This window comes from Ascaphus truei, chromosome 17 (genome assembly GCF_040206685.1).
Source record: "Ascaphus truei isolate aAscTru1 chromosome 17, aAscTru1.hap1, whole genome shotgun sequence".
NCBI classification, from domain to species: Eukaryota; Metazoa; Chordata; class Amphibia; order Anura; family Ascaphidae; genus Ascaphus; species Ascaphus truei.
Window position 1 is genome coordinate 9,722,479 of NC_134499.1, and position 144,179 is coordinate 9,866,657.

A 144,179-nucleotide genomic window follows, 5' to 3' on the forward strand; every position below is an offset into this window, starting at 1 on the left:
TCTCTGCCTTTCTAGCTTTTATTTCACTATTATTGCTTCTCTCTCTCTCATCCCTTCCCTCCTTTAATTCTGTCTCGCTCGCGCTCCCCCCCTCTCTCTTTCCCTCGCTCTCACACACTGCTATCAGTCAGTTTAACCTCCTGCATGTGTCTGTCATTTCTGTGTGTCTGGCTGTCTGCCCAATGCTTTTGTAGCTCTTCCAATGAGGAAGACGCTCTGTGGGAGGGGATTCCTGCAGGGATAAGGCTGAACATTGGCTAATACTGGGGGCAGACTATGAGAATTGACAAGTGCCTTAGGAAATATAGAGAGACAGAAGCCAGACTGCACAAACATGTCCATTTTAACCCCTTTCATACTCTGCCTTTGGGTTTGGGTGTGTGTGTAGCTTCCTAAAAAGGTGCAGTTCCCCCAAACAGGACCTGTTTTGAAAGTCATCTCTGTGCGAAACCCTTTAAATCCGATCCCCAACCTTATTTTTATGTATTTTATTCGCTGTTTTTGATTTGTATTGAAAAAGGCCGAAAGCCTGCAGTAGAGTATTCACATGGCAACTCCTGCTGTTCTCCCTTCTTCCTGCACTCCAATACAAGGGGGGCCAACTCAGGTCCCCAAGGGCCATCATCAGGGCAGGTTTTAAGGATATCCGTGCTTCAGCACAGGTGGCTCAGTCATTATGAGAAAAAGGGAACAGTGCGCAACTAAAACTGAGTCCCACGTGAAAAGGAGGCACTAGTTTTATCTCTAAATGCCCCATATAAGTGCAGGTGAATATATGTGCAAATATATAATAAATATGACCTTAAATGAAGGTGCACTAGAAAGTGTCTGCAGCCGTCATAGGGGGTGGCTCAGCACCCCTAGAACTAAGAAAATGAAACAAAAACACAGCGCACAACGCTAATAGTGAAGTATGAAAAGTAAAATACTGTTTATATTAAAAAGTAAAGGTTCTGCGTACATCAATTATGAATAAAACAGGCAATCAATGAGGCATAGTAGGGTTACCGCACGCTGGAACTGAGGACCGTAGATCGGAGTCTCAGCAGAACGCTTGTTACACATCAGCAGCAGAAACGTCCAGTAGAGCAGCATCCCCAGACCTCCGTGTGATCTAGCATAGGTCAGGACTATTCTCCATACAGCAGCATGGGTAAGAACCGATCATAAGCTCCCACTGTTGAGTCCAGGACACTCATCGTACTCCTCGCTTCGCACACCGCTACCATTACTTTCGGTCGCGTGACTCAGGCGCACCGGACACTCACTGATGACGTGACTCCCACAAAACCTTCTCCTCAGAGGCTGGGTATTAGTCCAATTGAGCGCAGTGTGACGGGAACGGAACGGTAAGCTCACAAGGGGAGAAGCACAGATATAGCAGATATACAGCTATTTGGCATTAATCCGTGGATGTAGTGTAGTTGTTCCATACCACAATCATCCCGACATGCGACAGCTGGTTCTGCCTGAAGTATGCAGTACCACGTCCTAAGATCCCTGCACAATGACCATGGACACCTGGGGGTAGATAAAACTTTCGGCCTAATCCGAGACCGATTCTTCTGGCCCACGATGCGGGAGTCCGCAGAACGGCATTGCAGGAAATGCACCATCCAAAGAAAAACACTGCCTACTCGTGCAGCCCCAATGGGCCATCTCAAAAGCTCTGGCCCGATGGACTTAGTCTGCATGGACTTCTTGTGTATAGAACCAAACTCAAGAGGCATCGGCAACGTGCTGGTAGTGACAGATCACTACACCCGCTACTCCCAAGCGTTCCCGACGAAAGACCAGAAAGCTATCACAGTTGCCAAAGTACTGTGGGGAAAGTATTTTGTGCACTATGGTCTGCCGAACCGGATGCATCCGACCAGGGAAGGGACTTCGAGAGCAAGCTTATCAAAGAGCAGCTCAAGCTGTTAAACATCCAGAAGTCTAGGACTACTCCCTATCACCCTGAGGGAGACGCTCTCCCCGAAAGATTCAATCGAACATTGTTAGATATGTTAGGCACCTTAAAAGGCTTTCAAAAGGGAGAATGGAGCAAACACGTTGAAGCAATGGACAGCCTGCACCGCACATATCAGCTAGCGGAAAGGGCCACAGCCCAATTAAACGCCAATAACAAGCGGCGATATGACCACAAGGTCTGCTATCGGGAGCTTCGGCCCGGAGACGCCGTTCTCCTACGCAACTTAGGGAACCCCGGCAAACACAAGCTGGCTGATCGATGTCGAGAAGGACCCTTTGAAGTAGAGTCCCAGATGCCGGGCCTCCCTGTGTACCGCATACGTGACTCGGACGGCAGGGTAAAGGTCTGGCACAGAAAACACTTGTTACCCATACCACAAGTGGGAGAGAATGACTCAGAGCCAGAGACTGTTGTAATCAATAATGGACCCGAAGAGTCTGCAGAGACTCCCGCTTCCACAACTGAGACTACGCAAGATACTTTGGAGGGAACCTCCACCGATTTCTCCGGAGACTGGTGGGCACCTCCCGAAGGAGCACCGAGTAATGGGCCCGAGCCTCAAGTACTCTCACCAGCGGCTTCAACAAGTTTTCCTCGCAATCTCAGCAGTCCCAGTTTTGTGCCCAATAGAGACTTTGTTTAGGCCAGCAGAGACTTTGTTCAGCCAAATTCACCCCTTATGAGAGAGACGGGACCCCAAGTCCCAGATCGCCTCTCCTATGACGAAGCTACAGAGACTGAGACTCGCAGGAGTCAAAGAGTGAGGTGCCCTCCCACGATCAGTTAGGGGCACCACACTATGAGTCTCAGCAACCAGCTAAAGCTATGCTGGCCTCGGTTATCAACATGTTTACTGAACTGCATAACATTGTGTAAAGTTATGCATGATGGTTACGTTGTGTTATATGCTATATTTTTATTATATAACATCTGTACTGATGGGTATATTATGTTGTGTTACGCTGTTCAAGAGCGGGGCCGTTGGTATTTTTCACCAGGGGGAAGATGTAGCCGGGGTCCCCCTCTGGGCTTTCCCCTGCCCCTCTCTACCTTTCGATCGGCGTGGGAGGGGTGCGGCTGTGTCTGGCGGGTGCCGGTGAAGTGGAGGGTGCGATCGCGTCGCCGCGGCTCCCTTTGCAGGGTGCAGCCATTTTGTACCGAGTTGCGCATGCGCAGTCCGGCGGCAGCCATTTCCGTTCGCGCATGCGCAAGAGAAGGTTGTGAGTGTGGTGGCCATCTTGCTTCACCATTGCACATGCGCAGAAGGTTCCTTGCGCTGGCCATTACACCCACGTGGGAACTACAGCTCCCAGCATCCTCAGGGGCTGTTCATCACATGGCACAAAACAGCCAATAGGGCTGCAGGGATCTCCTGCTCATGAGGTGATACATTTGGCGCACTTAGAAGCACGCCAGTCGGAGCTGCGACACAGAGAGGGGAAGGTGTATGGGTGCAGGAGTCTGTGACCCCTGTACTAGGCCAGAGTACCCCCAATAGGCCCCAGCTAGGCCCCGACTCCCTTGGGTAGCTTGTGGTTGCTGCAGGGACAGGCCCATAGATAGAAACACTGTGCTGTAGAACCAGGTGGAGGGACACAGACAAGCCAAAGCTGTATCCTGATTACAGGTGGTCTGGGACTAGACACCTGCATCTAAGAGACTATCTTTGTGTGGGACACTCCAGCTGGATACCACCCCACGCAGAGGCGGACTCATTGAGGAGGCGGACTCATCGTGGAGGCGGACTCCATCGCTGGATCAGTGGATCCTTTCTGGTTCAGTCGGCGTGCCTGGGTGCTGGAGCACCCGGCAGGTACCTTGATTACACCACGTGCACCAACTGTACCATTATCCTAAGAGGGGCAGCGCTGTCACACACATGGGGATGGGTGCGGGACTCTAAGGACACGGTGTTGGGTACACGGTGGTGGGTTACGGCCGTGCGAGGCTTGGCGGGTAGCTGTATCTTATTAGCAATTAGTAAAGCCGTTAAGATATACATGTGGTACAGTACAAGTTATCATTATAATCTGTGTGTTGTTATTATTGGTTCCTGCGAGGGGCTCCTCCCACTACGCTGGGATCCCTGTCAGGTAGAGGCGCTGCACTGAGACTGTTATTATATCACCCCGGGCTCCAAGTGGCGGAGGCTTAGTTCCTCTGTGAGCCAACAGGTAGCAGCAGCACCGGTAGACTTCTTGTTTAGGGGGAAACAGACAGATATCTTACAGTGTAGTATTGCGAAGAAATGTAAAAAAACATTAACATGGAGGGTGGTTAACAGCCCCTTTAAGAGCCTAAAGAGCGTTTAAAATGTATAGGCCTGAAACTGTGTCAAGAGAAAACGCGCATCAACATTCGGTTCGCGGTTTCTTTTTTCATTTTTGAAGGAGAAAAAAAAATGATAATTTACGAATGGGTCATGTAAAATAAAATAGAAAGCAACAAAGTGAGCAGCGTGGAACGCAGCGTGGAACGCAGCGTGGAACGCAGCAACGTATCCGTGGGATACAATATGGCCGCTGCAGTCAGCCTCACTCAGCCATACACATTGTATTGTATTGTATGTCTTTATTTATATAGCGCCATTAATGTACATAGCGCTTCACAGTAGTAATACACGTGGTAATCAAATAAATAACAGATAATATAAATAACAGATCATGGGAATAAGTGCTTCAGACATAAAAGTAACATTAAGGAAGAGGAGTCCCTGCTCCGAGGAGCTTACAGTCTAATTGGTAGGTAGGGAGAACGTACAGAGACAGTAGGAGGGAGTTCTGGTAAGTGCGTCTGCAGGGGGACAAGCTTTATGTATCATGTGTTCAGAATATCCACAGTGCTATTCATATGCTTCTTTAAGCAAGTGTGTCTTAAGGTGGGTCTTAAAGGTGGATAGAGAGGGTGCTAGTCGGGTACTGAGGGGAAGGGCATTCACATACACATACTGTAAAATGCCAGAAACACACAGATGCAGAATTGTATTCCTATTTACTCCCAAAAAATGTCAAATGTGTCTTTAATGCTTAGCCCAGAATATCTGTTGGGTGTAAAAGTTGGTTCAAACATAGAGAGCTAAAGGGACAGTCCCTCCAAAGACCAAAGTGCATGAGTGACAGTGATGTTTAACTGGTGACAGCTGGGTGATTGATGCCTTTCACCTAAATCTGACACCTAGAAGTATTTTTTTAATCATTATTTAAAGGTGTTATGTAAAAACAAGCGTTGAGACTTGGGAGGGGTTTGATGTCCTCCGGCTGCTCCCTTCGTTCTGACGTCACCAGGGACGCCGACTGCTTTCCCGGGGCCAAGGACGAGAATCTGCACCCGGGCCCTCTCAGTCAGCGGCTCTGCGAGTCCCCATCACTTTCTCTCACACTCCCACCTCTCTCTGTCTCTCCCTTTGCCCTCTCCATCTCACTCCCCCCTCCGACTCTCACCCCCTTCCCTTGACCCGTGTACCCTTGCCCATTCTGTGCTCTCTTGACCCTTGACACCTCAACTCTTGCCCCTTCCATCTAATAACCCAAATGAGTACACATGGCCACAGCCTTTTATTAAATATAATCATCATTTCTTGGCCCTCGTCAGCAAGTAAAGTAGCCTCAACAAGTGAACCCACTTATGCTCACCGCTGCTACATGACCCAGTGCGCAATCATTACTCATACCACCTGGGGTGGCTCTTAGGAGTACACCTTTAGGACCATCACACGTGGTCCTGACTAAAGAGTGCATCCTGTTGGACCCCTCACATTCCTCCAAATTAACCACCCGGGCAAAACTGGTCAGTCATCCCACGCTGAGGCCCTTTGACCCCTAAAATTTGCCTCGTCGACACCAACAGAAGCGCCACCTACCTCAACATTCTACAAACCCATGTAATCTAAACCAAACCATTCCAAACCGGAGAACGCCCTTCTCCAGATAAAGACCAGCAACACCAAACCAACCGATGTCCAACTTGGACCATACCCACACCACCACTGAGAAACTTACCATCAACCGTACCACATCCCAACAGGTCACGCTCCTTTCTTCACCTATTACATAGTTACATAGTAGATGAGGTTGAATAAAGACATACGTCCATCAAGTTCAGCCTATGCTAAATTTAGATGACAGATACGTTATCCTATATCCGTACTTACAGTATATTGATCCAGAGGAAAGCGAACAAAAAACCCCAGTGACAGATCATCCAATGATCTCTCATAAGGGGAAACATTAATTCCTTCTTGACTCCAAATATTGGCAATCAGATTTCTCCCTGGATCAACATCCTTCCCATGTTTACTTATTAGGTATATCCCTGTACACCTTTCCTTTCTAAAAAGATGTCCAACCTTTGTTTTGAAGATAGTTATTGTATCCGCCATCACAATCTCCATGGGTAATGAATTCAACATTGTAACTGCCCTTACTGTACAGAACCCTTTCCTTTGTTGCTGGTGAAATCTCCTTTCCTCCAACCTTAAGGGATGGCCCCCAAGTGCTTTGTACTGCCCTTGGGATGAATAGTTCTTTTGATAGCTCCTTGTATTGTCCCCGAATATATTTGTATATAGTTATCATATCCCCTCTTAGACGCCTCTTTTCTAATGTAAACCAATCTAATTTAGCTAACCTCTCCTCATAATTCAGATCATCCATCCCCTTTATTAATTTGGTGGCTCTTCTCAGCACTCTCCCTAGTTCAATAAAGTCTTTTCTATGGAGTGGTGCCCAAAATTGTACTCCATAGTCAAAGTGCATAATTATGTTTACTTCCCTTTCATCCATTGCCCTTTTAATGCAATATAAGATCTTGTTTGCCTTTGCAGCTACTGCATGACTTTGGGCACTATTGCTAAGCCTGCTGTCTACAAGCACTCCTAAATCCTTCTCATTCAGCAATTCTCCTACTTTATCCCCATTAAATGTAAAAGTTGCCTGTTTATTCTTGTTTCCCAAATGCATAACCTTGCATTTATCTGAATTAAACCTCATCTGCCATTTACCTGCCCACGTTTCCAGTCTCTCCAAGTCCTTCTGAAGAGAAATTACATCCTGCTCTGATTCTACTACCTCACACAATTTAGTATCATCAGCAAAGATGGAGACTTTGTTCTCTATGCCAACCTCAAGGTCATTAATAAACAAGTTAAAAAGCAGGGGTCCCAGTACCGATATCTGAGGTACTCCACTCACGACCTTAGCCCAACCTGAAAAAGTGCCATTTATTACAAACCTCTGTTTGTCTATCCTTCAACCAGTTTTCAATCCAGGTGCAAATATTTTTACCCAGACCAATTTGCTTTATTTTGTACACTAACCTCTTGTGAGGAACTGAATCAAAAGACTTTGCAAAATCTAAGTAGACCAAATCAACTGCATTACCCTGGTCTAAATTCCTCCTTACCTCCTCAAAGAAACAAATAAGGTTAGTTTGGCAAGATCTATCCTTCATAAATCCATGCTGACTATTACTAATAATTTTCTTTTCCATTTGGTATTCCTGAATATTATGCTGTATTAAACCTTCAAGTAGTTTCCCTACTATTGAAGTCAGGCTTACAGGTCTGTAATTTCCCGGTTGTGATCTAGCTCCCTTTTTAAATATAGGCACCACATCTGCTTTACGCCAATCTTGTGGTACTGAGCCTGTGGAAATTGAGTCCTTGAATATTAAATATAATGGTTTTGCTATTACTAAGCTTAACTCCTTGAGAACTCTTGGATGTATGCCATCGGGGCCAGGTGCCTTATTTACTTTAATTTTTTCAAGTCGCTTATGAACTTCTTCCTCAGTAAACCAATTGGTCATTAATATGGAGGTTGTGGCTTCCTCCTGCGGCACTACTATTGAACTTGATTCTTCCCTGGTAAACATAGATGCAAAGAATTTGTTTTATACCTCAGCTTTTTCCTTATCTCCAATTATTTGCATTACCATCTCACACTGAAAGGGTCCTATATTTTCTTTTCTAATTTTTTTTGTTATTAGGGTACTTAAATAACTTTTTAGAGTTTATCTTACTTTCTATTGCAATCCTTTTTTCATTTTCAATTTTTGCTCATTTGATTACTTATAATTATGATATGATGCCTCAGTCCCTTCTGACTTCAAGAATCTAAACTTGTAGCATTTTTTTAAATAAATCAGAAAAGATGAAGGGAAACACAAAATGGATGTGCCCCCTAAAAGAATTCACTTAAATGCACACCATAACAGTGTAAAAATTAACTTTTAATAAATTTACTTAAAACATATATTACCAAAGTAATGTGTAATGTGAATTAAAAATATATTAAATCAACGCTATCAGGCAACCTTGTCGTCAGTTATAAGTTCATACTATCCCAGTTAACCACTTAATAATGGTGGGATATGGAGGACACAGGTTGCTAGGAGTCAGGGTATTAACCCCTCTGGAGCAACGGTGAGACCCAATAATGGAAGTGTATAGATGTACACAAGTGAGTGGCCAATGGGTTAATTATCCAGCTACCTTGCTAGATCAGCCAGCACTGCGCACTATAATGGAGACTTTAGTGTGTTAAAATAAGAGTGCTAGAGTGATAAAGCTGGCAAATGCAGTGATAATGGTAGTACATACACTGCAGCATAGACCTGCCAGACACAGCAGTACTGAGGTGAGTTCACAGTAATAAGCTGTATGGTTCTGTGATCACTCCCTATCCCTTTGTTATTTTTTTAAATAACTCTGAATTACATTCTTAATATATTATAATGTACAACAACTGGGGAGAAAAGGATGATGAGATGAGAGCACTCAGCGGCTGGTGATACTGGTAACTAATGAGCCTGATAGAGACAATCGTAACATGTAATGATGGATAACTTAAAAACAATTTTAATTGGAGAAATCCTCAAATAAAATAAAGTTATATGGATAACCCTCTATGCAATTATAATGTATAATTAAAACCAGAGACAGAACATGAAACACAGACAGAGCTCAGTGCACATCCCGTGAAACTTAAATGGTTAAAAGCTCACTCCATTGCATCTCAGACTCTCAGGGGAACTTGCTTGCTTGCAGTTTGATTGTGACAAATCTAATAACGAGTGCTTTTCCTGGTAATGTACAGGTTAATAAGAGCTTCAATCAGACTTAGAACTATGCAACCAATTTTGACAGATTTATTATAAATCATTCTTCCTGGTAATGCACAGGTTATTAAGAATTTATATTAGTGTTAGGTACCCTGGAGATGTGGTCTGCCGTGTAGTGGCTCAGGGGCTTACAACACTTTGGCCAAAATGTTAAACTAAAAGACCATTTTATTTAATAGATATTTATACATATATATTTAGACACTGTACCGTGTATAAGTTTCACTGGATGTGCACTGAGCTCTGTCTGTGTTTCATGTTCTGTCTCTGGTTTTAAATATATATTGCCATGCTCAGTAGCACTCCTCTGTGACACTTATATGCTTATATATATGTTGTGGTTATTTTGGGGGTTCAATATGAGCTTGTAGATGTCCTGTATGTTTTATATTATAATGTAACAAGCATTTTTTTGTTTATATGGCAACAATTTTCAAAGTCACATCCCCTTCCTCTTCTGAAACAGGCTCTGGCACACCCCTTTTTGAGCCCTGCCCTCTCTCTAGCAGTGTACCAATTGTATCTAGTGACTGCCTGGTCACATGATCTTCCCCACAGAACTTTGCATCTTTGGTCCTCTTTTGCTGCACTGACAGCCATTTAGTGAACCCCCGAGCTGAATCTTCGCCAATCGATCACAGGAGAACAGATCGATCAGCAACTTAGCTAATTACTTATCATTGTGTGGATTGTATTGCTGCACATATTAAAGTGGGGGGAATCAAATAATTAAAATAAAATAAAACGTCAGCTTGGACAGCTGTTTAAGAATCTAAATCCTGTTTATTTAGCCACATTGGATTTTACTTATTTCTTTTATACTTATTACCCAAGGGTATACACTGATAAGTGTGCTTTTCTAACAATGTTGTAAAGACTGCCCATTTATCTTCTACATTTTTTCCTGCAAAAACATCATCCCATTGTATTACTTGTAGAATAGACCTCAGTTTATTAAAATGAATTTATTTCAAATGAGTCCATGCTATGATCACTGTTACCCAAATGTTCCCGGACTTGAATATTTGTAATTACTTCTACATTGTTTGATATGACCAAATCCAGTATTGCCCCTCTCCTGGTTGGTTCCTCAATAATTTGGGTCATATAATTGTCTTTAAGCACCCCCAAAAACCTGTGTCCTTTAGTTGTAATGCTAATCTCATTGCCCCCGTCTGTCTGGATAATTACAATCCCCCATTATGCAAACATGACCCAGTTTTGATGCCTTCTCCATTTGCAAAAGTATTTTAGCTTCCTCAATCTCACAGATATTTGGTGGTTTATAGCATATCCCTACAAACATTTTCTTTATACTTTTACCTCCACTGCTAATTTCTATCCACAAGGTGTGACGGGGAGGAAGGGGTTAATACCTGATTTGCTATGCATTACTGTGGTTGCCCTGTCCCAAACGTTTTTGTTCCCCATTTACAAGCCATTCCCTGGCTGCCATGTTAAAAGACAAAATGGATTGCTCGCCATACCCTCTAACCGACACATGATGGCAGTATAGAAACCGGCATTTCAATAAGCTGTAGGTATTTTTATGACGGAGCTTCAAAGGGGTCTCAATGAGCTGTAGGTATTTTTATGACGGAGCCTCAAAAGGGGTCTCACAGATTTAGAGTCTCCCTGTTTAAAAGGGTGTCAGTTATGAAAAGACCCAGATACCCATAAGTTATACACGGCCGGCATTCTGAGGTATCACAGATGCCAGTCTATTGACATTTATTGGTCAAAAATCAGACGGAGCGGCACCAAGTTATGGGTGTAGCCCAGGTATGCTAAGTGGCATGGGCGTCAACCTGACCCATGCGCCCTGCCCACCGGACAGCCCTTTTGACCGGTCTTATGAACTGTGGGTAACTTGGCTATTCGTGGTTTTTTTTGTTCCCACGAGGGGATTGGATCCACATGTTACTGTTAAAGATAGCTTTGGGCAGTCTATAACTGTGGCTCCCCAGGTATCCCCAGTGTGATTCCTGAATTTTGATCCATGATGTAAAGATGCAAGACTTTGTTCCAGCACAGCAGCAACCAGTCCAGGAGTGAAGGGGTTAACAACAACATAACCACAGGACTTTTAAACCAAGGTTGCATTTCTTGCACTGGCAAGCAAAGGACAATATATTTCGTTCCAAGGACAATTTATTTCATTCCCTTATACCAGTGAGTGTTGTTTTAATTGTATTCTGCAGATGTTGTGTGTTTGTCTATTAAGGAAATAAATCACAATTTATTTTGCAACTTATTCTGTTCAATCAAGTACCCAGAAATATAAATGTGTTGATAAAAGTTGGTGACATCGTCACACAAGGTCTCTACATTTTCATCATTCCCTTCATAAACATCATCCCTTATAATAGGTTTTAGATCCGGTTTAACATATAAACATACTCCACCTCCCCTTCTATTTCCTCGATCCTTCCAAAAAAGGTAATAACCCTCTAAATTAACTGTCCAGTCATGAGTTCCATCCCACCATGTTTCAGTAATGCCTATGATATAATACTGCTGCCTTGCAGCTATTAATTCAAGCTCCCCCATTTTATCTGTCAGGCTTCTTGCATTAGCAAGCATGCATTTAAGTTTTCTTCCAGCCTGTACCGTTAAATTATCTGCTCCTTCCTTTCTACTCCAATTGAGTTTTGTCATTGGAAGTTTTCTAGTATCTGTTTTTAATATGGGTGTCTCCCTGCTTGCCAAACTTCTACTTGGCCACTTACCTCTGGTCCAGATCAATTACCCCCAGCTAAAGGACCCAAAACTCAGGGCCTCCCTCCGTCTACACTCCGGCTCAACTCCTTGTCCGGCTAACTGTCAATGCCACAAAATATCACTCCCACCCTTCCCAGAGTCGTCGCCCTTAAGAGCAGACTCATTCCCTGCACTGATCCGCTTAGTATTCTTCCCTTTCTTAAAGCAATGAAAGGCATTGTGACCTTCACCTCTGCAGGACAAACCCTTCGAGGCCCCTGCTGACCATCATGCTCACCTGCACTGGTGGTCAGCCCTGGAATGGGGGGATGTCCCTCAAGTCCCACACTAAACCCCCGTCTTACACCATCCAGCTTTCTTCCAGGCTGGACACATACGGTAGACCTCTCTCATGGGGGCTTTTTGCGGCCTCACGTCTCCCTATGCCTGCTGAGGCCCTGGTTCTTCCGGGGCCTGTTGGTGCCTCCCCCTGCTCAGGGCATGCAGGCACCTCCATATCCCTGGGTTACTGGGGTCTCTATTCCCTAGGGGCATGCTTAGGTCCCTTCATCTTTGGGCCTGCTTTATCTCCCTGACTCCTTGGCCCCCAGGTTTCCACCTCCCAGGGGGCTACAAGACCTCTATTTCCTTGGGGTTTCCTGGGGGCTTTAGGCCCCTGAAGCTTACTGGGGCCTCCCCAGCACATTGTGACTCCACCCCTCTTACTTTTCATGCAGGCTTCTTCCCTTTGGGCTGTGGCAGGCCCTCCTTAGGGCCTGTAGGGATCTCTCTCCCTTCTGGGATTATTGGGGCCTTGCTCCTCTTGCTCTGACTCCCCTCCCCCTCCATCACTGGCCTTTTCCCCTCACCCTCCAGGAGCACCCACCACCTCCGGGCGAAGCTGGATCAGGGGGCGGGACATCCGATGGACCCAACGCTCCTCCTCCTCCACCTCCTGGGCTCTCTTATCTGGAAGGGCTCCACGGCGCAGGGGGGCCCCGAGGCCGGATGCGGAAATTGGGTCCGACTACCGGATGGGTCGAACTTACGGCATTGGCCAACCAGGTTTGTAAGAGAAGGCAACGCAGCTCAGGAGAGCTGGGTCCCACAGCCGGACATAGAGCCCAGGACACTTGTCTCTTCCCCCCCCCCTTCCTCGTCAGCAGCCCTGAGTGTCACTGTGTGTTCTACAAGAGTTTTCACAGGCAGAGCCCCCTCTCCCCCCATCCCCTTATCTTTATTGCCTCTCTGATAAGGAAAGGGGGGGATAAGGGGAAAAAAACCACTTGAGTGACAAGGCGCGCTCCCCACTCACCGCGTGTGACTGCAGGATCCTCCGCGCCGCCCGCTCCCGTCGCCAGCGCCGTCAGACAGCCACGCCACCTCGAGCATGCGCGCACTCCCGCGCCTCCCTTTACAGTCTTCTCCCCCACCATGCCCAGGCACGCACGCGCGCGCGCGCCCAATAGTTCAGACAGCCTCTCTGCTATCAGAGACCTTTCTTGCACCTGCACTTCATCCTATCATTGCTCCCACCCGGTACACACCTCCACGCTGCAGCGTACCCATTGATTGCTCTCACCTACATATGCTCAGCGGTGCCACTAGCACTTTGGCTGAGCACAGAACCAGTCACGTTAAGGAGAAGAACAGCCTCTAGGGAGGAAAGTGGAGCACTGCACAGGGCAAAAGTACAGGAACCAGCACACCATAGGTTAAAAACTACTTTATTAAGCAACTAGGGGAGACACCAACAGTGGAGCAACCACCCACTCTGACGCGTTTCGGGCTAGGCCCTTTGTCACCTGTTGGTGTCTCTCCTAGTTGCTTAATAAAGTAGTTTTTAACCATTGGTGTGCTGGTTCCTGTACTTTATCCCTGCGCAGTGCTCCACTTTCCTCCCCAGAGGCTGTTCTTCTCCTGATCTTCTATCAAGTTGGATGCACGCTTGCACGGATCGCTTTCACTTCATACAAACAGTGAGTGTACTGGGTCACTGCCTGGCTGGTTACTGACTGTGTTACCTATATGTTCTGTGGCTCTATCTGAGTGTGGTTGGTTAAAAGGGGACACTCTACCTTCGGTATTTGTGTCTCCCTAGTACCCTATAAATCCCACTCTGTGATTTAAGCCTGTTAGATTTGGCGGTCACATGTTTATGAACTATAAGTTATGATGACACTTCAAGTCAGTACTCCTATTCAATATATTGGAGCAGCTTTAGAAGGACTTATACATCCAGGATCAAGATTGCTATTATCCGTTATATAAGGGATTTATTGGATGTTATTTGTCATAAGCCTGTGATTCGTTTCTGCTGCACCGTGGATGGACTCTATGTCCTTTTTTTTCGAATCAGTTGCGTTGTTCTTACCTCTCTCTGCCTCCACAGTCTTGCCTTGTCCTGTTGCTCTTCATTCTGTGTACCGGCCCGGCTTTCCACGATGATGCGCTCCTCTCCAAACCTGACCTCGGCAACCGGACAACGACAACCCTACTCTCTCCAATCCCGGACTCGGCTAATAGTACCTGCAACGTTCCGCACCTCTCCTACTCTGACCCCGGCAAGTATACCGACCATCCACACCTCTCCTACTCTGACCCCGGCAAGTATATCGACCATCCGCACCTCTCCAACCCCGACCCAGCTACCCCGACCAAATCTACACTCCAGACGCACCCCCGTGGCTCTGGGTGGCGTTCTATCCATTCCCACATCAGCACCGTGGTCCCGCCATGTTTGTGGTGAGCACAGCGTGACACTTCCCCAAGGTCACAAGATCAGCCGACACCGAGGTTTGTACCAGGATCACCTGCTCCAAAGGCTGCGACATTACCACAGCGCTAGCATCCAAATCTTTGCTATGAGCACCATTAGATTTGTTTTAAGGAAGCCAATTCTTCACAAAAGGTCAGGTCCGGTTACCTTTAACCTGTAGAGGCTTCTTGTGACATCCTTGGCACGTGATGGGCTCTGGCTTTTATTGACGTACCATGTACATCAGGGCTTCTCAACTGCAGTCTTCAAGACCCCCCCACCCCCCCCCCCCCCCCCACCCAAACGAATCAGGTTTTCAGGATATCCCTGCTTCAGCACAGGTGATGCAGTCTTCAACTGAGCTACCTGTGCTGGAGCAGGGACTGATTGAGCCAACTTTGCTGAAGCAGGGATATCAGAAAACATGACCTGTTGGGGGGGGTCTTAGGGACTGGAGTTGAGAGCCCCTTATGTACCTCATGGGGCCACGCTTTTGTTCTACGGGCTGATTGGGCTAATCTCTCCAGCGGAGACAGGGACCACATCCCACTTCTGTTTCCGTCGACCGGGAAATGGCGGTCATGTGATCACACAACCCCTCTGGTGCAACAGCAGAGAACATGGCGTTTCCATTGCTGGCGGGTGGTTTTGCTCCCCTGTGCGTTACGTACCTGAGCGCTTTGGTTGTATTTCAAATCCAATATAACATATAAAAATCCCACATGTGCGCTCATTCACATGTCTCCAACAGGTCTGCCACCCTGCCCTTCCCCATTATCTCTTAGCATACAATGCTTCCACTGCAGCCAGGCATTCTGGGTAATGGCATGCAAATGAGCACAGTGTGACACTCTTTACTTTTTATCCATTTTGACATGGAGCCATATTGTATTGTATTGTATTGTATGTCTTTATTTATATAGCGCCATAAATGTACATAGCGCTTCACAGTAGTAATACATGTCATATAAATAACAAATAATATAAATAACAGATCATGGGAATAAGCGCTTCAGACATACTGTAAAAGTAACATTAAGGAAGGAGTCCCTGCTCCGAGGAGCTTACAATCTAATTGGTAGGTAGGGAGAACGTACAGAGACAGTAGGAGGGAATACTAGTAAGTGCGTCTGCAGGGGGCCAAGCTTTATGTGTCATGTGTCCATGATTATCCAGTGCTACTCATATGCTTCTTTAAGCAGATGTGTCTTAAGGTGGGTCTTAAAGGTGGATAGCGAGGGGGCTAGTCGGGTATTGAGGGGAAGGGCATTCCAGAGGTGTGGGGCAGAACGTGAGAAAGGTTTAAGGCGGGAGAGAGCTTTAGATACAAAGGGGGTAGAAAGAAGACATCCTTGAGAAGAACGCAAGAGTCGTGATGGTGCATAGCGAGAAATTAGGGCTGAGATGTAATGAGGGGCAGAAGAATGTAAAGCTTTAAAAGTGAGCAGTAGAATTGAGTGTGAGATACGTGATTTAATCGGAAGCCAGGAGAGGGATTTCAGGAGGGGAGATGCGGAGACAGATTTAGGAAAGAGTAGAGTGATTCTGGCAGCAGCGTTTAGGATAGATTGTAGGAGAGACAGGTGAGAGGTAGGAAGGCCGGACAGCAGGAGGTTGCAGTAATCGAGACGTGAGAGAATGAGGGCCTGAGTCAGAGTTTTAGCAGTTGAGTAACAGAGGAAAGGGCGTATCTTTGTGATATTGCGGAGGAAAAAGCGACAAGTTTTAGAAACGTTTTGAATATGAGAGGAGAATGAGAGAGAGGAATCAAGTGTGACCCCTAGGCAGCGTGCTTGGGCTACTGGGTGAATGATCGTATTTCCAATAGCAATGTGGAAGGATGTAGTAGGGCCAGGTTTGGGAGGAAGTATAAGGAGCTCTGTTTTTGCCATGTTAAGTTTCAGTCGGCGGATATCCATCCAGGATGATATTCCAGAGAGGCATTCAGAAACTTTGGTCTGTATAGCAGGTGTAAGGTCAGGGGTTGAAAGGTAAATTTGTGTGTCGTCAGCATAGAGGTGATATTTAAACCCAAAAGATGTGATTAGGTCACCTAGAGAGAGTGTGTAGAGAGAAAGGGGAAGGGGTCCCAGGACAGAGCCCTGGGGTACCCCCACAGAGAGGTCAATAGAGGAGGAGGAGGTGTTAGCAGAAGAGACACTGAAAGTACGATGGGAGAGGTAGGATGAGATTCAGGATAGAGCTTTGTTCCGTATACCAAGAGTATGGAGAATGTGAAGGAGAAGAGGGTGGTCCACGGTGTCGAATGCTGCAGAGAGGTCGAGTAATATGAGCAGAGTGTAATGACCTCTGTCTTTGGCAGCGTGGAGGTCGTCAGTTATTTTAGTGTGGGCTGTTTCAGTAGAGTGAGCAGTGCGGAAGCCAGATTGTAGAGGGTCTAGAACAGAATAGGTGTTGAGAAAGTGTAGCAATCGAGAGAATACAAGACGTTCAAGGAGTTTGGAGGCAAAAGGCAGGAGGGAGACAGGTCGATAGTTAGAAGGACAGGTAGGGTCAAGCTTGCTGTTTTTGAGTAATGGTATAACGGTTGCATGCTTGAAGGATGAAGGAAAGGTACCAGAGTAGAGGGAAGAGTTAAAGATCTGTGTGAGCATAGGGATTATAGAAGGAGCAAGAGGTTTTAGGAGATGGGAGGGAATGGGATCAAGAGGGCAAGTGGTAGAGGGAGAAGAGGAGATCAGCAGTGATACATCCTCCTCTGAGATAGCAGAAAAAGAGTCAAGAAAGGCAGGAGGAGAGTTGGGAAGCATTGTGGGATGTGAGGAGGCAACAAATGGGATGTTCTGCCGTATGGACTCCACCTTTTTCTTTAAAAAGTCAGCAAAGTCCTGAGGTGAGATGGAGGAAGAAGAGGAGGCAGCTGAGGGTGGTCTGAGTAGAGAGTCAAAGACAGAAAAGAGACGGCGTGGGTTAGACTTGTGTGTGTTGATTAGTGATGAAAAGTAGGTTTGTTTAGCCTGAAAGAGGGCAGAGTTGAAACAGGATAGCATAAATTTGTAGTGAATGAAGTCTGCGAGCGTATGAGATTTCCTCCAGAGGCGTTCAGAGGAACGAGTGGAGGAACGCAGCATGCGTGTGTGGGAGTTTAGCCAGGGTCTGGGGTTAGAAGGGCGAGGACGGCAGAGAGAAAGCAGGGCATGAAGATCAAGAGAGGAAGATAAGGCAGAGTTGTAGTTCCTGACCAGGTTGTCAGGGTCTGAAGCAGAACTAAGAGTGGAGAGGGAGGAGCATAAAGTGGAATCAAGAGCTGGTAGGTTAATAGAGCGCAGGTTTCTGCAAAAACGAGGGCGAGATGGAGATGGAGAGAAGCGAGAGAGAGAATATGAGATGAGGTGATGGTCGGAGAAAGGAAAAGGGGAAATGGAGAAGTCGGAGAGAGAGAAGTTTTTAGTGAAAACTAGGTCTAGGTAGTGTCCATCCTTGTGGGTGCTGGCTTCAGTCCACTGTTGAAGGCCAAAAGAAGAGGTTAGAGAAAGAAAGCGGGAAGCCCAAGGGAGAGAGGGGTCATCAATGTGGCAATTGAAGTCCCCAAGGAGAAGAACAGGGGAGTCTGAGGAGAGAAAGAAAGAGAGCCAGGATTCAAAGTGAGAGAGAAAGGCAGAAGGGGGATGAGTAGAGGAAGGTGGGCGATAGATGACCGCCACATGGACCGGGAGAGGAGAGAAGATCTGGACTGTGTGAGACTCAAAGGAGGGAAAAGCAAGAGAGGGGGGAATAGAAACTGTTCGGTAACGGCAGAGAGAGGAGAGCAGGAGCCCCACGCCTCCACCCCTGCCACCAGGGCGCGGAGTGTGGGAGAAGGAAAGGCCACCATAGGAGAGGGCAGCTTCCAGAGCAGAGTCAGACTGAGTGATCCAGGTCTCAGTTATAGCAAAGAGAAGCAGGGAGTGAGAGAGAAAGAAGTCATGCACAGAGAGGCACTTGTTAGAGAGGGAGCGAGCATTCCAAAGGGCACAGGAGAAAGGGGGAGAGGAGGGAGGGTGGCAGGGGATGGGTATGAGGTTAGAGGGGTTGACACCAGAAGGAGTAGAAGTTGCATGTGGAAGGCGAGGACGAGAGCAAGTAGAAATAAGGCAGGGACCAGGATTGGGAGAGATATCCCCAGAAGCGAGGAGGAGAAGCATGGATAGAAAGAGGATGTGTGAGGATGATTTGTAGGGGTGTGTTTTAGTGCAGGAGGTATAGCTGTATGGTGACAGAGGGCGCAGGTAAGAGAGGAGTTCATGTGAACTGAGAAGTGGTGAAGTAAGGAGAGATGGTGAAATATGAATAGAGTTAGAGACATGATGAGGCTGGTGGAAGGAAGTGCGTAATTTGAAAATAAGTGAGGTTACAGCAAATATAAAAAGTAAAGGCGGCATCAAAGCAATAGTAATGTGTTGAGATGTGCAGTCTGGGATAGATGATATCCTCCTTTCCAGCGTAGTTCAAATGCAGGAATCAGAAGCAGTAGATTGTGTCCACTTTTTCCACTTCTTTTTAAACTTCCATACTACTTTAAAGATTTCTACTTAAAAGCATTTCTGCTTAAGAGCAAAGGCTGCAAGCAGCAATGGCGGTTGTAAGTTCACTTATATACATTTAGAAAGTCACCTGGTTGGTACAACAAACTTAATTAGCACATGTGAGGGTAGTTAAACCAAATTGTTTTTTTAAGGTGGGTGTTGTCTTGCACAAGTGTGAAAGATGAATTAAATTAAGGCAATATAAGTGTTTCATTTTTTTCCTATAAGTGTATACCTGCCGCATTACACGGTGTTTCAGCACAGCCTGGGTTACAGAAGTGCAGAGCCAGTAACCCTACTCAGAGATAGCTATTTTGACCTTTGGGTCTCTTCAGTGTGAGGCAGGTTATGCTGGCTCTGCAATGTGATGCAGGGCGTGGCTACAACCAGACACAAAGTTATGGGGAGTTTCAAACGTGACAGAAACCCTCCCCCGTGCAGTGTACAATAAGTACAAATCCCCCTTCTGAGCACAGACGCACGTCCCAGCCAGGTCTGCAGCCCTGCCCTTCCCCATTATCTCTTAGCATACAGTGCTTCCATGGCCGCCAGGGATTCTGGGTAATGACATTCACACATCCCAGACAGGTCTGCAACCAAAATAAAAAAAAGAACGGGACCTTCAGCCAGAGACAGCCAGCTGCAGGCATTAGCATTAGGGTTAACTTTAGGGGGTTCAGGGTAAGGGGCTAAGCTTTTTAGGGTAAAGGGCTAAGCTTTTAGGGTAAGGTTAGGGAAAGGGGTCAATGTTAATCTTGTAAGGGTAAGGGGTTAAGATTATGGTAAGGGGCTAAACTTTTTTTGGGATAAGGGGTTAAGGTCTAGCATTACGGGTTAAGGCTAGTAGCTTTAGGGTAAGGGTGAGGAGTTAAGGTTATGGGTTTTTAGGGTAAGGGGTTAATGGGTAACGAGTTAAGGTTAGGGGGCTTTAGGGTAAGGGGTTAGCGGGTTAGGGTAAGGAGTTAAGGTTGGGGGGCTTTAGGGTACGGGGTCAGGTTAGGGTAAGGAGTTAAGGTTAGGGGGCTTTAGGGTAAGGGGTCAGGTTAGGGGGCTACCTAGGCACCAAAATGTCCTAGACCAAATATAGAAATTGCTAAGTGGGACTGAAGCTTTAGGAGGTTTTCTTATGTGGCATTGGCTGTCTCCCCGTCTCCTCCCTCTCCCCTCTCCTCGCCCTCTCCCTCTCCTCTCCCCCCTTCTGTACATCACTTCATACTGCTGCTTTGTACAGGACCTTAACGTATAAAATCCTCGCCTCGCTGTCTCTGACTATGTAGCTTTTCTGTCCCAGCCACGAAACTCATTGGACCGGCTGAGCCCGGAACCTGCTGTTATCTCACCCGTCGGATAAAACGGTAAGTGCGCATTTCCTCTGTTACGCGTCTCGCTGTGCGCTAACCAGGCACGTTCTTGTGGCAGAGACGGAAAGACCCATTTAGCTTGAATTTGATCATATATTTTTTTTATTAAACTGAACTTAAAATGCATCTATTAATGCTTTGGGGTTTTTTTTTTTAAGTAAAACTAGCATGAATTGCAAAGGGGTGTCTGCTGATTATTATTTCTAATGGAATAAGGGGTGTCCGCTGATCGGCATTATTTCTAATGGAATAAGGGGTGTCGTTAATAAAAAAAAAGTTCTCTATCATTTTATAAGCCGTGATGATGATGGTGGTCGGATAAAACGTGCCAAGCTTTAAATGTAAGCTCTTGACCATTGGAGATAGATGAGGTGGATGTTACTTGATTTTAGGAGGTACCTTTAAGGACACTGCCTTTAACTTGAAGACCCCCTGTTCGACTCTCCTTGCGACCTTGGGAAAGTTCCTTTATCCCCCTGCGCTTCCGAAAAACAAAATTCGATAGTAAGATCTTTGGTTCGGAGACTCGTGGTTCCTCCAAAATTCGGTGTACTTTGCCAACGCTGTATTTAGTAAGAAAAAAATAGGACTATCTCAATGTATTTAGGGAGCAAAATCATTTGATTGCAATCCCCATGGGTCAGTGTTTCACGGTGCCCGTAAATTATACGATCCCAATTACTGCCCTGTATACAAATAATGTGTCTGCCTCTTCTCCCTGCCTATTCACTTTACAGACTTTTTATATATACAGTAAATGTATATATAAATAGATAAATATATACAATATATATATATATATATTAATGTAGAGGTATCAGTACCGTGTTAGCCGAGCTTTAATAATCAAAAACGAATAGACGATACCGTTCTGTGGCTAACGAAATGCTTTTATTCTTGCGAGCTTTCGAGATACACTGATCTCTTCTTCCGGCGATGTTACAATGAGTTTTTAGCTTCATATATTCGTATATATATATTCACACACACACACACACACACACCTAAGTCCGGTACATTTATAATAATAAGTATAGTGGGAGATTATTAACTGAAGGAATTATCCCTGGTCCTGCCTGACAGAGTTACGGCTCAGTGTATACACTATTAAATGTTTATGCTATACGAACAGGAAAATACACTTCTTTTTCCTTATGAAAGAAATACAGATACCACATCACGTTCATTAATCATTAATTAGGAAGTAGCCACAAAATATTGTCCACTCCTCGGGAGAGGGACCTCCTTCCTGTTGCCTTAACATAGAGGTACTATTGTCATAGAATGCTATTGTCCATCCCTCCCACATTGTACTGCGCTGTGGAATGTGTTGGCGACATACAACTAAAAGCTAATAATTATATATATATATATTTTTTTTTAATTAATCGGATCAGACTCTTAAACCCAAGAACCAACGACGCATTAGGTTTAAAAGAAACACAAATATTTTCGGGGGGGCCCACTTTAAAAAAACAAATGTTCTTGCAGCTGGAATCCCTTCCACATAGAAAGTATTTCGTGGGACACTGAGAAAAGGCTGAGCCAATAACATTGCAAGGTAGTCTTTTCTACCCCAGCTGTTTGAGACGGGGGTGAGGAGCCGGCGTTACATTTTTTGGAGAGAGATGGTTTACGGGGGGGAGACACGAACACTGTTAGTCTGTAAAAGAAAAACCCTAATCCAGCCACAGACCTGCCTTTCACTCTCCTTGTTTCCGCTGCGGGCTGTGGCAGCGTCTGTGGGGAACAGTCTGCTGAATAAGCCTTTTATTCGTGCGGACGCACCGCGGGACACCGGGCAGAGAATACACACAGCCCACAGTGCTGAAGTTTTAAGACATTGATACCAGGTAATTTTGCTAACCTATGCGTTAAGTAGCTGAGCGCTTTCATTGTATTTCAAATCCACTATAGCAAACAAAAATATCACTGGTGAGCACATTCACACCCCTGAGACAGGTCTGCCACCCTGCCTTTCCCCATGATCTCTTAGCATATAGTGCTTCCACTGCAGCCAGGGATTCTGGGTAATGACATGCAAATAAGTTAAAGCAACAGCCCGACAGATAAAATGGGGGCGCTTGAGTTAATAGCTGCAAGGGAGCAGTATGATATCATCGGCATTACTGAAACATGGTGGGATGAAACTCATGACTGGGCAGTTCATTTAGAGGGTTATTCCCTTTTTTGGAAGGATTGAACAAATAGAAGGGGAGGTGGAGTATGGTTATATGTTAAACCGGATCTAAAACCTATTATAAGGGATGATGTCTATGAAGGGAATGATGAAAATGTAGAGACCTTGTGGATAGAAATTAGGAGTGGAGGTAAAAGTATAAAGAAAATGTTTGTGGGAATATGCTATAAACCACCAAATATCGGTGAGATTGAGGAAGATAAAATACTTTTGCAAATGGAGAAAGCATCAAAACTGGGTCATGTTTGCATAATGGGGGATTTTATTATCCAGACATAGACTGGGGCAATGAGATTAGCGTTACAACAAAAGGGAACAGGTTTTTGGGGGTGCTTAAAGACAATTACACGACCCAAATTATTGAGGAACCAACCAGGAGAGGGGCAGTTCTGGATTTGGTCATATCCAACAATGTAGAAGTAATACAAAATATTCACGTCCGGGAACATTTGGGTAACAGTGATCATAACATGGTCTCATTTGAAATAAATGATCAAAAACCATATTACTTGGGTTCAACAAAAAAACTTTACATTTTAGAGAGGAAGATTTTAATAAACTGAGGACTAATCTACAAGGAATACATTGGGATGATGTTTTTGCAGGGAAAGATAAATGGGCAGTCTTTAAAACATTGTTAGAAAAGCACACTTATCAGTGTATACCCTTGGGTAATAAATAAATATTAAATAAATAAGTCTAAACCAGTGTGGCTAAATAAACAGGTAGGGGAGGAAATGGACAAGAAGAGGAAGGCGTATAGATTCTTTAAGTCAGAAGGGACGGAGACATCGTATCAGAGTTGATAGGAATGTAACAAAAATTGCAAAAGGGCAATCAAATTAGCAAAAATGGATAATGAAAAAAGGATTGCATTAGAAAGTAAGATCAACCCTAAAAAGTTCTTTAAGTACCTTAATAACAAAAAAATGAGAAAAGAAAATATAGGACCCTTTCAGTGTGAGATGGGTAGGCAGATTATTGGAAACAAGCGGCTGTGATGAGGAGTGGCTCAGTGAGTAAAGACACTGACTGGGGGAACATATCAAACCATATGGTGAAAAGTCCAAATCAAAGTCCTTAGGTGATGGATGATAGATGAGCAAAATACAGACTCTCTCCAGGACGTGACGTGATATATGAAAAATAAAAAGAGATAATTATGGTGCAGTATGTCAATACATGTGGACATAAAAACATATAACACTAACAACATAAAACATACAAGACAGACTAACAACAGCAACAGGCCAGACTGAAAATAATAAAAAAGCTATTTATTAACAACTAATGCTGGACTCTGGATATGGCTGTCACACACCAATCCGGGGGGGGGGGGGGGGGGGTAAAATCGTTACCCTACTCACAGAATGAAGGATAATAAAAAGCAGCAGGACTGGAAACACTTTCTATGGATCCAAGATGGCGACCGGAGCTCTCTCTCTGGCGTCCCCACGTGTGGCAGATGCTGTGTAGAGCTTCCTGGACGTGACGTCACGCTCTCTCCTCCTGTTGGTCTCCTATCCTCCCGATCTGTGCATGTAGATCCTCCCCCCCACCTCCGGCCGTACAGTGTGCTCACCAACTCCAGATGCAGTCAAATGCTTCTAAAAACGGTATCTTCCCAACGCGTTCCTCAGTTGTCCTGATCTGCTCCCGGGATCACAGGCATCACATCGCATGCGTGATCCAAACCTAGGCCTGTGATCCCGGGAGCAGATCAGGACAACTGAGGAACGCGTTGGGAAGATACCGTTTTTAGAAGCATTTGACTGCATCTGGAGTTGGTGAGCACACTGTACGGCCGGAGGTGAGGGGGAGGATCTACATGCACAGATCGGGAGGATAGGAGACCAACAGGAGGAGAGAGCGTGACGTCACGTCCAGGAAGCTCTACACAGCATCTGCCACACGTGGGGACGCCAGAGAGAGAGCTCCGGTCGCCATCTTGGATCCATAGAAAGTGTTTCCAGTCCTGCTGCTTTTTATTATCCTTCATTCTGTGAGTAGGGTAACGATTTTACCCCCCCCCCCCCCCCGGATTGGTGTGTGACAGCCATATCCAGAGTCCAGCATTAGTTGTTAATAAATAGCTTTTTTATTATTTTCAGTCTGGCCTGTTGCTGTTGTTAGTCTGTCTTGTATGTTTTATGTTGTTAGTGTTATATGTTTTTATGTCCACATGTATTGACATACTGCACCATAATTATCTCTTTTTATTTTTCATATATCACGTCACGTCCTGGAGAGAGTCTGTATTTTGCTCATCTATCATCCATCACCTAAGGACTTTGATTTGGACTTTTCACCATATGGTTTGATTTATTCCTACTTTTGGCGCCGACATTGTCTTTTTTTCTTTTCCATGTTGTGTTACTGACTGTACAGTCAGTTTTTGTCTGGCTGCCATTTCTTACTAATTGTCCCATTAGGGGTTTATGTTCTTTAGCGCTGTTTTGCACCGTCTTTTCTGTTTTTGACTGGGGGAACATGGTTCAATTCCCGGTGTCGGCTCCTTGCGACCTTGGGCAAGTCACTTTATCTCCCTGTGCCTCAGTCACCAAAAACATAGAGTATAAGCTCCACGAGGCAGGGACCTGTGTCTGCAAAATGTCTCAGTAAAGCGCTACGTAAAACTAGCAGCTCTATTCAAGAACATGCTATTATTATTAGCTAAGGAAAAAGCAGAGGTATTAAACAAATTCTTTGCCTCTGTGTTTACCAGGTAAGAATCAATTGCAATAGTAGTGCCGCAGGAGGAAGCCACAACCTATATTTTAACAAACAATTGGTTAATTGAGGAAGAAGTTCATAGGCAGCTTGATAACATTAAAGTAAATAAGGCACCTGGCCCCGATGGCATACATCCAAGAGTTCTCAAGGAGTTAAGCTCAGTAATAGCCAAACCATTACATTTAATATTCAAAGACTCCATTTCCACAGGCTCAGTACAACAAGATTGGCGTAAAGCAGATGTGGTGCCTATATTTAAAAAGGAAGCTAGATCACAACCAGGGAATTACAGACCTGTAAGCCTGACTTTAATAGTGGGGAAACTACTTGAAGGTTTAATACGGGATAATATTCAGGAATACCTAATGGAAAACAAAATTATTAGTAATAGTCAGCATGGATTTATGAAGGATAGATCATGCCAAAATAACCTTATTTGTTTCTTTGAGGAGGTAAGGAGGAATTTAGACCAGGGTAATGTAGTTGATGTGGTCTACTTAGATTTTGCAAAGGCGTTTGATACGGTTCCACACAAGGGTTTAGTGTACAAAATAAAGCAAATTGGACTCGGTAAAAATATTTGCACCTGGATTGAATACTGGTTGAAGTATAGACAACAGAGGGTTGTCATAAATGGAACTTTTTCAGGTTGGGCTAAGGTCGTGTGTGGAGTACCTCAGGGATCGGTACTGGGACCCCTGCTTTTTAACTTGTTTATTAATGACCTTGAGGTTGGGATCGAGAGCAAAGTCTCCATCTTTGCTGATGATACTAAATTGTGTGAGGTAGTAGAATCAGATCAGGATGTAATTTCTCTCCAGAAGGTCTTGGAGAGACTGGAAACGTGGGCAGGTAAATGGCAGATGAAGTTGAATACAGATAAATGTAAGGTTATGCATTTGGAAGCAAGAATAAACAGGCAATTTACAAATTAAATGGGGATAAATTAGGAGAATCCTTGATGGGGAAGGATGTAGGAGTGCTTGTAGACAGCAGGCTTTAGCAATAGTGCCCAAAATGAATGCAGCAGCTGCAAAGGTAAACAAGATCTTATATTGCATTAAACGGGCAATGGGTGGAAGAGAAGTAAACATAATTATACCCCACTATAAATAATTAGTAAGACTTTGAGTATGGAGTACAATTTTGGGCACCACCTCATAAAAAAACACATGAAACTAGAAAAAGTGCAGAGAAGAGCCACCAAATTAATAAAGGGGATGGATAATCTGATTTATGAGGAGAGGCTAGCTAAATTAGATTTGTTTACATTAGAAAAGAGGCGTCTAAGAGGGGATAAGATAACTATATACAAATATATTCAGGGACAATACAAGGAGCTTTTAAAATAACTATTCATCTCAAGGGCAGTACAACATTACGTTAGTTAGATTGCGCCTACATTTGCCGCTACGCCTATCCACACCATAAAATAGGGCTTTTGCTGGGTCTGGTTGGGGTTAGCATCACAGTTAGGCATATATTAACTAGCATAGCGTTATTTCCCTCTCCTCTCTACCTCTGCTTCCCCCAAATCCCTATTTTGGGGTCTGGATTAGATTAACGCCAGGACCAGCATAACGTCACATTATTGGGAGATAAGGCAACATTAGCTACGACAATGGGACATTAAGCTTGTGCTCATGAGATAGAGAAAGGAAATCCTTTGCACATATAACTAGCTTTGAGAGAACCATATTAACTCAGGGAACATGTATGTGTGTATATATTTATTAATATAGCACCAACTGTGTACTCAGCACTTTACAAGTGAGAGAATACAGTACAGGGAATTATAATACAATAAGTGCAGCAAATAAAGTCAGGAAAGGAAATCCCTGGCGCGGAGAGCTTACAATCTAAGTGGCATGTTGGGAGAGATAAGGAGACAGCAGGTGAGGGAATAAGTGCCCTGACTTAACAGAGCCTGGTGGATCTCAGCCCAAACCCCTCCATTTAATACGCTATGAATCCTTTTCGTAGTGTTGGAAAACCCTTCAGTCCAGTTGATCAGAACGGAGCTCGGATCTTCTCCAGCGCTGGGAAGCACCTTCACGGCATATTACATAGTTACATAGTAGATGAGGTTGAAAAAAGACGTAGGTCCATCAAGTTCAACCTATGCTAAATGTAGACAACAGATACTTTATCCTATATCTATACTTACTTATTGATCCAGAGGAAGGCAAACACAAAACCCCATTAAGGGGAAAAATTAATTCCTTCCTGACTCCAAGAATTGGCAATCGGATTAATCTCTGGATCAACATCCTTCCCATGTATACTTGTTTGGTATATCCCTGTATACCTTTCCCATCTAAAAAGATGTCCAACTTTTTTTGAACAAATCTATTGTATCTGCCATCACAGTCTCCATGGGTAATGAATTCCACATTTTAACTGCCCTCACTGTAAAGAACCCTTTCCTTTGTTGCTGGTGAAATTTCCTTTCCTCCAACCTTAAGGGATGGCCCCGAGTCCTTTGTACTGCTGAACGGGCTGTACTACGGGCTGAATAGTTCTTTTGAAAGCTATTGTCCCTGAATATATTTGTATATAGTTATCATATCCCCTCAGACGCCTCTTTTCTAATGTAAATAAATCTAATTTAGCTAGACTCTCCTCATAAGTTAGATAGTCCATCCCCTTTTTTTAATTTGGTGGCTCTTTTCTGCACTCTCTCTAGTTCCATAATGTCTTTTCTTAGGATTGGTGCCCAAAATTGTACTCCATATTCAAGGTATGCTCTTACTAATGCTTTGTAAAGGGGCATAATTATGTCTACTCCCCTTCCATCCATTGCCGTTTGATGCAAGATAAGATCTTGTTTGCCTTTGCAGCTACTGCATGACATTGGGCACTATTGCTAAGCCTGCAGTCTACAAGCACTCCTAAATCCTTCTCCATCAAGGATTCCCGCAATATATCTCCATTTAATTTGTAAGTCGCCTTTTTATTCTTGCATCCCAAATGGATAACCTTACATTTATCTGTATTAAACCTCATTTGCCATTTACCTGCCCGCGTTTCCAGTCTCTCCAAGTCCTTCTGAAGAGAAATTACATCCTGCTCTGATTCTATTACCTTACACAATTTAGTATCATCAGCAAAGATGGAGACTTTGCTCTCGATCCCAACCTCAAGGTCATTAATAAACAAGTTAAAAAGCAGGGGTCCCAGTACCGATCCCTGAGGTACTCCACTCACGACTTTAGCCCAACCTGAAAAAGTTCCATTTATGACAACACTCTGTTGTCTGTCCTTTAACCAGTTTTCAATCCAGGTGCAAATATTATTACTGAGTCCAATTTTCTTTATTTTGTACACCAACCTCTTGTGTGAAACCGTATCAAAAGCCTTTGCAAAATCTAAGTAGACCACATCAACTGCATTACCCTGGTCTAAATTCCTACTTACCTCCTCAAATAAACAAATAAGGTTAATTTGGCAAGATCTATCCTTCATAAATCCATGCTGACTATTACTAATAATTTTGTTTTCCATTAGGTATTCCTGAATATTATCCCGTATTAAACCTTCAAGAAGTTTCCCCACTATTGAAGTCAGGCTTACAGGTCTGTAATTTCCCTGTTGTGATCTAGATCCCTTTTTAAATATAGGCACCACATCTGCTTTACGCCAATCTGTGGTAATGAGCCTGTGGAAATGGAGTCCTTGAATATTAAATATAATGGTTTTGCTATTACTGAGCTTAACTCCTTGAGAACTCTTGGATGTATGCCATCGGGTCCAGGTGCCTTATTTACTTTAATTTTTTCAAGTCGCTTATGAACTTCTTCCTCAGTTAACCAATTGTTCATTAATATGGAGGTTGTGGCTTCCTCCTGCGGCACTACTATTGAACTTGATTCTTCCCTGGTAAACACAGAGGCAAAGAATTTGTTTAATACCTCAGCTTTTTCTTTATCTCCAATAATCTGCCTACCCATCTCACACTGAAAGGGTCCTATATTTTCTTTTCTCGTTTTTTTGTTATTAGGGTACTTAAAGAACTTTTTAGGGTTGACCTTACTTTCTATTGCAATCCTTTTTTCATTATCCATTTTTGCTAATTTGATTGCCCTTTTGCAATTTTTGTTACATTCCTTATAATTCTGATACGATGTCTCGGCCCCTTCTGACTTAAAGAATCTAAACGCCTTCCTCTTCTTGTCCATTTCCTCCCCTACCTGTTTATTTAGCCACATTGGTTTTGACTTATTTCTTTTATACTTATTACCCAAGGGTATACACTGATAAGTGTGCTTTTCTAACAATGTTTTAAAGACTGCCCATTTATCTTCTACATTTATCCCTGCAAAAACATCATCCCCGTGTATTACTACTAGATTAGACCTCAGTTTATTAACATCTGCGTTTCTAAAGTTTAAGGTCTCTGTTGAATCCAAGTAATCTGTTTTTTGATAATTTATTTCAAATGAGACCATGTTATGATCACTGTTACCCAAATGTTCCAAGACTTGAATATTTGTTATTACTTCTACATTGTTGGATATGACCAAATCCAGTACTGCCCCTCTCCTGGTTGGTTCCTCAATAATTTGGGTCGTGTAATTGTCTTTAAGCACCCCCAAAAACCTGTTTCCTTTTGTTGTAACGCTAATCTCATTGCCCCAGTCTATGTCTGGATAATTAAAATCCCCCATTATGCAAACATGACCCAGTTTTGATGCCTTCTCCATTTGCAAAAGTATTTTAGCTTCCTCAATCTCACAGATATTTGGTGGTTTACAGCATATTCCCCATGCTTATTGAATAAGCGCCTTGGATTTGAAGTGATGTGGAAACGATTGGAGCTGTGACACATAGCTGCGCACCGGGCCGGTATGTAATAGGGAACTTCTGTTGATTCAAGACCTTGTTATTTTTGCCGTGTCGCTGCCTATTTTTGCCAATTCAGTGAACATTTTCACTTGTGATCTGCGTGTATTTTCAGCTTGCTTACTTAGCGAAAACATTTCATAAACGGTGCTAGAATAACTGCTAAGAACATCCTCATTCACTCGCAGTTCCCATACATTTGAGGTCCAAAGACTCGAATTGGGGTTCGGGGTAATGTTGACAGATGACAGCCTGTACCCATAGTCAACTTTGAGTTAACCTTAAGGATGCTGGGAGTCAGTTGGCACTGTAACCCAGCACTTCCGAGTCATGTGATGGCTCCGAGACCAGGTCCCGGATGCTGGAAATTGAATATTTGGTTTTGATCTGGGTGGCAGCCCTGTCTGAGCCGTCAGCCCAATCACCCCTTAGAAACGACCAAGTTCCTATGATGTATCAGGTATGTCATTAGTGCCTGTAAGGGTTAATCATATCAACAAGCAAACAAATTAATTACAAATCCTTCACTTACTTTATACCACAAAATTCTTACATCTGACTTATACTCAAGTGTTGCCACTGTATGAGTGAGAATGTATGGCTGCTATACCCTCTCCCAGAATCCTCTGCTCGGCTTGTCTCATTCTCACTTATTGGCTATGCCCTCCGAAGTGACATCATCAGACTGGAATTAAAGCTTCGACAATAGTAGAGTGAGTGTAGTGCTCAACAATCAGACCTGGTTCCGCCTGTAGAAATTGGTGAATGAGTATCCAGATGAAGATGGAGCGTCCACAGTATAATAATACAATTAAATATCACACCTTGATAAAGTGCTGTTGCATGAAACGCGTAGGTGCGTTCATGCAGTCCGTTTTTTATTGTTTTTCTAGCATGCAATAAATTGATTATTTCTTTCGTTTGGAGTTGCCTGGCTATTTTTTCCCTTCTTTGGATACCAAAAGGAGGATTTCCCTGGCTGTGCTCTATCTGCATCCTCTACAACTCTGGAATTAAAGCTTCATCTGATTCTATCCGCAATGCCATGCGTTGTGTTACTCGCCTCTGCCAGGGAAGGGGCTAAAATAACATATCCTGGCAGCCTGAACTCTCTGAAGCACAGGGGCCCCGAGAGACTTTGGAGTCAGGTCAATAAAACGTTAGGAATAGTCAGCTACTTTTGTTTTATTATACAGGTCTTGTAGGACACCCAGTGAAGTCAGACAGAAGGGAGCAGCAGGAGGAGATCAAACCCCCTCCCAAGTCTCAGCTCCCCGTGTATAGATAATAACTTTATAAAAGGATGTATAAATACTAATAGGTGTCAGATTTGGGTAAAAAGACATCATTCCCCCAGAGGTGACCCCTTAAACGTTACTGCCACTCGTAAACTTGGTCCTAGGAGCGACTGTCATATAAACAATCGCCACCTGATTGTGACTCTCTCGCCCCCTTCTTTGACTCCCATCATTGTAATTGCCTCCCTGTCTTCTCTTTAGGTTTGATCATGCTGTGGTTTCTCCCCACCCTTCTGGTCCTGGCCTGGGTGAGACCTGGTCTCTCCGATCGCTGTCCTCGAACCTGCGTCTGTGACAACATCCGGACCTTTGTGACCTGTACCAACAAAAACCTGACCGAAGTCCCTCCCACCATTCCCCAGGTCAGAGTGTAACCACGTGATCATTTCATACCCTTTAACTGCACTTATTTGCCCCCCTCGGTGCCCCATGAAGTAGTAGCGACCACCTCATCTGGTCTGCCACTGCCAGGGCCCCATAGTGTAGTACAGTACCTATGTCTTAGGCCACGGGCGGCCAACTCCGGTCCTCAAGGGCCACCAACAGGTCAGGTTCTAAGGATATCCCTGCTTCAGCACAGGTGGCTCAGTCAATGAGGCAGGGATATCTTTAATACCTGGCCAGGTGGGAGCCCTTGAGGACTGGAGTTGGCCGCCCGGGCCTAAGACATAGATACTGTACTATACTATGGGGCCCTTGAGGACTGGAGTTGGCCGCCCGGGCCTAAGACATAGATACTGTACTATACTATGGGGCCCTTGAGGACTGGAGTTGGCCGCCCGGGCCTAAGACATAGATACTGTACTATACTATGGGGCCCTTGAGGACTGGAGTTGGCCGCCCGGGCCTAAGACATAGATACCGTACTATACTATGGGGCCCTTGAGGACTGAAGTTGGCCACCCGGGCCTAAGACATAGATACTGTACTACACTATGGGGCCCTTGAGGACTGGAGTTGGCCGCCCGGGCCTAAGACATAGGTACTGTACTATAGTATGGGGCCCTTGAGGACTTGGGTTGGCCGCTCCTGTCTCAGGCGTTCTGCTCGTTGTAATGGGGAGATGGCGTTCTGCGGAGCACTGAATGGGTTCTGGCTGGAAAAGGACGACTCCACCTCTCCCGTTTGCCTCTTCGGTTACCCCGCAATCACTCCACGTGATTGTGTTGTGCCAGAGGTGCTGTGGCACTCAAAGGGTTAAATGTGCGATTTAAAAAAAAAACATTATTATTATTTCTTCACAATATTGTACAGTAGGATGTCTGTTTTCACCTCTAGTTTTTTTCCTGCTCATTCATTTTTATTTTTAAATTGCGGGTTACATAGTTACATCGTTAGATTGTTAGATTGTTACATAGTTACATAGTTACACAGTAGATGTGGTTGAAAAAATACATGCGTCCATCAAGTTCAACCTATGCTAAATTTAGACAGATACTTTATCCTATATCCATACTTACAGTGTTGTTATCCAGAGGAAGGCAAACACAAAACCCCAGAACCAAACAAAAATGAGCCCATAACCCAAATTCAGCTGCTAAGCCCCGAACCTTGTGACATTAGTAGATCTCAAAGAACCTTACATGAGAAGATTAAGATAAGATATCTTATCTGATAAGATCCTTTGAACTCTGCATGGAAAACAGCTCTGTGCTGCCTGGTGGGGGTGGTGGGGGAGGGGGCACATTTACATTTTTAGCTCATTTTCAAAATAGGTTATATTGGGTGCACTGGCTACAGTACTTACTGCGAATCAGCTACTTATTACTGTCAATGTGTGAGAAAATCACTCTATGTAGCCTCATTATTCTGCTCCCATTGTTTCAATCTTGGAACTTTTAGCTCATTAGAACAGCAGGTATATTGACGACAAACTGTGAAAGATAAATGTTGTTATCAGCCATATAAATTAAATATTATCACCACTTCTACACAAACAGATACATACAATACACTGCTTTATTGGTAAACTGATCTTGGCATATAATAATAATAATATTTGTTATATATACAGTAGTGCTGACCGTGTAATTTTGTAGGCACCATCGAGGTTACAATCTCATGTAGGTGCCCGAGGCACAGGGAGATAAAGTGACTTTCCCCGTGACAACTAATAAGTGACAATAAGTGACCATGTTCAGTACAAAATGAGTCTCCAGACAGGATTTCCAATCTTCTATGCTACTAAGACCTCGAGTCTAGCTATTGAGTCTCTCTCTCTCTCTCTTTTCAACATTTAAAAAAAAACAATCTGACCACGAAAGAGATTTGGTGAAGATGACGTTTGAAAAACGATTTTAAAAGGATTGTATTTGTAAGATTTATGGAAAAAGTCACTTACCTTCTGACATTACATTAGCCTCATGAATAAATAGCCTCATGAATAAATAGCCTCTGTGCTGCAGAGTAAACACCTGTGCTGCCTCTCGGTCTGTGTACAGTCTCTGTTTATTCCTCCAAACCACAGGACTGGATGAAAACGTGATGTTAATACACAAGAATGAATCTCTGTCTAACACTGTGTGGTTATTTATTAAACTGTGATCTCACAGAAACTCTAATTAACTTCAGTGGAAGTGGCCTGATCGGCTCTATCACAGTTTAATGAACAGACCCCTATGTTTCTGTGTGATCTGTTTGTCCATCACCCGCTATTATTGACTTGTAATCCACTATACTGTCTATTAGAACACTACAGTATATATAGTAAATACTGTATTGTGGAGTGCCGTGAGCTGGTATTTAATCATTTGTAAAGTGTATATATAAGTGTATGACACATTGTGTGCTCATTTGCATGTCATTTCCCAGAATCCCTTGCTGCAGTGGAACCACTGTATGCTGATAATGGGGAAAGGCAGGGTTGCAGACCTGCCTAAGACATGTGAATGTGCTCACAAGTGATCTTTTTATTTGCTACTAGCTGAGAGACCCGGCGTTGCCCGGGATGTAATGTTCCCGTTCCTCTCTCTCCTCCCCCCTCTCTCTGTTTGTCCCCCATTCACATCAATCCAGTCCCCCCCCTCCCTCCCTCCTTTACAGCTTCATGTAGCGTGTGTGCGTCAGTCACTGTGTGTTTGCTCGCGCGTCACTGAGTCTGAGGCAGAAACACAAACACACACAGACTGACTGACGCACACACAGTCAGTGTGTGCCTCAGTCAGTGTGTGCGTGCGTCAGTCAGGCTTTGTGTGCGCGTCAGTCAGTGTGTGCGTGCGTGCGGCAGTCAGTCAGTGTGTGCGCGCGGGGCGTCAAAGGCAGGGGGGGGCGTCAAAGGCAGGGGGGGGCGTCAAAGGGAGGGGGGGGGCATCAAAGGGAGGGGGGGGGGCGTCAAAGGGAGGGGGGGGGCGTCAAAGGGAGGGGGGGGGCGTCAAAGGGAGGGGGGGGCGTCAAAGGGAGGGGGGGGGGCGTCAAAGGGAGGGGGGGGGGCGTCAAAGGGAGGGGGGGGGGCGTCAAAGGGAGGGGGGGGGGCGTCAAAGGGAGGGGGGGGGGCGTCAAAGGGAGAGGGGGGGCGTCAAAGGGAGGGGGGGGGCGTCAAAGGGAGGGGGGGGGCGTCAAAGGGAGGGGGGGGGGCGTCAAAGGGAGGGGGGGGGGCGTCAAAGGGAGGGGGGGGCGTCAAAGGGAGGGGGGGGGGCGTCAAAGGGAGGGGGGGGGCGTCAAAGGGAGGGGGGGGGGCGTCAAAGGGAGGGGGGGGGGCGTCAAAGGGAGGGGGGGGGCGCCTCAAAGGCATGGATTCCTCCCCCTGCATGAGGGGGGACGCAGTGGACAGGAGGGGGGACGCAGTGGACAGGAGGGGGACGCAGTGGACAGGAGGGGGACGCAGTGGACAGGAGGGGGGGGCAGTGGACAGGAGGGGGGGCAGTGGACAGGAGGGGGGGCAGTGGACAGGAGGGGGGACGCAGTGGACAGGAGGGGGGGGCAGTGGACAGGAGGGGGGGGCAGTGGACAGGAGGGGGGGGCAGTGGATAGGAGGGGGGGGCAGTGGACAGGAGGGGGGGGCAGTGGACAGGAGGGGGGGGGCAGTGGACAGGAGGGGGGGGCAGTGGACAGGAGGGGGGGCAGTGGACAGGAGGGGGGGGGCAGTGGACAGGAGGGGGGGGCAGTGGACAGTGACACACACACACACACACACACACACACACACACACAGACACACAGACACACACACACACACACACACACACACACACACACACACACACACATATACACATACACATACACACACACACACACACCTCAGTTGATGCGCCCTTTCTCAGTTCCGTTTGGCGCCGGAGGTGGGGAGCGACACCTACCTGTACTTCCGGGCGCCGCCACCGTCTGACTCGGCGCCGCGAGGGAGGAAGGGGGTCCGCCATCTTACGCGCCGCGTGGCAGCTGCGGGAAGCGAGGTGATTTGGAGCGGGGAGAGGTGATTTGGAGCGGGGAGAGGTGATTTGGAGCGGGGAGAGGTGATTTGGAGCGGTGAGGGGGGAGAGGTGATGCCGCTGGGGAGGGGGAAAGGTGATTTGGAGCGGGGAGGGGGAAGAGGTGATGCCGCTGGGGAGGGGGAAGAGGTGATGCCGCTGGGGAGGGGGAAGAGGTGATTTGGAGCGGGGAGAGGTGATTTGGAGCGGGGAGAGAGGTGATGCCGCTGGGGAGGGGAGAGAGGTGATTTGGAGCAGGGAGAGAGGTGATTTGGAGCGGGGAGAGAGGTGATTTGGAGCGGGGAGAGAGGTGTGTGTGTGTGTGTGTGTGTGTGTGTGTGTGTGTGTGTTTTATTTATTTTTTTGGACCTTTGGCCCGTCACTCCGCCTCAGGCCAATGAGAGGTGTGGGGGGCGGGCCAAGGGGGTGGTGTGAGTGTGTGAGGCCAATGAGAGGTGTGCGGGGGCGGGCGGGCCAAGGGACCAATGAGATTGCCGCTAGGGACACCGGACATCCAGCAGGCAGGCATGCATGCAGGCAGGCAAACATACAGTGCTTTCACTAATATAGTATAAGATATGCAATAAGGTGGAGGTTTCTTGTTGCCTTTTTCACCCACCATAACTTAAAACGTGTATATATATATCTATATACATCTTTGTCCCTTGTTAATCCACTGCTGGGTGAAGGCCCCCCCCCCCCTTGCCCCCAATGATTTTTCAGGCACTGTGATTGGAAGCCTCTCTACTACAGTTGCGTTAGGTTAGCCATAAATCAATCAGCTGCTTTCCTTAGCTGAAGGTTCTGTGCTTTGAACACTGGCAGAAATAGGCACAATAGGTACAGCTGGTGTTAGATACAGGATATATACAAACAGTTATAGTACCTGCCAATTAAGTACAGTTGGAGCAGTATAGGACATTTGGCCGTGGCCATTTTGCCGCGACCACATCTCCGCCAGCGTTTAGCCCCCACTCACCTCGCCACCAGAACATCTCTCCGCCAGCCATTTCGCTACTAACCGAACCCCTAATCTTAGCCCCTAATAAAAATGCTACCCCTTACCCTAAAGACCTTAATTCGTTACCCTAAAATTCCTTACCCTAATCTCCTACACTAAAAACCTAACCCCTAACCATAAACCCCCTATCATTAACCCCCCTACCCTAACCCCTAAAACCCCTTAAATTAACTTATCTTATTGGCGAAGCAGCCAGCGACTGTCCAGTGGCGGAGCCGCAGCATAGGGTCCTTCAGCGGCCAAACACCGGCGAAGATGCGGTCGCGGCAAAACAAGCGCAACCAAACATCCAATTCCGCAGCTGGAGGGTGTGATGTATCTACATGTGGACAGTAAAGATGGGTAATCACGCCAGCTGTCAGTAGTATGATCTGTGATGTGTATTGTAATACCTTCAAGCCAATGACACACATACCATACCTCTAATAGGAAAAGGACACGAAAAACCCGTCTTTTGTCATACAGGAATTACAATAAGAAAACATAACAGCTAAATATGTTACACGGTCAGGTGCATTAACGGTCACAAATGAAGCCTGATAAATAGTAGGTGTCTTTTATCAAATCAAAGGTAGTCAGAAATAAGCACACTGTAATCTTCCCAAAGAACGTCTTTGATGTCTAAGCAATATGGACCAGGCCAATCCAAGGCCACCACTTCTATAGCTTTGCTTGAATGTTTATTTGTCTTCAAAGTTAGAAATGTCAGATTTGATAACACACACTCAAGTCATAATCTGCTTGTGTCTTCACAGTATACCCAAAAACTGGATCTCCAGGGAAATGACCTCAAGGTGATTCCAGGAGGAACCTTCCTTCCCATACCGTATCTGACGCGTCTCAGCCTTCAGAAATGCAATATTGAGAGAATCGAGGAAGGGGCATTCCGGAGCCTTGGGCGTCTGGTGTACCTTAATCTGGGCTCCAACCACATCAGCTTTATATACCAGGAGTCTTTCGATGGCCTCTCATCTCTGGAGCAGCTTGTTCTGGAGAAGAACCGGCTGGAGGAGATCAAGCCTGGTGCCTTCACCCAATTGGGTTTCCTCAACTTACTCCATCTCGGAGAAAACTTCTTGGTCTACCTACCCGATATGTTGTTCCAGGGGCTGCAGCAGGTCAAATGGATTCGGCTTTCAAACAACATGATTAATGTTGTGTCTAATGAGGCCTTCGCCGGGCTGCCAGGCCTTAGGAGGCTTAGCTTGGACCACAATGAACTCCAGTACATCCCCACTGAACCCTTTTCAAGAATGTCAGGCCTCACCAGATTGGAACTGGGATGGAACCCAATGACTTTCCTCGCAGAGGAAGCTGTCCAGATGGCATCTCTCAAACAGCTATTTCTTAATAATATGGCATTACAGGAGGTGTCCTTTAAGGCCTTTGAAACAAGCCCACAACTGTCATTGATTGACCTGAGTAACAACCAGATTAGGTCAATACAGGCACTGACAGGTGTAAAGCAGCTGAATCGGCTGAACATGACAGGGAATTCCATACGTTGTGACTGCTATTTGAAGTCCTTTAAAGAATGGGCCGACCGTGAAAGATTAAAAGTTGATCTCATCTGCTCTGGCCCAGATCACTTCCTGGGAGATCACCTGGATTCTCTGAGAGCCATGGACCTGAAGTGTGGCGGGTATCCAGAACAGGACGAACAACTTCGAGTCCCAGCCACACAGAAGCCGAAGGAGGAAGGTTCTTGCCCACAGAGCTGTAACTGTAAGCCTGATGTAAAGCATTCTATTTGTGAGAATAAAGGTCTCCAGAAGATCCCCAAAGGTTTCCCTGTGGACACCAACCTACTTGACCTGCGTAGAAATGTTTTCCACTCTATAGCCAAGGGGGCTTTCCAAGACATGAAGAATGTGGTATCTCTTCATCTTCAGAGCTGCCAAATCAATGAACTGCAACCAGGAGCATTGATGGGCATGAAAAATCTGGTTTACCTCTACTTGACCCACAATCAGATCTCCTCTATCAACCCAGCTGTTTTCCAGGGCGCCCCAAAGATTGGCTACATTTACCTAGACCACAACAGATTCACCAGGGTGCCAAAGGGAGCGTTCAAACTCCTTCCTAGTCTTTTCTCCCTCCACATGCAGTACAATTCCATCAGTTCTCTCTCTGACAACAATATGTCTGGGGCAGAAAAGCTACATTGGATCTACCTGACAGGGAACACCATCAACTATATCGCTCCCACAGCATTGAGGAACATCAAAGGTCTGGAGAAACTTCATCTGGATGAGAACTTGTTAACGGAGGTGCCCACACAAGCTCTTAAGGGAATGTCGGTCATGGTTGAGCTGAGGCTATCCAAGAATCCCATCAAATCTATTAGGAATGGTGCTTTCTTACCAGTGTCTCGATCCCTACAGCACCTTTATCTGGATGATATGGGGCTGGAACAGGTATGTTTCAGAGGAGCACACACTTCAATCTGGAATCCCCTCCTTTTACCTTTTATGTGCCTTTTAAAATATTATTTTCTCTCTCTTCATTAGCCAAATTACATTAACCTCTTTCCTTAAGTATTGAATGCAACACATGGAAGAACAGTAGATTGCAGCCCATTCTGGTTGCAAAGGGATTAAAAAAAAAAATAGTTGTACTGGTAGGGAGTACATGGATGTTGCAGTGTATTAGTGCATCACCATAGATAGCTCAATAGGCATAAGTTCAATAAATTCCATATTTTATGAATCCAGAATCCAGGAGCATGATATATAACGATAAATAAACATCCCAGGGTGAGAAACCAGGGACCTGGTGGTGCCCACATGGCTACCCCAAACTAGGTCACCAATAGATGTAAACTCAGCCCTGGGGAATCAAATATAGATAAGTCCAGCAAAGGAGGGTAAAAACGATAATGGGCTATGCCCTTTACCTTCCTGTATGGTGTCCTTAGAAATGGATCATCCGGCGTGCAATCCTCTGGTAATGAGTCCAGACAGTAGAGATGAAGAGGAGCACAGCTGCGTCGTTGCGGTTCAGCGTTGCAAATGCAAAAAATGAGGGCAACTCCAAACGTGGATAAAATATAAATAAACCTTTAATGGTCAGTTAAAGCACAATACAGGGGAACGCACATACGCGTTTCGTCCGTAGGGACTTTCTCAAGGCAACAGGAGGCAGTGGGGAGTCGGATGAAATCTGGGATCAGGAAGTCTACGGATATGAAGTAGCAGGTAATGCAGCAAGAGAGCTTCACAACCTCACTCCAGCAGCAAAGCTGTTGTGAAGCAAGTCATCTTTGAGAAACGTGCCTTCTTTTAGGCCAACGTGGTCATGTGTTGCAGTCAGCACAGTTGTCCCTGTATGTGGGTTCTGACACATAGAACGCGACAGATTGGACTATTCCTTAGTGTGACCATACTTATTCTCCCCTGTCTGATTACACATATGCTAGGGCCCAAGTCCTATTCCCCTATGTAAACGATAGGCTAGACCGCTGGCAGAGAGCTTGGCGGAGGTCAGACTGTGACAACACGTATCTTTGAATAACAGGGGCTTGTATTTATATGCTACCATATAACACATCGGGGATACTCAATCATAAGGATCATATACCTAATGTATCAAGCAACACATTTTATACAACACACCACCCTGTTAGTCTCTCAATGTCAGCCCTTAAGTCCCAATGACCCGGGGTTATTAAGGGACCCTTTATGGGTGCCTGCACAGAGTTGGAGTTCTTAGGTGTGTTGGGTTAAACATTGCAGGCCTGTTACTTCGCAAAGACTTGGAAGAGGAACCAGTATGTGTAGCCAACGGTACTGTGGTGTTTGCAAGTGGGATCCCCTCCGGGGTTACTCATGATTCCTAAGGACACGAGCAGCTGATGCGTGGCGTGGACCTTGGCTGTTCTGTATGTGGCCATTCTGACTCAGAACTGTAGTTGTTCTGCTCACATGCTGGTCTTGACCTCTGACCTCACTGGGATAGAGACGCAACCCTCCTGGTCTAGGCAGCTCTGCCTTCTCGTGCTCCGCCAGTGACTCTTAAATTCTCCTTCTTTAGTTCCTTCCCCTCCGTGTAACCAATCATATCAAACCTCCCTTGAATTCCCAGTCATTGACTCAAGAGCCTGTCCATCAATCATAGGTATCTTTACAAGGGGGTTACACTAGTATGACAGCAGGCATTTCATTTTTGGTCAAAAGATTGAACTAGAAACTGTTCTTTACAATGAATTAATTAACAGAAAAGGGTTAGGAGTAATGTACTGCAGTATTTAGAGGTGCTGGTCCCTCCTAGTACCAACATAACCTAATGTTAGTGAAATTTTTCATGAATTAAATTGGGGGTGGGGGGGGGGTGCCTTCTCACATACAGTATTTTTTTCCTTTGTAAACATGGTGAGCTGAGACCGGAGGAGTTTGATTTTCTCTATGTCTGCTCCCTGTCTTACTATTGTGTGTTCAACAAGAGTTTGCACGGGCAGAGCCCACATCTCTGGTCTTTATTGGCTTCTAAAAGGGACTGTGTGGTCTCCAGGCTGGAGATTGAATGGACGCTTGACAAAGAAACACCTCACCCGCCCCCGCCACCCATTTAAAGGCCTTGATAACAAGAAAATTCTTAATTTCCAGAGAAACTAAAACAGTCAAATCGTTTCTTAAAGTCAGATTACATTTGTTTATGGAAGACAGTTATAGTCAATCGTTTTCAAAATGTTGTGTAGAGAACTAACTGGGATTGCACCTTGAATACATTATTGAGGATGAAGATGTGTGTACAGGCATACCACGGTTTAAGGACACTCACTTTAAGTACACTCGCGAGTAAGGACATATCGACCAATAGGCAAACGGCAGCTCGCGCATGTGCCAGTCAGCACGTCCTGAACAGCAATACCAGCTCCCTACCTGTACCGAAGCTGTGCGCAAGCGGGGAGACTATAGAGCGTGTTACACATATGTTATTTACATCAGTTATGCACGTATATGACGATTGCAGTACAGTACATGCATCGATAAGTGGAAAAAAGGTAGTGTTTCACTTTAAGTACATTTTCACTTTACATACATGCTCTGGACCCATTGCGCACGTTAATGCGGGGTATGCCTGTATTGTGTTTTTTATTTTGCAATTACTGTATGTATAAGAGGAAATCATACTGATTCAAAAATGGAGCTGTACACCCAATTTACTCTTCTAAACTGCTATTCTGCAAGGGAAGAATGGAAGAATTTATTTTGGTAAATAAATCCTATTTTTCCCCTTTTAAACTGTAGGTTTTATTAATAAAAAAAGAAGTGAAACACTGTGTGTCCCGGGAGATCAGGTCTTTTAACACATTTATATTTTGGGGATCATTCACGAGGCAAAACAAGATGGTGGAATAAAATGAGGTTTATTCGGGAACACCCGCGTACACACAATGAAATACAAAATACAGGCTGAATATACACACTTACTGGGGTTGAAAACGAGACTTTCCTAGTTGCAGGGCGCTTGCTTCTGCAAAACGCTTACCTTGTTCACTCCACGTCCCTAGACTAAGCCCGGAACAAGCAACATTATGCCTCAGATCTGGACCTCGGCTAGACTAGGCCTCCCTGGCACCTCAATGCCTGTGGGAAACCCTGGCAGCTCTTCACTGGACCAAGTTCCAAAGTTACCTGTGAGTCAGAGAGAGAGCTCTGATTCGGGCAGCAGTCCCTTTTCATAGACTTCTGTGTCATATGTTTAACATGGACAGGGACTGTCCTACCACTCAGAGCGTGGGAACTTTTCCCACCAGCCAATTAGAGTAGGGCTCATCTGGCTGATGATGTCAGAGGAAGGGGCGTGCCAATCCACTCCTTCCCCAAAGCCCACTCATGGTCACGTGCTGGGCAGGCTCCACAGTGTCTCAGAGAACAAAGATGGCTTTTGGGCCTGTTCCTCTGCCCCTCCCTACTAAACCAAATGGCCCGACACCTCTGGACATCCTGGTTCTTCTTTGAACTCAGATCCTGGCACTTATGCAAATGCTTAGGCTGATTGCATATTTATACATACAGTATAACAAGAAAAAGAGAAGCGCAGGCTCCATAGCGTGATACCGCATTAGTAATTTTAATAAAACAAAAAAAGAGAGAACTCTCTAGGACATGCACTCACAAGAGAACAGAATAAAAAGAGCATGTAAGAGATAAATCTCTATCGTTGTGACGTCACCGGTTGGAGTATATAGCACGTCAGGTAACCGATACCCAGGAAGTCCCTAATCAGAGATAGTCCCCACGCTGCAAATGTCCCAAATAGTGTGAAAGCACTCCAGAGCACCACTGGAAGGGTGCCAGAAACCGGACTGTGTCCAGAGGCTCCTCACCGCACGTTGTAAACACCGAAACGGGGGATGCGTGGCTTCACTCAGCGGGGCAAGCGGCTGAACATCGCCGGATAGCAGCAGGTGATGGTGTGTATTAGCTTCCTCGCGGACTCACAAACACACTTGGGTGACGTCAGCACGTCCAACGTAGCATCCCGACGCGTTTCGCCACGTGATGTGACGATGATTACCTGTGTATCGGTTACCTGACGTGCTATATACTCCAACCAGTGACGTCACAACGATAGAGATTTATCTCTTACATGTTGTTTTTATTCTGTTCTCTTGTGAGTGCGTGTCCTAGAGAGTTCTCTCTTTTTTGTTTTATTAAAATTACTAATACAGTATCACGCTAGGGAGCATGCGCTTCTCTTTTTCTTTTAGGTATTCATGATGTGGCAACATCTTTTTTGATGCAGCAGTTCGCTCCATCAAGATCCACCTCCATCGTCTGGCTTTGGACTTTATCCTTTACTTTTATACACATTTGAATAATTATTTATTGGTTATATTGTGTGTATTTATGCATAGGTAGTTTGTGTATCTAGGGTACACGTTTATTGTTTAGAACACACCATCGGTAGTCACTTTTGCCAAATGTACTTTTTATTATTCAATATATTACCTTAACATCACAAACACATATGTGCACTCTATAGGGCTACTTTATTGTTTTTGTTTGTCTATACAGTACAACACACTATACACCATACTTTAATAAAGTATAAACCTTCGGGAACCTTGTATACGTGTGGGAAATTAGTTGGGGATATGTGGGCTTGAAAACCAGGAGTCTGAGGGACACGGTGCAGTGACGGCACGTTGGGGAGAATCAGGGAACCACCAGTGGCTGGCCCCCCCCGAACTCTGCAAACAAAGGGAATACATTTTCGCCCCAATATCCCACCTAAAACTTTCACTCCCAAAATCTGGAGTTTCTAAGGCACAGGGAACCCCAAAAAGTCCCTAAATAGGTCAAGTTTTTGTAATACTTTACATGAGACTTCCATAGCCCTCCCAGTCCTTACGTACAGACGGGTACCCGCACATTATACATTATTTGCGGGTAACATAACAGTACTACCGGCTACTCCGGTAAGCAACACATTACAGTTTTTTAACCCTAGTTGCTCCCTAAAATCCACCCTTACACTCCTGCTCCCAAAGTCCCTGTCCTGCAGCTATTTCCTAACAGGGATCCTAATTACACCCGCCACCCCTAGCTTACATTCCTGCAGGGGACCGTCAAATGGGGACAGAAATACAGGAGAATACATTAGTGCGCACAACTAGACCCAAGAGCTGACACTTCAGCCCTTGACATACGGTTCACAGAGGCAGCCAGCCGGGCGTGACCTTTAATAATGAAGGCCGGCTACCCCCTTCCGTCACACTGTGTTTCCACTATAGTTTAAGCTTTAAAGCGTTTGCTTGTGTGTTCTGCAAATGCCCCTCCCGCCATCCCATTACTAGGGAAATATGTGCATTACTGCCTCCCTTTACCCCGCAGTTCCCCCACAGGAGAAACCATATATAAATATATTTAGCATTAAACAAAAATATATTAATATAAACCATAATGGCTTTGAAGAGGAAATCCAAGCTAGCGATTTTTATTTCGCGATTTAAAAATATATAGGATTGAAGCAGAGGGTCTCCTGAGCTGGATCCCACCAATTTCAGCTCCGGACCCCACCAATTTCAGCCCCGGACCCCCTGCTTCCGGAGATTCTTACCTCCTTAGGAGATGCCGGTAGCCGCTCCGCTCAGGTAGCCGGGTTCATGAAATAATTATAATAACTACTTTATTTATATAGCGCCTTTCTCCCAATGGGACTCAGAGCAGTGTTACAAAAAGGGAAAAAGAACAACATTAAGCTTATAAAGGAGACCAAACACACGGAAAGATACAACACAGGATGGGACGGTGCTGCTGGTATTAAACGGCAGACAGGTTGTGGCTCATTAATTAGATGCCTGGTAAGCAGGTAGGTCCTGAGCCTGTTATAGATTCCCAGAGAGAGGCCTCTGGAACTGTACGAGGCAGAATGTTCCAGAGCGTGGGAGCAGCGCGGCTAAGAGCTCCGTCGCCAAAGGAAGTCTCAGAGAATCTGGGAACTGTTAGGCGTCCCTCACCCGCAGGTGGAAGCGAGCGAATGGGGGTGTGGGGAATTAGAAGCTCTCAGATAGCTGGGAATGTCGGGCTTTGTATGTCAACAAGCCAATCTGGAAATAAATTCACCATTTTACCGGCAGCCAGTGCAGAGAACGGAGAACAGGTATCATGTGGCAAGGACGGGTCTGGTTAGATAACAACCTGGCGTTCTGCACCAGCTGCAGGGATTGAAGAACATAATCAAGGGATGCTTGATAGGGACTGCAGCGGGAAGAGGGCAGAGGGACAAAAGGAGACGAGGTGTACATCAGTGTACATCAGGTCAGCAGCAAAACAGTTAACATGGTGGAGGTCAGACTGGGTGGGTTGGTTAGGGTTGGTTAGTGGTAGAGGAGACTGGGGGGGACTAAATGAATACATAAAGCTTGTGGCAGGGAGGGTTCAACGGGTTCAACTTAGAGCTGGGTTTGTTGTAGTAGGATAATGTAGGATCTCTAAGGCTGAGCTTATACTGTGTGCGATGGCGTGTGTGTGTTGGGGCCTGCACACACAGAGCACAAAGTGCAGGATCCCCTTGAGGCTGCTCCTAGTGCGCGCACACGCACGACGGAGCGACCGCGTTCTGAAAAGGCAAGAAATGTGTCTTTTCAAGCGGCAGCCGCGTCACGTGAGCGGTTCAGCCAATTGCGACGAACTAGCACCGTGACGTCATGGCCACGCCCCCCCCCCCCCCATCGCCTCCTACACTATGAGCACGGATCGCTTGTGCTACTTACTGCAGCAACAGCTCGCACTCTCACAAGCAAGCGGCGTGTATGAGCTTGCACTCTCACAAGCAAGCGGAGTGTATGAGCTCGCACTCTCACAAGCAAGCGGAGTGTATGAGCTTGCACTCTCACAAGCAAGCGGCGTGTATGAGCTCGCACTCTCACAAGCAAGCGGCGTGTATGAGCTTGCACTCTCACAAGCAAGCGGAGTGTATGAGCTCGCACTCTCACAAGCAAGCGGCGTGTATGAGCTTGCACTCTCACAAGCAAGCGGAGTGTATGAGCTCGCACTCTCACAAGCAAGCGGCGTGTATGAGCTCGCACTCTCACAAGCAAGCGGCGTGTATGAGCTTGCACTCTCACAAGCAAGCGGCGTGTATGAGCGCGGCCGGAGGTTGTCTTGCTGCGATAGACAGCTGATATATAAAGTATGTTTCTGTGTCCAGTTTGTTCAGGGTGCCATAGTTATCCAAGGCAGCGTGCGCATTGTATGTTGTTATATGACACTACTCTGCCTCAGATCAGTGAGGTGTGAAAGTTCTTTCAGGCGGAGAGTCCTCACGCTGCAATGTGTACACGCAGCAGGGTCTGTGGGGTGGGCTTCAGCTGCGGAGACCCCCTATTCAAACCTATGTTAAAAACGTGTCATTAAAAAAAAAACTAATGAATTGCTCCTTTAAGACTTTTAAAATGCAGCGCACTAACAGCCCTATTTATGCTTGTGATTGGCTGCTCGTTCACAGAGATAGGAGCAGGCACAGGTTCGTTATATTGAGTAATTTATTGCTTTTACAACAGAACGGGAGAGAACAAATTAAAAAAAAAATTGTGCCGAGCACAACAATGAACGGGAATTAAGTACACACATTCCTAAAACACATAGCTGGCAGCGAATACACGAATTACACAAATATTCATATTTTAAATGTGGTCACCTTTAAAGCAGCCATCCCCTCCCCCCCCCCCCCCAATGAAATGATTATTTTAACCTTAGCTGAACCAGGGGATTCTCTGAGTTGGTCTGGGGGCCCCCGGCCTCCCGGCCCTCGTATTCCGGGTAAAATAGACTTTCCCTATTTCTTTGAAAAAAGTACAAATATGGGAGCCGTATCATTCCTCTGTTTAACTTATTTGGTATATCCCTGTATTTTGGGGGGACCCCCCTTTCTAGTTCATGAATCGAGGGGTACCTCAGAGGTCGGGGTGCCATGGATCAACTCCGGGGGAACCCCGGTTTAAGTAAGCAAAATATTGCAAGCCGACAGGACTGCTCTGGTCCTTGGACGGATTGCTCCTTTAAAACTAGCACAGTACCAGTACTTTTTAAACCACTTTGACGTGTGTGTGTGTGTGTGTGTGTGTGTGTGTGTGTGTGTGTGTGTGTGTGTGTGTGTGTGTGTGTGTGTGTGTGTGTGTGTGTGTGTGTGTGTGTGTGTGTGTGTGTGTGTGTGTGTGTGTGTATAATATATATAGAATTTCCCACAATCCCTTGCGGCAGTGGAAGCACTGTATGCTGGGTGATAATGGTGAAAGGCAGAGTGCAGACCTGCCTAAGACATGTGAATGTGCTCACACGTGATCTTTTTATTTGATATATATTAATATAATAATAATAATAATATGAAACCTTTGCATTTTTCACATTACATTTGCCGTCTTCAGGTTTCCAGCGGTGGCTTTGCTGGGCTGGGACGTGACATTAAAAGCCTTTACCTGGAGAACAACAAATTGCAAAACCTTCCCAACATGAAGGACTTCACTGGGCTGGAAGTCATAAACCTGTCCAATAACGCCTTCCAGTGTGACTGCCGCCTGCTTCCCCTCCATAGGTAAGTCCCTCTGCCCAGTACTCAACCATCAGCTGAGCTCGTCAGTTGGTCATCTGACTTATTTATTTGGATCCCCAAACCTTGGGGATCCCCAGTAAGTTTCTGGGATACCAGGTGAACATCCGTGCCCTTGTACTAGGTGCATTTGCAAATTCAGTGGCTATCCCTACAGCCAAGTCCACATGGATAGGTTTGAGAACAGCAACACCGATAGGAGGGGATCAGGACCGGTTCTGGAAGGGGCCCAGATAACCGTGTATGTCGGGACCCAAATTGCTTCCAATGGTCTGGCAACCCCTCCCACACAACGAATGGGCCCACCGCCTCCTTGCACCCCTCAACTCAACGAACCAGCTGGATTCCTGAGCTCCGGCAAACTTCTTAGCGAGCCCGTTTGGGAAGAACTATTCTAGTAGATCAATAGTATTTACAGTACAAATACATCATCTTAAATAAGCCCAAATTTAGATGCAATTGCAACTACAATTGGGAGTACAAAATCTGACTGCACCATTTATCTTCCACTCTATGGGCATCATGCGGTCTTACCAGAGAAGCATCATCAGTTAGGTGCATAGAGTGCACCATAATTATAACCATCTGAGAAACAGGTCAACAATGAAAGAAAAGATAGACAGATAATGCTCCGGGCTGGTGCTGTCCTAAAAGTAGTGTTGCACTGATGGGTTTAAAACTCTTGCAGCCGCCTGCCAGAGGAACTCTACACCCCCTAAAAGAAAGTGAGCTCCTTTACAGGAAGCTCCCAAAACAAAGAAAGAACAGTCAGAAAGCGCACTGAGCAAACACAAATAGTCTTTATTTAAAGCAACCCCAAACCCAGAGGTTGCACACAAACACATAATGTGAAACATATAGGACACAACTTAAAATGTCCAAGGGACACGGAACTCCACTGCTATTAACAAACAAATATGACAATAAATTAAAAGTTTACAATTGCCCCAAAATGGGAGACAGCCTCAGGAAGCCTCGGTCCACACAGCCAGGGATAGTAGGTATACAACAATGAAAGGAGAGAATACCGGTCCACCAGTCTGGGCAAATTGTCCTCGGTTTTCTGCTGCTAACTACATTGTATCAATTTGTGAAAGATCGATGGCGCCTCCCCACACTTTATACTGTCATCTCAGCGTCTTACCATTAATAACATTTTTTAAAGGAAAATATAGTAGTAGTTACCTAAAAGGGACAGAACTTGCTGTATACCCGGGGCCCTGCTGTACAGTGCGCGGTACGCCGCAAATAGGATTTTTACAGACAGTCCCTGCCCCGCAGAGCTTACAATCTGTTGTTGGTGCCTGAGGCACAGGGAGATAAAGTGGCTTGCCCAAGGTCACAAGGAGTTGACACCGGGAATTGAGCCTGGCTCCCCCGACTCGCACTCAGTGTCATTGTTTAGTCTGTACTTACTGAGCCGCTCCCCATAAAAATGAGCAGGTTTGCTGCTTTCAAAATGCACGAATCACCAAACCTCAATTGAACGTCTCATGGCCATTGGTTCATTTTGATGCTCGCAAAGTCTGTGAGTAAAGGGAGTTGTTGCCAAAGGAGCTTACAATCTAACTGCCCATGATTTGGTATTTCAGGTGGATCCACAATCTGAATCTGAAGGTGGGAGCAACCTGTGCAGCTCCCGCCATCGCCAAGGGTAAGAAGGTCCGAGACGCGATTCCATTCTCGACCTGCCCCGGGTGGGAGTCCGGGAATACAAGGAGCAGCAAGAGAAAGAGGTCACAGAAGGTCAAGAGCACCAGCCGAAAAGCCAAAGCTGGGTGATGGGCGAGAAGAAGAGGTCCACTGTGGGATTGTGAGGACATCCTTCATATACAGCCAGCTCCTAGGGCTTGGAAATCATGGACACGTTTCTCCATGTTGAGGAGCATTATCAGAGGTCCTTTCCATGCAGATGTCAAAGAGACTCATCAGAGAAACAGTCTTCTCCTAATCTTCTCTGATTCGTCTCTTTGAAGTCCAGTGATGGGACAAAGTGGAGAGGGCTTCGATTTCAGTTTGTGGCTCATATTTTAAGAATCAAAAGCACAGTTATAAAAAAAATGGTAGGAAAAAAAAAAACTGAGCTTGGAAACGACTAGAGCGGCGAAACCAGAGATCCTGCCGTACAGTAGGGGGAAGAAACCTCTGCATAAGATATAAATAAAAGTACATTTATAGAAGTATAAATAGAAGGGGAACTGAAGCTTTGAAGATCAGAATACCATCATAAAATAGGTATAGTGTATCTTTCCTCGGAGGGATTGTGGCATTACAATGTAGGAGGAGATCATGTTTTATAGCACTGACTATACACAGTGATGTACATAGGATGTTTACAGTAAGGTAGAATAATATATTCTGTATTTTATGTCACAACATGCTAGTGTTGCTGGTATTATTTTTATCTGTAGTACTTGCGGCATACATATTATAGGATTGTTAGCCCAGCATCGCATGACTTTCTGTATTTAAAGTCACAACATTGAACGTTTATAAATTCTCTCTGGAACCTGCGGTTGTCCGAAGCAGGAACGCTCAAGATTTGCCATTTTAAGTCTTCCAAATTCCTGGTGTTGTCTGTAAGAAAACAAAATGGCTGCCATCCAGGACAGTAGCCAATGCATGAATGGAATCCCGCAATAAAAATGTAATATTTCCTTTATTTTTACCAGTCTGAAGTCCCTTTTGCTGCTTTATTTACCAACATCACACTTGTTCAATTCTGTAGATATTTGCTGAACATTTTCCTCTAAGAGAAATTAAAATGGACTCTGATGAACACACACAATGTGATGAGAAAATGAAAAGCAAGAAACAGATCAGCACGACAAGAGCTTTCAGGTGATGTCATTGTCACAGGAGAACAGGACAATTTACACCCGGAATCGCATAAACCCGACAGAATGCAAGAGGTAAATAATACAGGTTTATTCTGACCAGAGTCAAAAGACACAATTAGTGGCGGATTTTAAAAAATGTCACCCGTAGGCACTTACCTGGTGTCACCCTCCTCCAGTGTCATTTGACGTCAGGCCGTCCTGTTGCCACGGCAATGCGACGCCATGTGACGTCACGTTGCTGGCCACGCATGCACACGAGCGGCTGACAAGCGCCGATGTATCCCGCCCTAGGCCCGGCCTATTGGGAAATCCGCCGCTAGGCCCAATGCAATATCCAGGTAAAGCACAAACTCACACAAACGGTGGTTACAGGAGAATCCTGGCATCGCACCAGTACACTTACCCAGATCAGCTTCCACTCTCCACAGGGTCCTGATCCCTCAAGACGGCAAGGATGCTATTTGCTGAATAGCACTTGAAAAACGGGGAGAGAGAGGGATGGGGGAGAGAGAGAGGGATGGGGGAGAGAGGGACGGGGGGAGAGAGAGGGACGGGGGGAGAGAGAGGGACGGGGGGGGAGAGAGAGGGACGGGGGGAGAGAGAGAGAGGGACGGGGGGAGAGAGAGGGACGGGGGGAGAGAGAGAGGGACGGGGGGAGAGAGAGAGAGAGGGACGGGGGAGAGAGAGAGGGACGGGGGAGAGAGAGAGGGACGGGGGGAGAAAGAGAGAGACAGGGACGGGGAGAGAAAGAGAGAGAGAGGGACGGGGGAGAGAGAGAGAGGGACGGGGGAGAGAGAGAGGGACGGGGGAGAGAGAGAGAGGGACGGGGGAGAGAGAGAGGGACAGGGGGGAGAGAGAGAGAGGGACAGGGGGGAGAGAGAGGGGGATGGGGAGAGAGAGAGAGGGACGGGGGAGAGAGAGAGAGGGACAGGGGAGAGAGAGAGAGGGACGGGGGAGAGAGAGAGAGGGACGGGGATAGAGAGAGGGACGGGGGGAGAGAGAGAGAGAGAGGGACGGGGGAGAGAGGGACGGGGGAGAGAGGGATGGGGGAGAGAGAGAGGGACGGGGGGAGAGTGGGACAGGGGAGAAAGAGTGGGATGGGGAGAGAGTGGGACGGGGGAGAGAGGGACGGTAGAGAGGGATGAGGGGGAGAGAGAGGGATGGGGGAGAGGGATGGGGAGAGGGAGGGATGGGGGAGAGAGGGGCGAGGGGGATGGGGGAGAGAGAGGGATGGGGGAGAAAGAGAGGGACGGGGAGAGAGAGAGGCGAGGGGGAGAGAGGGACGGGGGAGAGAGGGACGAGGGAGAGAGAGGGGCGGGGGAGAGAGAGGGACGGGGGAGAGAGAGGGACGGGGGAGAGAGGAGGGAGAGAGATAACACTTATAGCCCTCACCTTAGCACAGACAGGCTGCTTGCACTGGCATCTAGCACTGACTAGCACAGATCGCAGTTCCTAGCAGGTCTTCATAGAGTCCGACATATACTCCGTGAGCACCTGAGCCACAGCTGACTCAGTGAGCCCTATCTGCGGTTGACTCTTGAACTGCAGCATGACATGGATAATAACACTATCCTAATTAGCTAATGGTGCCCTAGTAATGTTCCCTGACAAACTAAGTTAGCATCAGGGAGCCCGCATGTAGAAAATAACTTTCGATAACGCTAATAGGCTTCACAGTAACTGGAATCCAGGGATGAAAGTAGATTTTTATTCTTACCGGTACTCGCCCAGGCATTTAAAACATTGTACTCGCAGGAAACTCCTGTTTGTCAAACCTGTAAAGCGCTGCATACGTGTGTGGTGCTATTAAAATAGCAATACAGAGCTGGACAACAGATCTCTTTACAATGTCTTCATACCGAGTGCAGGTCACATGGTCAAAGACATGCATCACACACAGGCATCATACATGGGTCACCCAGGCAAGCCACTCATGTTAACTGTTCCATGTTAGTAAAAGCTGGGGCCTATTTTGATCCAACATGGTGGCGTGTGTTATGTATTGAATTTACTGGGTATGGCAGTGGCCTGGCAGTTACAGGAGCAATACTTGAGCTTCCATTTTTGCTTTTTTTTCTCTATTGGAAAGCAGAAGACGTGATCAAAAATATATAAATATTATATATAATACATATATATATATATATATATATTTTTTTTTAACAGATTTTGACTAAATGAAGGCTTTATGGATTTATAGCAAAGCACCAGAAAGAACAGCAGAAACAATATTTTACCATTCACTTTTTGATATATAAAAACAGATGCGTATTGGTTTTGCCCTTTATTAAATATCCCTGGTTTGGCATCTATTTGTGCGGGTGTTTTTTTTGTAAATAAATTAAATTTTATACTTTGTATTATTTCCAAGTCTAAAGATCTTAATTTTACGCATCGTTCTAGAAAACTATATTTCGTAACCGAATTGCGAAGACGTTTTCCTTTAACTTAGGAAAAGAATCTTCAATCATTGAAACGATGCCCTCAACGTCATGTCAAAAGTTGCCAGAAGCAAAAGAACAACCTGCATTTTACCACAAGTAACCGCTAGCTGCGAGGCAGCACAGCCAGGCGAATTGAGAGCAAAATATACACAAATTGCGTCATTTTCATCTTGCATTGATGCATCAAGGTCTTTGCTCCAAGTTTGGCGCCATGTGTTTCAGCTCACGATTTCGGGAGTGTCAATCACAAGGCAGCATATATATATATATATATCTCTTGTATTTGTGTCACATAAATACACCGGGCCTGAAGTGGTGTAAACGTTTCTGGGTAACAATTGCCATCGAATTGCAGGGAACGCTTTCTTCCATTTTACATGTAGCCCCCTTCCCCCGTGTCAGAGCGACTACGTGTGCTGCTATACCTGTGTGGCAAACAGGAGGCCTGATCCTCTGCCACTGGGGAGCCTGGGGTATATGTATATCTACTAAACAGCACCTCCAGCTGAGAAGGATCCTCACATAGTAGGATAACCCTCTCCCAAGACAATATGCCCAGTAATACACACAGAGTTTGGGGAACAGTATTTACTGGGAGGTAATAAACAATGACAACAATAGGAACAGCAATAGACATATGTATACCAACCCGCTGAATATGCCCAGTACTTGGGTGCAGGGTCACCAGTGTCCCGACCCCAATGGCCTTTCCAACCCCAAGTGTGAGACAGCGCTGTCCACGTGAATGTTGGTGCACTTATGCGGATACCTTCCCGGGCGCTCCAGCCCCCAGGTGTATCTGAACAACAGCGGTCAGTCTGCTCCAATGATGCCGTCCGCCTCCGCGTGGGGTGGCCTCCAGCAGGAGCGTCCCACCATAGATAGTCTCTGAACGTAGGTGGTCTGATCTCAGACCACAAGTTACGCGTCACCACGTGGCGTAGACACTGTGTCCCTGATACTGCACAACACAGGGAAAAGGGTCCCTGTCACGGTAGCTAGTGATAGGTTATAATATACACAAAATATCTGGGTTGAATTGAACACGACTTAGATATAATAAATATAGTTTATTCCTTAAAGAAGGAGAACACACAAGATGGTACAAATAACAGACAAAATATGGATACTTACTTTGGGGGGGTTTGGTAATGAAGCAATCAGGTACAGGATTGGCAATTCATTCAGCAATACAGGTTCAAATGAAGACATCACGAAAGACACTGGGTATAGGGCTAACACTCGTTTATATGGACTTTCAGCCCCATACCCTAACATTGGGTGCCTAAAAGTCTACCAGACTTGTATCTGGTCAGGAAACCTTTTTGTCTGTAGGTGTGAATTACAACACTTACAGACCACTCAAGCTCTGCTTTTCCCTGCCCTATTGTATACAATCAGACTGGTTTTACCTCTGATCAGGGGGCTGTTGTAGACAAAGGGTCGCCCTCCTGAGCATTAACATAAAGCAGAGCCAGTAACTTTCCCGGGCTTTTATACCAGCCTTGCAAAACAGTACATTCTTTAATATCTACACATTAAAATAATCCGTTCTGTGGGTCTGAGCGGGCTGAAATTTGCCAGGTCCTCATGCCGGAGGACCCTTGCCATAGTGGCCAAATATCAACCTTCCATGACCCCCAGAACCGGAGATCCAAAAAACAAGTTAAAATCCCCTATTAACTTTAATGCAGGATTCTCTGCTATAAGCTAAAAGAAATCATTGCCTTTCACTCTTCCATTGAAATCAATGGGCTCCGCTGCTATAGGCTTTCAATGGAGCAACTCCGCCATTGAAGTCAATGGGGAAATCACGATTTTCACATTTGCCCATACTCTGTCTGGTTGATCGGAAAGGGCTGGAAATGGCCATGCAGTCATGCCGGAGCAGTGACTATATGCGACTAAAATCCAAGCTCTCTGGTACTCACAGAACCGGAGATATAGGTTTATACTTTATACACATTTGGACTTAGCCGTTTCAAAGCCACGCAGCTTTCTTCCATTAGAATCAATAGGGCCGGCGCGGCCATAGGATTCAATGGGACCTCCGCTACCATTGAAGTCAATGGGAAACACACACTTTCACAGTTAACCCTACTCCGTTCGGTTGAGGGGAGAGGGCTGGAAATTGGCATGCAGTCATGCCGGAGCAGTGACTACATCCTTGCCAAATTCCAACCCTCGGGTCCCCACGGAACCGGAGTTATGGGTTTTCAGTTTACCTTGTTTCACACTTAGTGTTTGAAAGCCACGCGGCTTTCTCCGCCATTACGGTCAATGGTAGGACCCTCCTGGCCGGCGCAACCCTTTCTCGTCGCCATTAATTGTCGGACCCTGTTGGGTCAAGTGAGGGGGTTCCTAACATCTAGGAGCAAAAGGAATTTTATTTCTAGGTGCCCTAGAACAGAAGTTCCCACGCCAATTGGCCGTGAACTTGACCGAGGCCCTAGTTCCCACGCCAATTGAGCGATCAAAGCCCTTTTTTGACAATGTTTCCGCTCTTGCGGTTTTGCGGTCTGGCTGGCTGCCAGCTCGTCTCCGGAGGTCAGCTTCCAGGAATCCCCATTGAACTGCATTACTCCATTCACTTTCAATGGGGAACCGCCGCTCCTCCTCTCGAGCGCCACCTGCAGGTCTTCTACGATATCAGGCTCAAATCGCCAGAATTTCCATAGGGTTACATGGGGTGTAATGGCGACCTATGGAGAGACTGCAAAATCGAGCCTGCAAAGGCGGGAAAAGGGACAAAGGGCCATAAACACAGAATTAACATTAACCCTTTCCCTCCCGCATAGATCCCAGTGTATGGGTTGGTGCAGACACTGGAATGGGAACAATACATATTCACAGGGGGATACACAGTTGGTGCTGAAGCAGGGGCATAACTACAGTATTGGACATCATTCCAGTTAACCCCTCGCCTCTCAGGTAAGAGCAGGGGGTGGCCAAATGGGGTGTAACCCCTTTAATACCTGGCCAAACCCCCTCTCCCATGACAGTCCCAAAGTATGGGCTTCCCTATACAGCTGCAGGTGCATACTGTATGTCGGGGACTAACTGAGGCCTACAAGGGAAAGCTGGCCTAGTCCCAGGGCTACTGGCACCTAGGACCCTACCTCTCTCTTCTGTACCCTGCTCCCAACTGCCACCTCGCGCGCCAAATGTATCTCTCTTTGCCGAGATCCTGGCAACCCTATTGGCTGTATTCCCCCACGTGGTGCGCGCCCCTAAAGCTGCTGGGACTTATAGTTCCCTTGTGGATCTGTGGGTGCAATGGCCACTGCTGGCTTGATACTGTGCATGCGCCAGGTGTACAACTCTAGATACTATCTGCGCATGCGCGCGCACAAACAAAATGGCGACACCCTCGGCGGAGCAACAACGACCCGCTCGCCAGCCCACAATCTCCCTGCAGCAACCACACAGCCGCCACCCTCACCCAGCCCAGCGGTAAGAAGGGGACCTGGCTACATACACAAACAGAAAACAAGCGCAATGCATCAAAACGAGCTTTGACTCGCACATTCTGTGTGTTCATATCTCTCCCACGAGGATGAATATGTTTGACGCCAACATCGTGACGGGTAACGCTGCGAGGCTGCGCCAGAGACGGGCAACGCTGCGAGGCTGCGCCAGAGACGGGCAACGCTGCGAGGCTGCGCCAGAGACGGGCAACGCTGTGAGGCTGCGCCAGAGACGGGCAACGCTGTGAGGCTGCGTCAGAGACGGGCAACGCTGTGAGGCTGCGTCAGAGACGGGCAACGCTGTGAGGCTGCGTCAGAGACGGGCAACGCTGTGAGGCTGCGCCAGAGACGGGCAACGCTGTGAGGCTGCGCCAGAGACGGGCAACGCTGTGAGGCTGCGCCAGAGACGGGCAACGCTGTGAGGCTGCGCCAGAGACGGGCAACGCTGTGAGGCTGCGCCAGAGACGGGTAACGCTGTGAGGCTGCGCCAGAGACGGGTAACGCTGTGAGGCTGCGCCAGAGACGGGCAACGCTGTGAGGCTGCGCCAGAGACGGGCAACGCTGTGAGGCTGCGCCAGAGACGGGCAACGCTGTGAGGCTGCGCCAGAGACGGGTAACGCTGTGAGGCTGCGCCAGAGACGGGCAACACTGTGAGGCTGCGCCAGAGACGGGTAACGCTGTGAGGCTGCGCCAGAGACGGGTAACAGTGCGAGTCTGCGCCAAAGACGGGTAACGCTGTGAGGCTGCGCCAGAGACGGGTAACGCTGTGAGGCTGCGCCAGAGACGGGTAACGCTGTGAGGCTGCGCCAGAGACGGGCAACGCTGTGAGGCTGCGTCAGACGGGCAACGCTGTGAGGCTGCGCCAGAGACGGGCAACGCTGTGAGGCTGCGCCAGAGACGGGTAACGCTGTGAGGCTGCGTCAGAGACGGGTAATGATGTGAGGCCGCGTCAGAAACGGGTAATGATGTGAGGCCGCGTCAGAGACGGGCAATGCTGTGAGGCTGCGTCAGAGACGGGCAACGCTGTGAGGCTGCGTCAGAGACGGGCAACGCTGTGAGGCTGCGCCAGAGACGGGCAACGCTGTGAGGCTGCGCCAGAGACGGGCAACGCTGTGAGGCTGCGCCAGACGGGCAACGCTGTGAGGCTGCGCCAGAGACGGGCAACGCTGTGAGGCTGCGCCAGAGACGGGCAACGCTGTGAGGCTGCGCCAGAGACGGGCAACGCTGTGAGGCTGCGTCAGAGACGGGTAACGCTGTGAGGCTGCGCCAGAGACGGGTAACGCTGTGAGGCTGCGTCAGAGACGGTAACGCTGTGAGGCTGCGTCAGAGACGGGTAACTATGCGAGTCTGCGCCAGAGACGGGTAACGCTGTGAGCCTGCGCCAGAGACGGGTAACGCTGTGAGGCTGCGCCAGAGACGGGCAACGCTGTGAGGCTGCGTCAGAGACGGGTAACTGTGCGAGGTTGCGTCAGAGACGGGTAACTGCGAGGTTGCGTCAGAGACGGATAACTATGCGAGTCTGCGCCAGAGACGGGTAACGCTGTGAGGCCGCGTCAGAGACGGGTAATGATGTGAGGCCGCGTCAGAAACGGGTAATGATGTGAGGCCGCGTCAGAGACGGGTAATGATGTGAGGCCGCGTCAGAGACGGGTAATGATGTGAGGCCGCGTCAGAGACGGGTAATGATGTGAGGCCGCGTCAGACACGGGTAATGATGTGAGGCCGCGTCAGACACGGGTAATGATGTGACACTGCGTGAGAGACGGGTAATGATGTGAGGCCGCGTCAGAGACGGGTAATGATGTGAGGCCGCGTCAGAGACGGGTAATGATGTGAGGCCGCGTGAGAGACGGGTAACGACAAAGTAAAAAAAAAAACAATCAAATGTTCAACAAATACTCGCACGTGCTGAATCGCTTTAATAGGCATCAGTCGCACTTTAAACCTATTACAATTCTTGCCATCTTTTCTTGCCTTTGGTCCCAGGTGGAACTTCACCTTTAATTTCATGCGGTACAATGCAGGCCCCCAGTCCTGTTATCATGTAATATTCACTCTGCATCTATTCTATTCTCAGCACTTTGTACATGATTGGTTTTCTTTATAGAGTCTCGAGTTCATTTGAATGGTGTTCCTACCCAGCTTACACAAAATATACATATACACAGTCTTGTGTTTAAAAAATAAAACAAAGGCTTTTCCAAGTCCAAATGTATTATATTCCGGCTACAGATGGAACCGGCAGAACTACCTGCAGTTACATCCCAAATACGTAGCATCACGGCACAGCTACTAATCCTGATAAAGGACTGATGGTCCACTGACATTTCTCCATAGGAGCCATTCTTGACGGGAAGGTGTCTTGGCCAAGAAGAGAAGGATCATATGAGCTAGAACCTGAGCTAGAACCTGCAGACAGGTTTGTTACAATAATTAGCCACCGCATAACATTTACACGAGAACCCCAGTGTGATCATGTTTGTTTCCCAATGGGACCGTTATCCTGGATAAAGGCCCTGCAGGGGCCGAAACATTGATGCAATAAAATATCGATGCTCCTTCATTCCAATCATCATCAACATGCATCATCTTGCCAATGAAGACCAGAATGGGTCAGCAGAGGTCTTATGGCACGGCACTGCTCGGTAAATATTGTCCGAAGTGTTGATAGTTTCCCGTTGTTAAATCGACGTGTTTTGCAGCTTATGTTGCTCTGTCCTTGTATTAAATAGACTCCAGCCCATAGACTGAGGACCCTTTTTTATATAGATCTTCTGCAGCCATGATACACAGATAGGATCTCTGCCTGCTTTGTGCTTAGCGCACTCAAGTCCTAATTTAGGTCCGACGGCTTTTGTGACCCATAATCCCACAGCAGTATGATGATCAGTACGGTCAGTCTTGCGCCTAGCGAGGAACCGTTTCAGTTTTCCTCCTTCTCCTCCACCACCTCCTTCTCCTCCTCTTTAACCACATTGCCCAGACCCTGTTTTTCCAATTCCTCAGGCTCGGACAGATCCCGCTCTTCCCCCTTCACCTGCACCTGCACCGCGATGACTGGGAGACAATGAAAAAGCGGTTATTTCAGCGCATCGGACTTCTTCCTTACAGCGCTAATATATTTCTAGCTTTGACTTGAAGGTGTAGTTCCTTCTGCCATTTTACTTGGTAAACATTTCCCCCAGTGCTGGTTGTTACCTCTTTTTTATGCTGGTGGAACGTTAAACTGTATATTGTATTCCTCTAAAAGGAGCACAATACTGAGGTTAACGTGGATGCTAAATCTCTCCCACTTTGTGACATTACTGGACTTCAAAGAATCTTATCAGAGAGTCCCAGGAGGAGACACTGCCCCTGATAAGTCTCTGCAGCCTGCACGGACAGCAGCTCTGTGCTAGGGCGGAACAAGCGAGAAGAAACCGCAGAGATCGTCATGCAAACACCGCAGGCCTGTGACGCGTTGTGATACAGATGAACAAAAACCAATTGGGGTCATGTGATCTCTTCAGCCGCGGTCACATGACCCCAAACAGCTCACAGAAACAGAAGTGGAGGGGGCTCTACGTACGCTTCGATCGGACCCTCCATTCCATTGGCATGGCGTACCCAGTATGTTAATAGGCTCTGTGGCAGGCCCTTGACTTACCAGTTACGTCATGTGGTCATCGCAAAGGTTAAAGGGCAGAACGGACGTCACCAAGGATATTGGTTATTTTTTTTTAGAAGTGGGAGGTAGAGGGGGGAGAGATCTGCACCTTTACTCAATCAAAAACAGTAAAATCAGAAGATAAAAGGAATATTTGGGGTGTCCCCCCAGTGAAACTAGACCCCATTTTAATACTGTCTTAAGCAGTACAGACCCCCTTCTGGAAATGAAAGGGTTAACCCTGGTTTATTATTGGTCAGTGGGCTTCCTCTTTTGTGTCATTGACTAATTACCCTCCCTCTGTTCCCAGAATCCCCCCAGTTTCTCTTACTCTCGTCTGGACCAGAGGCCACCTCCTTAGAGATGGCGGGTACGGTCTTCTTGACATGTCTTTTTCCTTGACCATACTTCCTTCCTGGAATACAGAGAAGACCGGAGTGAGGGTGAGTGACAGGTGTCCATAGGAAAAGTAAGGGAGGAGGGAAGCAAGGACAGAGAGCGTTCAAACACTCCACTCGTCAACAAATACAATCAGACGTGAATGTCATGGGGACTGAACTCATGGAATTAGGAGGGGGACTGATCTCATGGAATTAGGAGGAGACTGATCTCATGGAATTAGGAGGGGACTGATCTCATGGAATTAGGAGGGAGACTGATCTCATGGAATTAGGAGGGGGACTGATCTCATGGAATTAGGAGGGGGACTGATCTCATGGAATTAGGAGGGGGACTGATCTCATGGAATTAGGAGGGGGACTGATCTCATGGAATTAGGAGGGGGACTGATCTCATGGAATTAGGAGGGGGACTGATCTCATGGAATTAGGAGGGGGACTGATCTCATGGAATTAGGAGGGGGACTGATCTCATGGAATTAGGAGGGGGACTGATCTCATGGAATTAGGAGGGGGACTGATCTCATGGAATTAGGAGGGGGACTGATCTCATGGAATTAGGAGGGGGACTGATCTCATGGAATTAGGAGGGGGGCTGATCTCATGGAATTAGGAGGGGGACTGGTCTCATGGAATTAGGAGGGGGGCTGATCTCATGGAATTAGGAGGGGGACTGATCTCATGGAATTAGGAGGGGGACTGGTCTCATGGAATTAGGAGGGGGACTGGTCTCATGGAATTAGGAGGGGGACTGGTCTCATGGAATTAGGAGGGGGGCTGATCTCATGGAATTAGGAGGGGGACTGATCTCATGGAATTAGGAGGGGGACTGGTCTCATGGAATTAGGAGGGGGGCTGGTCTCATGGAATTAGGAGGGGGACTGGTCTCATGGAATTAGGAGGGGGGCTGATCTCATGGAATTAGGAGGGGGACTGGTCTCATGGAATTAGGAGGGGGGCTGATCTCATGGAATTAGGAGGGGGACTGATCTCATGGAATTAGGAGGGGGACTGGTCTCATGGAATTAGGAGGGGGACTGGTCTCATGGAATTAGGAGGGGGGCTGATCTCATGGAATTAGGAGGGGGACTGGTCTCATGGAATTAGGAGGGGGACTGGTCTCATGGAATTAGGAGGGGGACTGATCTCATGGAATTAGGAGGGGGACTGATCTCATGGAATTAGGAGGGGGACTGATCTCATGGAATTAGGAGGGGGACTGATCTCATGGAATTAGGAGGGGGACTGATCTCATGGAATTAGGAGGGGGACTGATCTCATGGAATTAGGAGGGGGACTGATCTCATGGAATTAGGAGGGGGACTGATCTCATGGAATTAGGAGGGGGACTGATCTCATGGAATTAGGAGGGGGACTGATCTCATGGAATTAGGAGGGGGACTGATCTCATGGAATTAGGAGGGGGACTGATCTCATGGAATTAGGAGGGGGACTGATCTCATGGAATTAGGAGGGGGACTGATCTCATGGAATTAGGAGGGGGACTGATCTCATGGAATTAGGAGGGGGACTGATCTCATGGAATTAGGAGGGGGACTGGTCTCATGGAATTAGGAGGGGGACTGGTCTCATGGAATTAGGAGGGGGACTGGTCTCATGGAATTAGGAGGGGGGCTGGTCTCATGGAATTAGGAGGGGGACTGGTCTCATGGAATTAGGAGGGGGGCTGATCTCATGGAATTAGGAGGGGGACTGGTCTCATGGAATTAGGAGGGGGGCTGATCTCATGGAATTAGGAGGGGGACTGATCTCATGGAATTAGGAGGGGGACTGGTCTCATGGAATTAGGAGGGGGACTGGTCTCATGGAATTAGGAGGGGGACTGGTCTCATGGAATTAGGAGGGGGGCTGATCTCATGGAATTAGGAGGGGGACTGATCTCATGGAATTAGGAGGGGGACTGGTCTCATGGAATTAGGAGGGGGGCTGGTCTCATGGAATTAGGAGGGGGACTGGTCTCATGGAATTAGGAGGGGGGCTGATCTCATGGAATTAGGAGGGGGACTGGTCTCATGGAATTAGGAGGGGGGCTGATCTCATGGAATTAGGAGGGGGACTGATCTCATGGAATTAGGAGGGGGACTGGTCTCATGGAATTAGGAGGGGGACTGGTCTCATGGAATTAGGAGGGGGGCTGATCTCATGGAATTAGGAGGGGGACTGGTCTCATGGAATTAGGAGGGGGACTGGTCTCATGGAATTAGGAGGGGGACTGATCTCATGGAATTAGGAGGGGGACTGGTCTCATGGAATTAGGAGGGGGACTGGTCTCATGGAATTAGGAGGGGGACTGGTCTCATGGAATTAGGAGGGGGGCTGATCTCATGGAATTAGGAGGGGACTGATCTCATGGAATTAGGAGGGGGACTGATCTCATGGAATTAGGAGGGGGACTGATCTCATGGAATTAGGAGGGGGACTGATCTCATGGAATTAGGAGGGGGACTGATCTCATGGAATTAGGAGGGGGACTGGTCTCATGGAATTAGGAGGGGGGCTGATCTCATGGAATTAGGAGGGGGACTGGTCTCATGGAATTAGGAGGGGGACTGATCTCATGGAATTAGGAGGGGGACTGATCTCATGGAATTAGGAGGGGGACTGATCTCATGGAATTAGGAGGGGGACTGGATATGTTGAGAATGAGAAGCAAAGTGGATTTATTATCGGGGGACTCAAACCCTCAGGGGGTTAAATTAGGGTTCCGTGTTTACAGTAGTTTTTAGGATTACAGAACATTTACTGCGATCTTGACACGTTGTTTTGTTTTTATTGATGGCATGGCACGGGCGGGGGCCCGGGGGCCAGTATAATAAAGGTGAAGCCCCGTCCCTGGCTCCGGTCCGTCCTTCCCTGGGGCTCACCTGCCCTCCAGACCCCAGAACTACCCAGCTATAAATGTACCTGTAACCCCTTAATACCCTGTAACGGCGACTCTTATTCCTGTTGTGCTAATGTGATATAAAGTATAATAATGTGCTCAGTAACTATAAAGCAGAACCGCAGTCCCGGGACACGCGGGGCTGAGAAACCCCTGTGTGCAGCCCGCATGTCCAGAGAAGATGGGCTGACGGCGCCCGCTCAGCGGGACATATCCTGCCGCCCGGGGGAAGCCGTGGCCGAGCCCCTCTGGTAGAGCGCTGCTCCCATTGGCCAGATTGTATTTCCCTCCACAAGCCCTTTCTGATTGGTCCGTGAGCTGAATCCGCGATCTGACTGGTCGCCAGTCCCTCTACCATGCTTTCCTATGGCAGAGGGGAAGATGGAAATTGGGGAACCCGATCAGCGTTCCCGGGTCTCAGTCTGATCCTGACGAGGAGGTGAGCTAAGCGCGCCGAGGCTGTGCCGGAGACACCGGAGAACGAGGCTGGGAGATATGAAAGTGCTTCTGTGCGGCAGGACCGTGAGTCGCCGGTGAAGCGGAGAGCAGGACTTTTAAGCGGCAGAATGTGAAAGTGTTCAGCCGTGTATTGCACCAGAGAGGTCGGGACAGTCCCTACCCCCGCAGGAGTGGGAGCGAAACCCGAGAAAGGTTCGGAAGTGGCGCTTCGGTAGCTAAGATTCCCCCTGTATTCCGTGTATTTGTGTTTTGTGCTGTGCTTGCTGGCTTTCGGCTGGAATAAAAACTCTTTATTGAGCTGCTTTGTCCTGTCTGCTGCCGGGATCCCACTAGTTTTAGCCACGGGCGCATCAATTTGGTGCTATATGGAAATCTAATCCTACAGGGCAGGAGAGCTGGGCATATTACTCACGCTTTTTCCCAAACGCCATCTTCTTTCTCCTCTTGGCTTCTTTGGGCTTTGGTTCCGCCTTGTGATCTAGGAGGTGGAGAGGTGGAAAGAGAACAAAGGTAAAGCAAAAGAAAGAAGGGAGAGAGGGCGAGCGCGCGAGAGAGAGAGGGCGAGCGCGAGAGGGCGAGCGCGAGAGAGAGAGGGCGAGCGCGAGAGGGCGAGCGCGAGAGAGAGAGGGCAAGCGCGAGAGGGCGAGCGCGAGAGGGCGAGGGCGAGCGCGCGCGAGAGAGAGAGCGAGCGCGAGAGAGAGAGCGAGAGAGAGAGCGCGAGAGAGAGAGCGCGAGAGAGAGCGCGAGAGAGAGCGCGCGAGAGAGAGCGCGAGAGAGAGAGCGCGAGAGAGCGCGAGAGAGAGAGAGCGCGAGAGAGAGAGAGCGCGAGAGAGAGAGAGAGCGCGAGAGAGAGAGAGAGCGCGAGAGAGAGAGCGAGCGCGAGAGAGAGATCGAGCGCGAGAGAGAGAGCGAGCGCGAGAGAGAGAGCGAGCGCGAGAGAGAGAGCGAGCGCGAGAGCGCGAGAGAGAGAGCGAGCGCGAGAGAGAGAGCGAGCGCGAGAGAGAGAGCGAGCGCGAGAGAGAGAGCGAGCGCGAGAGAGCGCGAGCGAGAGAGAGAGAGGGAGCGCGAGAGAGAGAGCGCGCGCGAGAGCGCGCGCGAGAGCGAGAGCGAGAGAGCGAGAGAGAGAGCGAGCGAGAGAGCGAGCGCGAGAGAGAGCGAGAGAGAGAGCGAGAGAGAGCGAGCGCGAGAGAGCGAGCGCGAGAGAGAGAGAGCGCGAGAGAGAGAGCGCGAGAGAGAGAGAGAGCGAGCGCGAGAGAGAGAGCGCGAGAGAGAGAGCGCGAGAGAGAGAGAGAGAGAGAGGGAGAGAAAGAGAGAGAGAGAGAGAGAGAAAGAGAGAGAGAAAGAGAGAGAGAGAAAGAGAGAGAGAGAAAGAGAGAGAGAGAAAGAGAGAGAAAGAGAGAGCGAGAGAGAGAGAGCGAGAGAGAGAGCGAGAGAGAGCGAGAGAGCAAAAGAGCGAGAGAGCAAAAGAGCGAGAGAGCAAAAGAGCAAAAGAGCGTGTGAGCAAAAGAGAGACATAAGGAGAGAGAGTGACATAAGGAGAGAGAGAGACATAAGGAGAGAGAGAGACATAAGGAGAGAGAGAGACATAAGGAGAGAGAGAGACATAAGGAGAGAGAGCGAGCAAGAGACATAAGGGGGGAAGAGAGAGCGCAAAAGAAAGAGGGAGAGAGTGAGGACAGAGAAAGTGAGAGAGAGGAGAGAGAGTGCGCGTGGGGGGGCGGGAGAGCAGTCAGACTTGGCACTGTATATTCTCTATAATTTGCGAGCTCACTTAATGAATGTATAAGTAACTCCTTAGCTGCCAGGCGGGACCTGTATTAGACGGATCTCTGCCGCTAGATAACTTGGTTACATTGAATCTTCCTGTCCTCTGTCACATGACATTGAGGTCCGACACCTGGAACTTCCTGCCCCTTACATGTCATCACCAAAGTGGGGACGTGACCGCTTCCTGTTCTACTTCTTTATCTACGTTCAGAACTTCAAAACAAGCAACCAACAAGATTACGGACAAGTTCAGGGCGTAGCCTTACAGGTGCAATCCCAAACAGCTGGCCCAAAATCTGCCTTTAGTGAACACAGGAACAAAACTAACGGTGCTAAAGGCAAACATGTGGGTCATTTCGTTTCTCCGGAAATTCATTACAAAGTGCATTTCTAAGGGACTCTGCATGGACAAGTGTCAATAAAGGGGGGCGGTGAGAGAGGGGGCTCTGCCTGTGCAAACTCTTGTAGAACGCACAGTGACGTCAGACAGAAGGGAGCAGCCGGAGGGGTCTAACCCCCTCCCAAGTCTCAGGTCACTGTGCCTACAAACGTTTACAAATACTTAGACGTGTTAGATTTGTGCAAAAACCAGCATCGCCCGCACGTTACCCCTTGCATTGTTCTCTGGCATCGGTACACTTTGGTCCTAGGAGGGTTTGCCCCTTTAAATATGGCCGCCATTGTCAATGACCGCGTCCCGGGCTGGCTCATCTTACCCTCTTCCACGGGCGGCTGAAGCTGGTACCCGGTGAGCTCGCACCAGCCGACGGGGTAGATGTCGGGGGACTCACAGTCCACCCACTGGTCGTACTCCTGGTCCCAGCCGTCGAAGTGAATGCGCAGCAGGCGCTGCACCACGCGCTTTATGGTAGCCACGCAGATCAGCCGCGGCTCCATCAGGTCCACGGCCTCGAGCTTCATGCCCGATGTAAAGCCGTGGCAAGGGCAGTCCTGGCAGGACAGAGGGGGAGGGGAACAGATGGGGGATTTATTAAGGAGTGGGTGTGTGATGGGTGGGAGAGGGGTGTGTGAGGGGTGGGAGTTGTGTGTGAGGGGTGGAAGTTGTGTGTGAGGGGTGGGAGTTGTGTGTGATGGGTGGGAGTTGTGTGTGATGGGTGGGAGTTGTGTGTGATGGGTGGGAGTTGTGTGTGATGGGTGGGAGTTGTGTGTGAGGGGTGGGAGTTGTGTGTGAGGGGTGGGAGTTGTGTGTGAGGGGTGGGAGTTGTGTGTGAGGGGTGGGAGTTGGGTGTGAGGGGTGGGAGTAGGGTGTGAGGGGTGGGAGTTGTGTGTGAGGGGTGGGAGTTGTGTGTGAGGGGTGGGAGTTGTGTGTGAGGGGTGGGAGTTGTGTGTGAGGGGTGGGAGTTGTGTGTGAGGGGTGGGAGTTGTGTGTGAGGGGTGGGAGTTGTGTGTGAGGGGTGGGTGATGGGTGTGAGGGGTGGGTGATGGGTGTGTGTGTGTGTGAGGGGTGGGTGATGGGTGTGTGTGTGTGATGGGTGGGTGAGGGGTGTGTGTGTGTGATGGGTGGGTGAGGGGTGTGTGTGTGTGATGGGTGGGTGAGGGGTGTGTGTGTGATGGGTGGGAGTTGTGTGTGATGGGTGAGGGGTGTGTGTGAGGGGTGGGAGTTGTGTGTGAGGGGTGGGAGTTGTGTATGAGGGGTGGGAGTTGTGTGTGATGGGTGGGTGAGGGGTGTGTGTGTGATGGGTGGGTGAGGGGTGTGTGTGTGAGGGGTGGGAGTTGTGTGTGAGGGGTGGGAGTTGTGTGTGAGGGGTGGGTGATGGGTGTGTGTGTGTGAGGGGTGGGTGATGGGTGTGTGTGTGATGGGTGGGTGAGGAGTATGTGTGTGTGTGTGATGGGTGGGTGAGGTGTGTGTGTGTGTGTGATGGGTGGGTGAGGGGTGTGTCTGTGTGTGTGTGTGTGATGGGTGGGTGAGGGGTGTGTGTGGGTGAGGGGTGTGTGTGTGATGGGTAGGAGTTGTGTGTGATGGGTGTGAGTTGTGTGTGATGGGTGTGAGTTGTGTGTGATGGGTGTGAGTTGTGTGTGATGGGTGTGAGTTGTGTGTGATGGGTGTGAGTTGTGTGTGATGGGTGTGAGTTGTGTGTGATGGGTGTGAGTTGTGTGTGATGGGTGTGAGTTGTGTGTAATGGGTGTGAGTTGTGTGTGATGGGTGTGAGTTGTGTGTGATGGGTGTGAGTTGTGTGTGATGGGTGTGAGTTGTGTGTGATGGGTGTGAGTTGTGTGTGATGGGTGTGAGTTGTGTGTGATGGGTGTGAGTTGTGTGTGATGGGTGTGAGTTGTGTGTGATGGGTGTGAGTTGTGTGTGATGGGTGTGAGTTGTGTGTGATGGGTGTGAGTTGTGTGTGATGGGTGTGAGTTGTGTGTGATGGGTGTGAGTTGTGTGTGATGGGTGTGAGTTGTGTGTGATGGGTGTGAGTTGTGTGTGATGGGTGTGAGTTGTGTGTGATGGGTGTGAGTTGTGTGTGATGGGTGTGAGTTGTGTGTGATGGGTGTGAGTTGTGTGTGATGGGTGTGAGTTGTGTGTGATGGGTGGGAGTTGTGTGTGATGGGTGGGAGTTGTGTGTGATGGGTGGGAGTTGTGTGTGATGGGTGGGAGTTGTGTGTGATGGGTGGGAGTTGTGTGTGATGGGTGGGAGTTGTGTGTGAGGGGTGGGAGTTGTGTGTGAGGGGTGGGAGTTGTGTGTGAGGGGTGGGAGTTGTGTGTGAGGGGTGGGAGTTGTGTGTGATGGGTGGGAGTTGTGTGTGATGGGTGGGAGTTGTGTGTGATGGGTGGGAGTTGTGTGTGAGGGGTGGGAGTTGTGTGTGAGGGGTGGGAGTTGTGTGTGAGGGGTGGGAGTTGTGTGTGAGGGGTGGGAGTTGTGTGTGAGGGGTGGGAGTTGGGTGTGAGGGGTGGGAGTTGTGTGTGAGGGGTGGGAGTTGTGTGTGAGGGGTGGGAGTTGTGTGTGAGGGGTGGGAGTTGTGTGTGAGGGGTGGGAGTTGTGTGTGAGGGGTGGGAGTTGTGTGTGAGGGGTGGGTGATGGGTGTGAGGGGTGGGTGATGAGGGTGTGTGTGTGAGGGGTGGGTGATGGGTGTGTGTGTGTGTGTGATGGGTGGGTGAGGGGTGTGTGTGTGTGATGGGTGGGTGAGGGGTGTGTGTGTGATGGGTGGATGAGGGGTGTGTGTGTGATGGGTGGGTGAGGGGTGTGTGTGTGATGGGTGGGTGAGGGGTGTGTGTGTGATGGGTGGGAGTTGTGTGTGATGGGTGAGGGGTGTGTGTGAGGGGTGGGAGTTGTGTGTGTGGGATGGGAGTTGTGTGTGAGGGGTGGGAGTTGTGTGTGAGGGGTGGGAGTTGTGTATGAGGGGTGGGAGTTGTGTGTGATGGGTGGGTGAGGGGTGTGTGTGTGATGGGTGGGTGAGGGGTGTGTGTGTGAGGGGTGGGAGTTGTGTGTGAGGGGTGGGAGTTGTGTGTGAGGGGTGGGTGATGGGTGTGTGTGTGTGAGGGGTGGGTGATGGGTGTGTGTGTGATGGGTGTGTGAGGAGTATGTGTGTGTGTGTGATGGGTGGGTGAGGGGTGTGTGTGTGAGGGGTGGGAGTTGTGTGTGAGGGGTGGGAGTTGTGTGTGAGGGGTGGGAGTTGTGTGTGAGGGGTGGGAGTTGTGTGTGAGGGGTGGGTGATGGGTGTGTGTGTGTGTGAGGGGTGGGTGAGGGGTATGTGTGTGTGATGGGTGGGTGAGGGGTGTGTGTGTGATGGGTGGGTGAGGGGTGTGTGTGTGTGTGTGTGTGTGATGGGTGGGTGAGGGGTGTGTGTGTGTGATGGGTGGGTGAGGGGTGTGTGTGTGATGGGTGGGAGTTGTGTGTGATGGGTGAGGGGTGTGTGTGTGATGGGTGGGAGTTGTGTGTGATGGGTGGGAGTTGTGTGTAAGGGGTGGGGTTGTGTGTGAGGGGTGGGAGTTGTGTGTGATGGGTGGGAGTTGTGTGTGATGGGTGGGAGTTGTGTGTGAGGGGTGGGAGTTGTGTGTGAGGGGTGGGAGTTGTGTGTGAGGGGTGGGAGTTGTGTGTGAGGGGTGGGAGTTGTGTGTGAGGGGTGGGTGATGGGTGTGAGGGGTGGGTGATGTGTGTGTGTGTGTGAGGGGTGGGTGATGGGTGTGTGTGTGTGAGGGGTGGGTGAGGGGTGTGTGTGATGGGTGGGTGAGGGGTGTGTGTGTGTGTGTGATGGGTGGGAGTTGTGTGTGAGGGGTGTGAGTTGTGTGTGATGGGTGTGAGTTGTGTGTGAGGGGTGTGAGTTGTGTGTGATGGGTGTGAGTTGTGTGTGATGGGTGTGAGTTGTGAGTGATGGGTGTGAGTTGTGTGTGATGGGTGTGAGTTGTGTGTGATGGGTGTGAGTTGTGTGTGATGGGTGTGAGTTGTGTGTGATGGGTGTGAGTTGTGTGTGATGGGTGTGAGTTGTGTGCGATGGGTGTGAGTTGTGTGCGATGGGTGTGAGTTGTGTGTGATGGGTGTGAGTTGTGTGCGATGGGTGTGAGTTGTGTGCGATGGGTGTGAGTTGTGTGCGATGGGTGTGAGTTGTGTGCGATGGGTGGGAGTTGAGTGTGATGGGTGAGGGGTGTGTGTGTGATGGGTGGGAGTTGTGTGTGATGGGTGGGAGTTGTGTGTAAGGGGTGGGAGTTGTGTGTGAGGGGTGGGAGTTGTGTGTGAGGGGTGGGAGTTGTGTGTGATGGGTGGGAGTTGTGTGTGAGGGGTGGGAGTTGTGTGTGAGGGGTGGGAGTTGTGTGTGAGGGGTGGGAGTTGTGTGTGAGGGGTGGGAGTTGTGTGTGAGGGGTGGGAGTTGTGTGTGAGGGGTGGGTGATGGGTGTGAGGGGTGGGTGATGGGTGTGTGTGTGTGAGGGGTGGGTGAGGGGTGTGTGTGATGGGTGGGTGAGGGGTGTGTGTGTGTGTGTGAGTTGTGTGTGAGGGGTGTGAGTTGTGTGTGAGGGGTGTGAGTTGTGTGTGAGGGGTGTGAGTTGTGTGTGAGGGGTGTGAGTTGTGTGTGATGGGTGTGAGTTGTGTGTGATGGGTGTGAGTTGTGTGTGATGGGTGTGAGTTGTGTGTGATGGGTGTGAGTTGTGTGTGATGGGTGTGAGTTGTGTGTGATGGGTGTGAGTTGTGTGTGATGGGTGTGAGTTGTGTGTGATGGGTGTGAGTTGTGTGTGATGGGTGTGAGTTGTGTGTGATGGGTGTGAGTTGTGTGTGATGGGTGTGAGTTGTGTGTGATGGGTGTGAGTTGTGTGTGATGGGTGTGAGTTGTGTGTGATGGGTGTGAGTTGTGTGTGATGGGTGTGAGTTGTGTGTGATGGGTGGGAGTTGTGTGTGATGGGTGGGAGTTGTGTGTGATGGGTGGGAGTTGTGTGTGATGGGTGGGAGTTGTGTGTGATGGGTGGGAGTTGTGTGTGATGGGTGGGAGTTGTGTGTGATGGGTGGGAGTTGTGTGTGATGGGTGGGAGTTGTGTGTGATGGGTGGGAGTTGTGTGTGATGGGTGTGAGTTGTGTGTGATGGGTGTGAGTTGTGTGTGATGGGTGTGAGTTGTGTGTGATGGGTGTGAGTTGTGTGTGATGGGTGTGAGTTGTGTGTGATGGGTGGGAGTTGTGTGTGATGGGTGGGAGTTGTGTGTGATGGGTGGGAGTTGTGTGTGATGGGTGGGAGTTGTGTGTGATGGGTGGGAGTTGTGTGTGATGGGTGGGAGTTGTGTGTGATGGGTGGGAGTTGTGTGTGATGGGTGGGAGTTGTGTGTGATGGGTGGGAGTTGTGTGTGATGGGTGGGAGTTGTGTGTGAGGGGTGGGAGTTGTGTGTGAGGGGTGGGAGTTGTGTGTGAGGGGTGGGAGTTGTGTGTGAGGGGTGGGTGATGGGTGTGAGGGGTGGGTGATGGATGTGTGTGTGTGAGGGGTGGGTGAGGGGTATGTGTGTGTGATGGGTGGGTGAGGGGTGTGTGTGTGTGATGGGTGGGTGAGGGGTGTGTGTGTGTGATGGGTGGGTGAGGGGTGTGTGTGATGGGTGGGAGTTGTGTGTGATGGGTGAGGGGTGTGTGTGTGATGGGTGGGAGTTGTGTGTGATGGGTGGGAGTTGTGTGTGATGGGTGGGAGTTGTGTGTGATGGGTGGGAGTTGTGTGTGATGGGTGGGAGTTGTGTGTGATGGGTGGGAGTTGTGTGTGATGGGTGGGAGTTGTGTGTTATGGGTGGGAGTTGTGTGTGATGGGTGGGAGTTGTGTGTGATGGGTGGGAGTTGTGTGTGATGGGTGGGAGTTGTGTGTGAGGGGTGGGATTTGTGTATGAGGGGTGGGAGTTGTGTATGAGGGGTGGGAGTTGTGTGTGAGGGGTGGGAGTTGTGTGTGATGAGTGGGAGTTGTGTGTGATGGGTGGGAGTTGTGTGTGAGGGGTGAGAGTTGTGTATGAGGGGTGGGAGTTGTGTGTGATGGGTGGGAGTTGTGTGTGATGGGCGGGAGTTGTGTGTGATGGGCGGGAGTTGTGTGTGATGGGCGGGAGTTGTGTGTGATGGGTGGGAGTTGTGTGTGATGGGTGGGAGTTGTGTGTGATGGGTGGGAGTTGTGTGTGATGGGTGGGAGTTGTGTGTGATGGGTGGGAGTTGTGTGTGAGGGCTGGGTGATGGGTGGGGGAGGGGTGTGTGTGTGTGTGATGTGTGGGTGTTGTGTGTGATGGGTGGGTGATGGATGTGTGGGTGTTGTGTGTGTGATGGGTGGGTGATGGATGTGTGGGTGTTGTGTGTGATGGATGTGTGGGTGTTGTGTGTGATGGGTGGGTGATGGATGTGTGGGTGTTGTGTGTGATGGGTGGGTGATGGATGTGTGGATGTTGTGTGTGATGGTTGGGTGATGGGTGGGTGTGTGCGCGCGATGGGTGTATGAAGATAGATGGGACCTGAAACCCCTGGACTTTACCCCAAGAGGATTCTGGGTAAGAAGAGAATGTTCAACTGAGACTTGACCAGTGTGAACTAGCATGGGATGGGTTAATATTCCAAGGATACACGAGGCAGAAGGATGGGGGAATAATTACCCAAACCGCAGCACACAGTCTACGGAGCGGTTATCTGTGCCAGTGACCTTGCCTGAGCTGCAACAACTTCTAGAACAGGACGCACACAGACGCACGCACACAGACACGCACAGGGGCGTACACACACACACAAAATTATGTTTGGGAAACAAAAAGTTCCAGAATATAAGTTCTGCGCACACAGGATAAAACTCGCTATTTACTCCTATTGATGCAGTGCTCATAATAAACAATTTCTACTCTGGGAAAACACCTCCGTGTCAACATAATCGTCTTATGTTGGTGACCCCGATGTGACAAACACAGACACACACACAGACACACACACAGACACACACACACACAGACACACACACACACAGACACACACACACACAGACACACACACAGACACACACACACACAGACACACACACACACAGACACACACACAGACACACACACACACAGACACACACACACACAGACACACACACAGACACACACACAGACACACACAGACACACACAGACACACAGACACACAGACACACAGACACACACACACAGACACACACACACAGACACACACACACAGATATATGCCTGTATACTGTATGTAGTTACAAACACACTCAACCCCCTGAAACTCAGAACCGAAACCCACTATCTATATAAAAAAATGAGTGTTACTGAGATTGTGAGCTCATGTAATATAACACACGACAGAAAGCCCCCGTGTACACCCCGTGTACATCCCGTGTACATCCCGTGTACATCCCGTGTACATCCCGTGTACATCCCGTATAACAAATGATATCGTTATATAGTTAAATACTTATCAGTTGTCTTTTGGGAAGTGAGGGTCATTTAGTCACATTCTTTGGTGTTTAAACAATGTGGAGGTTTGCCCCCCTCCTCCGTGGCTTTAAGCTGTTACCCCTAGTGCAGGGAGGGCCGACTCCAGTCCTCAAGGGTCACCAACAGGTCAGGTTTTCAGGATATCCCTGCTTCAGCACAAGTGGCTCCGATTGAGACACCTGTGCTTAAGCAGGGACTGATTGAGCCAATTCTGCGGAGGCAGGGATATCCTTAAAACCTGCCCTGTTGGTGGCGCTAGAGGACTGGAGTGGGCCTCTGTTCTACCAAAAGACACCCCCCCCCCCCCCACCACCACCACTTACAGTGTTAAACAGCCGTGCAGGAGCCGCCTTGGAATTGGTGTCCACCAGGTACGTGTCCCAGGAGAAAGACCCGCTGGCATAACCTGCAGAGCCACCAGTGATAGGAACATTCCGGTAAGGAGCAGCCCGGTAAGGAGCAGCCCGGTAAGGAGCAGCCCGGTAAGGAGCAGCCCGGTAAGGAGCAGCCCGGTAAGGAGCAGCCCGGTAAGGAGCAGCCCGGTAAGGAGCAGCCCGGTAAGGAGCAGCTACAGGTGCAATCCCAGGTAACCCCGCCACTAGACAGCAACTGCAAGGTATTTAACAGGCTAATCGGCCCATACTACGCTACCAGACGCGCTCTCGGGCGCCACACGGCCGAGCCCGCAAGGTCTCCCAGGCCGCGACTCCCGGGATTGGGCATACCTGCCCCTTATTTAGACATATGGCTGGAAGCAGAGCGGGGATCCGCACAGGGAGCAGAGCAGGGATCCGCACAGGGAGCAGAGCAGGGAGCAGAGCGGGGAGCAGAGCGGGGATCCGCGCGGGGAGCAGAGCGGGGATCCGCACAGGGAGCAGAGCGGGGAGCAGAGCGGGGATCCGCACAGGGAGCAGAGCAGGGAGCAGAGCGGGGATCCGCACAGGGAGCAGAGCAGGGAGCAGAGCGGGGATCCGCACAGGGAGCAGAGCGGGGATCCGCACAGGGAGCAGAGCAGGGAGCAGAGCGGGGATCCGCACAGGGAGCAGAGCAGGGAGCAGAGCGGGGATCCGCACAGGGAGCAGAGCAGGGAGCAGAGCGGGGATCCGCACAGGGAGCAGAGCGGGGATCCGCACAGGGAGCAGAGCAGGGATCCGCACAGGGAGCAGAGCAGGGAGCAGAGCGGGGAGCAGAGCGGGGATCCGCGCGGGGAGCAGAGCGGGGATCCGCACAGGGAGCAGAGCAGGGAGCAGAGCGGGGATCCGCACAGGGAGCAGAGCAGGGAGCAGAGCGGGGATCCGCACAGGGAGCAGAGCGGGGATCCGCACAGGGAGCAGAGCGGGGAGCAGAGCGGGGATCCGCACAGGGAGCAGAGCGGGGATCCGCACAGGGAGCAGAGCGGGGAGCAGAGCGGGGATCCGCACAGGGAGCAGAGCGGGGATCCGCACAGGGAGCAGAGCGGGGATCCGCACAGGGAGCAGAGCGGAGATCCGCACAGGGAGCAGAGCGGGGATCCGCACAGGGAGCAGAGCGGGGATCCGCACAGGGAGCAGAGCGGGGATCCGCACAGGGAGCAGAGCGGGGATCCGCACAGGGAGCAGAGCGGGGATCCGCACAGGGAGCAGAGCAGGGAGCAGAGCGGGGATCCGCACAGGGAGCAGAGCGGGGAGCAGAGCGGGGATCCGCACAGGGAGCAGAGCGGGGAGCAGAGCGGGGATCCGCACAGGGAGCAGAGCGGGGATCCGCACAGGGAGCAGAGCGGGGATCCGCACAGGGAGCAGAGCGGGGATCCGCACAGGGAGCAGAGCGGGGATCCGCACAGGGAGCAGAGCGGGGATCCGCACAGGGGGCAGAGCGGGGATCCGCACAGGGAGCAGAGCGGGGATCCGCACAGGGAGCTGAGCGGGGAGCAGAGCGGGGATCCGCACAGGGAGCAGAGCGGGGATCCGCACAGGGAGCAGAGCGGGGATCTGCGCGGGGAGCAGAGCGGGGATCCGCACAGGGAGCAGAGCGGGGATCCGCACAGGGAGCAGAGCGGGGATCTGCGCGGGGAGCAGAGCGGGGAGCAGAGCGGGGATCTGCGCGGGGAGCAGAGTGGGGATCTGCGCGGGTAGCAGAGCGGGGATCTGCGCGGGGATCTGCGCAGGGAGCAGAGCGGGGATCCGCGCGGGGATCTGCGCGGGGATCTGCGCAGGGATCTGCGCGGGGATCTGCGCGGGGATCTGCGCGGGGAGCAGAGAGGGGATCTGCGCGGGGAGCAGAGCGGGGATCTGCGCAGGGAGCAGAGCGGGGATCTGCGCGGGGAGCAGAGCGGGGATCTGCGCGGGGATCTGCGCGGGGAGCAGAGCGGGGATCTGCGCAGGGAGCAGAGCGGGGATCTGCGCGGGGAGCAGAGCGGGGATCCGCGCGGGGAGCAGAGCGGGGATCTGCGCAGGGATCTGCGCGGGGAGCAGAGCGGGGATCTGCGCGGGGAGCAAAGCGGGGAGCAGAGCGGGGATCTGCGCGGGGAGCAGAATGGGGATCTGCACGGGGAGCAGAGCGGGGATCTGCGCGGGGAGCAGAGCGGGGATCTGCGCGGGGAGCAGAGCGGGGATCTGCGCGGGGAGCAGAGCGGGGATCTGCGCGGGGAGCAGAGCGGGGATCTGCGCGGGGAGCAGAGCGGGGATCTGCGCGGGGAGCAGAGGGGGGAGCAGAGGGGGGAGCAGAGGGGGGAGCAGAGGGGGGGATCTGCGCGGGGAGCAGAGCGGGGAGCAGAGGGGGGGGATCTGCGCGGGGAGCAGAGCGGGGAGCAGAGGGGGGGGATCTGCGCGGGGAGCAGAGGGGGGGATCTGCGCGGGGAGCAGAGCAGGGAGCAAAGGGGGGATCTGCGCGGGGAGCAGAGGGGGGGGGGATCTGCGCGGGGAGCAGAGCAGGGAGCAGAGCGGGGAGCAGACGGCCCTTCCTACCTTTGGGAGACGTGAGATCAATGTTGTTCGTTTGGCAGAATCCTACTTGGAAGATGGAGCGAGACGTGGCGTGGTAACAAAACCACTCAGAGCCGTCCACAGAAGGGGCGCTGTCAATGCCCACCATGAGATACCCATCCAGCAGGATCTGCGGGGAAGAGGGCAACATGGGGGCAATTAGCAGGGATGTGGACAGGATCAAAAGTAGGGGGAATGAGAAGAGGGCGGGAGATATATACTGTATCCTCAACGCCTTACACACCAGCGGCGCCTTATTATTATTATTAAACCATGCGTTGGGTTGATATGCACGAGCCAACCACAAAGGAAACCCCAAAAGACAGGGTCCTGTAATCCAAAAAGGGGGGCTCGCGTACTGTGCAAAAATAACAACAAACATCGATTCTAACAAAGTGATACCGGCGGTGGGACAAACAAACTCTAAAACATACAGTATACATCACCCAACAGGAACCCGAATATCCCCGAGGGGCAAGCGGAATGTCCCCTCAAGAGGCATCATTATACCACTTCCAAGCGCAGCAAGACACTTCCTCGCCGCACACACGGGTTCAGCCCAAGGATTACAGGTATGGGGCATAGAAAACGTACCCCCGGGCAGTCGAGGGCGTAACAGAGCAAATACTTTGGAGACAAGAATCCAAATGAATCAGAATGACTGAGCCACCTGCGCTGAAGCAGGGTTATCCTTAAAACATGTCAGATTTTCTAGATATCCCTGCTTCAGCACAGGTGGCACAACCAGTCCCTGCTTCAGCTCGTGGCTGAGTCTGACTGACACACCGATTGAACCACCTGCGCTGAAGCAGGGACTGGTTGAGCCACCTGTGCTGAAGCAGGGATATCTAGAAAATCTAACGTGTTGGGGGGTCTTTAGGACTTGAGTAGCACCACTAACTTAAAAGACAGGGGGGGGGGGGCAACTCCAGTCTTCAAGGGCCACCTTTGACCAACAGTTCAGGTTTAAAGAATATCCCTGCTTCAGCCAGGTGGCTCAATCAGTCCCTGCTTCCGCACAGGAGGCTCAAACAGTTACCACCCCGTGCCCTTACGAAAAAAAATACGCTGCTTTCCAACGTTCCGATAGAGAACTCCCAGGTCACGTGTGACCCCCGCACTGGCGCTTCTCACCTTGCAGACTGTGGCCACGCAGATATTGCCAAGGTTCAGTGGATCAATGGCTTCTATCTTCATCCTCTCTTCAAACCAGTCTCCCTTGGGGTATGCCACGCGTACCTATGAGGAGAGAGAGATCTGGAGACCCATTGTGTCTCGATGACGTGTCTCTTGTTGCATATAATACGCAATATACATTGGGACCTGATAAATCTCACTGGCCCAGAACCCCCAAATCTCCCTAGTTTTGGTACCTTGAAGTGGACATCGCTGCATAAATCGAGTCAAAACACCAAGATCATTTGGGAGCAAAATGAACAAATAGACAACCACATCCGACGCCCCAAACTCTGCGTCTCCGGGCGTCACTTCTTCCGTCAATCGGCCTCAGAAAAGCCACCTCGTTTAAGGTAATGTAACTTTTCGGTCTTCTGTCCTGCGGGCATTCTGCCTGACCATAACCTGCCCTGCGTGTTAGGCCTCGTCCAGGGCGAGAGCACGAACGCGCGATCAAAACAATTAAACTGTAGCGTCCATACTGCGCGTGCACGTGAGCGCGGGGAGGCGCGATGCGTGCAGAGACCATTTTTTGTGTTTGTTGCGCTTGCCCTGGTCACGTGCGCGGTTCAGCCAATGACGGCGAACTGCTCACGTGATGTCACGGGCACGCCCCCCCTACACGTGCAACTAGCAGGCCATGAATCGCCCGAGCAACATGAGCGCCTGACGTCACGGTGTTCACGCGCCAACGCACTCGCTTCTACCCTGGACGAGGCCTAAGACCGGTGTCGCACGTCGTCAACCGTACTCCGAACACCGGTACAAGGCGGCCCCCTCTTCTCTGCGGTAATACAGTCCCCACAATTCGCTTTAGAGGTAAAGACAGGAGAGTCCTAAGGGGGTCAAATCGGACCCCTCCCAGAACCCCACAGTATGGATCAGCTTGCAATGCCACCCAAGGGGTTAATTCTGGACTGTGCATGGTGTTTAAATTAATTGTCCCCCTGCCTCCCATTATTTTGGGGTACCGGTGACCTTGGCGAGACGTTAGCCCGCCTCTCCCATTATTTTGGGGTACAGGTGACTGAACAGAGAGTAACGCTTGCCTAAGCAAGCGAAAAAAGACCCCTATATAACTAGCACTCAAGGACAGAAGAATATAGTCAAATAAATGTAACTTTAATTGATGTATGCAATGAGTGAAATATACTCTGAAATAAACACACAACGCTAAATGTTTAATGGGTAAAATAGTATTAAATGAAATGATAAAATAAGATGAACCACCTGCCAAATAATGGGGGTGGAAAATAGGAGCTATAAGGCACTGGCACCATGCAATGAATGATGGTATTGCAAATGGTGCCTCGGGGGGTGGGGGGTGGGGTATTTCCACAAAAGATGTAGTATGTGAGGATGAGGTGCAGTATGTATAATCCTCACATATCCCAGTTCCCCCTGATTAAAAATAGTCACTCAACGGTATACAGCACAGGCTGTAAACAGCAACAGCAAGGGGATAATATAGTAGCTACCTCTTGCTAGTAGAGCCAGATAATAGACACCCCAGGTGATGTAGGTAAGCTGATTATAGCCTGATAAAGTGGCTGATAACAGCCGAGCTAACAATAATTCCACTAAAGGAGTAGTGACTAGAGCCAAATGATCCTAGTGCGCAACGCAAATAAAATACAAGTGGTATACAAAAAGTAGACTACTATGTAGCTAGGATAAAATAACTGTAGATGGGAGACCCTGAATACATTGTATATGTGATTCACAGAAACAGAGCGTCCAATCAAACAGAATGACAGTGGTATAGCTAGGTGTCTAAATACCAGTCAGATGAGCGCAGTGTGTAATGCAAAGCACTGCAGCTCAGTTACTCTTTTGGGGTACAGGTGACCACAGTGAGACGTTAGCCCGCCTCTCCCATTATTTTGGGGTACAGGTGACCTTGGCGAGACGTTAGCCCGCCTCTCCCATTATTTTGGGGTACCGGTGACCTCAGTGAGACGTTAGCCCGCCTCTCCCATTATTTTGGGGTACCGGTGACCTCGGCGAGACGTTAGCCCGCCTCTCCCATTATTTTGGGGTACCGGTGACCTCAGTGAGACGTTAGCCCGCCTCTCCCATTATTTTGGGGTACCGGTGACCTCAGTGAGACGTTAGCCCGCCTCTCCCATTATTTTGGGGTACCGGTGACCTTGGCGAGACGTTAGCCCGCCTCTCCCATTATTTTGGGGTACCGGTGACCTCAGTGAGACGTTAGCCCGCCTCTCCCATTATTTTGGGGTACCGGTGACCTTGGCGAGACGTTAGCCCGCCTCTCCCATTATTTTGGTGTACCGGTGACCTCAGTGAGACGTTAGCCCGCCTCTCCCATTATTTTGGGGTACCGGTGACCTCAGTGAGACGTTAGCCCGCCTCTCCCATTATTTTGGGGTACCGGTGACCTTGGCGAGACGTTAGCCCGCCTCTCCCATTATTTTGGGGTACCGGTGACCTCAGTGAGACGTTAGCCCGCCTCTTCCCTCCCGCGCCCGGTTGCAGGTGTTACCGTTTTGAAGAGGTGCGCGGCAGCGTCGAAGTACGTCCTGCGGGAGGTGTAGAGATTGGGCAACTCGCTGCACTTCTGCACTGTGAGAGAGACACCAGAAGAATGATGTGCGGGCGCTGGGTATTAACAGAGAGCCCGGGGTATTTGTCCTGAAGGGGGCACAGGGGCGGGCACACCTCGATGGTAAGATTGAAACACAGAAAACAGCCCAAGTGGTTCCCAACTCATCAGTTCCTTGGGGCTTTCTATCGTATTTAGCCTTATGTCTACCCCAAGTATTTTTGAATTCCCTTACTGTATTAGCCCCTACCACCTCTGCTGGGCGGCAATTCCACACATCCACCACCCTTCCTGGGAAGTACTTCCGGACATTTCTCTCTGAAACATGCTCCCCTTCTATACTTTGTCACTTCAAATACAGAAAGCGTTTCAACAATCATATCCCCCCCTCTTCCTTCTATCCTCTAAGCCAGCGGTGTGCAAACAGGGGGGGCGCGACCCCCAGGGGCGGCGCGAGACTGCCTGCGGTGGGGCACGCGGTTTACAGAGGCACCTCGCGTTTCCCGAAGGCACTTAAATTAAGTGCCGGGGGAGCTGCAGGGCCTCTGTAAACCTTTACTTACCGTGGCTCCACACGTGTCGCCATGGCAACGAGGTCATGTGATGTCACGACGCTGGAGCCAAGGTAAGAGGGGGGGAGGGGAAGCGCGGGGGAGAGGTGACCGCCGGCGGGGGGGGCGCAGGGAAAAAAGTTTGCGCCCCCCCCTGCTCTAAGCCAGTGATTCCCAACAGAAGGTTTGTCAAAAAAATATGTAATGGGGGATCCCAGGCAGTATAGGGGGGTCCCTGAGCCCATGTGGGGGTTGCACACTTGGTAAGGCCCCAAACTGCACCTTAGCGTGGGGGGGTATCGCTGTCACTTACAGCAGGGGTTTCCCATAATGCTTTGCATCCACAGCAGCAAGGCATTGTGGGGCGTGACTTTGGAAGCTCCCGCAGTGAGTGACAGTGATACCCCCCATGCTGCCTGCACACACTGAGGGGCAGTTTGGGGGGCTTATTAAGCACGTGTTCCCCCCACACGCTCAGGACACTATATACTGCCTGAGATCGGTCACACAATCCTCTAGAGATAGCCTGATGAGTCGGCGATAAGATTATTTCATGAGGGGTTCACGGGACAAACAATGCTACCAGGGGGGAGGGGGGGGCAAAGTGTAAAAAGGTCAGGAACCGCTGTTCTAAGCTGTAGATTGGAAGGTGCAGGTAGGGAGGCAGAGAGGGAGGCTGGTATGGAGGCTGGTAGGGAGGCAGGCAGGGAGGCAGGCAGGGAGGCAGATATGGAGGCAGATAGGGAGGCAGGTAGGGAGGCAGGTAGACCCCACATGGGGGGGAAGGCAGAGAAAACACAGGGAAAAACATCACCTAAAGCCTGACTTAATGTACGTCTACAAAAAGGAGGATAGAGCCAGCAAGGCTGGCGGAGGGGGCATGAGCGAGGCAGTCACGTCTGTGGGACAGGGGGCACATGCCAGCTCAAGGGTAGGCCCAGGTGCTGCCCCATTCCTAAGGTAGCTAGATGGAGTCTGGGATGGAATGGGCACATCCATGGGGAGAGGGGGCAGTAGAGCGATAACTTTATCAGTGGAGAACGTTCATATACCTGTTGGCTTGAAGTTGTGCCCGACCTTGTAAGACCAGCCCACCGGGTGAATGAGGGGGCTAGTCATGTGGCACCAGAAGTCGTCGTTCCTCTCTCCGTCTTCGTACAAGACCCGCAGCCTTCCCCCGATCACCGTGTCCACCACCGCCAGCCGCGTGCGGGACACCTGCATCTTATCCACCACCTCCAGGCGCATGCCCAGGCGGAAATGGCACTTCATGCTCTCTGCCATCTGCCCCCGGGAGAGAGGGGACAGGGTCAAGGGAGAGGAGGGAGAGGAGGGAGGGGAGGAGGAAGGGAGGGGAGATGAAGAGGAAGGGGAGAGGAGGGGAGAGAGGGGGGGAGGAGAGAGGAGGGGGAAGGGAGGGTTACAGACTATCTTGGGTAGTTAGCTTCCCTACTGTGGAGTAGGCTTTTATTTTATGGCTTATGTTTGCCTTAAAGGGACAGGTGCTTTTTCAAGAGCAAAGGAAGGCTCCAACATTGAGCTAGTACAGACACTTATTGTACCATTTGGTGTCCCTGATTTTAGAGGGTGTGTGTGTGTGTGTATATATATATATATATATATATATATATATATATATATATATATATATGTGTATTATCTCAAATTGTCTTACTGTTCTGCAATCATCATACTCTGGTGTGTCTTAATTTAATTCATCTTTCACACCATTTGCTTTAACGTCCCTCACATGTGCTAATTAAGTTGGTTAGGCCAGCCAGGTGACTTTGTAAAAGTATATAAGTAAACTCACAGCAGCCATTGCTGCCTGCAGCCAATGCTCCTAAGCAGAAATGCTTTTAAGTAGAAATGTTTAAAGTAGTGAGGAAGTTCAAAAAGAAGTGGAAAAGTGGACAACACCTTCTGCTTCTGATTCCTGCATTTGAACTACGCTGGAAAGGAGGATATCATCTATCCCAGACTGCACATCTCAACACTTAACGATTGCTGTGATGCCGCCTTTACTATTTATATTTGCTGTGACCTCACTTCTTTTCAAATTATGCACTTCCTTCCACCAGCCTCGTCATGTCTAACTCTATTCATATATCTTCATCTCTCCTTTCTCCGCCACTTCTCAGTTCACATGAACTCCTTCCTTACCTGTGTCCTCTGACAAGCCACAGCTATATCCCCTTCACTAAAACACACCCCTACAAATCATCCTCACACACCCTCTCTGTCCATGCTTCTCCTCCTTGCTTCTGGGGATATCTCTTCCAATCCTGGTCCCTGCCTTATTTCTACTTGCTCTCGCCTTCCACATGCAACTTCTACTCCTTCTAGTGTAAACCCCTCCAACCTCATACCCATCCCCTGCCACCCTCCCTCCTCTCTCCCTTTCTCCTGTGCCCTTTGGAATGCTCGCTCCCTTTCTAACAAGTTCCTCTCTGTACATGACTTCTTTCTCTCTCACTCCCTGCTTCTCTTTGCTATAACTGAGCCCTGGCTCACTCAGTCTGACTCTGCTCTGGAAGCTGCCCTCTCTTATGGTGGCCTTTCTTTCTCCCACATTCCGTGCCCTGATGGCAGAGGTGGAGGCGTGGGGCTCCTGCTCTCCTCTCTCTGCCGTTACAGAACCCTTCCTATTCCTCCATCTCTTGCTTTTCCCTCCTTTGAGGTTCACACAGTCCAGATCTTCTCTCCTCTCCCTGTCCATGTGGTCATCTATTGCCCACCTTCCTCTACTCATCCCCTTTCTGCCTTTCTCTCTCACTTTGAATCCTGGCTCTCTTTCTTTATCTCCTCAGACTCCCCTGTTCTTCTCCTTGGGGACTTCAACTGCCACATTGATGACCCCTCTCTCCCTTGGGCTCCCGCTATCTCTCTCTAACCTCTTCTTTTGGCCTTCAACAGTGGACTGAAGCCAGCACCCAGCAAGGATGGACACTACCTAGACCTGGTTTTCACTAAAAACTTCTCTCTCTCTGATTTCTCCATTTCCCCTTTTCCTCTCTCTGACCATCACCATCTCATTCTCTCTATCTCGCCCTCGTTTTTGCAGAAACCTGCGCTCTATTAACCTACCAGCTCTTGATTCCACTTTACGCTCCTCCCTCTCCTCTCTCAGCTCTGCTTCAGACCCCGACAACCTGGTCAGGAACTACAACTCTGCCTTATCTTCCTCTCTTGATCTTCATGCCCCGCTTTCTCTCTGCCGTCCTCGCCCTTCTAACCCCAGACCCTGGCTAAACTCCCACACACACATGCTGCGTTCCTCCATTCGTTCCTCTGAACGCCTCTGGAGGAAATCTCATACTCTCGCAGACTTCCTTCACTACAAATTTATGCTATCCTGTTTCAACTCTGCCCTCTCTCAGGCTGAACAAACCTACTTTTCATCACTAATCAACACACACAAGTCTAACCCACGCCGACTCTTTTCTGTCTTTGACTCTCTACTCAGACCACCCTCAGCTGCCTCCTCTTCTTCCTCCATCTCACCTCAGGACTTTGCTGACTTTAAGAAAAAGGTGGAGTCCATACGGCAGAACAGACCATCTGTTGCCTTTTCACATCCCACACTGCTTCCCAACTCTCCTCCTGCCTTTCTTGACTCTTTTTCCGCTATCTCGGAGGAGGATGTGTCACTGCTGATCTCCTCTTCTCCCTCTACCACTTGCCCTCTTGATCCCATTCCCTCCCATCTCCTAAAACCTCTTGCTCCTTCTATAATCCCTACGCTCACACAGATCTTTAACTCTTCCCTCTACTCTGGAACCTTTCCATCCTCCTTCAAGCATGCAACCATTATACCATTACTCAAAAACAGCAAGCTTGACCCTACCTGTCCTTCTAACTATCGACCCGTCTCCCTCCTGCCTTTTGCCTCCAAACTCCTTGAACGTCTTGTATTCTCTCGATTGCTCCATTTTCTCAACACCTATTCTGTCCTAGACCCTCTACAATCTGGCTTCTGCACTGCTCACTACTGAAACAGCACTCACTAAAATAACTGACGACCTCCATGCTGCCAAAGACAGAGGTCATTACACTCTGCTCATATTACTCGACCTCTCTGCGGCATTCGACAACGTGGACCACCCTCTTCTCCTTCACATTCTTCATACTCTTGGTATTCGGAATAAAGCTCTATCCTGGATCTCATCCTACCTCTCCCATCATACTTTCAGTGTCTCTTTTGCTAACACCTCCTCCTCCTCTATCGATCTCTCTGTGGCGGTACCCCAGGGCTCTGTCCTAGGACCTCCTCTCTTTTCTCTGTACATACTCTCTCTAGGTGACCTAATCCCATCTTTTGGGTTTAAATATCACCTCTATGCTGACGACACACAAATTTACCTTTCAACCCCCTGACCTTACACCTGCTATACAGGCCAAAGTTTCTGAATGCCTCTCTGGAATATCATCCTGGATGGCCATCCACCGACTGAACCTTAATATGGCAAAAATAGAGCTCCTTATACTTCTTCCAAAACCTGGCCCTACTACATCCTTCCACATTACTGTTGGAAATACGATCATTCACCCAGTAGCCCAAGCACGCTGCCTAGGGGTCACACTTGATTTCTCTCTCTCATATTCAAAACGTTTCTAAAACTTGTCGCTTTTTCCTCCACAATATCACAAAGTTACGCCTTTTCCTCTGTTACTCGACTGCTAAAACTCTGACTTAGGCCCTCCATTCTCTCACGTCTCGATTACTGCAACCTCCTGCTGTCCGGCCTTCCTGCATTTCACCTGTCTCCCCTACAATCTATCTTAAACGCTGCTGCCAGAATCACTCTACTCTTTCCTAAATCTGTCTCCGCATCTCACCTCCTGAAATCCCTCACCTGGCTTCCGATCAAATCCCGTATCTCACACTCAATTCTCCTCCTCACTTTTAAAGCTTTACACTCTTCTGCTCCTCCTTACATCTCACCCTAATTTCTCGTTATGCACCATCCCGACTCTTGCGTTCTGCTCAAGGATGTCTTCTCTCTACCCCCTTTGTATCTAAGGCCCTCTCCCGCCTTAAACCTTTCTCACTTTCTGCCCTGCACCTCTGGAATGCCCTTCCCCTCAATACCCAACTAGCACCCTCTCTATCCACCTTTAAGACCCACCTTAAGACACATCTGCTTAAAGAAGCATATGAATAGCACTGGATAATCCTGGACACATGATACATAAAGCTTGGCCCCCTGCAAATGCACTTACCAGAATTCCCTCCTGCTGTCTCTGTACATTCTCCCTACCTACCAATTAGATTGTAAGCAGGGACTCCTTCCTTAAAAGTAACATTATGACTGAAGCACTTATTCCCATGAGCTGTTATTTATATTATTTGTTATGTATATGATATGTATTACTACTGTGAAGCGCTATGTACATCTATGGCGCTATATAAATAAAGACATACAATTAGTATGAGAAATACTGAAACAAAATTGTTTTTCCTCTCATTTGCCAGAAAATGCCTGATTTTCAGATTCTTTTAAAATTATTTTTTAATTTACCTTAAAGCAGCAATTTTATTTGTAACACAACCTGAACCAGGTGTGGTAGGACCCCCAAAGCTAAACTGTGCACACCCCCATCTACAGGGACCCCTGATCTGAGATATTTGGGATTTTCCCTCTGGTTTCTGACACACGCACCAAGAAAAAAAAAGAAAGAAACGGCAGCAGGGAGTCAGCATCATAAACCTGTGACTTCATCTCCTGGTAAGCCAGGCTCACCCCGGCAGCCATGTTGTCTAACTGGTGGAAAAGAGCCAATATCTCTGGTGCAATTACATTTGAGAATCCGTTGTTCTGTAGTATTTTCCACCGCCATTCTTTATTACGTTACGCAACACATTCACCTGCCCGGAGCATTGTGTACAGCGCGGTAAGACGCCGCTCGTCACACGGCCTCTCCCATCCTGCCCGTCTCACCTTAATATGGAAATCAACAGGCATGGTCCGCGCCCCCACCAGTTTCTCCATGAGGTAGTCTCTCCAATTGGTATACTTGGCGTGGATGGCTGTGAGAATAGAAAGAATATGATGAATCTGTCAGCGTTCTGCCACCACGTGGTCACCACCCAACACATGCTCGTTGTGGGGCATTATAATACAGACGGAAACGCTAAGTGGGGACCTTCTGGCTGCTTCATAATGTTAACCTGATGGGGACAAGGATGAGAAGAAGACTTCCCCCCGATAATCTGTGGTGCTCCCGGCCAGAGGGTTGGGGTTCCTTACAATGCATCTGATCTCAGACGCGCTATTAGAGAGGGTTGGGGTTCCTTACAATGTATCTGATCTCAGACGCGCTATTAGAGAGGGTTGGGGTTCCTTACAATGCATCTGATCTCAGACGCGCTATTAGAGAAGGTTGGGGTTCCTTACAATGTATTGGATCTTAGAATGTATCTGATCTCAGACGCGCTATTAGAGAGGGTCGGGGTTCCTTACAATGTATTGGATCTTAGACGCGCTATTAGAGAGGGTTGGGGTTCCTTACAATGTATCTGATCTCAGACGCGCTATTAGAGAGGGTTGGGGTTCCTTACAATGTATCTGATCTCAGACGCGCTATTAGAGAGGGTTGGGGTTCCTTACAATGTATTGGATCTTAGAATGTATCTGATCTCAGACGCGCTATTAGAGAGGGTCGGGGTTCCTTACAATGTATTGGATCTTAGACGCGCTATTAGAGAGGGTTGGGGTTCCTTACAATGCATCTGATCTCAGACGCGCTATTAGAGAGGGTTGGGGTTCCTTACAATGTATCGGATCTTAGACGCGCTATTAGAGAGGGTTGGGGTTCCTTACAATGTATTGGATCTTAGAATGTATCTGATCTCAGACGCGCTATTAGAGAGGGTTGGGGTTCCTTACAATGTATTGATCTTAGACGCGCTATTAGAGAGGGTTGGGGTTCCTTACAATGCATCTGATCTCAGACGCGCTATTAGAGAGGGTTGGGGTTCCTTACAATGCATCTGATCTCAGACGCGCTATTAGAGAGGGTTGGGGTTCCTTACAATGCATCTGATCTCAGGCGCGCTATTAGAGAGGGTTGGGGTTCCTTACAATGCATCTGATCTCAGACGCGCTATTAGAGAGGGTTGGGGTTCCTTACAATGCATCTGATCTCAGACGCGCTATTAGAGAGGGTTGGGGTTCCTTACAATGCATCTGATCTCAGACACGCTATTAGAGAGGGTCGGGGTACCTTACAATGTATTGGATCTTAGACGCGCTATTAGAGAGGGTTGGGGTTCCTTACAATGCATCTGATCTCAGATGCGCTATTAGAGAGGGTTGGGGTACCTCAAGAATTTCACAATATAATTAGGGGGTTCCTTAACAAAAAACATGTTTTTTAAAAACCATGCTATACACCAGCGGTGCACAAACTGGGGGGCGCGGCGGTTACAGAGGCCCCGCGCTCTTCCCCACGGCATTTAAATTAAAATGCTGGGGGGGGGGGGGGGCATGAGGCCTCTGTAACTGTCTTACCTGCTCTTTGGCAACGCGGCGTCAAATGAAGCCACAGGGCCACGTAATGTGACGTCATATGATCCGCGGCGTCATTTGACGCCGAGTTCTTGGAGAGGGGGGGGGGAGCGCGAACGCTGCAGCTGCCGGGCAGGGGGGCGCAGCTCAAGATGTTTGCGCACCGCTGCTACACACACTGCACGTCTCTTACTCTGAGGTGGGACCAGGATCTTGCAGTTCACCGCACACCAGCCGATGGGATGAATATCCACGGTGCCCAAGTTGCACCAGAAATCGAAGCTGGAATCATTCTCAAAGCCTTCATATTGCAGCATGGCCTTGTACCCTGCGGCAATTATATCATCATAACCAACGGCACACGACTACAGAATAGCACTTAATACAGAAAGATCTAAAACAGTGGTTTACTGAAGGTACAGTGGTTTACTGAAGGTACCCTGAATGGGTACAGTGGTTTACTGAAGGTACCCTGAATGGGTACAGTGGTTTACTGAAGGTACCCTGAATGGGTACAGTGGTTTACTGAAGGTACCCTGAATGGGTACAGTGGTTAACTGAAGGTACCATGAATGGGTACAGTGGTTTACTGAAGGTACCCTGAATGGGTACAGTGGTTTACTGAAGGTACCATGAATGGGTACAGTGGTATGGGAATGTGATCCTACCTAGTCCCCAACATAACATACACAGACTGCACAGGGGGGCCCTGGATGCGTTTTACTGGGAAAGGATCATCAGGAGGGCTAGGGTAGAACGTTTCGGGGTGGAGAGGACGTATCCCAACGGGAAATACAATAACTGGAGAAGATAGCTGACCATGTACTCGGTCTGACCTAGGTTCCCACGTCTGCTGCAGGAAAGCGTATGGAGTTGAGATGTTGTTCTGTATCTTAGTTTTAATCTCTATTTAAAAAAAAGCTGGTCACCTGCTTATTAAGTGAACGCTTCGGCTGAATGTCCTTTATTGTTGTGTAAATGAATGGAGGAGGCAAGGCACTGCGGATTTCTATAAAGCTATTTATTGCCAAAGGATTGACGTTTCGACCTCACAGGGCCTTTTTCAAAATGTATGGCATAATGCCATTTACACCCCGTGGGATATTATGCACAGATTCCTGGGGCACCGGCGGTTGTATTTTTTGTTTATTATATTTTTATTGGTGTGAAGCATTTTCCAAATCGAGTGCTTTATTGTTGTGTATCATTTGGTATTTCTTTAAGTGCACGGATATGTGTTTCTGATACTATACTACTTGTGAAATGCGGAAATTGCAGTTTCTGTATTCCTTGATAGATCAGCTTAATAAAGAAAGAATTGACAGAAATAAAAGAAAACAGAAGTTACCAGGCAGCCTTCAAGAAAATATATTATATTATAGCAGCAATCCCCTGTACGCATCCAAAAATCAACTCCTTTATTTTTGCTTTAGCAAGACCCTTTTGCTGCTGTATTTAGAATAGCACCCCTTTTTTGAATTTTCTAGTTGAATTCTGGAGAGGTTAGTTGATGGAAATTTGTCTGGGAGGTCAAAATGGCCACCGCCGTTCCTACTCAGAGTTGGCCATGATAACAGCTGATGCCAGGGAGAGAAGAGGAGTTAGAAATAGATCAGCACAGCAAGAACTATCCGCTTATGTTATCACATTCGTTGTGGGTGGGAGAGGGGGGAGTTTCTGCTTTAATATTCCTCCAATCCGCTCCAAGACTAACAGTTTATTCCAAATGATAATCGCAAACGTAATGTTTCAAACATCTAAAGTGTCCAACCAACATGTCCATCGCCCGGACACCGTACATCAATACACTCCATCCACTAGATATGGAGAAGGGTTGATAACCTGATGGAGAAGCTCAGTGTTGATGACATTGCCTTTGAAGTGGGTGAAAACAGTTTAATCTCCCTGTGCCTCAAGTACCAAAATTAGATTGTAAGTTCCTCGGGGCAGAAACGCATTGAGCTAAAAAGTGGCAAACCTTGCCTGTGAACATCCATTAAAAAAAAAAATGGAGAAAATGACGACAAAACAGAATCACACATCGCTACAGCAGACGCCATGTGTACTGAAGATCATTAATGAGGTCGTCAACACTGGAATTAAAAAGGGGGTAACTTAGTCATTCTGATGACCTTGAGGCAGAGAGGCCCTGTAGCCGTTTCACCGTGAGATTTTGAAAGCACCAATTCTAATGTTGGTCCATTAGAAGGTCTTGCAACCAAGTCTAGCTATTCTCTCCTAGTCATTTGTTGTATTGGAAGGCCCTGGAAAGTAGGGCGAGCAGTGTCCAGGCAAAAGATACCACCACCCAACACAGGGTGGGATTCACAAAAGGTATGATAAAGGGTACCAGAGCTCGATTGGTATGAACGGCCATTACCATTGAGCTTGGCGAGTCCCCAAAGTTGGGGGCTCTTTCATTACACTCTTGCAGAGTCCTCTCTTTCTCGGTAGCCCACAGGCTGCAGGAGAAGTGGAAAGGGTTCTCACGACCACCCGAGGGAACGCCATCCTAATACTGAAATTTCACGGTACTGGTTCTTCAAGTGCAAATCTGGTCATTTTTAGCAAGTTGTGGTATTTTGTCTGTGGGCTCGTTCCACAGCCGTGCTGGTCTTGGAGAAGAGTAGATCTGTTGTTGCTTGCGACACGTTTCGCGGGGGCGACACGTTTCGCGGGGGCAATGCGCGAGTTCTTCATAAATGGAGAAACCTCGCAGGTCTCTGCAAGTGTACTGTAGACTACAATGACATTTCCCTACCGAGGATTCACCCACCAAACCCCCCACAGCAGCCTCTGCAGTTACAGCCTCTCCGTTTGCAGTTCCACTAACCAAATACACCAACACTTCAATTAATTAGAAGCCCTCAGCAATATAACAAACGCTACCATTTTAATACCAGATTCATCATTTAAGACGATTGGCTTTCCATATTTATCCATATTGTGGATAACCTTCCAGAAGTTAGCTGGGTTTGATGTATTCTGGGAAGATGGTCGGTGTGATATTGTGCTTTTGTATGTCTTGTTTGCCTTGTGCACATATTCCACAGTCATCTGTAGATTTTGCAAAGGCTTTTGATACTGTTGATCATGCTATCCTGCTTAACAAACTCCAGAGCTCTGGAATAGGGAAGCATGCTTTAAACTGGTTTCATTCCTACCTATCAGGAAGATCACAAAATGTGTCTCTCAGGCTCTAACTCCAACCCCCTGGATATCACCTGTGGTGTCCCGCAAGGCTGTATTCTGGGGCCCCTAATCTTCTGAGTGTTCATCATGATCACCCTACAGCTTGTAAGGAAGCTTCAATACACATGTATGCAGATGACACAATCCTATATGCACACAGCCATAGCCTCTCTGACCTTCAACACATACTTCAGTCTGACTTTTTGAGACTCGTAAACTGGATTTCCCAAAACAAACTGTTTTTAAACACTGAAAAGACTGTAACAATGGTATTTGGGACCAAGGCTACATTTTTAAAGCTTCCAGTGACTGAGCTCCAGATCAGAACCAACGCTAACACCATCCTAACTCCTGTCACTAGTTTTAAATATCTGGGCATATGGTTTGACTCCCACTTAACATTCGGAATGCACATTGATACCCTGACAACCAAGACCTATGAGAAACAAGGGGTACTTACAGGAACAAATCCTCCCTAAGTCTCCTGGTCAGAAAGCGTATCGCACAGCAGATGCTAATGCCAATTATTGACTATGGAGACATAGTATATGGCTCGGCTCCTCAAACCCACCTTAGCAAACTTGAAACCCTCTACAATTCAATTTGTCGTTTTGTTCTCCAATGCAACTACAACTCACATCACTGCGAAATGCTCAAAGAACTAGATTGGTCATCACTTGAGTCAAAGCGCAAAGTATGTCTTTCCTGTCTTGCCTTCAAATACTTTCTGGACAAGCTAGAGTGTTATTCTGTTAGGTAAGTCCACTGTGATGCAGTTTGCTGTATTTTTAGCTCATATCCACTAGATGGCGTATTCCGTCTGTTTTAACCATCTGTATAGAACTATGTACTGTACTATTATCATCAATAGCGATAGAGGGGTCAGTCGCTCATTATGATTATTTTTTGTGTGTCCCATATTGGGGAGAGCCACTTACTACTGGCGAGTAAAGACTCTGACTGGCACTGAGTTTGAAGCAGGGGATGCTGGTTCAATTCCCGGTGTCAGCTCCATGTGACCTTGGACAGTTACTTTATCTCCCTGTGCCTCAGGCACCAAAAAACATAGATTGTAAGCTCCACGGGACAGGGACCTGTGCCTGCAAAATGTCTCTGTAACATGCTGCATAAAACTAGCAGCGCTATACAAAAACAAATAATAATTATTATTAGTTATGTGGATGAGTCTACCAGCTAGCAGGCTTAGCATCTAGATAGAGATAGATGGATACATAGATATATATACATACATAGATAGATAGATAGATAGATAGATAGATAGATAGATAGATAGATAGATAGATATACATGCCTAAGACATGCAGATGAGCATACAGTTGTATTTACATTTGTGTATATATATATATAGTTTTATTTTAAGTGCAAGAGCGTTTTTGATATAATAAGAGTTTTGGGCGTTAGAAATAGCATCTCTGTTTTTATACAATAAAGACAAGAGCTCACCCTACAAGTTATTTTTTAACACTTTTAATCAGCCTTAAAAAGGGACTTTAACTTGCTGCCAATCAGCAATCAATAAGCAGGGCTGGCGTTCACTCATATGCAACTATTTTAATTAGCAATAATGACTAGCACGGTATAAATAATGAAGTAGCAGCACGTCACTGGCAGGACCCTGATGAAGGAAAGTTTTTCCCGAAACGCGTTGTTCCCTGTCGGTACGTGCATCTTTTTGGACTCAGAAGGCTGCCGTAGCCCCCACGAGTTCTCCATGTTGCGGTGCTGCAGTCGGACGCGGAAGTAGGAAGCCACTGCGACGCAGCGCTCCCGGTAGCCAGCGGAGCCAGAGAGAGCTGTTCTACGTGTAGGTTAACACTTACTTTGCTGTTTGAATAAATTGTTCCATTTTTACTTCGTGCCTATGCTCATCATCCTTACTGGGACGGTTTGAGGGACACCCATTCTGGGACGTTCTGTTTGGGAAACCAGATGCTCCATACCCGAGGTTTGAAGAGAGACTGTTTCCCAGAGGTGGCATACTCTTTGCATAAAGAAAATCAGTGATGTGAAGGGGCTCACACATGGCCGTGTGTGTATAGCTATCTATATATATTTTTTTCTCCCCGATCATCGCTCTCAGCATTGTATATAGTTTCTCTGCTCACCCACATTAAGTGTTTCAATATATATTTATATATATAGTCACCATATGCGCTCACCACCGTTTCCACTACCAAGCTACCCATCTATCTGAACAAGCTCCTCACCCCTACCACCTGCAGCACTTATCATCTGAGATCAGACTCCAAAAGACTGTTCATGGTCCCAAGGTTCAGCAAAGTATCCGGCCGCTCCTCCTTCTCTTACCGTGCACCCCAAGACTCTCACAGCCGCCACCAGTTTAAGTTTTTTAAAAATTAAAGCTGTCTCATATTTTAATCTGATCTGTAACTGTTACTTACGCCTATAATATATATTATCTCTAACTGTGCACGCAATGTCTTGTATATAATGTATACCCTGCTCACTTATGTAACTGTATTTGTAACCATGTATTATTTGTCATCATAACTCTATGCCCAGGACATACATGAAAACGAGAGAACTCTCACTGTATTACTTCCTGGTAACATTTTATAAATAAAATATTTAGGCTCGTAGCCTCCCTGTCAGACTATCCAACATACGCTGTTAAAAGTGTCATCCCACATAGCAATTAAAAATCAACCTTTTGTAAAGAATTTAACAGTCTAAATGGCTTCCCTAAACAAATATAAGCATGCTAATAGCAAAGATTTGCTGCTTTTTGCTTCTTTGAAAATGAATGCGTAGTGACATTTCTTAAGGGCCTCTGAATTAAGGAATGTTTGTCAATAGTTTCCTTTCCCCTACTCCTGTCCTTATCAGCGAGCCAGTAAAGATAAGGGGAGGGGGAGAGACGGTGCTCTGTCTGTGCAAACTCTTGTAGAACACACAGTGGCGTCAGACAGAAGGGAGCAGCTGGAGATCAAACCCCCTCCCAAGTCTCAGCTCCTCGTGTCTACATAATAACTCATAGGTGTCAGATTTAGGTGAAGAAGACATCAACCACCCAGACGTGGCTCTTCCAACATGTCCCTGTGATTAGTACACTTTGGTCCTAAGAGAGATGGTCTCTAAGTATTGGTGAGTAGTTGGGGAATGTGACATGATGGAACAGGCAAGGACATGTCCCCCTCCCGGCCACTTTACCTGCTATCCTGGTGACCGTGGAGATCCAATAGACACGGCTGGGAAGCACAGCGTCCGTATTCAAACTCTCCACTTTGATTCCCTTCACAATGTCATCCCACTGATCAAAGAGAGGAACCTGGGGGAGACACGTACGCGTGAGGCAGGGAGGCACCAAGAGAGAACGGCAGGCACAGGGCGGGAGGCTAAAGGACAAGGCGCGTTGATTTCAGCTCCAGGGACCCCCTGCATGCAGAGATACTCCACTCCATAGAGGGCGCCGGTAGCAGCTCCGCAGGTTTAAATGTCCTGGTCACGAGCCAATAGGAAGCCACAAGGGATGGCGTCACAGCTTCCTATTGGCCCGCGTGATGCAGGGGAATTACATTTACAGTTTTCAAGTCTTGAAAAAAAGAGACTGAAGTATGTGTTGAAGGTCAGAGAAGCTATGGCTGTGTGCATATAGGATTGTGTCATCTGCATACATGTGTATTGAGGCTTCCTTACAAGCTGTGGGAAGATCATTGATGAACACTGAGAAGAGTAGGGGCCCCAGAACAGAGCCTTGTGAGACACCACAGGTGATATCCAGGGGGTTGGAGTTAGAGCCTGAGATGGACACATGTTGGGATCTGCCTGACCGGTAGGACTGAAACCAGTTTAAAGCATGTTTCCCTATTCCAGAGCTCTGGAGTTTGTTAAGCAGGATAGCATGATCAACAGTATCAAAAGCCTTTGCAAAATCTAGGAATACTGCACCAGTGAGTTGACCCCGTTCCATTCCACACTGGATTTCATTGCAAACTTTTAGCAGGGTAGTTACAGTGAAGTTTTTGGGGTGAAAGCCAGATTGGAATTGGCTAGGGAAATCTGTCTTGGTATAGTAGTTGCTTAATTGGGAGCGGACACATTTTTCCATGACTTTGGATAGAATTGGGAGAAGAGAGATTGGCCTGTAGTTTGAGACACTGTTTTTGTCCCCACTTTTGTAGATTGGGACAACTCTGGCGATGGCTGGGGCACGGAGTCGTAAGAACTTAGATTGCAGTAGGTCAGGTCCACATTGGCTGTTTAGTTTTAATTTGGGGAGCGCTTGTGTAATCTCCTCTTCGGATACTGGGACAAATTGAAAATTGTGGGCAGTGTTGGGAGAGGGTGGGGCTATAGGGGTACTCTCAGAATGAGGTTCATGTTTGTGGTTTGGGTTTCGCTAATAAGTTAGTAGCACACCCCACACAGTAATCACTGAATGCATTTGCAATGTCAGTGGGATTTGTCAGAGTAAAACCCCCCTTAGTGATATTACTTGGTTGTTGATGGTTAGGAGGCTGGAATATATTGTTGATAACCTTCCAGAAGTTAGCTGGGTTTGATGTATTTTGGTGGAGATTGTCAGAGTAATATTGTGCTTTTGCGTGCCTTGTTTGCCTTGTGCACATGTTCCGCAGGCATCTGTAGTGATTGAGATCCTTGGTAGTGCCAGTTACTTTGTAGCTTTCCCAAGGCATCCCTGAACTGGTAGAGGGCTATAAGGTCAGTTGTAACACACGGAAGGTGCCCCCCCCCCCCCCCCCCTGTACCATTATTCTGCGTAGTGGAGCATGGGTATCACAGAGTTTTAGGAACTCGGATTGGAAATAGTCGAGCGCAGAATCAGGGTCGGGAATGAAATCGATTCTGTGCCAAGGGCAGTTGGTAAGGTCATCCAGAAACTGTTGTGGGTTAAAGTTTCTAAATGTTCTAGTGAGGAGAACTTTAGGGCTTGATTGGGGTGGTTTGATTTTCCTTACACAGTACACTATTGCATGGTCACTAAAAATGTCCGGAAGGATGCTAGAGGGTTGGATTCTGTTGGGACAAAATGATAGAACCCAGTCTAGCAAGGAATGGTTGTTAGATTTTAGGTTTGTGCGTGTGGGTTGGGAAATTAGTTGGGTTATGTTTAGTGACTTGAGTTGTGTCTGAATTGTGTTGTTTTTAGGATCCGGCCAATTGAAGTTGAAATCCCCAAGAAGTATATATGCGCACATGAAAGAGAAAGACGGCCAAAGATACAGAAAAGTCCTGGGAGACAAAGGAAATCAGAGAATGACACACACATATATACCAAGGGGGGGGGGGGGGGGGGAGGAATTAAAAAGAATTCAAAAGCAGGAATTAAAACGAAAAAAAGAAGAATGGGAAAAATAAATAAATAAAAAAAGATGTCTTTCTGCTAACACCATCCTTTCCACGCCTCTCCTGGCATGGCCCAACGCCTCTCCTGGCATGGCCCAACGCCTCTCCTGGCATGGCCCAACGCCTCTCCTGGCATGGCCCAACGCCTCTCCTGGCATGGCCCAACGCCTCTCCTGGCATGGCCCAACGCCTCTCCTGGCATGGCCCAACGCCTCTCCTGGCATGGCCCAACGCCTCTCCTGGCATGGCCCAACGCCTCTCCTAGCATGGCCCAACGCCTCTCCTGGCATGGCCCAACGCCTCTCCTGGCATGGCCCAACGCCTCTCCTGGCATGGCCCAACGCCTCTCCTGGCATGGCCCAACGCCTCTCCTGGCATGGCCCAACGCCTCTCCTGGCATGGCCCAACGCCTCTCCTGGCATGGCCCAACGCCTCTCCTGGCATGGCCTTTGACAAAAGTTTCAGCCGAGGCCCTCCGGCCTGATCACCAAGCAGAGAGCCCTTTGATGCGTCCGCAGCCGATGAGGATTAGAGTAGGTGGCCACAGAAAGTGTAGCCCTAGTGCCCCGAGACAAGGAGAGGGGACGGGGGCAGCTGGAGTGATGGAAGTCGCTAAGGGCAGTCGAGTGTGGAATTTGAGATGTGATTGGTGCAAACACTTACGTGTCTGAAGCAGTCGACGGGGGCAGCTTCGTAATTTCCTTCCAAGATGTATTTTCCCCAATCGAAGCCCAAAACCAGAGCTAGACGTGAGAAACGAGTATTATCGCCTGCATCGGCTTATAAAGCTTCCCAATAGCCAAAAACCAACAGGGCTGTAGATCAATGATTCACTTCTTACCTCTCCTAATAGCCATAAACCAATAGGGTTGTATTGATCATTTTAGAACAGTTGCAGCACACCGATTACAAACATTTACGCCCCTAATCAATAGGATTCAAAGCGCCTTCCCCATGTCAGATGGATGCATTTACTTGAAAGCACCCTACACAGGCCAGCATGGGGTCTGGCAGACCAGGGTCTCCCTGTCGTAGTGGCTACATCATGGACGGTCAGCTCATACTCTACGAGAGATCATGTAGAGCGCTCAACGCGTTCTGGCCAGAAGAGGAAGGGAGGATGACTCCTCCCCTTCTGTTCGCTGGCAGGATCGGTCACGTGACCGCAATGTTCCAGGTGCGTTGAAGCCCTCAGATCTCTCAAAGGGTTAATGAACCCCCCACCTCCGCCGCTCTCACCATCCTGCCCTGTAGGAGTTCCGTCAGCCAGCTGCCCAGTGCCCTGAGAATGCAGGAACGCTCCGATTTTAGCGGACCAGGACGCCTTGTGCAGAACCTTCGCCTTCTTTGTAGGAGGCTTCCCCTGGAAAGACAATAAGAGGGTGTGACGGGAAGGAAAGGGTTAATACCCGAATTGCCATGCATTACTGTTGTTGCCCTGTCCCCGCCATTTTCATTCCCCATTTGCAAGCCATTCCCTGCCTGCGAGGGTAAAAGACAAGGTGCCTTGCTTGCCATACCCTCTAACTGACACATGATGGCAGATCTTAAATGTAAGGCAGGAGGTATTTTTTTGTAAGTCCAAGCAGGAATTACTTGGACATCCAGCTGTGATATGGGTGAATGAGCTTCAGTATTTTTATGACCAAACCTCAAAGAGATCGAGCTGATTAGCATCTTCCTGTCTAAAAGCGTGTCAGTTATGAAAAGACACAGCAGACCCATAATGTATACAAAACTGACATACTGATGCACAGCAGATGTCAGGCTAGTGACCCCTCCGGGTCAAAAATCAGACTTAGTGGTGCCAGAAATGGGTGCAGCCCAGGTATGCTAAGTGGCATGGGCGTCAACCTGACCCATGCGCCCTGCCCACCGGACAGCCCTTTTGACCAGTCTTAAGAACTGTGGGTCACTTGGCTATTCGTGGGTTTTTTTGTTCCCACGAGGGGATTGGATCCACATGTTAAAGATAGCTTTGGGCAGTCTATAAATGTGGCTTCCAAATTATTCCCAGTGTGATTCCTGAATTTTAATCCATGATGTAAAGATGCAAGACTTTGTTCCAGTACAGCAGCAACCAGTCCAGGGGTGAAGGGGTTAACAACCACATAACCACAGGACTTTTAAAACCAAGGCAGCATTTCTTGCACTGGCAAGCAAAGGATAATTTCTTTCGTTCCAAGGACAATTTCTTCCATTCCTTTATCCCAGTGAGTGTGGTTTTAAGTGTATTCTGCAGATGTCGTGTGTTTGTCTATTAAGGAAATAAATCACAATTTATTTTGCAACTTGTTCTGTTCAATCAAGTCCCCAGAAATATAAATGGGTTGATAAAAGTTCGTGTCATCGTGACAGAGGGGTCGCCCCACTTAGCTTTCCCTAGTTCCTGAGATACTTCTTTCTAGGTTTTAGTTGCCAGTTTTAGGCCATGGTATTTCAAAGATGGCACCCGCAGTCATCTGACAGAAAGCCGCGTCATCCGTTGCGGCTTCCTGTCGGCCCACGGGATTTGGCGGTCATTTTAAACTAAACCAGTGTGGAGCTCGGAAAACAGAGGGGGTCCCGGAGGAAACATACTGCTGTGCAGGCTCCCCCGGTTCTCATTGCCACCCACTTTTTTATTTTTTTTTATTACCAGGGTGAAACCAGGGGGCCCGGAGCTGATACCCGATATTTTCAGCTCAGGGAACCCCCTTGATCCCCGAGATACTTAACCGTGAAAGTAGCGCCGGTTAATTCCTGGTATTTAAAACCCTCGAGTCAGGCCGTCCAACAGGAACCCCAGCAGATGACGTTGTGTCTTCCTACTGGTCTGCGTGACCCAGCAGCTTTCCACCGCCATTTTGTTTCCCCCAGAGAGAAATGAAACAGGGTAACCCTTACTATCTCGGAAAAACAGGAAACTCTCGGAGCTGGAAATAGCGAGTTCCATGGCGTGACACGTCCATCTTGATTAAGCATGGAGTTGATTTTATAAGTTACTTCAGTGGGGCTCAACCCCAGTCCCCAAGAGACACCAGCAGGTCAGGTTTTCAGCATATCCCTGCTTCAGCACAGGTGGCGCAGTCAAGACTGAGCCACTGATTGAGCCACCTATGCTGACGCAGGGATATCCTTAAAACCTGACCTGTTCGGGGGTCTTGGGGGATGGAGTGGACCACCGCTGAGTTACCTTATCAGGTTCAGTTAACGTACCCCCATTGTGCTGTTAACTGAACTAGGCTGGCAGTGCCTCGAGTCCAGACGCAACGTACAGCTTTCCTGTCTCACCTTCAAGTACGTTCTGGACAAGTTACCCATGATTCTGAGCAGGCTTCTCACCCCCAGTGTACCCAGCACTTATCTCCTGAGATCCGCCTCCAGAAACCCGCCTAATAGTCCCACAGCTCAATAAAGAATCCGGTCGCTGTTCCTTCTCGTCCTGATCCCCCGCTGCAGGGACATTTTACCCGATCCCCCTAACACGCTTCCTAACGTCCTTCCAGACTTCTGCTGCTGTAAAGCAGGAAACAGCTGAACAGGCCACATTGCATTTTTTAAATGTTTTAACGCGGGGGGTTTCCGTAGCTTGGCTGCGTTCATTTCTGCTCCTGCTTCCAGAGACTTACCTGCTCAGCGGCGCCGGTATCTACGCAGCCAGGGACCTGCGTGCCTAACATAATGGCTGCGTTTAAATGTTCCGCGTTACGGGAAGCCATGGCGTCATCCATTGCGCCTTCCTATTGGCCATGTTGCCCGGGACATATAAACTGCACTGGGATACTAGCGCCCCTTACAGAGGCACGTATCTCTGGAAGCCGGGGGTCCCGGGGCTAAAAAAACCACACAGTTCAGCTCCGGATAAAAATAATGCCAGCGCATTTGCAGCCTGTTCTGCCGCTTGAAACATGTTTGTAACTGTAAATTGCAAGTTTGTCAACACTACTTTGTGCCCAGGACAGACTTGAAAAGAAGGTCACTTCCAATGTATTTTGTTCCTGGTAAAATATTTTATAAATAAAGAAAAAGGATCATTTCAATAGGTGGCTTCACTCTCTCTGTGTCTCCAGGAGCGGATCACACCAGGGTTGGTGATAACCCCCATCCTGACACGTAGCGCCGGCTGCAGTCAGAAAAACAGCCGAGGGGCGGTGAACAGCCGAAAAATGGACCAAAACGCAACTGATTGAAAAAAGCTACTTTAATACGAAAAAACGGACTATTACATCACTAAGTGCACTGACGCGTTTCGCCCCGTCAGGGACTGTCAAATAGTATGACAGAGTTTTGTCAAAATACGCTGACAAAGTCCCTGACGGGGCGAAACGCGTCAGTGCGCTTAGTGATGTAATAGTCCGTTTTTTCATATTAAAGTAGCTTTTTTCAATCAGTTGCGTTTTGGTACATTTTTCGGCTGTGCACCGCCCCTCGGCTGTTTTTCCTGCTGTACCTGCTCTGGCTGGATCACGCTTCACCTGCAGACGGATTCATGCGATCTGCATTCCGGTCGGTGCATTTACTCCGGACGTTTTCCTGCACACAGGTCTCCGGTCTCGGCGGGACAGCAGGTACCGTGAGGGTTGCGGGAACAGGGAGGCGCTACATTGCGCCAGGCTGTCCACTTAGGCTGGGGCCATGGTACTGCAGACCGTGCGGAGGCGTCCGCACGCCGAGCGAACAAGACTGCCTTAAGGTAGTGTTCGTGTCCATGTGGGCGAACCAGCTCAGTGACGTCACTGGCACACCCCTAGACACGCCCAACGGACGGCACACGTACCATGGCCAAAAAACGGCCGCGCCTCCACACGAGCAAACGCGCTATGGATCTGGCCTTACATTGGGCACCTTGGTAACTCTGACCTACTCCTTATTTAATACCCCTCCCCCAGCCTGTATGCTTGTCCGCATTATTCTAGGAGACCTGGTTATTTGTGTGTTTATGCCGTTCTCTCTGTCTGGTTAAAGATATCCCAAGTTTTAAAGGATTTCAAGACTACATTGTGCCAGCGGTACTTGAGCACTAGTTTTGGGCTGTACGTCCCATTTCCTACCTGCAGTCGGGCGAGGATGCTGGCTTTCTTAGAGTTGGAGGAGTAGCTGCGGGAGCAGGAGACGTTGCAGAAGCGCTTGGTTTTGGAGAAGAACGCGCTGCGTGTGCCGACAATTCCACACATCTCGCAGATCGCTGGAGAGAGGGGGGGAGAGGAGGGGAGCGCGAGAATATGGTGAAGTGGGAAGAGACCGAGGGATTTAGAATTCGACTTCTTAACGGGGATTACATGTAACATCCAATTTAGATCAAATCTAAAACACTATTTTTTCGTAATCTTCGACACCAATATTTCTTTCCATTTTTATTTCACGCCTCTTTGTAACCTGGCGATTGAGCAGGCGTGGGGGTCTTTAATAATGAGCAGGCGTGGGGGTCTTTAATAACGAGATCTGGGCACTCTAAAAACGTTACTTTATGAAAACTATTTTCAAAACGTAACTCTGACATTTCTGCCCATTTCAGCCCTGATGACGGTCTATTTTTTGGATCGTAACGTAGATAAAGTAACTTTGAGTGCCTAGCTTGCACATGCAGCTTGATGAAATATTTATCGCGTTTCAAGGGACTCTTGATATTTTATTTTTTTTATTGGTTTTCACAGGGATAGACAGCTTGTGCTATAGCAATTTTCGGAAAAGTTTATTTTATAACATTTACTTAATACAGGAAATCGATCAGGGGTTAGTACAAGATCATAGACTGCTAGCCCGATACTATTACTCAGTGCTCCGTTGATCATCGGCTCTTTCTCAATTATACAACATATAAGGCACAGATATCCTTGTATATCCCTAAACAGCTGCTTAAAGGAATAGGAAAGAAGGAGAAGAGAGGAAAGGCAGGAGAAGGGGAAAAGAGGGTGGGGGAGAAGGGGAGAAGAGCTGGGGGGGAGAAGGGGAGAAGGGGAAAAGAGGGGGGGGGAGAAGGGGAGGGGGAAGAAGAGGGGGAGGAGCTCTGGCACTGGGGATAAGGGGGAGGGGAGAGGAAGGGATAAGCCCCCTCCCCTCTCGGCCCCTTGATTTTTTATTTATTTTTTTTAACTAGAAGCACCATAGATTATAATATTGCCTTTGAGATTCTCTATTCTTCATTAAAATGTGAGTGCTTGGTTCATATTTTGTGTTTGATTTTATTACATTTGTTTCGATTTCTAGACTACAAATATTGTCTAAATCTTTTTTTAAAAAGGAGAGTTTTGCTCCATAAGGTTGCCCGATTCTACAAATGAGACACCACCCAAAGCTTGTTTAAAAGCACTTCGCCCAACCATAATCCCCAAATCTGAGTCGCTGATGGCCCCCATCTTTACATATGGCCGCCAGCCGCCTTCTGGTGGCCGTGGCAGCCAATAGAAAGTCGCCACATCATGACACCTCTTCCAATCTGTGACAGCGGCGGCCATGTTGTTCTGATTAACTGAGCAAAATAGTGAATCTCTCTTGGACCCAGGGTTCCCAAAACCTGACAGTAGAATGGATAAACTCGGGGGGGACCCGCCGATAGAGATTAGGGGGGGGGGGATACTCAGAAACAAAGGAGGCTGGAGAGAAAGTTGGCGCTAGAGAAACACATAGGTACCTGGCTCGGAACCAGTTTCATCCAAGACCTTCACAGCGCTGGACGTAGGTTGACGTGGGGATGGTAACACCTCCGTCTCCTCCTCATCGAAGCTGGAATCTCCGAGGCCGGAGCTGCTATCGCTCAGGGCGCTACTGTTGTTATAACCCCTGTAACTGTCGTAGCCGCTAAAAAGGTCAAAGTTATCATCCTGCTCCTCTTCATCCACGGAGAGGTCTTCAGGGGGTGGAGAGGGGCCGGACTGAGGAAAGAGTGGGGTATAAAGACGGGTGGTCTCTTAGGGTGAGATTCCAGATTTGGGGGTCATACAGGAGATGACTAGCACGTTATCTTCCCGAGGGGCCACCAACACACCCCATAACTAAACTGCAATATATTAAAAAGCCTTCAGCGATATAACAATTCTACTAGCATTTTGAATGGTTGAATTACAGAGACTTAAACATCCAAGGATAGAAATGTGTGAGATTTGGGGGTTTGGACCAAAAACATGTAACTTTAACGGAAAAGCGCAGATTTGTGTCAGCGAGACAACATTGAAGACGCACATGCTAAATATCAGTGACAGGGACCCCAAATCAGTGAGACTCACAGAAAATCAGTGGGTGTTCACACACACACACACACATAAATAGGTACAGAGGATGATTACGATTATTTTTATTTGCATGGCACCAACATATTCCGCAGAGCAGTATAATGTGGGAGGGAGGCCAATAACATTGTATGCCAGATTATATATACATATATGTCAAGACAAACAGAATAGAAAGGAGGTCCCTGCCCCATAGAGCTGACCATCTACAAGGTGCCATCAAGGAAGTGGGAGCCAAACAGAAAATGAGAGGATAAAACGATTTCAGGGAGCAGCTGAGATGTGCGCTGATAAGAGAGCCGCAGGGGTGGGAATTGCTGTAGTGGTATCACTACTTGGGGGGGGGGGAGAGTTAATCATAAACGTGGATTTATAAAATGAGATCTACCTCACACACTCAGCTCCCTTTCTGTTATACAGCATAAATATATCATCAGCCTTTGAATAATGGTTTCTACAGAGCTGTGTGATATGAGGAAGCACAGTACTAGTATTACCACCAGTACTAGTATTACCACCAGTACTAGTATTACCACCAGTACTAGTATTACCACCAGTACTAGTATTATGTTTTTAGGCCCTCACTGATAGATATGCAAAAGGTCATACTCCATTCCCTTAGCTCACCTCTCCAGTTGCCTCCTCTTCTTCCATAGCTCCGGGGGTAGGGAATCCTAAACCCCAGAGCTAAGCACACACTGTTATTCTGATACACCCATGTGCTTCCTGTCTGAGGGGGACGTGAAGCACACACCGCCATTTTGGATTAGGGCAAAGAAGAGGTTACATTTCTTAAACCCAGGTCCCTCGTAAAGGTTGCCCACATCAAACATGGCCGACGATTGTTTCCTGTTTTTGTGACGTATCCAAGCATTCGAGTCCCCGTGTTGTCTCATTGGTCACCAGTGCCAACCAATCGCAGCGCAAGAGGGGACGCGGCTTTAGCCGCGCAGCCTCATGGGAGTTGTAGTTCTGAAGCGCTAGATTCCTTTATATAATAATAATAATAATAATTGAGACGCTCCTGCTTGAAACCCATTTAGTAAGAGTTAAGGCACCTACCCAAATCTCTGCTGGTGAGTGGCTGGTCATTAAAAAGGCAACAGTGGAATAAAGAGACACAAAGGGGATTTGGTACCTCTGTGGTGCTTATAAACAGAGATGTTTATGTACATTAATGGTGCTATATAAATAAAGACAATACAGAGACAAAAGGGTGATCATACAAAATCAGCAAGCGCTGCGGTCCCAGTGATTGCGTAACGTAGCAAACAAAAGCTCTGGGGAAACATCCATGTGTTAAAGAAATAGGAAGCAGGCACTGTATAATAACACGCAGGGGCGCTTATGGGCGGTAATATTTCAGCTAGACACAAGTTGGCGCTAATGGGCCGCTTGCTGGAAATGTAGGGACAACTAAACTAAAGAAAGTAACCCCTGCTGTGGGCACTCTGCCCCCTGCTCTGGGCACTCTGCCCCCCTGTCGTGAGCACTTTGCCCCCTGCTGTGGGCACTCTGCCCCCCTGCTGTGGGCACTCTGCCCCCCTGCTGTGGGCATTCTGCCCCCCTGCTGTGGGCACTCTGCCCCCTTGCTGTGGGCACTCTGCCCCCTGCTGTGGGCACTCTGCCCCCCTGCTGTGGGCACTCTGCCCCCCTGCTGTGGGCATTCTGCCCCCCTGCTGTGGGCACTCTGCCCCCCTGCTCTGGGCACTCTGCCCCCCTGTCGTGAGCACTTTGCCCCCTGCTGTGGGCACTCTGCCCCCCTGCTGTGGGCATTCTGCCCCCCTGCTGTGGGCACTCTGCCCCCCTGCTGTGGGCACTCTGCCCCCCTGCTGTGGGCACTCTGCCCCCTCTCGTGGACACTCTGCTCCCCTGCTGTGGGCACTCTGCCCCCCTGTCGTGGGCACTCTGCCCCCCTGTCGTGGGCACTCTGCCCCCCTGTCGTGGGCACTTTGCCCCCTGCTGTGGGCACTCTGCCCCCTCTCGTGGACACTCTGCTCCCCTGCTGTGGGCACTCTGCCCCCCTGTCGTGGGCACTCTGCCCCCCTGTCGTGGGCACTCTGCCCCCCTGTCGTGGGCACTTTGCCCCCTGCTGTGAGCACTCTGCCCCCCTGTCGTGGGCACTTTGCCCCCTGCTGTGGGCACTCTGCCCCCCTGTCATGGGCACTCTGCCCCCCTGCTGTGGGCACTCTGCCCCCCTGTCGTGGGCACTTTGCCCCCTGCTGTGGGCACTCTGCCCCCCTGTCGTGGGCACTCTGCCCCCCTGCTGTGGGCACTCTGCCCCCCTGTCGTGGGCACTCTGCCCCCCTGCCGTGGGCACTCTGCCCCCCTGCTGTGGGCACTCTGCCCCCCTGCTGTGGGCACTCTGCCCCCCTGTCGTGGGCACTCTGCCCCCCTGCTGTGGGCACTCTGCCCCCCTGCTGTGGGCACTCTGCCCCCCTGCTGTGGGCACTCTGCCCCCCTGTCGTGGGCACTCTGCCCCCCTGCTGTGGGCACTCTGCCCCCCTGCTGTGGGCACTCTGCCCCCCTGCTGTGGGCACTCTGCCCCCCTGCTGTGGACACTCTGCCCCACTGCTGTGGGCACTCTGCCCCCCTGTCGTGGGCACTTTGCCCCCTGCTGTGGGCACTCTGCCCCCCTGTCGTGGGCACTCTGCCCCCCTGCTGTGGGCACTCTGCCCCCCTGTCGTGGGCACTTTGCCCCCTGCTGTGGGCACTCTGCCCCCCTGTCGTGGGCACTCTGCCCCCCTGCTGTGGGCACTCTGCCCCCCTGTCGTGGGCACTCTGCCCCCCTGTCGTGGGCACTCTGCCCCCCTGTCGTGGGCACTCTGCCCCCCTGCTGTGGGCACTCTGCCCCCCTGCTGTGGGCACTCTGCCCCCCTGTCGTGGGCACTCTGCCCCCCTGCTGTGGGCACTCTGCCCCCCTGCTGTGGGCACTCTGCCCCCCTGCTGTGGGCACTCTGCCCCCCTGTCGTGGGCACTCTGCCCCCCTGCTGTGGGCACTCTGCCCCCCTGCTGTGGGCACTCTGCCCCCCTGCTGTGGGCACTCTGCCCCCCTGCTGTGGACACTCTGCCCCCCTGCTGTGGGCACTCTGCCCCCCTGTCGTGGGCACTCTGCCCCCCTGCTGTGGGCACTCTGCCCCCCTGCTGTGGGCACTCTGCCCCCCTGCTGTGGGCACTCTGCCCCCCTGCTGTGGGCACTTTGCCCCCCTGCTGTGGGCACTTTGCCCCCCTGCTGTGGACACTCTGCCCCCCTGCTGTGGGCACTCTGCCCCCCTGCTGTGGGCACTTTGCCCCCCTGCTGTGGACACTCTGCCCCCTTGCTGTGGGCACTCTGCCCCCCTGCTGTGGGCCCTCTGCCCCCCTGCTGTGGGCACTCTGCCCCCCTGCTGTGGACACTCTGCCCCCCTGCTGTGGACACTCTGCCCCCCGGCTGTGGGCACTCTGCCCCCCCTGCTGTGGGCACTCTGCCCCCCCTGCTGTGGGCACTTTGCCCCCCTGCTGTGGGCACTCTGCCCCCCTGCTGTGGGCACTCTGCCCGCCCCCCTGCTGTGGGCACTCTGCCCCCCCTGCTGTGGGCACTTTGCCCCCCTGCTGTGGGCACTCTGCCCCCCTGCTGTGGGCACTCTGCCCCCCTGCTGTGGGCACTCTGCCCCCCTGCTGTGGACACTCTGCCCCCCTGCTGTGGGCACTCTGCCCCCCTGCTTCGGGCACTCTGCCCCCCTGCTGTGGGCACTCTGCCCCCCTGCTTCGGGCACTCTGCCCCCCTGCTGTGGGCACTCTGCCCCCCTGCTTCGGGCACTCTGCCCCCCTGCTGTGGGCACTCTGCCCCCCTGCTTCGGGCACTCTGCCCCCCTGCTGTGGGCACTCTGCCCCCCTGCTGTGGGCACTCTGCTCCCCTGCTGTGGGCACTCTGCCCCCCTGCTGTGGGCACTCTGCTCCCCTGCTGTGGGCACTCTGCCCCCCTGCTGTGGGCACTCTGCCCCCCTGCTGTGGACACTCTGCCCCCCTGCTGTGGGCACTCTGCCCCCCTGCTGTGGGCACTCTGCCCCCTGCTGGATGGGAATTGATCATAATTAAAAAAAAACTTTATTGCAAAATCCTTAAAATAAACGATATTAAAATCGAAAATCAACGCAGAGTAGATCCCAGTGTCAGCACTACGGTAAATTCTGGGATCTATTAAATAGAAGGGGAATCTGGGCTACAATAAAGTCTGGAGACCCTTTGTCAAATGTGCAAGAACCAATGATATCCCTAATACCATGCATAGGGGGGAAGGTAATAACGGGGTGCACGTGCACCTATGTATCTTTACCCTACTGAGTTATAATCACCCCTGAAAATTAAGGTAATTTATGTAGTATTCAGTGTTCTCCTAGAGAAAGGCTATTGAGCCTAATAGTATTATAGGCATATAATGAAACCAGTGCAGACTATGTTGGAGCTGTAAACACCCTATATAAATTGTAATCATAGGTGTGGTCAAAATCTGACCAACAGAGAAGTTTAAATGTATTGTACTTGGCACCTTCTTAAACCTTGATGAGATACATAAAATCACAGTAGATGATAAACAGTGACCGAGAGAAAATGAGTACAATACAATTATTGCTGGATTAATTAGATCTTATATATAGTTAGGGATCAGTATCCTTTACTGATATATATATATATATATATATATATATATATATATATATATATATATATATATATATATATATATATATATATATATATATATATATATATATATATATATATATATATATATATACACAGTACCTATAGTATCTAGAGTAACAGAACAAAATAGGTGAGTATACACTTGGACGGTAGAATTCAGGTGATTGTTAAAGATATTTAAATCATAGGGACAACTCCCCCACTCACAGAGAATACAGAGTAACCAGAATAAATCCCTTCAATAGTCTTAACATACAGTAGGGGGAGTAGAGGTTATGGCAATTGAAATAGTGACTTGTTGACTTAGATCAGCTGATTGGAACAGAAATACCAAATGATCAGAGCAACCAATCAAGGTAGCTGATGATCATAAGAGGTTAATAAACCCGTCACTATACTGTACCTGCTGTAAATATCTAATGATAACAGAATGATAAACCCTTTATATTTATACTATTAGCTTTTTCCCTGAGACTCATAAATTGCCAACTTGTATCACAACAAGTGATGTATTTGCAATGTTTGTATCGATATTGAATCAATCTCGGTTGCAAACTACATAAAGTTGTTGCCTGCTCAGTAGTACAATATGCAGGTTACACATTCCCCCTATAACACTGGGTGCGGGCATACACGCTGTGACGTGCACGATGCAGGAAACCGCCGGCGGATCAGAGGTGCCCTAATGTGGCTACTAGGAAACCCTGCCTGTGCACGTGAATCCGCGTGCCGTGCCGACGCGCCCGTCTCGCGTAGGCAAACGCTTAGGCCGCGTCCTTCGTCGGCGAGACCGCGTGGAGGAGCGCGTGCATGGCGCGATCACAATGCCTTAATGCAATGATCGGGGCCACAGATCATGCATGTGCGCGCGCGCGCCAGCGCGGTGGGGCGTGCGGTGCGAAGCAAAATCAGATCAATTTGATTCGGCGACGGACGGGTCACGTGAGCTGTTCGCCCAATGAGGGTGAACCAGCTCCCTGATGTCACAGCCACGCCCCCCCGACACGCCCTCCCTGTCGCGTCTACCCAGGCCACAAATCGCTGCAGGTAATGCACGGGTGCTGTCGCATGCACGGTCGCGTGCGCTCACATGGACCCAGCCCTGGGGGCAGTTCGCCGATGGTCCGGTCCGGACATAAAAAGGCTGCATCAATTAGCCATTGCGGAGTAGTTAACCCCTTGTTTACCGCTCTTTTATAATAGTTTTGCTACTATAGCCTCGTTCTAAGAACCTTGTTTTCACCAGTGTTGCCGGCTGCTCACATTCTGCCGTACTGGCACCGTTTGTTTTCGGCCGTACGGATTGTCCCACAGGTATCCCCTGTATTTGAGCTGTAGGATGGTGGCGATCCGCTTGGAGGATACTGCTGGTTTCCGGTAGATGGTAGTATCTCGATGTCCATCAACTCCCCTAGAGATCACTAGATCAAGGAAACAGATCTTGGTCATAGTGTATGTCAAGTGATCCATTTGTGATCTATGCGCAAGGGGTGTATATATCTCTATTTGTGTGCTAACACTGCCACACTCCTTGCAGTAACACCTTTTGACATTGATGCAACCAGGGTATATACAGATTACCTTTGATTTAACCTGAAAGTTCTGGTTTACTTGTCTCTATATCCTGCCTACTAATACCTTTTAATGAATATTATTTGGGCCCACAGGGTCCTTATACTCTGACTGTGATTGGTATTTATAAACCTCGTCCCCTTTTCCCATGAGGGGGATTGTTTTAATATAAATCACATTACTGCTAACCCCATCATATCTCTATATAATTTGGGAGACTATGTTATTTCCTCTTTTTCCTCCCATCCTTCTCTAATTTTCCCCTTGCTGGGTATTTATTAAACATTGTGCAAATTCTCCAGCACAGAATTTCTAATTACTATTATCCAGCAGATGTTGTATTTTATACAGTGAAGGAGAAGTGTATTCCATCTTCAAACACTAGGGGATTCCCTGGATTCCTAGAGGAATAGGTATTGATACTGTTATCTATATCTAACACTGATGAGGTTCACAAGGGGTTAATTACTCCATAATAACTAATTGAGGCAGCCTTTTTAAGTCCCTACCGGACCATCGGGACCCCCCCCCCCCCCATAGCCTCGATAAAGCGTTTGCATACGCGAAACGCACGCGTCGGCACGTCACGTAGATTCACATGCACGAGCAGTGTTTCCTCCTATCCGCATTAGGCCTCAATTATACCAAGAGCTGCAGGGCGGCAGCGCTATCCTGTGACGTCACCCTGCGCTGCCGCTGCATCTTGGTAATACCGGGGAGACAGAGCCGAGGAGGCTTGGAAGTGTGACGGAGGCGTGGCCGTGAGTGGTTCGCCCTCATTGGCTGAACTGCCCACATGACACGGCCGTCGCCAGAGGAAAACAAATTTGGAAGTCTCTACCCCAGCCTGCCGCTTTGCAGTACCGCGCGCCGCGACCGTCGCCAGTGGTGTGAGCAATTTACATTTATTTATGATAGTTGTTTTGGCGTCGCCGGCAATTTTTGGTATAATCACGACCTTTGGGCGCCTCTGATCCGCCGGCGGTTCCCTGCATCGTGCAATTCTCAGTGTGTATGCCCGCAGGCAGAGCCCAGTGTTAGGCCGAGTCCATGGAGCAGGCGCGCCTGAGCGCAAGGCCCCGCGCGCGCCTGTCAGATGAGTGATCTGTGAACTACAGGTCCTCGCGACCGGGAGGCGTGTTGCAGGTGTGACCGATGACGTCACAGAGCTGGTTCGACCTCATTGGGCGAACCGCCACATGACCCACCGGTATTACCTCTCTGGGTGTGTATGTGAGAGTTGGGATGGAGTTCACACGCTCTGATTCGCTACCGTACCATGTGAGGCCGGCCATCTTTCTTTTCATGACGTCATCTTAAAGGCAATTGAAGCTCAGCCATTCTGATTGGCTGGCATCATTGCCTTTAAATGACGTCATCAAAATGAAATTCCCCCCCCCCAAATCACATGGTTTTCACAGCCCAATCAGGGCCGTGGGAACCGTATGACGAAAATGTGACATCATAGGCCTATAAAAGCCTATGTCGTCTCATTTTGAAGGCAGACGCCGCGGAGGAAGAACCTCCGGAAGAAAAAGAAAACCAGGGCGTGGCCGAAGAAGAGAAGACGACCCCGGAAGAGAGCGGAAGATACAAGAAAGAAGAATACAGATGAAGATGGATTACAAATAGAAGACCCGTGGATTGTTTTGGTTTATTATTTTAAGGTTTATTATTTTATGGGTTCCTGTGCGTGGATTGGTTTGAGAGTAAGCTCTTCAACGGGAGTCGGTGAGTGGGTCAAGTAATGGTAAGTGAACAAAAGAAATGTATTTTTTGTTAAATTTGTACATGTTTCTTTTTTTTTTTACATGTGTTTTTTTTTAATTTATTTGAAGATCATTTCTTGCCACTGTATGTATGTCTAGATCGATATATACATAAAGGGTAAGAAATGATTTTGTTGGAAAAGCTTGTTTTGCATTATCTACTATATATTTCTGAAAGTGTCCTATGTGTCGTTGTCTGTACAGGCATACCCCGGTTTAAGTACACTCACTTTAAGTACACTCGCGAGTAAGTACATCTCGCTCAATATGCAAACGGCAGCTCACGCATGCGCCAGTAAGCACGTCCTGAACAGCAATACCGGCTCCCTACCTGTACCGAAGGTGTGCACAAGCGGGGAGACTATAGAGCCTGTTACAAATGCCTTATTTACATCAGTTATGCACGTATATGACGATTGCAGTACAGTACATGCATCAATAAGTGGGGAAAAGGTAGTGCTTCACTTTAAGTACATTTTCGCTTTACATACATGCTCCGGTCCCATTGCGTACGTTAATGTGGGGTATGCCTGTATGTGTCTCCCTGTGTCCCTCCCTGTGTCCCTAGCGGCAATCAGATTGGACCTTGGGCCAGGCCAATGAGATTGCTCCCTTGGCCCGCCCGCCCCCGCACACCTCTCATTGGCCTGAGGCGGACACACACACACACACACACACCACACACACAACACACACTCTGCGCGGCGCTCATCGGGACCCGCGCGCACCTCCTCCTCTCCCCGGGTCTCCCGCTTTCCCGCGCATTTTCCCCCTTCCCCCCCCCGGCACCGCTACAGTCAGCGGGTGAGCGGAGCGAGCGCCCGGTACACAGCGGGGGACTCTCACCACCCATAGGCCACTCCCTCACCCGGCGCTCTCCCTCACCCCCCACCCGCTCACACACCCCCCACACCCCCCACACACACACAGAGCATGCGGCTCTCCCCTCACACAGGCCGCTCCCAGTCCCCGCGGGCGCTCCTCCGGCCGTCTCCGCCTCTCCCCGCGAGAGGCACAGCACCTCCTCACCGGAGCGTCTCAGCCTCGCCGCGGAGGAGCCCGAGGAGGAGGAGGGCGGCCGGGACCCGGAGGAACAGGAGGGCGGCCGTGTGCAAGGTGAGTACATGCAGGGGAATGGGTTATTTACCATGTCCCTGACTCCCCCTGCCCTTTGCCCCCCTTGCCCTCCCTCCCCCTGCCCTTTGCCCCCCTGCCCTCCCTCCCCCTGCCCTTTTCCCCCCCTGCCCTCCCTCCCCCTGCCCTTTGCCCCCCCTGCCCTCCCTCCCAATGCCCTTTGCCCCCTGCCCTCCCGCCCCCTGCCCTCCCTCCCCCTGCCCTTGCCCCCTGCCCTCCCTCCCCCTGCCCTTTGCCCCCAGCCCTTTGACCCCTGCCCTTTGACCCCTGCCCTCCCTGCCCTTTGCCCCCTGCCCTCCCTCCCCTGCCCTTTGCCCCCTGCCCTTTGCCCCCTGTCCTCCCTCCCCCTGCTCTTTGCCCCCTGCCCTTTGCCCCCTGCCCTTTGCCACCCTGCCCTCCCTCCCCCTGCCTTTTTCCCCCCTGCCCTCCCTCCCCCTGCCCTTTTCCCCTCTGCCCTCCCTCCCCCTGCCCTTTTCCCCTTTGCCCCCCTGCCCTTTGCCCCTCTGCCCTTTGCCACCCTGCCCTTTGCCCCCCTGCCCTTTGGCCTCTTGCCCCCTCCCTCCCTGCCCTCTTGCCCCCCTCCCTGCCCTCTTGCCCCCCTCCCTCCCCTCTTGCCCCCCTGCCCTTTGCCCCCCTCCCTCCCTGCCCTCTTGCCCCCCTGCCCTCTTGCCCCCCTGCCCTTTGCCCCCCTCCCTCACTCCCTGCCCCCCTCCCTCCCTGCCCTCTTCCCCTCCCGCCCCTCCCTGCCCTTAGCCCCCCTGCCCCTCCCTGCCCTTTGGCCCCCCGCCCCTCCATGCCCTTTGGCCCCCCCGCCCCTCCCTGCCCTTTGGCCCCCCCGCCCCTCCCTGCCCTTTGGCCCCCCCACCCCTCCCTGCCCTTTGGCCCCCCCACCCCTTCCTGCCCTTTGGCCCCCCCGGCCCCTCCCTGCCCTTTGCCCCCCCCCGCCCCTCCCTGCCCTTTGCCCCCCCTGCCACTCCCTGCCCTTTGCCCCCCTCCCTGCCCTTTGCCCCCCCTGCCCCTCCTTGCCCTTTGCCCCCCCCACCCCTCCCTGCCCTTTGCCCCCCTGCCCCTCCCTGCCCTTTGCCCCCCCCGCCCCTCCCTGCCCTTTGCCCCCCCGCCCCTCCCTGCCCTTTGCCCCCACGCCCCTCCCTGCCCTTTGCCCCCCCTCCCCTCCCTGCCCTTTGCCCCCCCGCCCCTCCCTGCCCTTTGCCCCCCCGCCCCTCCCTGCCCTTTGCCCCTCCCCGCCCCTCCCTGCCCTTTGCCCCCCCCGCCCCCTCCCTGCCCTTTGCCCCCCTGCCCTTTGCCCTCCCCGCCCCTTGGCCCCCCCCCGCCCTTCCACGCCCCTCCCCCCTGCCCTTCCACGCCCGGGCAACGCCGGGTATATCAGCTAGTTTAAAATGATTGTGGCTATGATGCTATGCATAAATGTGTGTGTAATGTGTTTTCGAATTAGATAGATGTCATTTTTGGTCTTGTATGGTGTACTTTAGGTCATAGTGAGGCTTGCTTTTGTATATTGTATTTTTTGGTGTACTTATATTTTGACTGATGGTAACTTGTTCTGTTTAACAATTGCAATAGTTAATTGTGTAATTGATATGGATGGTATTTTAATTGTTTTGGAATGTGATTAATGAATGCTAATTGATTTATGGTGACTTGCTTGGATTTAATAGTATACTTGTTTGTATTTAATGGTATTTTGCTTGGAATATTGTATTGTTAACATTGATTTGAAGAGTGTACATGGTGCATAGATTGTATGCATCATGTATACAATGTAAATGCAATGTTTTGATTGGCATTTGATGCTTAAGATTGGAAGACGACATTTGATTTGTTTAGGAAATAGGATTTTATTTGACTGTTGATGATATGGAGAAGTGGTATTTTTATTAGAGCATGTTTATGATAACCCTTACACATTTATTTGTATATTGGTTCATCATGTGTGTGTATATATATATAGAGAGAGAGAGTTGCATGATGAAGCCACTGTATAAATGAATGGGTGACGGGTGGGTATCGGGCAAGGGTGGCTTAACCCCTTAATTACCTTTGCGGTTATTATCCGATACGGTGATTAAGGGGTTAATTGATCGCAGAATGTAATTGCTATGTATTGGCTATTTATTTTGTTGGCAACGGAGGACAAGGATGTTGCTGGCGAGGGGGCTTCTTATTGATGAGGTCAGTAGAACTTTATTTATGTTATTATGCTAGTTAATATGTTTAATAATGGTCAGATAATCTATTATCCATATCTGGATAATAGTTATTTTGCACATTATTGTACTGTATGTGTGGGGGGGGGGGGGGAATTGATGTATTTAATGTATAGGTCAGGTTTATTTTTTTAACATACAGGGTTTGTTCCTTTTGGTTTGCAAGAGACCTCTGAAGACCACCTGCGGTATCCTCGGGCTTCTCACGGGTATCAGGCTGCGTGGTCCACGGGGGACACCTGCGGGGAAGAACCGGTGGCCACACATCTGTGGGGGCACCGCGGACCCGTAGGGACCACCTGTGGGTCCCCAGACCCCCGTGGGAACCACCCGAGGCTCCTCAGACACCTGTGGGTCTGACCTGGGGCCCCCAGATATCCATGGGCCTACCGTGGGGACCCAATTGTGGCCCACGGTGACCCGCAGAGACCACCTGGTGGGCCATGGCACCTGGCGGGACCCACCAATAGGCCTCCAGAACCTGTGTGAAACATGTTGCTGGTAACCTGTAGGTCTGTGAGGTGACCCGTCAGGCCCACCAGGGACTCACGTGGGCCTGGGGTATGAACCCTGTATGTCAAAGAATAAATCATGTATTTATGGGGGGGGCACAGGGGGTGAGTTATGTATTTAATAAATAGAATGATGTTTATTTGGGGCAGTGTATTGTTTTCATTGTGGGTACTGGTGGTGGGGGAAGGGGGTATTGGCCCCAAGGGTATGTGGGTAGGCCTCCCTGCTGGGTAGTGGGTGAGGGTGGTTAGGCCTCACGGGGTGGGGGGTTAGTGGGGGAGGGTATGTAGGCCTCCCGAGTGGTGGGTGAGGGTGGGTTAACCCCTTAATGACTTTAGCGGTTAATAACCGCTATGGTGATTAAGGGGTTAGGGGACATTACAATGGCTGTTTTCATTCTTGTTCATGTTTTGCAGCATCGGAGGGGGCATGGACGGTGATGAAGATGAGGATGGCCTTCATGGTGTCAACCGGACATGGGTGAGTACTATATGTATTTATTGTATTGATTGTTCTTTATGTATTTTAAATACACAAGGGGTGTATGTTGTTTATTGCAATGTTTATTGGGGGCAATTGTCCCCAATAAACATGCTATTATGCCTTAACCCCTTCTTTGCCTTAGCGGCTATCAGCTATGGTAATGAAGCAGCATTAATGTATTTTAATAATATTGTGCGGGGGCAGGGGGTCCCCTGAGCTGAACCGCATTGATTTGTGGCTCAGGGACCCCCTGCTTCCTGAGTTACGTGCTGCAGACACATCTCGGCAGGGGACGGCTTATCAGCAACTTCTTGCCAGGCAGCCTGTCTAGCCACCGGTTACTCGCCATTATTTCAAATGGTGGTGGCGCATTCATTCACCAGGGATTCGGCCCTTCTTGCATACAGCGAGGTTAACACGCCAAAAACATGGCGAATTCAAACCCTGGCGAATGCAATTTTCCGCTGCTTACTGCATAGACCCCCAAGAGTCTAGATTAAGATTAGCCAACTCCAGTCCTCATGGGCCACCAACAGGTTTTAAGGATATCCCTGCATCAGCACAGTCGTTGACTGAGCCACTGGTTGAGCCACCTGTGCTGAAGCTTGGATATCCTTAAAACCTGTTGGTGGCCCTTGAGGACTGGAGTTGGCCGCTCTTGATCTAGATCTCTTCCTACCAACATCCGGTCAATAAACCCCCCTCAGCACTCGACTATCACACAGCCGCGGTGAGCAACTCCACTCAACAATACATGTCTCTAGTGGGTCAAACTTGTGACGATGCTCGTCTCTGATCAGGAAGCTGGTCTGCAGAGCTGAGGTAGGGATGCCAATTAACCGACCAGAGCCCAGAGGCAGGGTAGTTTTAGAGTATCCGTGGTCAGTACGCAGGCAAAGGGTCAGGGCAGGCGGCAGTGGTGCAGAATCCAGACGACAGGCAAAAGGTCAGGGCAGGCGGAAGGCAGCGAGGTCGGGGTCACGATCCGGGGTTAGCAACAGGAATTCCAAATGAACAGGGAATCCACAGCAACAGGCTGGCCTCTGGAACAGGGAAACCATAGGGATAGGCAAGCCACAGCAACAGGCTGGCCTCTGGAACAGGGAAGCCACACGGATCCTCAGGAACGGGGAAGGCTCAGGAACGGGGAAGGCTCAGGAACTACTGTAGTAAGGCTCCGTGTTGCCAGGAACACAGGGGAAAGTATACAATGCTCAGGCCGGGGCTGGAAGTCACTGGCTGCTATTTAAGCCCTTGAACAGGTGCAGCCAATAGAACAGGCTGCCAGTGATCAAAATGTCCACAGCAGCCAGGTAAGGGCGGGTACCAGCCAAAGTCTGGACTGGAACCCCTACAAAACTCTGTGCCAACGGTCATTCCTACGTCACCCCCAATGTCTGTGTGTCCTGTTTTACTAGTGTTTGCAGTCAACTTAAAGGAGTAATTGATGCGTTTTTGTGTTTTTTAAATTATTATTTTTTTTTTAACACAGTGAGAAGCAGGGGGGTCTCTGGAGCTGAACCCCATAAATCTCAGCTCCAGGGACCCCCTACTTCCCGAGATACAGACCTCCGAAGGGGGCCCCGGTATATCGGCAAACTTTAAAGCTCCCGCGGACCAATAGGAAACCGCACCGGATGACATCACGGATTCCTATTGGGCCGCAGGGCGCCGGAGCTTTGAAAAGCGGCCATTACGTGATCTCTGGTAGCCAAGTGGAGCGGCTACCGGCACCTCATATGGAGGTCAGTTTCTCTAAAATCAGGGGCTCCCCGGAGCTGAAATTAATGGGGTTCCGCTCCGGAGACCCCCTGCTTCAATCCTGTGCTAATAAAAATTGCCCGGCTTACATAGCCGCTTTAATATAATCTCTTTCACGCGTTCTCCCTGTCACTATCTATGCAATGTAACCCGTGGCTGGCCACACAAGCACGTACACAGGGAACAGGGGCCGCCCGGGCAGGGACCCTCGCAACAGCTTGAAACCAAATACAAAACAAAATGGAGGTGCTACAATCAGGGAACAATAAGGATACACAAACTAAAAGGGGAAGATACCCCCACTAATTGAGCCAGCTGTGCTGAAGTAGGGATATCCTGAAAACCTGGCCTGTTTGCGGCCCTCAAGTTGGAGTTGTGCAGGCCTTATATAACATACTGTATCGAATAGCATCTATAGGGTAGTAAGTAAACGACGCAAACAAACGGGTATTACTTAAAGGGTTAATGCCCAGAGGAGACCTTCATAAAGCCTTCTTAATTGCGAGCGAATATTTAAAATTGGTATGGCTTAATCAGGCCGCACCACTACCTCTGTATATAGAAATCAGTATTTGTGGTTTAGCGAGGAAACGCCGGTATCAAGTTACAGTAACAAGTTATCTGCTAGTATTAATACTATTCAGTTACTAGGTTGCCAGTGCCTGTTATATGTTGGTAGTACAATGGGACATGCATATGTCAGACTCGTTGGCTGTTTCTTAAGTATCCGAGAGCCACTTCACATGGGCGGTAAGCAAAAGAGCCTATCTCTATTGCAATAGATATTGTAGTACAGTATAGATCTACACCTACGGAGTATTCGTATACCTCTGGGTGCTTTAATAATGGCGCGTAACACCCGGAGTAAATGTCCCTTTAATTAAGATTGGTATTATTGCGGTTACACTGTTAACCACATATGAATACTGCTTTGTGGGAAATGAGGTAACAAAAGTACTTTCTACGTCAGTGTAAATATATATATTGCTGAAATGAATGGGGATCAGCTCCGGAGACCCTGCTTCAATCCTGTGCAGCGCTCTGACCTTGGTAACCAGGAAGACACGGAGACTCGCAGCCGGGTAAGGAATTTTAACTCATCGAGGGCGGGAGTGGGGGGGGGGTGAGATAGGAGGATGTTGGGGGATGAGAGGATCAAAAGGAGGCGAGGGAAAGAGAATGGGGAGGAGTGGGAGAGGGGGAGGATCGTGTCAGGCCGGAGCAAGTCCAACCATCATACAAAAGATTCAAATATTTGGGGGGGGGGGGTGTTTGGGGGTGGGGGGTTGCACGGCTGAAAGTTTGCCTAGGGTGCCAAATACCCATGCACTGGCCCAGGCTGTGGGCACTCAGTCTGTACTGGCCCAAGGTCTGTCTCTGCTTTGGGTTATTTACCTTCAGTAGGTAGGGTGCCAGAGTGTATTCTCTCTGTAGGCTGTGGTAGGTCTCCAGCTTCTTTGAGCGTTGGATATCATTTTCCCACATAGTCGCATACTGCTTCTTCATTTCGCTGGCGATTGAGTTGATTTGTTTTTTCGGCAGGTTGTTAATCTGTGTGGGGTTTTGTTCTGGGAGTGAGAGGACAAGTTGTTTGATGGCACAGGGTTTAGTGAGGAGGTCCTGACTTCTCGTCGCTCTGTAGCAGTAAGACTGATGGCTGGTGTTTAGGTGAGCCCAGAATGTCAGTGCTCTCTTGTTTAAACCCACTACGAGTGGGTTTTAACCGTGTCAACTTTGTATCGCCCAGCCGAGCTTATCTCAGGACAAAGTGGACAATGATACAGTGGTGCTATAGATAGATAGATAGATAGATAGATAGATAGATAGATAGATAGATAGATAGGTCTATTTATCTATAGTATCTATCTGTATTTTGTCTTATTCTCTATTCCTCAGATCTTCCTCTTTCACTCTTTCCATTCTCTCACGTTCACTCTTCCTTTCTATCTCTTTCGATATCTCTTTGTTTCTCTTTCGCTCTCTGACTATCTCACTTTCACTTTCTCTTTTACTCCTTCTGTCTCTTTCACTCTCTCATTTCTCCTGCACTCTTTCTTTCTCTCGTCATTTCTCCCTTTCCGTCCCCTGTGACTCCCTGTTCTCTCCCCGCTCGGTCCGTTAGCCGCTTTCTCAAATGTGCTTATTTAGTTGTTTTTGGTTAAGCCAATCGCACCGTTAAATTCTTTACAAACAGGTTGTTTTCTGACCAGTGACGTGGAAAGGTTTAAGTGATGAACTTAAAAACATATGAGATTCATATCCACACAGTGTCGCTAAATATGAACTACCTGAAGCAGCAATCTTTTATATCAGATTTATATCCTTCTCTCCCCACCTTTAAGACCAACCTAAAACTCACCTCTTAAATGAAGCACCCCAATAACTCAGACTCATGGACAGACACAGTAACTACTACCAGGGCCGCTGACAGATTTCTCGGGGCCCAGGACTAAAGTTACTTCCGGGGACCCCCTCCCCCCTGTGTCGGCAGTATCGTGATCCCCCCCATTTCACACCTCACGAGCCCCCCCATTTCACACCTCGCAAGCCCCCTCTATTTCCCACACCCTCTTCCCATGTATTTCTCTCCCCTCCATCTCACTCTCTCGTCCTCAATCGCCCCCTCTCACTCTCCCCCCGCCTCATATGTATTTTGCTCCCCTGCGTCTCCCTGTCTCTCCCTCTTTTCCTCACTCCCTCCCTCCCTCAATCCCTCTCTCCTCTCACTCGCCCCCACCTTCCGTCAATTACCCCACTCTCACTCAATCCCCCCCCCATAAAATACATATTAAAAAGACCTCCGCTCCCCCAATACATATTAAAAAGACCTCCGCTCCCCCCCCCAATACATAATAAAATACCCACTCCCCCCCAATACATATTATAATCCACCCACTCCATACATATATATATATATATACTAAAACCCCAGAGTGTATATATATATATATATTATATATATACACTAGCTGGTATACCCGGCGTTGCCCGGGCGTGGAAGGGCAGGGGGTATGGAGTGGAAGGGCGAGGGGGGGGAGGGCCATGGAAGGGCGGAGGGGGGGGGAGGGGCGTGGAAGGGCGGGGAGGGCAAAGGGCAGGGGGGCAAAGGGCAGGGAGGGGCAGGGGGCAAAGGGCAGGGAGGGGCGGGGGGGCCAAAGGGCAGGGGGGGCAAAGGGCAGGGAGGGGTGGGGGGGGACAAAGGGCAGGGAGGGGTGGGGGGGGGACAAAGGGCAGGGAGGGGTGGGGGGGACAAAGGGCAGGGAGGGGTGGGGGGGGGAAAAGGGCAGGGAGGGGTGGGGGGGGGGACAAAGGGCAGGGAGGGGTGGGGGGGACAAAGGGCAGGGAGGGGTGGGGGGGGGAAAAGGGCAGGGAGGGGTGGGGGGGGACAAAGGGCAGGGAGGGGTGGGGGGGGACAAAGGGCAGGGAGGGGTGGGGGGGGGGACAAAGGGCAGGGAGGGGCGGGGGGGGGAAAGGGCAGGGAGGGGCGGGGGTGGGGGCAAAGGGCAGGGAGGGGCGGGTGGGGGGGGCAAAGGGCAGGGAGGGGCGGGGGGGGCAAAGGGCACAGAAGGGTGGGTGGGGGGGGCAAAGGGCAGGGAGTTAAAGGGCAGGGAGGGGTGGGTGGGGGGGGGGCAAAGGGCAGGGAGGGGTGGGTGGGGGGGGCAAAGGGCAGGGAGGGGTGGGTGGGGGGGGGCAAAGGGCAGGGAGGGGTGGGTGGGGGGGGGCAAAGGGCAGGGAAGGGTGGGGGGGGCAAAGGGCAGGGAGGGGCGGGTGGAGGGGCAAAGGGCAGGGAGGGGCGGGTGGGGGGGCAAAGGGCAGGGAGGGCCGGGTGGGGGGGGGGGAATTGCAGGGGGAGGGAGGGCAGGGGCAAAGGGCAGGGGGAGGGAGGGCAAAGGGCAGGGGAAGGGAGGGCAGGGGGCAAAGGGAGGGGGGGCAAAGGGCAGGGGGAGGGGGGCAAAGGGCAGGGGGCAAAGGCCAGGGGGAGGGAGGGCAGGGGGGGCAGGGGGGCAGGGGGCAAAGGGCATTGGGAGGGAGGGCAGGGGGAAAAGGGCATTGGAAGGGAGGGCAGGGGGCAAAGGGCATTGGGAGGGAGGGCAGGGGGCAAAGGGCAGGGGGAGGGAGGGCAGGGGGGGCAAAGGGCAGGGGGAGGGAGGGCAGGGGGGCAAAGGGCAGGGGGAGGGAGGGCAGGGGGGCAAATGGCAGGGGGAGGGAGGGCAGGGGGGCAAAGGGCAGGGGGAGGGAGGGCAGGGGGGGGGCAAAGGGCAGATGGAGGTAGGGCAGGGGGGGGCAAAGGGCAGGGGAGGGAGGGCAGGGGGGCAAAGGGCAGGGGGGGAAAAGGGCAGGGGGCAGTTGGGCAAAGGGCAGGGTGAGTCAGGGACGCGTTAAATAACCCATTCCCCTGCGTGTACTCACCTTGCACACGGCCGCGCTCCTCTTCCTCTGGGTCCCGGCCGCCCTCCTCCTCCACATCGAGCTCCTCCGCGGCGAGGCTGAGACGCTCCGGTGAGGAGGTGCTGGGCCTCTCGCGGGGAGAGGCGGAGACAGCCGGAGGAGCGCCCGCGGGGACGGGTAGCGGCTTGTGTGAGGGGAGAGCCGCATGCTCTGTGTGGGGGGGGGTGAGGGAGAGCGCCCGGTGAGGGAGAGCCGCGTGCTCTGTGTGTGTGTGTGGGGGGGGGGGGTGAGGGAGAGTGCCGGGTGAGGGAGAGCCGCGTGCTCTTTGTGTGGGGGGGGGGGAGGGGGTGAGGGAGAGCGCCGGGTGAGGGGAGAGCCGCGTGCTCTGTGTGTGGGGGGGGGGGGGGGTGAGGGAGAGCGCCAGGTGAGGGGAGAGCCGCGTGCTCTGTGTGTGTGTGGGGGGGGGGTGAGGGAGAGCGCCGGGTGAGGGGAGAGCCACGTGCTCTGTGTGTGTGGGGGGGGGGGGGTGAGGGAGAGCGCCGGGTGAGGGGAGAGCCATGTGCTCTGTGTGTGTGTGTGGGGGGGGGGGGTGAGGGAGAGCGCCGGGTGAGGGGAGAGCCGCTGCTCTGTGTGTGTGGGGGGGGGGGGGGGGTGAGGGAGAGCGCCGGGTGAGGGAGTGGCCTATGGGTGCTGAGAGCCGTGGGGAGGTGAGAGTCCCCCGCTGTGTCCCGGGCGCTCGCTCCGCTCCCCCGCTGACTGTAGCGGCGCCGGAGGGGAGGGGGGGGGGAGGAAAAAGCGCGGGAAACCCGGGGAGAGGAGGAGGTGCGCGGGGTCACGATGAGCGCTGTGTGTGTGTGTGTGTGTGTGTGTGTGTGTGTGTGTTTTTTTTGGACCTTTGGCCCGTCACTCCGCCTCAGGCCAATGAGAGGTGTGGGGGGCGGGCCAAGGGGGTGGTGTGAGTGTGTGAGGCCAATGAGAGGTGTGCGGGGGCGGGCGGCCCAAGGGACCAATGAGATTGCCGCTAGGGACACAGGCCATGCAGACAAACATACAGTGCTTTCACAAATATATAGTAGATAAAAGAATTACCTTGGGGATGATCTCAGGTCGGGCCCGGAGGCTGCGGGTGGCCCGACCGGCGCTGCAAGCTGGGCCCAACCTCTGGCCAGGCCCGGCTCTACATCAGCTGCCTGCAGGCCTCTCCCTCACTGTGTCCCACGTGATTCCGCCGTCGGTGCGCACCGGGCCTCCCTCTCATGCCGACGCACAACGGAAGCCAGCTTACTTCCGGCGCGCTGACGTCAGAGAGGGCCGTCGCGTGGAAGCTCGGGACACAGTGGGGGAGGGGTCTGTAGGCAGCTAATGTAGAGCCCGGGCCCGTCCGCGACTGGCAGCCAGGCCTAGCCATAGGTCGGGCCCAACTTGCAGCGGTCGGGCCCCCCCCGCAGCCTCCGGGTCCGGCACACCTCTTCCTTCTGTCCCCACTTGTCGGCGGCCCTGACTACTACCAACCATTGTGCCCAAGCACTACCACCTACTGCACTTATTCCCTCTCCTGCTGTCCTGTAACTCTCCCAACATGCCACTTAGATTGTAAGTGGGATTTCCTATTGTCTGATCTTGTTTGGTGCACTTATTGTATTATAATTCCCTGCACTGTATGGTCTCCCTGAGCACACTGAGTATGGTCTCCCTGAGCACACTGAGTATGGTCTCCCTGAGCACACTGAGTATGGTCTCCCTGAGCACACTGAGTACACTGTGGGTGCTATATAAAAAAAGTTACACATACATATTCCTACATTGTGGAACCCAACTGATAAACTCTTAACATGTAAAAAAAAAAAAAAAAAAGCAATATACACCCCATTCAAATGAGGGTGATGACAGGTGCTTTGTGGTGTAGCATCGCTTAGTAGATATGGTGCCGAGTCTTGTGCAGCCAGTATACGTGCTTGGCTGTGAACAATAGAGGCGTTGCCAAAAAGTGACCTCATCCCTCTAGGAAATCCATGCAAGGGTGAGTTGTAATATTCCAGGTAACCACAAGATGGCGCCTTTGGTCTACTCTACATACTGGAAACGCTGGGTCGCAGTTATAACACGATTCAGAGCAGTCAGTCTGGCTGATTGTTATCAGCGTCTCATACACTTTAATGGAGTCTCGCTGAGAAATATCAGCACTTCTCACATAAAACTCCGTTGTCACCCCGTTGTCACCCCAAAGCGTCACTGCTGTCGGTTCTTGGAGGTTAACCTCTCTGTGATGTGCAGTAGTCGAAGTCTCTTTGGCTGGGGCCATGGTACCGCAGACCGCGCGGAGGCGTCCGCACGCTGAGCGATCAGATTGCCTTAAGGCAGTGAGCGCGTCCATGCGGCGTGCGGGCGGGAGGGGGCGCGCGTGGCACTAGAAATCAGTTGAAACTGCTTTCTTGGCACGACAGGCCGGTCACCCCTAGGCACGCGCCCTACGGTGCGGCTCCACTGGCCACAAAAGGCACGCTGGTGACGTCACGGCCGCGCAGGCCTCCACACCGGCGAAGGCCCCAGCCTTAAAAGGCCAATGCAAGCAGCTTCAACAAATCTTTTTTTTTTTAATACAGGCAGCCTGTGATTTTGTCATTTTTTTAAACCCATATGTATGTGTAAACCGGTATTACTTCTCTGGGCGTGTATGTGTATACCGGTATTACCTCTCTGGGCGTGTATGTGTATACCGGTATTACCTCTCTGGGCGTGTATGTGTATACCGGTATTACCTCTCTGGGCGTGTATGTGTATACCGGTATTACCTCTCTGGGCGTGTATGTGTATACCGGTATTACTTCTCTGGGCGTGTATGTGTATACCGGTATTACTTCTCTGGGTGTGTATGTGTATACCGGTATTACTTCTCTGGGCGTGTATGTGTATACCGGTATTACTTCTCTGGGCGTGTATGTGTATACCGGTATTACTTCTCTGGGCGTGTATGTGTATACCGGTATTACTTCTCTGGGCGTGTATGTGTATACCGGTATTACCTCTCTGGGCGTGTATGTGTATACCGGTATTACTTCTCTGGGCGTGTATGTGTATACCGGTATTACCTCTCTGGGCGTGTATGTGTATACCGGTATTACCTCTCTGGGCGTGTATGTGTATACCGGTATTACCTCTCTGGGCGTGTATGTGTATACCGGTATTACTTCTCTGGGCGTGTATGTGTATACCGGTATTACTTCTCTGGGTGTGTATGTGTATACCGGTATTACTTCTCTGGGCGTGTATGTGTATACCGGTATTACTTCTCTGGGCGTGTATGTGTATACCGGTATTACTTCTCTGGGCGTGTATGTGTATACCGGTATTACTTCTCTGGGCGTGTATGTGTATACCGGTATTACTTCTCTGGGCGTGTATGTGTATACCGGTATTACTTCTCTGGGCGTGTATGTGTATACCGGTATTACTTCTCTGGGCGTGTATGTGTATACCGGTATTACTTCTCTGGGCGTGTATGTGTATACCGGTATTACCTCTCTGGGCGTGTATGTGTATACCGGTATTACCTCTCTGGGCGTGTATGTGTATACCGATATTACCTCTCTGGGCGTGTATGTGTATACCGGTATTACTTCTCTGGGCGTGTATGTGTATACCGGTATTACCTCTCTGGGCGTGTATGTGTATACCGGTATTACCTCTCTGGGCGTGTATGTGTATACCGGTATTACTTCTCTGGGCGTGTATGTGTATACCGGTATTACTTCTCTGGGCGTGTATGTGTATACCGGTATTACTTCTCTGGGCGTGTATGTGTATACCGGTATTACTTCTCTGGGCGTGTATGTGTATACCGGTATTACCTCTCTGGGCGTGTATGTGTATACCGGTATTACCTCTCTGGGCGTGTATGTGTATACCGATATTACCTCTCTGGGCGTGTATGTGTATACCGGTATTACTTCTCTGGGCGTGTATGTGTATACCGGTATTACCTCTCTGGGCGTGTATGTGTATACCGGTATTACCTCTCTGGGCGTGTATGTGTATACCGGTATTACTTCTCTGGGCGTGTATGTGTATACCGGTATTACTTCTCTGGGCGTGTATGTGTATACCGGTATTACCTCTCTGGGCGTGTATGTGTATACCGGTATTACTTCTCTGGGCGTGTATGTGTATACCGGTATTACCTCTCTGGGCGTGTATGTGTATATACCGGTATTACCTCTCTGGGCGTGTATGTGTATACCGGTATTACCTCTCTGGGCATGTATGTGTATACCGGTATTACCTCTCTGGGCGTGTATGTGTATACCGGTATTACCTCTCTGGGTGTGTATGTGTATACCGGTATTACCTCTCTGGGCGTGTATGTGTATACCGGTATTACCTCTCTGGGCGTGTATGTGTATACCGGTATTACCTCTCTGGGCGTGTATGTGTATACCGGTATTACATCTCTGGGTGTGTATGTGTATGAGGTATTACCTCTCTGGGCGTGTATGTGTGTACCGGTATTACCTCTCTGGGCGTGTATGTGTATACCGGTATTACCTCTCTGGGTGTGTATGTGTATATCGGTATTACCTCTCTGGGCGTGTACGTGTATACCTGTATTACCTCTCTGGGCGTGTATGTGTATACCGGTATTACCTCTCTGGGCGTGTATGTGTATATCGGTATTACCTCTCTGGGTGTGTATGTGTATACCGGTATTACCTCTCTGAGCGTGTATGTATATACCGGTATTACCTCTCTGGGCGTGTATGTGTATACCGGTATTACCTCTCTGGGCGTGTGTGTGTATACCGGTATTACCTCTCTGGGTGTGTATGTGTGTACCAGTATTACCTCTCTGGGCGTGTATGTGTATACCGATATTACCTCTCTGGGTATGTGTATACCTGTATTACCTCTCTGGGTATGTGTATACCGGTATTACCTCTCTGGACGTGTATGTGTATACCGGTATTACCTCTCTGGGGGTGTATGTGTATATACCGGTATTACCTCTCTGGGCGTGTATGTGTATACCGGTATTACCTCTCTGGGCGTGTATGTGTATACCGGTATTACCTCTCTGGGCGTGTATGTATGTACCGGTATTACCTCTCTGGGCGTGTATGTGTGTACCGGTATTACCTCTCTGGACGTGTATGTGTATACCGGTATTACCTCTCTGGACGTGTATGTGTAAACCGGTATTACCTCTGTGGACATGTATGTGTATACCGGTATTACCTCTCTGGGCGTGTATGTGTATACCGGTATTACCTCTCTGGGCGTGTATGTGTATACCGGTATTACCTCTCTGGGCGTGTATGTGTATACCGGTATTACCTCTCTGGGCGTGTATGTGTATACCGGTATTACCTCTCTGGGCGTGTATGTGTATACCGGTATTACCTCTCTGGGCGTGTATGTGTATACCGGTATTACCTCTCTGGGCGTGTATGTGTATACCGGTATTACCTCTCTAGGCGTGTATGTGTATACCGGTATTACCTCTGTGGACGTGTATGTGTATACCGGTATTACCTCTCTGGGCGTGTATGTGTATACCGGTATTACCTCTCTGGGCGTGTATGTGTATACCGGTATTACCTCTCTGGGCGGGTATGTGTATACCGGTATTACCTCTCTGGGCGGGTATGTGTATACCGGTATTACCTCTCTGGGCGTGTATGTGTATACCGGTATTACCTCTCTGGGCGTGTATGTGTATACCGGTATTACCTCTCTGGGCGTGTATGTGTATACCGGTATTACCTCTCTGGGCGTGTATGTGTATACCGGTATTACCTCTCTGGTCGTGTATGTGTATACCGGTATTACCTCTCTGGGCGTGTATGTGTATACCGGTATTACCTCTCTGGGCGTGTATGTGTATACCGGTATTACCTCTCTGGGCGTGTATGTATATACCGGTATTACCTCTCTGGACATGTATGTGTATACCGGTATTACCTCTCTGGGCGTGTATGTGTAAACCGGTATACCTCTCTGGGCGTGTATGTGTATACCGGTATTACCTCTCTGGGCGTGTATGTGTATACCTGTATTACCTCTCTGGGCGTGTATGTGTATACCGATATTACCTCTCTGGGTATGTGTATACCTGTATTACCTCTCTGGGTATGTGTATACCGGTATTACCTCTCTGGGTATGTGTATACCTGTATTACCTCTCTGGGTGTGTATGTGTATACCTGTATTACCTCTCTGGGCGTGTATGTGTATACCGGTATTACCTCTCTGGGCATGTATGTGTATACCTGTATTACCTCTCTGGGTATGTGTATACCGGTATTACCTCTCTGGGTATGTGTATACCGGTATTACCTCTCTGGGTATGTGTATACCGGTATTACCTCTCTGGGTATGTGTATACCTGTATTACCTCTCTGGGTATGTGTATACCGGTATTACCTCTCTGGGTATGTGTATACCTGTATTACCTCTCTGGGTATGTGTATACCTGTATTACCTCTCTGGGCGTGTATGTGTATACCGGTATTACCTCTCTGGGCGTGTATGTGTGTACCGGTATTACCTCTCTGGACGTGTATGTGTATACCGGTATTACCTCTCTGGGGGTGTATGTGTATATACCGGTATTACCTCTCTGGGCGTGTATGTGTATACCGGTATTACCTCTCTGGGCGTGTATGTGTATACCGGTATTACCTCTCTGGGCGTGTATGTATGTACCGGTATTACCTCTCTGGGCGTGTATGTGTGTACCGGTATTACCTCTCTGGACGTGTATGTGTATACCGGTATTACCTCTCTGGACGTGTATGTGTAAACCGGTATTACCTCTGTGGACATGTATGTGTATACCTGTATTACCTCTCTGGGCGTGTATGTGTATACCGGTATTACCTCTCTGGGCGTGTATGTGTATACCGGTATTACCTCTCTGGGCGTGTATGTGTATACCGGTATTACCTCTCTTGGCGTGTATGTGTATATCGGTATTACCTCTCTGGGCGTGTATGTGTATACCGGTATTACCTCTCTGGGCGTGTATGTGTATACCGGTATTACCTCTCTGGGCGTGTATGTGTATACCGGTATTACCTCTCTGGGCGTGTATGTGTATACCGGTATTACCTCTCTGGGCGTGTATGTGTATACCGGTATTACCTCTCTGGGCGTGTATGTGTATACCGGTATTACCTCTCTGGGCGTGTATGTGTATACCGGTATTACCTCTCTGGGCGTGTATGTGTATACCGGTATTACCTCTCTAGGCGTGTATGTGTATACCGGTATTGCCTCTGTGGACGTGTATGTGTATACCGGTATTACCTCTCTGGGCGTGTATGTGTATACCGGTATTACCTCTCTGGGCGTGTATGTGTATACCGGTATTACCTCTCTGGGCGTGTATGTGTATACCGGTATTACCTCTCTGGGCGGGTATGTGTATACCGGTATTACCTCTCTGGGCGTGTATGTGTATACCGGTATTACCTCTCTGGGCGTGTATGTGTATACCGGTATTACCTCTCTGGGCGTGTATGTGTATACCGGTATTACCTCTCTGGGCGTGTATGTGTATACCGGTATTACCTCTCTGGGCGTGTATGTGTATACCGGTATTACCTCTCTGGGCGTGTATGTGTATACCGGTATTACCTCTCTGGGCGTGTATGTGTATACCGGTATTACCTCTCTGGGCGTGTATGTGTATACCGGTATTACCTCTCTGGGCGTGTATGTATATACCGGTATTACCTCTCTGGACGTGTATGTGTATACCGGTATTACCTCTCTTGGCGTGTATGTGTAAACCGGTATACCTCTCTGGGCGTGTATGTGTATACCGGTATTACCTCTCTGGGCGTGTATGTGTATACCTGTATTACCTCTCTGGGCGTGTATGTGTATACCGATATTACCTCTCTGGGTATGTGTATACCTGTATTACCTCTCTGGGTATGTGTATACCGGTATTACCTCTCTGGGTATGTGTATACCTGTATTACCTCTCTGGGTGTGTATGTGTATACCTGTATTACCTCTCTGGGCGTGTATGTGTATACCGGTATTACCTCTCTGGGCATGTATGTGTATACCTGTATTACCTCTCTGGGTATGTGTATACCGGTATTACCTCTCTGGGTATGTGTATACCGGTATTACCTCTCTGGGTATGTGTATACCTGTATTACCTCTCTGGGTATGTGTATACCGGTATTACCTCTCTGGGTATGTGTATACCTGTATTACCTCTCTGGGTATGTGTATACCTGTATTACCTCTCTGGGCGTGTATGTGTATACCGGTATTACCTCTCTGGGCGTGTATGTGTGTACCGGTATTACCTCTCTGGACGTGTATGTGTATACCGGTATTACCTCTCTGGGGGTGTATGTGTATATACCGGTATTACCTCTCTGGGCGTGTATGTGTATACCGGTATTACCTCTCTGGGCGTGTATGTGTATACCGGTATTACCTCTCTGGGCGTGTATGTATGTACCGGTATTACCTCTCTGGGCGTGTATGTGTGTACCGGTATTACCTCTCTGGACGTGTATGTGTATACCGGTATTACCTCTCTGGACGTGTATGTGTAAACCGGTATTACCTCTGTGGACATGTATGTGTATACCGGTATTACCTCTCTGGGCGTGTATGTGTATACCGGTATTACCTCTCTGGGCGTGTATGTGTATACCGTTATTACCTCTCTGGGCGTGTATGTGTATACCGGTATTACCTCTCTGGGCGTGTATGTGTATATCGGTATTACCTCTCTGGGCGTGTATGTGTATACCGGTATTACCTCTCTGGGCGTGTATGTGTATACCGGTATTACCTCTCTGGGCGTGTATGTGTATACCGGTATTACCTCTCTGGGCGTGTATGTGTATACCGGTATTACCTCTCTGGGCGTGTATGTGTATACCGGTATTACCTCTCTGGGCGTGTATGTGTATACCGGTATTACCTCTCTGGGCGTGTATGTGTATACCGGTATTACCTCTCTAGGCGTGTATGTGTATACCGGTATTACCTCTGTGGACGTGTATGTGTATACCGGTATTACCTCTCTGGGCGTGTATGTGTATACCGGTATTACCTCTCTGGGCGTGTATGTGTATACCGGTATTACCTCTCTGGGCGTGTATGTGTATACCGGTATTACCTCTCTGGGCGTGTATGTGTATACCGGTATTACCTCTCTGGGCGGGTATGTGTATACCGGTATTACCTCTCTGGGCGTGTATGTGTATACCGGTATTACCTCTCTGGGCGTGTATGTGTATACCGGTATTACCTCTCTGGGCGTGTATGTGTATACCGGTATTACCTCTCTGGGCGTGTATGTGTATACCGGTATTACCTCTCTGGGCGTGTATGTGTATACCGGTATTACCTCTCTGGGCGTGTATGTGTATACCGGTATTACCTCTCTGGGCGTGTATGTGTATACCGGTATTACCTCTCTGGGCGTGTATGTATATACCGGTATTACCTCTCTGGACATGTATGTGTATACCGGTATTACCTCTCTGGGCGTGTATGTGTAAACCGGTATACCTCTCTGGGCGTGTATGTGTATACCGGTATTACCTCTCTGGGCGTGTATGTGTATACCTGTATTACCTCTCTGGGCGTGTATGTGTATACCGATATTACCTCTCTGGGTATGTGTATACCGGTATTACCTCTCTGGGTATGTGTATACCGGTATTACCTCTCTGGGTATGTGTATACCGGTATTACCTCTCTGGGTATGTGTATACCGGTATTACCTCTCTGGGTATGTGTATACCTGTATTACCTCTCTGGGTATGTGTATACCTGTATTACCTCTCTGGGCGTGTATGTGTATACCGGTATTATCTCTCTGGGCGTGTATGTGTATACCTGTATTACCTCTCTGGGCGTGTATGTGTATACCGGTATTACCTCTCTGGGCGTGTATGTGTATACCGGTATTACCTCTCTGGGCGTGTATGTGTATACCTGTATTACCTCTCTGGGCGTGTATGTGTATACCGGTATTACCTCTCTGGGCGTGTATGTGTATACCGGTATTACCTCTCTGGGCGTGTATGTGTATACCTGTATTACCTCTCTGGGCGTGTATGTGTATACCGGTATTACCTCTCTGGGCGAGTATGTGTATACCGGTATTACCTCTCTGGGCGTGTATGTGTATACCGGTATTACCTCTCTGGGCGTGTATGTGTATACCGGTATTACCTCTCTGGGCGTGTATGTGTATACCGATATTACCTCTCTGGGCGTGTATGTGTATACCGGTATTACCTCTCTGGGCGTGTATGTGTATACCGGTATTACCTCTCTGGGCGTGTATGTGTATACCGGTATTACCTCTCTGGGCGTGTATGTGTATACCGGTATTACCTCTCTGGGCGTGTATGTGTATACCGGTATTACCTCTCTGGGCGTGTATGTGTATACCGGTATTACCTCTCTGGGCGTGTATGTGTATACCGGTATTACCTCTCTGGGCGTGTATGTGTATACCGGTATTACCTCTCTGGGTGTGTATGTGTATACCGGTATTACCTCTCTGGGCGTGTATGTGTATACCGGTATTACCTCTCTGGGCGTGTATGTGTATACCGGTATTACCTCTCTGGGCGTGTATGTGTATACCGGTATTACCTCTCTGGGCGTGTATGTGTATACCGGTATTACCTCTCTGGGCGTGTATGTGTATACCGGTATTACCTCTCTGGGCGTGTATGTATATACCGGTATTACCTCTCTGGACATGTATGTGTATACCGGTATTACCTCTCTGGGCGTGTATGTGTAAACCGGTATACCTCTCTGGGCGTGTATGTGTATACCGGTATTACCTCTCTGGGCGTGTATGTGTATACCTGTATTACCTCTCTGGGCGTGTATGTGTATACCGATATTACCTCTCTGGGTATGTGTATACCTGTATTACCTCTCTGGGTATGTGTATACCGGTATTACCTCTCTGGGTATGTGTATACCTGTATTACCTCTCTGGGTGTGTATGTGTATACCTGTATTACCTCTCTGGGCGTGTATGTGTATACCGGTATTACCTCTCTGGGCATGTATATGTATACCTGTATTACCTCTCTGGGTATGTGTATACCGGTATTACCTCTCTGGGTATGTGTATACCGGTATTACCTCTCTGGGTATGTGTATACCGGTATTACCTCTCTGGGTATGTGTATACCTGTATTACCTCTCTGGGTATGTGTATACCTGTATTACCTCTCTGGGCGTGTATGTGTATACCGGTATTACCTCTCTGGGCGTGTATGTGTGTACCGGTATTACCTCTCTGGACGTGTATGTGTATACCGGTATTACCTCTCTGGGGGTGTATGTGTATATACCGGTATTACCTCTCTGGGCGTGTATGTGTATACCGGTATTACCTCTCTGGGCGTGTATGTGTATACCGGTATTACCTCTCTGGGCGTGTATGTATGTACCGGTATTACCTCTCTGGGCGTGTATGTGTGTACCGGTATTACCTCTCTGGACATGTATGTGTATACCGGTATTACCTCTCTGGGCGTGTATGTGTAAACCGGTATACCTCTCTGGGCGTGTATGTGTATACCGGTATTACCTCTCTGGGCGTGTATGTGTATACCTGTATTACCTCTCTGGGCGTGTATGTGTATACCGATATTACCTCTCTGGGTATGTGTATACCGGTATTACCTCTCTGGGTATGTGTATACCGGTATTACCTCTCTGGGTATGTGTATACCGGTATTACCTCTCTGGGTATGTGTATACCGGTATTACCTCTCTGGGTATGTGTATACCTGTATTACCTCTCTGGGTATGTGTATACCTGTATTACCTCTCTGGGCGTGTATGTGTATACCGGTATTATCTCTCTGGGCGTGTATGTGTATACCTGTATTACCTCTCTGGGCGTGTATGTGTATACCGGTATTACCTCTCTGGGCGTGTATGTGTATACCGGTATTACCTCTCTGGGCGTGTATGTGTATACCTGTATTACCTCTCTGGGCGTGTATGTGTATACCGGTATTACCTCTCTGGGCGTGTATGTGTATACCGGTATTACCTCTCTGGGCGTGTATGTGTATACCGATATTACCTCTCTGGGCGTGTATGTGTATACCGGTATTACCTCTCTGGGCGGGTATGTGTATACCGGTATTACCTCTCTGGGCGTGTATGTGTATACCGGTATTACCTCTCTGGGCGTGTATGTGTATACCGGTATTACCTCTCTGGGCGTGTATGTGTATACCGGTATTACCTCTCTGGGCGTGTATGTGTATACCGGTATTACCTCTCTGGGCGTGTATGTGTATACCGGTATTACCTCTCTGGGCGTGTATGTGTATACCGGTATTACCTCTCTGGGCATGTATGTGTATACCGGTATTACCTCTCTGGGCGTGTATGTGTATACCGGTATTACCTCTCTGGGCGTGTATGTGTATACCGGTATTACCTCTCTGGGCGTGTATGTGTATACCGGTATTACCTCTCTGGGCGTGTATGTGTATACCGGTATTACCTCTCTGGGCGTGTATGTGTATACCGGTATTACCTCTCTGGGCGTGTATGTATATACCGGTATTACCTCTCTGGACATGTATGTGTATACCGGTATTACCTCTCTGGGCGTGTATGTGTAAACCGGTATACCTCTCTGGGCGTGTATGTGTATACCGGTATTACCTCTCTGGGCGTGTATGTGTATACCTGTATTACCTCTCTGGGCGTGTATGTGTATACCGATATTACCTCTCTGGGTATGTGTATACCTGTATTACCTCTCTGGGTATGTGTATACCGGTATTACCTCTCTGGGTATGTGTATACCTGTATTACCTCTCTGGGTGTGTATGTGTATACCTGTATTACCTCTCTGGGCGTGTATGTGTATACCGGTATTACCTCTCTGGGCATGTATATGTATACCTGTATTACCTCTCTGGGTATGTGTATACCGGTATTACCTCTCTGGGTATGTGTATACCGGTATTACCTCTCTGGGTATGTGTATACCGGTATTACCTCTCTGGGTATGTGTATACCTGTATTACCTCTCTGGGTATGTGTATACCTGTATTACCTCTCTGGGCGTGTATGTGTATACCGGTATTACCTCTCTGGGCGTGTATGTGTGTACCGGTATTACCTCTCTGGACGTGTATGTGTATACCGGTATTACCTCTCTGGGGGTGTATGTGTATATACCGGTATTACCTCTCTGGGCGTGTATGTGTATACCGGTATTACCTCTCTGGGCGTGTATGTGTATACCGGTATTACCTCTCTGGGCGTGTATGTATGTACCGGTATTACCTCTCTGGGCGTGTATGTGTGTACCGGTATTACCTCTCTGGACGTGTATGTGTATACCGGTATTACCTCTCTGGACGTGTATGTGTAAACCGGTATTACCTCTGTGGACATGTATGTGTATACCGGTATTACCTCTCTGGGCGTGTATGTGTATACCGGTATTACCTCTCTGGGCGTGTATGTGAATACCGGTATTACCTCTCTGGGCGTGTATGTGTATACCGGTATTACCTCTCTGGGCGTGTATGTGTATACCGGTATTACCTCTCTGGGCGTGTATGTGTATACCGGTATTACCTCTCTGGGCGTGTATGTGTATACCGGTATTACCTCTCTGGGCGTGTATGTGTATACCGGTATTACCTCTCTGGGCGTGTATGTGTATACCGGTATTACCTCTCTGGGCGTGTATGTGTATACCGGTATTACCTCTCTGGGCGTGTATGTGTATACCGGTATTACCTCTCTAGGCGTGTATGTGTATACCGGTATTACCTCTGTGGACGTGTATGTGTATACCGGTATTACCTCTCTGGGCGTGTATGTGTATACCGGTATTACCTCTCTGGGCGTGTATGTGTATACCGGTATTACCTCTCTGGGCGTGTATGTGTATACCGGTATTACCACTCTGGGCGGGTATGTGTATACCGGTATTACCTCTCTGGGCGTGTATGTGTATACCGGTATTACCTCTCTGGGCGTGTATGTGTATACCGGTATTACCTCTCTGGGCGTGTATGTGTATACCGGTATTACCTCTCTGGGCGTGTATGTGTATACCGGTATTACCTCTCTGGGCGTGTATGTGTATACCGGTATTACCTCTCTGGGCGTGTATGTGTATACCGGTATTACCTCTCTGGGCGTGTATGTGTATACCGGTATTACCTCTCTGGGCGTGTATGTGTATACCAGTATTACCTCTCTGGGCGTGTATGTGTATACCGGTATTACCTCTCTGGGCGTGTATGTATATACCGGTATTACCTCTCTGGACATGTATGTGTATACCGGTATTACCTCTCTGGGCGTGTATGTGTAAACCGGTATACCTCTCTGGGCGTGTATGTGTATACCGGTATTACCTCTCTGGGCGTGTATGTGTATACCTGTATTACCTCTCTGGGCGTGTATGTGTATACCGATATTACCTCTCTGGGTATGTGTATACCTGTATTACCTCTCTGGGTATGTGTATACCGGTATTACCTCTCTGGGTATGTGTATACCTGTATTACCTCTCTGGGTGTGTATGTGTATACCTGTATTACCTCTCTGGGCGTGTATGTGTATACCGGTATTACCTCTCTGGGCATGTATGTATATACCTGTATTACCTCTCTGGGTATGTGTATACCGGTATTACCTCTCTGGGTATGTGTATACCGGTATTACCTCTCTGGGTATGTGTATACCGGTATTACCTCTCTGGGTATGTGTATACCGTTATTACCTCTCTGGGTATGTGTATACCGGTATTACCTCTCTGGGTATGTGTATACCTGTATTACCTCTCTGGGTATGTGTATACCTGTATTACCTCTCTGGGCGTGTATGTGTATACCGGTATTATCTCTCTGGGCGTGTATGTGTATACCTGTATTACCTCTCTGGGCGTGTATGTGTATACCGGTATTACCTCTCTGGGCGTGTATGTGTATACCGGTATTACCTCTCTGGGCGTGTATGTGTATACCTGTATTACCTCTCTGGGCGTGTATGTGTATACCGGTATTACCTCTCTGGGCGTGTATGTGTATACCGGTATTACCTCTCTGGGCGTGTATGTGTATACCTGTATTACCTCTCTGGGCGTGTATGTGTATACCGGTATTACCTCTCTGGGCGAGTATGTGTATACCGGTATTACCTCTCTGGGCGTGTATGTGTATACCGGTATTACCTCTCTGGGCGTGTATGTGTATACCGGTATTACCTCTCTGGGCGTGTATGTGTATACCGATATTACCTCTCTGGGCGTGTATGTGTATACCGGTATTACCTCTCTGGGCGTGTATGTGTATACCGGTATTACCTCTCTGGGCGTGTATGTGTATACCGGTATTACCTCTCTGGGCGTGTATGTGTATACCGGTATTACCTCTCTGGGCGTGTATGTGTATACCTGTATTACCTCTCTGGGCGTGTATGTGTATACCGGTATTACCTCTCTGGGCGTGTGTGTGTATACCGGTATTACCTCTCTAGGCGTGTATGTGTATACCGGTATTACCTCTCTGGGCGTGTATGTGTATACCTGTATTACCTCTCTGGGCGTGTATGTGTATACCGGTATTACCTCTCTGGGCGTGTATGTGTGTACCAGTATTACCTCTCTGGGCGTGTCTGTGTATACCGGTATTACCTCTCTGGGCGTGTGTGTGTATACCTGTATTACCTCTCTGGGCGTGTATGTGTATACCTGTATTACCTCTCTGGGCGTGTATGTGTATACCTGTATTACCTCTCTGGGCGTGTATGTGTATACCTGTATTACCTCTCTGGGCGTGTATGTGTATACCGGTATTACCTCTCTGGGCGTGTATGTGTATACCGATATTACCTCTCTGGGCGTGTATGTGTATACCGGTATTACCTCTCTGGGCGTGTATGTGTATACCGGTTTTACCTCTCTGGGCGTGTATGTGTATACCGGTATTACCTCTCTGGGCATGTATGTGTATACCGGTATTACCTCTCTGGGCGTGTATGTGTATACCGGTATTACCTCTCTGGGCGTGTATGTGTATACCGGTATTACCTCTCTGGGCGTGTATGTGTATACCGGTATTACCTCTCTGGGCGTGTATGTATATACCGGTATTACCTCTCTGGACATGTATGTGTATACCGGTATTACCTCTCTGGGCGTGTATGTGTAAACCGGTATACCTCTCTGGGCGTGTATGTGTATACCGGTATTACCTCTCTGGGCGTGTATGTGTATACCTGTATTACCTCTCTGGGCGTGTATGTGTATACCGATATTACCTCTCTGGGTATGTGTATACCTGTATTACCTCTCTGGGTATGTGTATACCGGTATTACCTCTCTGGGTATGTGTATACCTGTATTACCTCTCTGGGCGTGTATGTGTATACCTGTATTACCTCTCTGGGCGTGTATGTGTATACCGGTATTACCTCTCTGGGCATGTATGTGTATACCTGTATTACCTCTCTGGGTATGTGTATACCGGTATTACCTCTCTGGGTATGTGTATACCGGTATTACCTCTCTGGGTATGTGTATACCGGTATTACCTCTCTGGGTATGTGTATACCGGTATTACCTCTCTGGGTATGTGTATACCGGTATTACCTCTCTGGGTATGTGTATACCTGTATTACCTCTCTGGGTATGTGTATACCTGTATTACCTCTCTGGGCGTGTATGTGTATACCGGTATTATCTCTCTGGGCGTGTGTGTGTATACCTGTATTACCTCTCTGGGCGTGTATGTGTATACCGGTATTACCTCTCTGGGCGTGTATGTGTATACCTGTATTACCTCTCTGGGCGTGTATGTGTATACCGGTATTACCTCTCTGGGCGTGTATGTGTATACCGGTATTACCTCTCTGGGCGTGTATGTGTATACCTGTATAACCTCTCTGGGCGTGTATGTGTATACCGGTATTACCTCTCTGGGCGAGTATGTGTATACCGGTATTACCTCTCTGGGCGTGTATGTGTATACCGGTATTACCTCTCTGGGCGTGTATGTGTATACCGGTATTACCTCTCTGGGCGTGTATGTGTATACCGATATTACCTCTCTGGGCGTGTATGTGTATACCGGTATTACCTCTCTGGGCGTGTATGTGTATACCGGTATTACCTCTCTGGGTATGTGTATACCGGTATTACCTCTCTGGGTATGTGTATACCTGTATTACCTCTCTGGGTATGTGTATACCGGTATTACCTCTCTGGGCGTGTATGTGTATACCGGTATTACCTCTCTGGGCGTGTATGTGTATACCTGTATAACCTCTCTGGGCGTGTATGTGTATACCGGTATTACCTCTCTGGGCGAGTATGTGTATACCGGTATTACCTCTCTGGGCGAGTATGTGTATACCGGTATTACCTCTCTGGGCGTGTATGTGTATACCGGTATTACCTCTCTGGGCGTGTATGTGTATACCGGTATTGTGATGGATTGGATAAAATGCCTATTTCTTCATCTTTAATACTTTGCTATGATTCCTTACTCAAAATGGCTACCGCAGCTACCCCTCCCTTCAAGTAAAGAAGATGGCACCGAGGAATTCCCCTCAAATGCTGATGTGTCCAAGAAAATCTACAAAAACAAGACCATAAATCATAACAACAAGACCATACAAGGACTGAGACCTAACAAAGAATCATTGAGCTGTCTAGCTTTTTTGCATACAAACCCCCTCCCCTATAGCCCCTGTATATGAACGCAGGCTCTGTAGGAATAAAGTCAGACATTATCATACTGAACGTGTGTCAGCGTGATCTTTTCTCAGTGCACGCATTACCTACGTAGGAAAATAATCTGGACGGGGACAGATACTCTGCAGACGATTGTTCTGATCCAAATCAGTTGGCGCCCAACGTGGGGCTCTGGGTTTTGAACCAACGGACAGCCGTGCGCAGAGGGACCGGGGTGGACCAAGTGCGGACGCGGCAGGAGACTGATCACCTCTGGAGTACGGTAAGATAACATTTATTATCTACCGATACGCACTGTCTCCGCTGTTGGTCTATTTCTGTGTCTCATACGGCTCTCCGAAGGTCACCTAAAGACAGGTAGATATCTTGCCCAGAGCCCGTTTTAAACTCAAACCTGTTACCTAGACTATCTGTCACCCGGTATATGTTTACATGTTGTATATGTTAGTCAGTGCCGCAAGTGGGAGCCCGGAGTGGAGTGGGATTTTTGCTGGCTGACTAGAAGTCTTGTCAATGTACGTTGTAAACTTGGTGGAAGGAGGGGTAAAGGGGGAGTAAGGTATAGTCGGTTCAGAGAGGAAACACGGGAATCCCGGTAGTGACTGTGCGGTTTGGCGCGTTGCGAGGGAAGGAGTGTTTAGCGCGTTACGGTTGGTAACTGCGCGGAATCCTGCCGATTGATCCCTGAACAACCTTTCTCTCTCTCGTAATCAAGTTGTATGTTATGTCCAAAATGTGTTTGTGTATTAGTGTTGAGAATTCATGAGGACGGGTGGGGATTGTTGAGAGTAGAAGAGATAGCCCATAGGTGCTTGGGCGATAACCCCTAGACGTTAAACTGCCCGAACTCCTGTTTTTTCCGCGTTAACGTACGCTTTGCAGTAAGAAAGAAAGAAAGTGAATAGGAAAGAAATAGGCAAGTGAATTTGCTGATAGATAATCAAGGCATATGATTGTGTTGTGAAAGTAAGTATTGAGGGTTATTTTTATGAAAAGTTTATATGCAGAAATTGGGATACAATTAGAAAGTGTTCTAAGTGAAAAAAAGCAGGGCATTTTTGCTAGTAATTGCAGTATAGAGAAAAAAAAAAAAAGGTGCAGTTTTAACATTTGAGCACAGGCAAGTAAGACAGGGAAAGGAGTCTTAGCCTGCCACCTAGTGGCCGAGAGAGAGAACAGAACGGAAAAGAATGGGACAGCCCTGGTAGCATTTTTTTTGAAAGATTTGTTCGTACTGGCCACACGAATGGGTCTTTTAAAACCAGAAAATATTCTTTTTCCTTCTGTTCTAATGGCAACTAGAAAGAGGGGTCTTTTTCTGTGGGAGGGAGAAGTTCAGTGAGCGCAGTCTTGTGTGTTTTTTGAATCCCACAGGGAAACATACCTTACGTTAGTATGAGTCAAAAGAATTCTGTTGAGGGACAGAAGGGTACCGCTGCATTTATTTTATCATTGCCAGGACAGAAGTTAATATAATAACAAGTGAAAAAACAAAGCCAGAAGGCTGTTTGAAGTATGTAGTATTACTGCAGCAGAAGGCAGGTTACAACCAGAAATGTGTCGAAAGATATTGAAAGAAAAGAGAGGAATTTTGAATGATAACAACCTGCTGAAGATAGCAAAAGCCTGGTTTAATGTTACCAAGGCTGTCCAGAGAAAAATGGACCGAGCAGGAGATAGAAAAGGGAGGGAAGATTGTTTTAATTGTGGTGTGACTGATTTATCTATGCTCACTCCTTTGTTACCTTCACTCCCAGCTCCAGCAGCACCCCCACCTATACAACCCACTACCCCGCCCACAGATGACAAACCAACCTTGACTGTTCATGCAGCAGAACTATATCCTGTGATGCAGGCAGACGGTTCCTATTACACCCCGACTAATGCCCCTGATGCCCCTGATGCCAGTCCTTTCACCCCAAACAATCACTGCCCCAGCGGTAGGGATTCAAGTCTACCCTGACACAACAATAGCACACAGACCCAGCAGCAGTGTCCACTATAGTACGCCTGGTAGTTTTGACTCAGATAGTGAGTCACAGGCCATTGCACAGGAGGCAAACATGACCTGGAATACTAACCCCAGACACCCCCCAGTACCCGACCGCTGCCCAAGCAGGTTTGAAGGCGCCCCAATAATGTATGTCACCTCACCCCCTTCCTGGTAGACACAGGTGCAGCCAGGAGCGTAATTAGAGCTGCAGACATACCTGACCCTTCCTATTTGTCTGATATTGATGTTTTATGTGTGGGGGTAGATGGCACACCGCGCTCTAGCCCATTAACACGACCCCTGCAGATAGGTCCCTACCCTGAACTATTTGCACGATTTGTAGTTTCCTCCACTTGCCCGCTTAATCTGCTTGGCGCTGATGTTTTATCCAGGTTACAGGCCTCCATAATATTCTCAGAGGACGACACCATTGATGTAACCTCCCTGCTCTGGGAATCAGATGTCTCTGCCCTTTGTTCCCTTCCAATACTTTTGGCATTAGCAGACAAACCCTCAGCTGCCAGTATACCGCCCGCTGTCATGGATAGGATCCCGTCCAAATTATGATCCACCGGCCCTGAGGATAACGGGCACCTAAGGAAGGGGCCCCGCTTTCCCGTAAACTGCAATACCCCTCTTTTCCCTGTGAAGAAACGCACCGCGAAGGGTGAACCTGATAAGTATAGAATGGTTCAAGATCCTCAAGCAGTAAAAGATGCAACCATTGTACGATGTTTTAACAACAAATCTTTTCCAGATGACCCCAGAGGCTTCCAAGAATTTCACTGTTCTCAAACAGACAATGTCACCCTTCTCTGGTGCCAAGTGCTTAACCCCTCCACTCTTCTTCCACTTCCCGAGGGGGGAGATGTGCAGGGACACGAACAAGAATAAAGCACAGCTGGAGTCGACCTACCCTATGATTGCTTCGAACTCATGAAGCTAGAAACAGCTCATCTGCCCACGGTGAGTAAAACGCCGATACAGAACCCAGATCTAATCCTGTTTGTGGATGGTTCTCGATATGCTGACCAACAAGGCACCTACCATACGGGTTATGCGGTCACCACAGACTCTGTGGTCCTACTGGCAAGCACACTACCGTCAACAGCATCTGCACAAGAAGCCGAACTACAAGCCCTCACTGCAGCGTGTAAACTGGCAGAAGGACAAACGGCGAATATCTACACTGACTCTAGATATGCCTTTGGTGTAGCACATGATTTTGGCGTCATTTGGCAAACCAGGGGATTTCTGACAGCAGCAGGAACACCAGTGAAACACAGCTCAGCCATACAAGCTCTGATGGACGCCCTACTCCTTCCAAGCCATGTGGCCATCCTAAAGGTAAAAGCCCATGGGAAACTGAACACAGAAGAAGCCAGAGGAAATCATCTGGCGGATGCTGCGGCAAAACAAGCTGCCAGCGGGATACGAGAAGTGGAAGATCGAGTGGAGACGACAAGGATGGTTCCGTTAATGCAGAACCTCCCAGTAAATCGAGAATATCTGAAGAAGTTGCAAGAATCTGCAACAAAGGAAGAAAAGGAAAGCTGGAAGAAAAGAGGTACATCGCCCCAAGAAG

General features: G+C 49.2%; 2 protein-coding genes across 7 annotated transcripts; one reads left to right on the plus strand and one right to left on the minus strand.

Moving 5' to 3' along the window:
* Positions 1–20,277: 20,277 nt before the first annotated feature.
* On the plus strand, positions 20,278–50,671 carry CHADL (chondroadherin like). 4 transcript variants are annotated; one of them, XM_075573866.1, is made up of 7 exons: positions 20,278–20,433; positions 27,356–27,437; positions 30,148–30,217; positions 31,714–31,874; positions 37,698–39,359; positions 47,819–47,985; positions 49,593–50,671. In XM_075573866.1, exons 4-7 carry the CDS (start codon positions 31,722–31,724, stop codon positions 49,780–49,782), a joined length of 2,172 nt encoding a protein of 723 aa, XP_075429981.1. In that variant the 5' UTR covers positions 20,278–20,433; positions 27,356–27,437; positions 30,148–30,217; positions 31,714–31,721; the 3' UTR covers positions 49,783–50,671. The 4 variants fall into 4 exon arrangements, with proteins under 4 accessions (XP_075429981.1, XP_075429982.1, XP_075429984.1 ...); XM_075573867.1 differs by lacking the exon at positions 27,356–27,437 and adding an exon at positions 28,880–28,947 and having other exon boundaries at positions 30,128–30,217; XM_075573869.1 differs by lacking the exon at positions 27,356–27,437 and having other exon boundaries at positions 30,128–30,217.
* Positions 50,672–58,619: 7,948 nt separating this feature from the next.
* L3MBTL2 (L3MBTL histone methyl-lysine binding protein 2) lies at positions 58,620–105,074 on the minus strand. Of its 3 annotated transcripts, XM_075573871.1 has the most exons (17): positions 104,942–105,074; positions 103,720–103,960; positions 102,140–102,273; positions 98,346–98,469; positions 97,770–97,849; positions 94,950–95,067; positions 88,759–88,893; positions 86,997–87,085; positions 82,107–82,338; positions 80,444–80,523; positions 77,899–78,003; positions 76,747–76,894; positions 74,128–74,210; positions 66,640–66,874; positions 64,569–64,634; positions 60,729–60,812; positions 58,620–59,808 (listed from the first exon to the last, which is right to left on the minus strand). In XM_075573871.1, exons 1-17 carry the CDS (start codon positions 104,966–104,968, stop codon positions 59,675–59,677), a joined length of 2,115 nt encoding a protein of 704 aa, XP_075429986.1. In that variant the 5' UTR covers positions 104,969–105,074; the 3' UTR covers positions 58,620–59,674. The 3 variants fall into 3 exon arrangements, with proteins under 3 accessions (XP_075429986.1, XP_075429987.1, XP_075429988.1); XM_075573872.1 differs by lacking the exons at positions 94,950–95,067; positions 97,770–97,849; XM_075573873.1 differs by lacking the exons at positions 58,620–59,808; positions 60,729–60,812; positions 64,569–64,634 and adding an exon at positions 65,932–66,136.
* Between the last annotated feature and the right edge of the window lie 39,105 nt (positions 105,075–144,179).

Coding starts and splice junctions, on each gene's coding strand:
- CHADL (XM_075573866.1), top strand. CDS start 31,722: ATGCTGTGGTTTCTCCCCACCCTTCTGGTCCTGGCCTGGGTGAGACCT. Junction 39,360..47,818: donor ATGATATGGGGCTGGAACAG/GTATGTTTCAGA, acceptor TGCCGTCTTCAG/GTTTCCAGCGGTGGCTTTGC. Junction 47,986..49,592: donor CGCCTGCTTCCCCTCCATAG/GTAAGTCCCTCT, acceptor TTGGTATTTCAG/GTGGATCCACAATCTGAATC.
- L3MBTL2 (XM_075573871.1), bottom strand. CDS start 104,968: ATGGAAGAAGAGGAGGCAACTGGAGAG. Junction 64,635..66,639: donor TCAGCCGCCCGTGGAAGAGG/GTAAGATGAGCC, acceptor TCCACCTCCTAG/ATCACAAGGCGGAACCAAAG. Junction 59,809..60,728: donor GGCCTCTGGTCCAGACGAGA/GTAAGAGAAACT, acceptor ATTGTCTCCCAG/TCATCGCGGTGCAGGTGCAG.